The sequence below is a fragment of the Sminthopsis crassicaudata genome, chromosome 4, assembly GCF_048593235.1.
Source record: "Sminthopsis crassicaudata isolate SCR6 chromosome 4, ASM4859323v1, whole genome shotgun sequence".
Taxonomy (NCBI): domain Eukaryota; kingdom Metazoa; phylum Chordata; class Mammalia; order Dasyuromorphia; family Dasyuridae; genus Sminthopsis; species Sminthopsis crassicaudata.
In genome coordinates, this window is record NC_133620.1 from 103,560,050 (window position 1) to 103,700,050 (window position 140,001).

Genomic DNA, 140,001 nt, shown 5'->3' on the forward strand with positions numbered 1-140,001 from the left:
AGAGAGCACCATTATATGTTATCTTTTGATCTTTACAGAAACCCTATGAGATAGGTACTATTCAGCATTTCTACTGGGCTTATATCCCAAAGAGATTTTAAAGAAGGGAAAGGGACCTGTATGTGCAAGAATGTTTGTGGCAGCCTTCTTTGTGGTGTCCAGAAACTGGAAACTATGTGGATGCCCATCAATTGGAGAATGACTGAATAAATTGTGATATATGAATATTATGGAATATTATTGTTCTGTAAGAAACAATCAGCAAGATGATTTCAGAGAGGCCTGGAAAGACTTACATGAACTGATGGTGAGTGAAATGATCAGGACCAGGAGATCATTATATACTTCAACAATAATACTATATGATGATCAATTCTGATGAGAAACATTTTGAAAGTGATGAGAGTTTTAAAAGTTTCTCCAGTTTGAATCCAAGTGAAACTTCAACATGATAATCTTCATTTTTTCTCTCTCACTGAACCTGTGCCTTTTTAGGCAAATTATGTCACAATGTAGGGTGGATGCAAGCATCTGTGGATGAGTGTGCACATAGTAATCCTTACCTGTGTACCTACTATTGCATAGATAATATGGAAGGCTTAGTGGAAGGGATAGGACTAGAACTAGTCTAGTCTTTATTAGTAGGAAAATTCCCTCTTCTAAAGCAAGCTGAAACCTTTTTTGCAATGTAATCTTTGAGAGCAGAACACTAAGCAATATACTGATTTGCCCAGGGTTCCTCAGTCAGGATGCACAAAGCAGGTACAGTGCTTCAAGTCAGATCTTCCTGGTTTCAAGGCTGAATCTCTATCCTGGACCATCTTGCCCCTCTAGTAATAGTATTCATAATACTTTACTTATTCTCCCTGGACAGTTTTGTTTTCTAAAGCATTTTCATATATGTATATATTTAAAATACAACTTCCCAGGCACCTTGTACTAGGTACTCCTTAAAACATGGCCTAAATCTGGGGTCAACGGGATCTTCCAATTTGATTTTATTCTTGAGAGATGAGTAAAACAGGTATTAATAGCCTTGTTTTATAAATGAGATTTTGGTCAAATGATAGACAGGATAAACAGAAAGCCTAAGCTTTTCTCATTCAATCATTCTTCCATACATGGATCAGATACATTATTCATATGCTTACATGCATGGATCCCCATGATCTTTGAGTATGTATTTGTGTTATTATGTATACACTTGGGTAAAAATGATGTCTTAGGTATCTTTATTCATTTCTAGTTTTCTCTGTGCTCTAAAATAATTTGAAGATTAAGAGACCTGACTTCAAATTCTGACTCCACAACTTGCTATCCCAGTGACACTTCCCTTTCTGAGTTTCAGTTTCCTCATTTGTTAAGCTGGCATTATAACACTAGCCCTGCCCATGTTGTTTGATTCTCAGAATAACTCTTTGAGATAAGCACAAAGGCTCATAGTCATTTTACAAGTAAGGAAACTGAGGTTCAGACATCAAGCTACTTGAATCTCTTCATAAGGGCGGATAGAAAGTTCCAGAACTAAAACTAGAACCTGACTGTCTTTTGATTCCTTATTTAGTACCTTTCCCACACATTACACTTCATTTGGGGTTAAAAAAGGAAGGAAAGAAGGAAGCAAATTTTGTGCCTACTATATGTCATACATTGTGCTAAGTATTTTATAAATATTACCAACAGTCAGTTATCAGTGTCATTATTATCTGCATTTCATACTTAAGGAAATTGTGGGACACAGAGGTCACAAGGCTTGTATTTGAGGCTGGATTTGAACCAAATCAATCAATAAACATTTATTAAGCACCTATTATGTGCAAGGTAATATGCTAAGGTCTTCCTGACTTAAAGCCTAGCACTCTACCCACTGGGTTACCTAAATTGCTTTTGGTTAGGGCATGATCTCCGTACTCATCCTAGCAAAGCTTACAACCTATCAACTTTTTATACTCCAGCAGAAATCCTCTAGTGGGGTTTTGGGTAACTTGTTTATCTCAAGGTTAGCTGACATCTGGGCCTCCCCTGAGTCTCAGTTGAGTGGGATATCCCTGTGATATCAGGGGGCAGTTCCCAGGACACAGAGCAGAGAAGCTGTCAGCACCTGAAAGAAGTGTAAGATGTAGGTAATATCCTCTACCCACTCCTGGAGGCAGAGGATAGTAAAGGATCCAGCTGTGGATTTCAAGAGGAAAGCCTGTTAAGGTGCAACTTTCACTGATGGCCTTAGTTCTGCCACCTTCGGTCATACACAGAACAAATCTAAACTTTTCTCTAGGTACTTGAAGGTCATATATTCAATTTTCCTCTTAGGTTGTGTCAGGCTAAAAATCACTTGTTCTGGATCAGCTAGATGTCTTACTGGATAGAGCATCAGCTCTGGGTTCAGGAGAATCTAAGTTCAAATCTGACCTCAGACATTTAATACTTACCAGCTGTGTGAACATGGGTAAGTCACTTAACCCCAATTACCTTTCAAAAAAAAAAAAACACCAAAAAAATTTAAAATTCTTCCTCCAACAAATCCTAGTAGAGCATTTCAGTTTCCTTATGAACCTGGTCTCCCTCTTTTGGATGTGTTCCTGCTTATCAGTGTCATTCCAAAAATGGGGTATCTATCTCAGGAGTAGAGTGGGACTATTATATTTTTGGTTCTAGGTATTTTGCTTCTCTTAAGGTAGTTTACTACCTTACTACAATTATTACTAATGATTACTCACAGTTATATATAAGCCCATCAAGATTTGCAAAGTATTTAACATTTTCTTCATAACATTTTCCCCAAGTAGTACAATTATTATTCTCTTCTTACAGATGAGAAAACTGAATCCCAAAGAGGTGACTTGCTCAAGATCCTAATCTATCAATCAATATTAAATACTTACTATGTTCCATGTACTGGGTTGAGCACAGAGAATACAAAAGATAATCTTTGTCTTCAAAAAGAAAAAAAACAAACCTTAAATCTAATGAGGGAGACAACATGCAAGCAATTATATATAAAGAAATCTTGATACAGAATCAAAAGGAAATGATTAACAGAGGGAAGATACTGAAATTAAAAGGGGTTGAATAAAAAGATCAGGTTTTAGTTGGGACTTAAAGGAAGTCAGGGAGGTCAGTCATTAGAGTGGAGGAAGAAGAAAATTTCAGGTGACAGAGAAAATGGCCCAATCTGAGAGATGGAATGTCTTATTCATGGAACAGCCTGGTGGTCATTGTCACTAGATCAAAGACTACAGGTGGAGGATATAGGTGTAAAAATACTTGAAAGGCAGAAAGGAACCAAGTTAGGCTAGTAAGTGGTCAGAGGAGAAATTTAAAGCAGGCCTTCTACCACCATATCCAAAACTCTTTCCATCAATCAGAGCATGAAACTTTTCAATCCCATAATGGCATTAGCTTTTTTTGGTATCATGTCATATTTCTTGACTCATATCTAACTTGAAGTCCACTGAAACCTCCAGATCTTTTTCACAGAAACTGTCTGTCTAGCCATGTCTCCTTAGTCTTGTACTTGTTCACTTGATGCCTTTAAGTCACTTCAAGATTCATTTATTACATTGTGGCTTGCCTCTGTGTCTTTCATCTAAGGGATCAGACTTTACATGGATCACTATTCATTTTCTTTCTTTTTTTTTTTTTTTTTTTTTGAGGCTGGGGTTAAGTGACTTGCCCAGGGTCACACAGCTAGGAAGTGTTAAGTGTCTGAGACCACATTTGAACTCGGGTCCTCCTGAATTCAGGGCTAGTGCTCTATCCACTGCACCACCTAGCTGCCCCACTATTCATTTTCATCTTAGATTCGGTCCATATTTCTGACATGTCTAGTTCAGGATATCACTACTATGAATGAGCATCTTAGTTATCTCCCCAGCCTTTGTTCACTTGCTAAAGTGACAAGCATACCATCTATGCCTTCATCTAACTTACATTATCATCTAACCATCATCTAACTTGCACATTGTCTTAGTTTCTTCATGTAAAGTGACAGAGACATAGGCAGAGACAGAAGGAGAAGGAAGGCTACAAAGCCTTAAGATCATTTCTTATGAGACTAGGGAAGCTCAAGAGTCAATGAAGAAATTTTTCAGATTCTTCTGCCAATATATTTCACCAAAACAAAAATAAATATTCAGGCTAGGATCAATTAGTGAAGAGAAGGGATGGGAAAAGGACAATTAAAGGGTTTACTGTTAATGTAAGCTCTGTGAGGGCAGGAACTGGTTTTCATTCTGTCGTTATATCTCTAGCCTAGAATAGTACACTTAAAAAATGCTTGTTAAGTTGAATTCAGCAGGGCCAAGGATGGATCCCTGGGGCATTGTACTAGATACTTCTTCCAGGCCCACTGCCATCTATCTAGCTTTTCATTTCCGAGCAAACATTTAAGTGCTTACTACATAAAAAGCATTTAGTATATGAAAGGAGCTAGGATGCAAGGCCAGAGAATTCGAGAATTTGTGACATTACATTCAAGCATATCCTCTTCAATGAAATTCTGTCCATCTTTTAAAGTTCAATCCAGTTACCTCCTTTTTCTATGAAGCCTTTTAGTTCTATATAATCAAAAATAAGCTCCCTCTCCCTTCTAACTATCATTCTACTGACTTTATCTCCTCCTTAAGGATCCTTATCTTGTACTGTCCTATATCGCCCTATCTCTTCTAGATTGTAAACTTCTTTAGGGCCAGAACCAAGCTTTTCGAGCTTAATCACTTATATTTTTATTTAGAGGTTGCAAAGATTTTGCAGGTGCAAAAGACACCTTGTGAAAGAGACAAACCACTGGACCCATCTCTTTGAGAAAGAGGCTAAGGGCAGCCTCACAGAAAATGTTCTTCTCATAGTGGTTTCAAAAGGAACCATGGCTCTGAAAGTCAAAAACTCCATCTTTGGTGTGTTGTTGGTATTCTTGTTCTACAACCAAAGGCAGCGGATGCTCCGGGAGTAAAGGGAAGAAAGCGGATGACGGGAAGCAAGAGCTGAATCCAGATCTCAGGACATCGGGTCCAATACTCGACACTAACCTGAGTAGTGCTTTCCTCACTTGAAGTACTCATGTCTATTGAACTGTCTAGCAGTCTTTATTGTCCCTCTAGAAACTCTCTCTCTTTTTAAGCATTCCCCTTTCCCCTTCCTTGTCCTTAAAAGCTTGCAGAGTCTGAAGAATCGAGGCGCTGTGCGGGATTTGGGTGTAGAAAACCTGGGTTTGAAACCCGGCTCTGATATTTACTAGAGTGAAGTTGGCCAAGTCACTTATTCCCCCCTTCCCCCCACAGGTTTAGTTTCTTCCTCTGTAAAATGAAAGGTTGGATGAGATGACTTCTAAGGTCACTTCCAGTTCCAATGCCTATGATTCTCTACGTCTTCTTGCTCCCTCTTTATCAGATCCAGTTATGACCGAGTCACAAAGCCATAGAATATTCGGGATGATCCCTCCCCTCCCTGTTGGGGTTTTGCTACACCACTTGTTGCAGTCTCACTGGAAACCGAAAGTACCTTACAGTGCGCTGCTAGCTTCCTCCAGCCTTCGGTCGTCTCCGGCCCCGCTTCGGAGACGGAAGAGAGGAATAAGCAAACAGAGAGCCAACATGTAGCAGAACTGGTCTTTATTGTCTGCCGGCCAAAATGTCTCCCCGAGCTGCTGCTGACTATCACTTTTATACAGGTTCTTCTCGGACCCTCCCCGATTCCTCCCTTCGTGGGCGGTACCAGCTCCTTTGACAATGCCTAGTCTCTTTTCTCTCCTTATATGGTCAGGCAACTCATAGCTCCACGTATCTATCGACACGTAGCTCTATCAGTCAACCCGGAACCATATCTGAGTGACGACTGACATCAGGGCGGCTCCTATCCGCACAGGGGGCTCAGTTCCAGGTCCATTACAATTCCCCCTTTTTGTTTAATAAGAGGGTAGTGGTTCAAAATTCAAGATCTTTCTCTTACAGTGAACACAGCTCGGAGTGTGACATAGGTGAAGACAGAGCACCAAGAATGACAGTATCAAAAAAAATATATATATAAGACAAGCAGAGCACCAAGAGTGGTAATATCAAAAGGTAATATCAAAAATATAAGGCAATAAACTCATTGACCGGCGGTCGATTACAATTCCCCTTTTTTGTTTAAAACATAGGACGCCTTCATTTCTGTCAAGGTCCGTCGAAGAGCAAAAAGTATGGCTCCCATTAACAAAGGCAAAAGGCACAATAGTAACAATACAAAAGCTAAAGCAACATACCCGAGGATCAACCAATGAATTACATTGTGGTAATCAAGTCCATTCAACCAGGATACCAATGAAGAGGTTGATTCCTCCCATTCCTTATTGAAATCAATTGTTACATTCTCTAATCCATTTATAATTTTATCAAGAGCCATCAGTTCATTTTGTAAGGATGTGTGCACAAAAGGCGTTCAAAGAATACATAATCAGAAGAATTATATAGCACAGGTAATACACAAGAAGCACGCTATAAAAAGCTACAGGTAAGTTTTACATATCGAGATAACAAGGCTTGTTGTTTCACTAATTCCAAAGAAACCTATTGCAATTGAGTTATTTGTGACAGTAACATAGAATCTATGGCCTCTTGGTGTCTCCAAGCCAAGTCATTTTCAGTCATGTACTTTTGTAATTTCTCTGCCACAATAGTCAATTGTGTATTCAGTTCCTTTATCTGAAATTCCTCGGCAATGCTCAGGGCTAAAGCTGCCAATGATAGGAACATACTGCCGTCTTCTCGTTTTCCTCTATGACGACGATTTTTCAGTAGTCGTTGAAGGACCCCTTCTGCCGGTGATAGTGCAAAGTCCTTAGCTATAATAGGATGAACAGTAAACGGAGGCACTTCCAGCAGGAACAAAGTTATTTAACAACTATTTTTCGGCGCCTCCTATGACATTAGTATAAGTCCCATTTGCACATACGACCGTATATTTCCCCCCTTCTTCGGTTACATTATAGTCCGGGTTTGGACATATCAGAAACAGTGCGTTACCCAATGTCCACAATTGTCCGTCAAAGGTATAACACAAAGTACTATTGGGAAAAGTGCCCTCCCTGCAAGTGGAATTCTTATCGTTAAAAACTTGATGCCATTGGGCAAAAGTCAATTCTCTGTCCTCAGTATTAGATATTTTTAATTGTACCCCTATCTTGTTGGTAACTAAACCCACCTTCCACAGATGTGGTTGTAAAATATGGTTGGAATAAAAGGCGGGAGCAATCAATTGTGGGTGAGAGTTGGCACGCCAATCCCAAAAAATCAAATTCACAGTGCCATCTTGCAAAGATATCACTTTCCTCACCAATCCGGTACTACATACTCTTAATTGTCCGAATACCACACCAAATCTAGAATCTACACAATCCGGTAGGTTGGAACGTCGCCACCTAGTGATATTCATAGTATTTATCCCGTGTATTTCCTCCATCTGTACCATCATACTAGTGTTTATTTTGTTTAAATCATTATCACTGTGCACCGAATGACTTCTGTTTAGTTTTTGCAATGTTGCACACCAGTCATTTCCCTGTCCATCAAGGACTATACATAATGGTAAATGAGTTGTCATAAACGTCAAGCTCTCTTTATTTTGTCTAAATGGCCGGGATTGTTGCCCTGGATATCCTGTGTGACTAGGGGTATCTACCAAGAACGAACCATTACCAGTAAATTTCAAAGGGATGCTTTCATGAACCCATGTCATCATTCTGAGTTTAGGAAGATTAGGAGTTATGGCCCAGTGAGTAGGTGCCTCAGTGGCATGTAGGGTATACATAGGAGTGATACTTCTATTCTGTTTTTTACCTTTCACTGGGTGTAGGATGTAGGGAGGGGTCCTTAACAGGAAAATGACCCCACTATTAAAGGTTAGAGTTTTTTCCCCAATTTCGTTGATAATGATTGCATCGTAACAGGAAGCCTTCCATGTATTATTGACCAGTTCAACTGATGCTATTAAACATAATAAAAAGGCTGCATCATCTAAGGTTTGCACTCGACCTTTGAAAGGGAAGCAGGTTTGAACTTGATTAACCTCAAGATGCTTGAAGCAGGTAGCATTTCTCCCCAATATACTCCCAAACTTTTCTCCATAAGCCTTTTTCCACAGTTTAGGCGTCAACAGCAGCAGCTCAGCAGGGGATTTATGAGGAGGGCCGTTAATTATTGTAGTGACATTTGTGACCATCAGTGCCAAACCTATCTTCCATAGATGATTTTGAATATGTCCTTCTACTATAGGTGTTGGTGCAACCAACACAGACGTCTTATCTGTCTTCCCATCCCAAAAATTGATATTAACCCCTGGCATAGAAGGTCCTCTCCAAAACACACCAGTGGAACAACTAACCAGAGGTGAAAACAAAGGTAAGCTCATTACTGGTGTACAAGGAGGAAGAGGACTTACACTTTTTTCTATTATCTCATTATGTATGTGTGGAATGGCTAGCATCTCAACTGTCATCCTACTAGTCAAATTATTCAAGTCACTTGCTTTATGAGCATTCTGCTTAATTTCAAAAGGTTCTAGCATGATACATGAACTTATCTTTAAATTATAGGTCAAACACAGGGGGACGTCCTGAGTAACAAAAGTGAGCTTCTTAAAATGCTCCTTCCTCACTTTTGATTCCCGGTTCACCCCAGCCCCCTCTAGAAAGGAAGCATTTCCTAATGTTACTAACGGTATGGGCCGATGGCGCCAAGTAACCATTTGGAACCTAGACAAATCTGGGGTTAAATTCTGCACTTCACCCTTTACCCCTCCCATCAAGCTACTCAATCCTAACAACATTCCAACAAGCTGATTCAACTGCAGTTGAGTTTCTCGTCTTCCTTCTCTTCCTACTACACGCTGTGTTCTATTCTTTCTTTTTCTCCTTCCTCCTCCACAGCCGTGGTGTGTCTTTCTCCTTCTTTCTCTCGCACCAGCCTGGTCTTTCTGATCGGAATCCATCTTTTCTCCTTTTCCCCTGTTGAGACACAAACAAATCCTTTGCCTCTCACAATAACTTTGTAAGGGCCTTTCCAGACATTATTCTCATCTTTATACATTATCTTTTCTAATTTCAATTCTTTTGAGTTGTTTTCCAATTTTTCTGTCATTGTTTTTCTTTCTGGTTTATTACTCATTGTATTTTCAATTAAAGCCTTCATGGCCAGGGTTAATCCCTCATCGTCAAATTTCAAAAAATTGATAGTAAAAAGAGCTTTATCAATATCTTGTTGAGTTATTTTCTTGCATCCCACTCCCCCTTTTTGTTTAATGAGTGTAGTTTTTAAAGTTCTATTCATTCTTTCTACTATTGCCTGACCTGTGGGGTTATTTGGGATTCCACAAATATGTTTAATTTGGAATTCTTCACAAAACTGATTAAAAGACTTTGAAACATAAGCAGGTCCATTGTCAGTTTTTATAACAGATGGCACCCCTAGAACTGAGAATGCCCTATATAAATTAGCAATAACATGTTTGGTAGCTTCTCCAGGCTGTTTGGTAGCAACTACAAATCCCGAGAATGTATTTACCAACACATGAATTAAAGTTTTGTAATTATGAGTGACATCCATCTGCCATATTTCATTTGTCATTTTTCCTTTAGGATTCTCTGCTTGTACTCAAGGAGGTGGTCTAAAAGGGGCACAATTAGCACATTGTAAGACTATCTGTCTAGCTTGTTCTTTGGTTAACCCATATAGCATTCTTAGAGACCGCGCAGAAATGTGATATTTATCATGAGCTAATTCTCCAGACAACTTTAGGTTGTAAATTTGAGGTCTTAATAAGCTATCAGCAATCTCATTTCCTTGATAAATTGGCCCTACATCAGAAATGTGGGATCTAACATGGAGAATATATACAGGTTTCTCTCTCCCATTCAGCTCATTCTGAATGAGTCTAAACATCTCGATTACTTGGGAATTAGACCTGGTCAAATCAGCATTTTGTATGGAAGGTAACGCTTCTGCACAATATAAACTATCAGTTATTATATTTATGGGTTCCATCCTGAACATCTGTAGAGCCATCAAAATGGCTGTTAATTCATTCCTTTGAGCAGATATATGTCCTGTTTGAATCACCTGAAATATCTATCTCTCAGGGCAATATATAGATGCCTTTTTACCTTTAGTAGCATCTGTGAACACATTAGGTCCTGATGTAGGCTCATTAACGGCCATATTCTTAGGGAATATTAATTTTATCATCTGCCATCCTTTTAAAAATTTAGGACTCATGCTTTCTATCTCATGACAGATCCAAACTAATGTCCAACTGGAGAAATGTTGTGCTAATCTAAGTATTTCTCCCACGGGTCCTTGTAGTGCAACTATAGGTCTATTACCGAATATCTCTACACATCTGTCACTAGCTTTCATTATCAGTTTAGCTATTGCATCTGTTTTATCTGGCAGAGTTCAATGTTCTCTTGTAGGGTACACCCATTCTATAATCCCGCCTGTCTGCCATAATACAGCAAGCACTCCATTATTTGTAAGGATGGAGAGATATATTTTCTCTTTTATATCTACCCTAGTCAGTGACCTTTCACTTAGCAATTGGATAACTTGTTTCCCTTCTAATGTCCATGATCTAGGAGAATTGAGATCAGAAGGACCTTTCAAGATATTATACAGTGGCAACATTTCCTTATCAATTATTGGAACAACCGATCTAACCCACTGTATGGCACCAATCAAATTTTGAAAATCATTTAAGGTCTTTACAGAATCCACATCAATCTCAGGTAGCTTCCTTTTGATATTATTCCCCATTATTTCCTGTCCTAAATACTTTAAATTGTCTCCTTGTTGTATCTTTTCTGGTGCCACTGTTAACCCTGCTCCCTTTAACAGATTAATCAATTTTCTCAATACCATTTGCACTATCTCAAATTCTTTATCTGCTGTCAATATATCATCCATATAATGAATTAATTTTACCTTTTTATATTCCTCTCTAATAGGTTGGATCACCCTTCCGACGTACCACTGACATATAGTGGGACTGTTAGCCATACCTTGAGGCAGAACCTTGAATTGATATCTTTTAGCAGGCTCTTCTAGATTAGTGGAAGGAATGGTAAAAGCAAACTTCTCATAATCCTTTGTATCTAATGGTATAGAGTGTGGGGCTTCTGCTTCGCGAGTGGAGTATCTGCCCTCTACTTACCCATCTTCTGGGTCTTCAGTCGTCACCGGCTTCCGAGGAAGAACTGGACACAGAGACGAGTTGCCAAGTACAAGAGGTGTTTATTTCTGAGAGAACTACATAATGGCCGCCCCACCCTTCTTTGGGCCGTGCTTAAATAGCACAATGTAAAGATCTCTAACCAATCAACTAACACCCCAATCTTACACCTTGACAAATCATTTTTGCACATATGAATTTCTTCCTTATATGGCACTTTTATAGCAAGCAAGCTTATGATTATGTAATCACTAGCAGCCTTACCCATAACAATTCCCCTTTTTTGTTTAAAGCCAGTGTAATGACATGGTTAGCCTTCGTTACTAGCAATAAATCTATGCCCCGTGGTCCCTTCTGTGCGAGCCGAGGAGTCCTGCCACTGAGTGCTGTCTTAGGTCGTCAGGACATGTCCCCATCACTCGTGGAACCCTGCCATGCCAGGGGCCTGTCTCAAGTGTGTGGAACTTTGTCCTGAAGTTGCCCGTCATGGCACCTCAATGGTCTCACAGTCATGGCTCAAGCTCCATCAGCCAGACCTGGGGTCATAGTCTTCTTGCAAAGCCATAGCGACAGTGCGTAAAATCATTGTTTGGCTATTTAGCAAATTTTTCGGTACCACGGAACACGGAAGTCTTTTTCTGTAAAACAAAGGGGCTCAGGTTGTATGGTCTGCAAAGTGTCCCCTGATTCTGAATCAGGGATCCGTTGGTAAGCAACTTGGATATTTTTCTGTACAGCAGTGTCAACCTGAGATTTAACAAAAGTGGTTAATTTATTAAATAACCATGGTCCGAAAGAGATTAAAAGTAGAAAGCCGATGAGTGGACCCATGACACTAGGAAGCAACGTAGTTAGCCAAGGGGAAGTAGAGAACCAATTCTGATACCAGGATTCTTGTTGCTCTCTCTCTCTCTCTTACGTTTTTCTAAGCTGTCTTTAACCTTTTGGATGCTATTCTCTACTAGGCCAAGTTTATTTACAAAGAAACAGCATTCTTCTTTTAACGCAGCACACAGGCCGCCCTGTTGTAAAAACAGGAGATCTAAACCTCTCCTGTTTTGTAGTACTACTTCTGCCAGAGAGGCCACGGAATCTTTCAGGTTCTCCAGGCCGGCTTGGAGTTCCTGAATGTCTCTATCAATAGCAACACTCCGTTGTGTATATTGATGGTTGGCAGAAATCAGGGAGGCAATCCCCGTTCCTGTGCCTGTCAGGCCGAGTCCAATGACTACGGCTAGCGTGAGTGCCATCAAAGGCTCTCTCTTCGTTCTGATCTTAGAGTTAGTTCCTAAAGTTCCTGAATCCCAAATTTGTACAAGTTCGTCGGGGTGATATACAGTGAGATGAGGAAAGAGTGATACGAGCACACAGTAGTCTCTTTTGGTCAGAAAGGAAGTAGAGGTTATAAAGGTAGTCAGTCCAGAAGAGCAAGCAAAATAAGAGCCATTAGGTGCTGCCACATACACAAATGAGAAATTGACAACGATTGTGTGATTACATATAGGTATGAGGGGAAGTGGAGGGCGCATAGACGGACCCAGGAGGCAAAGTCCCACCCCTATGATTTGGCTAAGGGTGAGCCCTTGTTGTTCCTTGGTGCCCCAGTGAAGAAGGCTGGTGTTATTGGTGAACAACGGTGAGCCAAAATGAGCAATGCCTTCGTAAAAAGGAGGTACAGCTGAATGGCAGATCCAGCAGTCCCCCATTTGAGTATAATTTATCTTGTGCAGGGCTTGAGCGGAGGCATTAACCAGGGCTAGAAGGAGGGCAGCAGAAGAAGGGGGTCCCTTGGGAATAGTGGGTTGCTAGAGGGGATTGGGGGAATGGGAGTATGTAGGGGTGGCTTGGGTTATAGAAAGCTCATCTTTTGGAGGGGGTTTCCTCGGCATTGATCCAGCATGAAGTTCTGTGTTGGGCCCTACTGCTACAGGGGATGACAGCGCAGGAAAGGTTTTTAGTAGTTTGATGGTAAACAGAGGCCCATTATCATATTGTACCTTATATAATCTCAACCCCCAAGTCACTCCTCTTTCCCAAGAGGTATATTTCTTCCCTGCATCTGTGAAGCTGATTCGAAGAGGGCGACACCAATTCTGGCATTCTGGATGAGGTTTTGGTGGGGGCGGTTTGAAATTTTGAGAATAGTTCGCATGTAGGGTAATGAAGTCCCACGAGGAGGACGGGTTCCAATATGTATCGCCTGTTGTTTCACATCCCCAGGAGCGACAAAAGAAGTCGCCGCTATCCCTGCATTTGTATGTTTGGGAACGGTCTCTATGTTTGCTACCCGGACAAACATATATAGGTGCTTTATGCAGCTGTGTTCTTCGCCATGGAGACATACACCCCCCGTTTCGCTCCAAGTGTAGCCTAACATTCCCCAAGCTTCTGTAGGGGCGGTAGGGGCGGTAGGGCCATGATAGTCTTGAATGTCCCAGCCGGCAGCCCCTCGTGCTAACTTGCATAGGTCGGGGAAAAGAACAGGCCACGTGGGTTTATCGCTGAGCTGTGAAGTGCTTCAGACGGCATCCCCCCAACTGCTCGTTACCACCCATGTATAATTATATATGGTGTAGGGAGATGTCCCAGCAGTCTTCACTATGAATGATATGGTTAAGATGGTCAGGAACATTCTCAGATTGTTTCCTAGGAGAGAGCACAAATAGATATTTCCTCAGGGGGATTCCCTGGGTGTATTATTTTGTATTAAAGGTTAGGTGTAGTTTCCACCTTTGTGTCATACCCCTGGGAAGGACTACTTGGGTCATTGCCTATTTCTCTTACTCTATGCAATGGTAACCAAATTTTTTATTTGTTGGAATCATTGTCAGGGTAAATTGATAAATATCCCTGTTTTCTGTCAACTATTGTGACAGGTCCTTTCCATTCTCCTTTGTCATTTTTCCATAAGATTTGTGTACCTGGGAGACAAATTTTTGGCGGTGGAATTAACTTGTCAGGTATGTTGTCTGGTAAGGTATATGTACAATCTCCTGTATTCTTACCTGCGGAATAGAACCGTTGTGCAGCTGAGTCCCATCTTGTCTAATTTGTAAGAAGTTCATAGTGAACACTACCTGTGCTAACTCCTTTTTAGAAATGGTTCTGTGGCTAGCTCCCCCTTTTTGCTTAATGAAAGTTGTTTTTAAGGTTCTGTTAGCTCTTTCTACAATAGCTTGACCAGTGGGGTTATAAGGGATACCTGTAACATGTTGGATGGAAAATTCTTTACAAAAGTTTGAAAAAGCCTTGGATGTATAGGCTGGTCCGTTGTCAGTCTTAAGAGCTCGGGGAACTCCTAAAAGGGATATTTGTTCATACATATGAGTAATGACAGCTGTGGCAGACTCTCTGGGCTGTATAGAGGCATATATCATCCCTGAGTAGGTGTCTACGACACATGAATGACTTTGATTCCTATATGGGTCACATCCATCTGCCATAGTTCATTGGGATATTGGCCTCTGGGATTGAAAGAAGGTTCGTTAGGTCGAGGTCTAAAAGGTGCACAAGAAGCGCATGATTTGACTATAGTCCTGGCAAGAGACTTGGGAATGTTATATAGATGTGTTAGGGAACGCGCAGAGAGGTGATATTTTTCATGAGCCAAGGTGGCAGGGTGTTGTTCTAATGTAGTCATGGCAAGTAACTGATCAGCTATGGAATTACCTTGATATATTGGTCCAGGCAAATTCAAATGAGAACGGACATGAAGGAGATAGATAGGGTGTGTTCTGGTTAGTAATATCTGTTGGAGGGTGAATAGGAGGGAACATATAGGAGAGTCGGAAGGAATGAATGAATCAGGGATGCGGGGAACTAGAAGGTAGCAGTACTGGCGATCAGTAATTAGGTTGATGGGAGGTCTAGCAAGCTCTCGTTCTCTTTAGTTTTTTCGCTCTCTTTAGTTTTTTCGCCCCTACTTGTTACTTTCACTTTTGGTCACCTTCTTATCGACTGGCGGTCCTCCTCTTCCTCCTCGGTAGAATCTAATTTAGAGGTCTCCTTTAGTTCTTCCCAGGGGTATATTTTCTTAGGTTTGTCCCTCTCTCTCCTTTCTGCATATAGGGCCCTCTCATCGTCCTAATCTGAAGCGGCCAGGGACGATCCGACTTGTGTCATCTCGTCCCGAGGCATACAAATTGGTTTCGGATTGAGGGCGGCATCTATTATTCTAAAAATTGAAAAGTCTTCTAGTTTTAAAATCCCTGGGTGTGTATGGTCATATGCAGCCATTTGCTGACCCACTATATGCCATTTTCCTATCTTAATGCTGGAATGTTGGACCCACGGGCAAACATCCCATATTTTTTCTATAAATTCCTGACAGGTTTTTATAGGGAGTTTACATCCCTTCTGGGCACATAGTTTGTAAAGGCGTTTGCCTAACACCACTTTCTCTTCTGGCAACACGAGGGGAATACTATTACCCCCTCCCATCTTCCCTGCTCCCAGCAGAGGCGTCTCTGTGAAGGCAGAAAATCTGCCGAGGCAGTCTCTCTACACTCGCGGAAGTCCCTCAGGTCCCTGTTCGGGCGCCACCTGTGGGGCTTCTGCTTTGCGAGTGGAGTATCTGCCCTCTATTTACCCATCTTCTGGGTCTTCGGTCGTCACCGGCTTCCGAGGAAGAACTGGACACAGAGACGAGTTGCCAAGTACGAGAGGTGTTTCTTTCTTTCTTTCTTTCTTTTTTTTTTTAATTTTTAGAGAGGTGTTTATTTCTGAGAGAACTACATAATGGCCGCCCCACCCTTCTTTGGGCCGTGCTTAAATAGCACAATGTAAAGATCTCTAACCAATCAACTAACACCCCAATCTTACACCTTGACAAATCATTTTTGCACATATGAATTTCTTCCTTATATGGCGCTTTTATAGCAAGCAAGCTTATGATTATGTAATCCCTAGCAGCCTTACCCATAACAATAGAGAAGAAGCAGTCTTTTATATCTACTATCGCAATATGCCAATCTCGCGGAACTCCCACAGGAGATGGCAACCCTGGTTGTAAGCTTCCAAAAACGTGCATTATTTTATTAATGTTTCTCAGATCTATTAGCATTCTCTATTTTCCTGTTTTCTTCTTTATTGCAAATACGGGGGAATTATAAGGACTAAACGATTCTTCAATATGATCCTGTTTCAACAGCTCATTTGTAATTTCAGTCAAGGCCAGTATTTTCTCTTGGGTAAGGGGCCACTGCTCTGTCCATACAGGATCATAAGTTTTCCATTGTAATGGAACCACCTTGGCCTTTTTTATGACAGCGACCCCTATTAGTTTAAATGTTCATTAGATATTTGTATGTGTGCATTTGGTAGGATATCTCTCCCCCAAAGATTAATAGGCAACCCTTGCACACACAACGGTTCAAACCATCCTGTTTTATTTTCCCATTTCCACCTTAAACATCTATTACTCTTATGAGCCCTTTGGTTCCCCTCTATGCCTCCAATTATTTGCTCTTCTTCTCTTATCCCCTAATCCTTCTCCCAATCATCAGCTTTTATTACTGACACATCTGCTCCTGTGTCTATCATTCCTTCTAAAGTCTTTCTTTCTATTTGAATTTCACACCATCAGCTTTTATTACTGACACATCTGCTCCTGTGTCTATCATTCCTTCTAAAGTCTTTCTTTCTATTTGAATTTCACATATAGGCCATGTCCCTTGTATTTCCTGAACCCACTGAATATAATACCTAGGTTTCTTATTTATATAATCATGATCAATGAAAGGTAAAGGGAGGGCTTTGGCTATCTCTACATTAGTTGGAATAGTAACAGGCCAAGCATGCGGATTAGTAACATATAATTTCCTTTCTCCCGATCCTAAAAGCCAGTCCTATCACCAATCTATATTCATTTTGTGGAACAGTCTCTACTGAAGCTGTCTGTTGTGAACCCAATATCATTTTGTCTTTTTGCACATTTTCTATGATCGTGAAGATTTCCTTGGGGAGGCCCCTGAAATTCCAGGCTGCCGGGACCTCTCCTCTCGGCCTGGTTTGTCGTTTCCCAAGCTTCTACAAAACTTCGCAATATGGCCCTCACGCCCACATTTGAAGCATTTCACTGTAGGTGGCCTTGCCTTTCCCATCCTACATTCAGCCTTAATATGTCCCTCTTTTCCACATTTGAAACATCTACCTCTCTTAGCCTGACCTCGCATTTCGGTAACCATGGCACTTATTTGTTCTGCTAACATGTTCATCGAGTCCTTCTCTGGGATTTCCAGAAACCTTTCTACCAAACTGTCAATGGTTATTTCATCTCCTAAACTAGTTATTATACTTCTCCATTCAGGGTTAATTCCTTCCTTAATGATCTGAATCATCAATGGACTAGAGGCCCCCTCTGATCCAAAAATATGATTAACTGTATCTTGCACCCTTGATATAAATTGTAACGGCGTTTCACTGTTATGTTGTTTAAGCCCTCTAATCTTTGTTGAATGTCCTCTATTTCCCATCTTCTCAAGTGCTCTAGCATGGGACACCTGAACAGCATTCAAAGTAATATCATCATAATGTATCTGTCTATCTACATCAGCCCAGATTCCTTTTCCTAGCACCATGTTCATTGCCTCATCCATATTTGCCACTCCTATTTCAGTTAAATATTTTTCAGCCGCCTTTTTTACATAGGCCTTATATATCATATATTCCGGGGGCCCTAAGACAGTTTGCATTATTTCCGTATAATCTTGTGGGATCCATGGGGCAATGGATACGGTAGAAGCTATGCATCTCCTGACATACATAGATCCTGCCCCATAATCATTTACAGCTGCTTTCAGGTCTTTTAGAAACTTGTATGGTACTGATCTCCTTGTATTAACTATCGTTCCATCTGGTTGATGCTGTCTTATTTTGTGAAATAATGAAGTGGAAACCTCCCACTCTCCCATATTTATATCAAGTCCTTTTTTAAAGGCATCTTGTAGGCTATTCTTCAAGATACTATTGACCTCCCTTCTCTGTCCTAATTGTATTCCCACTTTCTGCTGATGACTGCATGAACTTCTCATTCCCTCACAAGAAATATTCTGCAAACTCCCTTTGCTCTCATGGTATTTCTTCAAACTTCCTGTGTTCTTATGAAGTTGGGGCAGGGTTTTATGTTGGAGGCCATCTTGTCTTTGTTTCCCACCTTTCTCCCGGGTGCCTAATTCTACTACCGGTCCCTCTTTTGTTTCTCTCACCAACGGTAAGTCATCCCACGGATATAAAGGGGGAAAATCCCAGTCTGTAAAATCCGCTAATTCATCTTCTGAACTACTCGAATCCCAAAGAGACTCCCCAACCTGTGTGGATTGAGTATCAGTTAATTTAGGTATTTCAGGCTCCAAGGCAGCCCCGACTATGTGATACATGGCAAAGTCTCTCTTTGTCAGATACATGGGGTCTTCTTTAACATAAGATGCCATCTGCCTACCTACTACACTCCAGCTATCAGGTTCTATTGCTGAATGAACTATCCATGGACTTACAGTCTCTATTTTTTCTATCCAGTCTCTGCATGCTTTTAAGTTAAGCTCCACTCCGTTCTTTTTACAGAATTTATACAGCTGTGAAGCATATACTCCTGAATCTGTTGGCTCAATTTGGGCTTTAACTGCCTTCTGCCCCATACCTCATCTAACTGCGTCTAAGCAATTAGGCTGTTTGCTTCTTCTTGATTAAAAATCAAGGAGCACGTTTTTCTACTTACCTTTCCTCGTTCCGGGAGTACATTGCTCGGGTCCCTGTTCTGGCGCCACTTGTTGGGGTTTTGCTACACCACTTGTTGCAGTCTCACTGGAAACTGAAAGTACCTTACCGCGCAGCTAGCTTCCTCCAGCCTTCCCCCCCAATTTACACCGCCAGAGCTGTGCAGGGTTTCCACCCCTCCCCCAGCTATTGCTTTGGATGCCTGAATAGGAATCACACAACTGAATAAAAAGTGGGCTTCGACTGGAATTACTAGGAAGCTGTACTTTCCCTTTGTGTAGACCTGGCCCTTAAAAAGCCTTTTTCCTAATGCTTCTCCCTCCTGAGGATCTCCCGGTCGCTTCCCTCCAGCCCCACTCTCAGATCCTTCCCTTTAAGGGTTTCCCCCTTCCCTCCCCCACACTACTCTTCGGCCGTCCCACCTCCACTCCACCACCCCCTTGCATCCTCCAAACCCCGCCCCCCATGGCCCTCCCCTTTAAGGGCCGTCCCCGGCGAAGCTGAGGCTCTGACGCGGCCGCCGGGCCCCGGGGCTGGATACATTGTCGCGCCGAGCTTCCCCCGGGCCGGCCCCCAGCCGTCCCCGCGCGGCTTCCCGCAGCGCCAGGCCCCCCGGGGGGCAGGCGCGAGCCCGCAAGTCCGGACCGAGTGACTGACGGACCGATCGACCGAAGCCGCCGACGGGCCGAGCCTGGAGCCGGGGCTGAGCTGGTTTGGGGAAGCCGGCTCTGCCGCCGCTGGGGAGCAAACTTCCCGGCCGGGCCAGAGCTGGCTGGGGCCCCGTCCAGGGCCGGAGGAGGAGACGGCCGCGAGTCCTCCTCCTCCCGCTCCTGCTCCCCGGTCTCCCGGCACCATGCTGTCTAACTCGCCGGGCCAGACCCCGCCCGTGCTGTTCCCCAACCCACCGGCGCCACCCCCGCCTCAGCAGCCCCAGCCCCCCTCCCAGCCCCAGCCCCCGGTGCTGCCCCTGCCGCCGCCGCCGCCGCCGCCGCCGCCGCCGCCGCAGCAACCGCCGCCGGCCCTCCAGCCCCCCCAGCAGTTCCCCCAGTTCTATGTCAAGTCGAGCTTGCAGATAAAAAAGAATGCCATCACGGATAACTACAAGGTCACCAGCCAGGTCCTGGGGCTCGGCATCAACGGGAAAGTTTTGCAGATCTTCAACAAGAAGACCGGAGAGAAATTCGCTCTCAAAGTAAGTTTGGGGCCCGGGAGGAGGAGCAGGGGGCTCCCGGGGACTCTGCTGAGGGAAGCCGGGAGCTGCTTACAAGGACCCACCTGACTCTCCCTTCTCTCCCAGCTCCTGCCCGGGAGCCCCCAGGACTAGGAGGGGGAAGGGCAGAGGGGTACGGGGAAGGGGCGAGTAGGAGGAGGCGTTGTCTGAGTTATCCTGGGTAGTTATTATGGAGTGTGTGACTTTGGGGGAGGGGAAGGTCAGAGCAGATTTTTGGTGTCCCTGGGATCGCGGGACAGTTTCCGGTCACCTTAGGGAGTTAGTTTAGTGGCGAACTCCAAAGAGACGGGGAGGATTGTGCCATTTTGGGCTTTGAGCGGGCTTCATTTGAATCTGCGTGGTCAGATCCTGGATCGCTTCTGCTTTAACACCGTAATCGGTCTCTAGGAAGTGATTTTAAGGGGTTGTGGTTCCCCTTCTCTCCCCTCTGCCTCTCCCTATCTCGTTCCTTCCTCTCCTCTTCCTCCCCTCTCCCCTCCCCTCGCCTCCCTCTCTCTCTCTGCCGGCACAAAAGGCCCTTTACTCATTGAGCTGGTTGGTTGGTTGGTTGGTTTGGAGAAGTCGGATCGTAGAGGTTTATTTTGCCTCTTTCCTTATTTGGGAGCCGGAATGTGTGATTTCACTTCCCTTGCCCTCTAGAGTAAAAGTCTTCTGTCTTTTACTTAAAATGCATTGGCCCAGAGAAGTGCCAGACCGGAGATTCCGGAGGGGGAACCCCGCCTTAGACCCATGGGTGGGGGAGGGCGGTTTGTTTTGGCCAGTATGCCTTTTCCCTTTCTCAGTGTCCATCCCCAACTCCCCTACCCCTGCTACGAGGGAGACTTTGGTACTCTTCTCTACTCTTTTCGTAGTTCCATTGATCAATTATTATGTACACTTTGACTTGGGCTTTTTGAAGTTTTTAGTACAATCCTGAGAAGGTATATGGGATGAGAGGAAGGCTTTCCTCTGGATAACTCAGACTTGAGAGATTTGACTCTACTGTTAAATTGCACATGTCCCTCCACTGGGAACTGCTTCAGCTTTAGGAAGGAGGGTGGAGGGACAGAAATCGGGAGGCACAAAAAAGTAAGCTTGCGAGGCGAGGCGTTTGGCTTTGGAGATCTCATATTGGGACAAAACAACCTCTAGTCTGAGCCAGGGGCAGGTTAAGGAGAATCATCATAGTGAATTTTCTTCCCATGGAGGTTTTAAAAGGAAGCACCTCATCGGCCTGTTTTTGATAGGTATCTTGGTGATTGGAGGAGAGGGGAAAGTCCGTGTTTGCATGAGGAAACAACTGTGTTGTCCTGGGAAAGAGTCAACAGAAGACCTGGGGTTTGAGCCCTGGCTTTTGTGACTTCCTCAATTAGTGACATTGAGCCTCAGTTTCCTGAAATGTAAAATATAGCATTCACTATCCCTCTCTCCCTGATTCATTGAAATAATCAAATGAGATAATGGATGTAAACATTTTGTAAACTGTGAGGTGCTTGATGGCAATTATTGGTGTTAAATACCCTTCCTTCTCAGAATAGTTTTTTTTTTTTTTTTAAAGATGTGTAAACTCTTGTATGAATAGCCATTATTCCCTCTCCCGAGAGCTGGTGAATAAAAAGATGTATTGCTTGTAGATGTGATGTACTGACTAATTCAAAAGATGAGGTTTTTTTTTTCTTTTTTTTTTTTTTTCTCTTAAGCTGGACAAACAAATTTCACATTCTCTTTTGCAGTTCCATCTAAGCTGAAGGTAGGTTCTGAGTTTTGAAAGTTGGGAAGTACAATTTTCTCTAAGGGACAAAATAAAAACTTCCAATGACCTATTCTCTTTTCAAATTGTCTTTTAAACCCCTTTTCTTTCTCAGACCAGTTATGGGGGAGGAGAAATTAGAGTTATGACCTTGTGGAAGAATGAAAAGTTTGACCAGTTTGTTAAGCCTGGACAAATTCTTCTTTCCAGGAGAGCTTGGCTATCAGCTGTTCAGGGATATGAGTTATTTGCTCTTTTCCCTAAGGAATGAAAATAATATATAAAGACATCAGAACAGTAGCCCTAATAAAAATAAAAGCCCTAGAGGGTTTATATAATTCACCAAAAGCCTTAGAAAACTTTATTTATTTATTTACTTGGGGGGGGGAGGGCAAGTGTTGATGGTTTATATAGAAGATGATTGAAATTTCTGTCCTAATTATCAGGAAAGTAACTTTTCCTTTTAAACATTTTTTCCCCTTGTGGTTCTAAAGGAAGAATCTCCTAATGTTTAAATGACACTTTTAGCACAATAGGTTTTTATGAGTACAATTTATCCTTCTCTTCAGTTTAGAAGTGGGTGAGGAGAGTGAAGTCACTCTGTTTTGACAGACAGCCTGCTTCTAGATCTCATGAGTTGACTCAACTGTTAAATTGCACATTTCCCACACTTCATTGTGTAAAACCTTAATAACAGAGGAAGAAAGCTTGGGTGAGGCATGAGGAGAGTGGAAGCAATGTCAACAGCTACACCATATCCAAATATTGGTTAAGACATAATTACAGAGGATGAAGGAAAAGGGGGAATCTTGTTCGAAGAATTGTAGTCTGGAAATACACATGAAAGATCTTGGCTTTTGATTAGTATCTCGTGCCGATTAGGAAAATAATATTTTAAACTAGTATCTTGTGTTGTGAAGCTGGGAAGTTTAGAGAGCAAAGTAATTGCTCTAGCTTGACTGGTAAATTGGGAGAAAGTCTGGGGTGAGAGGAAGGGTTAGACTAGAAGCTCCCTAAGTGTTGCTTGATTTATTAGCGAAGTGTGTGTTTTGTGAGTAGAGTTGGGTGATATGGATGAACCCCTTTGTGGCAATGCCTGGTGATGGGAAATTGAGGTTGTTATGATGCTCTGAGTCTTGTCTGTGGTCTAGTGACCTCTCATTCTTGTCAAGGGATGTCTTAAAAATAAAAAATAAAAAAAAAATTGACCAGCTTTGCTCCTTCTTTTCTATAACTAACCTTTAAATGTGTTTTGGTGGGTATTGTAGTCTTATCTTGTCATATCCTCCTTGCTGTTGCTGAATGCTTCCCCCCTTCTCTTCTACTATCATTCTAGAGAGAGGGATTTGGATCCTGGCAAGCCTGTTTGAATTCTATCTTTGGTCCTTCCAAGCTATGTGACAAGTCACTTCAATTTTCTTCATCTGGTAAATGAAGGGGTTGGATTAAGATGACTTATGAGGTTCCTCCTAGCTCAAAATCTTGATTTTTCTGACTATGGGTTATAGGATATCTGACTTTATTTCTTAAATAAATTCTTTTCCCTCCAGCCCCCCCAAAAGCAAACCTCTCACACTTAAATATTGTTTTAGGATTTGTAAACTGCTTTTCATGTAACTCCCTTATGAATCAAGTAGGGAAAGTATTCTATTTTGCTGACAAGAAAACTGAGGCTCCAAGACAAGCATTTAAAATGAGATTAGGACCCCTCCCCCAATATTAAAACTCCTGCTTCTCCCCCCAGATGCCACTAACTTTGCCCTGCTAGGCCCCTCAGTCATTGCTGTGATGCTAAAGGGTGTTTTCCACTGTTGAACCCTGCTCCTCTTGAGCCTGACACACACTGTTCTCACCATAGATGTTACTTGAAATGAAATGTAGGTGAGGAACCCACAAGGCAAGAGTCTCAATAAGGTCATGGGGAACTGTCCAAAGTTTGAGGTGGTTTTTAAACCAGAACTCAAGGGATCATAGCTTCAGAACTGTAGAGCTTTAAAGGCCATTTAAACCCCTTGATTTTACAGATGAAAAGATGGAGATTGGGACAAATAAATGATTGGCTGGGTAGTTAGATGATGCAGTGAATAGAGCACCTGGAGTCAGGAGGACCTGTGTTCAAATCCAGCCTCAGACACTTGATAATTGTTTTACAGATGAAAGTGACTTTGTGCAAGTCACTTAACTCCAATTAGGAAGGAAGGAAGGAAAGAAGAAAAGAAAGAAAGTAAAAAATAAGGGACTTGTCTAATCATATCAGTAGCAAGCCCTACAACAGGAGTTTGAACCGTGGGAGATCCTCAGACTCCAAATCCTTTTTGTTCCTTCTTGTTTCCTTCTTGTTCTGACTTGAAAAGCTTTTCTGTAAAAATCCATCATAGAGATTGTTTTTAACCGTTTTAAGACTAAAATTTCCATTAGAGGTGGCAGCCCATATAAATTTCATTAAATATCTCACATTCTATCATTTTTCAACTGAAAGGAATCTTGAGTGATCTATTCTTGTCACTGGATCTATTCTGTCCTCTCTAGTCCTCCTTTTTGGATTTTACGGATGAAAAGAATCACTATTTTAGGAAGTGAAGTGACTTACTTGAAGCCACAGTCCTAGTTTGTGACAAGATGATTAAAACACAACTCTCCTGAACTCCTTTCTTCTGGTTGGTGATAATCCTAGTCCCAAATCACATGTGCCTCATTTGGTTATATTCACAGATGGGGTTCTCTGGTTCCTCAGCTGTTCTCTCCTCTCTTCCCCCTCCCACCAATTGTTTAGTAATTATTCCTGTACACTGGTTTGACACACTTAATTAAAGCCAATCCTATTGTCACTATTCTTTTGATTAGTTGGAGTATGTTATTGCTTCATAAACTATAGGTTTACAAAATGTTGTCATAACATGTCTCTGTTTGTCTTCCCATGGCATAGATTGGAGAAAACAAGAACATGCAGTTCTCTTTTTTCCCCATCATTTCTTTCTATAGCTATCTCTTTATTTTTCCTTTAGATTTTTAAATGAAAATGTGAGGCATAGTCTTTACCTTAACTTAATCTATAATCTCAGAATGCTAAAATGTTCACTGGTATTATGGCATCATAGGTTTAGAACTGGGAATGACTTGATAAGTGTTCCAGTCCATCCATTTAGCAATTGAAGAAATTGAGGCTCATTGAGGTATCGACATGCCCAAAGCCATATAGTAAATTGGCTGAGCAAGGACTAGACCTCTTGTTTCTTAATTTCTAGCCCCAAACTCCTCCTACTATATCATACATATTACATACACACAGTCATGCAGATGTGGTGTTGTTTGTCCTTTGTTCTCAGAGAGGACCATCATATCAAAGAGGAGATGCCATGACATGAAAGTGAGTTGGATTTAAGGGTGCAAGATCACCAGCCTCACTTTTTCCTCAGGAGACATTTAGGATCAGTGGCAAGATGTAGATCTGGATGACGGCCTTGGATGCAATGGGAGGAGATCTAGACCTTTTAAAGGTCTTTATGTCTACAAGGTCTTTTAAGGTCTTTAATGGGTCTACTTCAGACTAAGACTACACCTATTCAATTATTTAGGCTAGTTAAGATTTGAGGTAAAGAAATGGCATATAAATGTTACACAGTGGCAGATTTGGGCTTGATATCCCACCATGTACAGTGCCTTAACGTGGATTAGAGATGACCTTGACTTGCCTACTTGAAAGTTGCTCCAGAGCATTCTACAATATTGGCAAGTCTCAGAATGGTCTCAACCACATACTGTGTCTACTTCCTGAGACTAACCCAGCAAAATGGAGATGCATCCAAAGTTTGGCTATGTAGCATTGAATTCTTTGGGTGTAGCAACTCATGACACTAAAATATATATAAAACAGCTTTCCAAGTCTGACTCTCCCAGTCTTCAATAGATATGCTTAAAATGCTAATAGGGTAATGTGGTCTGCCATGGGATATTCAGACTAGAGGGAGAGTATCCAGGGCTAACATATTCTGGAAAGGTAGAACTGAGTTGAGCCTTGAGAAGAATAGTATAAGACTTGGCTAAGTTTAGGGGAACATGTTCTAAGTGAGGAAGGTCTATGCTGGGTAAAGAAAGAATGAGTGTTTTCAGGACAGTGGCTTGACTTAAAACGGAGGGTGCTGATGGTTGGATAGGGTCAAATGGTGAATTCATTGTAAAATTTGTTTAAATTTAAATTTGTTTAAACATTTTCTGCATTTAGAATGTGGGGAAAGGGAGTGGTAATGTGAATATAACAAGCAATTGGCAGCTGGTGGTGTCATGGAAACAGAGCTAGACATGGAGTCAGGAAGGCTTGAATTCAAGTCCAGCTTCAGGAATTTACTATTTTTGTGATCCTCAGCTTGCCTCAGTTTTTCAACTGGAAAATGAGGATAATGACATTTAACTGTTTTGAGGATCAAATGAGAGAATATATGAAAAAAAGTTTGGCCTAGTACCTAGCAAATAGTATGTACTATAGAAATGCTTATTCCCTTCCCCTCCACCAAGATAAGAGGCCAATTTGGAGGAAGACATAGTGTTTAGATTTTCTTGAGACCTTTTCATTGGTTTAATCTCTTGAGAACCAAAAATTTTATTGTATGTAGTAGGTCAGATCTGTCTTTGGTTTTTTCTGATACAGCTGGGCTGCTGGCCCAAGACACAGGATCCAGGCTGAGACCTTTCAGTGCTTTGCATGTTATAAATTCTGAGCATAACAGTGCTTGAGACACAATCTTCAAAAAATATATATAGGATAGATGAATTTGAAAGTTAGACCCTAGACTACAGGATCAAGGCTACAGATATCAGTGAGTGCCTGGAGAAATAAAATGTTTCCTTTACCAGAAGGTGAGATGTAACAGTTACGAAGGAATGGAAACCTCGCCCATTGATTTTTTTTTGTTGGTATATGAGTGGCTTCCATGCTTTGGTTGTAAGATCACTTTAAATGGTGGTCTTCTACCATGGTGAAGAATGGAAACCTCCGAAATGTCAAGATTAAATAGAAATATGGTGCCTCAAAACTATATATCTGGATCTCTTGCCAACTGCATATCAACTTAGAAAATGTTTTATTGATAAATTATATTAATTTGTTGTTCATTTATTTCAGTTGTATCCAACTCTTTGTGGCCCCAGTTGGAGTTTTCTTGGAATAGATACTGGAGTGGTTTGCCATTTCCTTCTCTAACTTATTTTCAGAAGAAACTGAGGCAAACAGACTTTAGTGACTTATCTAGGATTACATAGCTATTCAGTGTCTGGGGCTGGATTTGAACTCAGGTCCTCCTGACTCCAGGGCCAACACTCTATCCACTGTATCATCTAGCTGCCTCATTATATTAATATGTTAGTTATATATCCATAATGAATTTGATAATAATGATAATGAATTATCAACAAATTATTAATAGATTGATAGATATTAACATTATAATCTATTGCATTTTAATTAATTAATTAATTAATTAATTTTATATTTCCCAATGGCATACGCTTTGTGTTGCACCTGATTTATGTGATAAGAAAAGATATTTCTGTTTTCTTCTCCTCTCCCCACCATTCTTACCCATCACCAAATTCTCATGTAAAATAAATTTGAAAGATCTTGACAAGGAGAATTAAACTAACTAGACAAGCATTTAGGAATATGTGTCTTGTGAAACTCTTGGTTTTCCAAAGGGGGGGGAAGAAAAAAATGGTATGACTTTTGCTTGCTTCCTTTTCATTATAATCTTCTGAGCCAAGTCTTCATGAAGCTAGTCTCTTTAAGTGGGGTACATCTTGGTCTTAAGTCTTGCTCCTAATCATCAGATTTGGAGATGAGGAAGTGGGGAGTAGGGAGTAATGTAGGGCCAGTTATTGGCTGTGAAGGCATTTCTTAATATTGTACTGTGTTTCTTAGATCAAAGAATAGGTTATCAGCTAGCATGTGTTGGAGATTGGGAAGTATCCCCAAGACTCAATCCTTATCAGTAATGCTTCTCCTCCTTTCTTAGATAACTGTTTTCTTAACCCCTTGGAACTTGAGCCACCCTGAAGGGCCTTGGTCATCCTTACAGGAAACTTCAATGGTTCAGGGTGACAAGAGCATACTGGAGGGAGGGTTTGGCAAGTAAAAGTTGTTTCAACAGAGAGTGAAGTTTACATCAAAATACCCATTATGGATTCCTGTGCTTTCTTCAAAAGAGTTGGGGGTGAAGAAGAAAAGAAGTGGGACCTTATCATGCCTTAATGAGATCAGCTAAAGAAACTTAGGATGTGTAGCCTGGAGCAGAAAAGACTTTTGGGGCACAGGATGTTTGAAGGAATCATTTTTAGAAGAGAAATTAGGCTTGGAACCACCGGACAAAATTAGGAGCTGTGGGTGGATGTTGAAGAGAGGTAGACTTAAGCTTGATTAAAAAAAAAAAAAAAGGCTTAAAAAGCCAAAGTAGTATGGGCTGCCTTGGATGGTGATGGGCTCCTTTAGATTAGAAGCTTTCAAGTGAGGGTTGCATGGCCATTTCACATTGGAGGTCTTTGGAAGGTGATGCTGACATGACCATTTTTGTTGGAGATGTTTTAGAGGGGATTCTTGTTCAGGTGTAGGCTGGACTAGTTGACTGACAGGTGAGACCCCTTCCAATTCTCAGAACTAATTCTGTGGTACCGAGGACTGTAATTTTGGCTGGTCCAGCCTTGTGTCTTTGCTTTCTGAACCCATGGTGAAGTTGCAACTTGACAGCCAGGGATCTGGGTAAAGAAGAGATGAGACCAGAGAGAGGAATCATTCTATTGGACTTTAGGCAAGAAGGGAATCTTTGACTTTGTGACTTTACGCTGGCTTAAGGACTCTGGCTTGTCTTGTTCCATGGAAAGATCAGTCAGGATCATGCCATGTGTGTGGGGTATTGACCACTTTTCTGTTGCTCTGATAGCCAGATTGTTATGGGGCTCCCAGCCCACTGGACATCTGCAGGCTGGCCTCATGCCCAGGGCTGAGGGACTGTCTTACTCGCCCCCTTCTGTCCCAGCCAGCTAAAAATAAATCTGCCACCACTGCAGTCTGCCCTGACAGCCTGGCCCCTGAGATTTCACTCCTGGGCTACCTCCTGCCAGGCTGCTGAATTGTACGGTTGCCTTTCCCTCTGCTTCTCTCCCCTCCTCCTCTCCATTCTCCTTACTTGACCCTATAGAGTAGAGTTGGACCAAGAGATAATCCTGAATGCTGGGAAGAGAATTGTGTGGCTGGCTTCTTCCAACAAGCTTTGTTGAAAAGGTTGATTGGGTCTGCCTTGCTCCCTCAAGTGCCCCCAAGGCTGAGAGGAGGAAGAAGAGAATGATTGGTTGGAAGGTGGGTGGAGCTTTCAGCTGTCATTCTCTCCACTCAATAATGTGCACCCTGAACAAGCTTCCTCTGCCAGGATGGGATGAGATGAGAGCCTGGGGGGCTTTCCTTCCCCCTGGCTGCTCAGTGGCTTATGACTGCTCCCTGAGGAGGGCTCCCACTTGGGCTCTTCCTGAGTCTGCTCCCAACTTTCTTCACCACTACCATGGAATGGGGCTTCAGGTTACAGCCCTCTGAGTGTGACCTCATCCTGAAGGCTTCCAAGAATAATTGGGCCCAGGCAGGGTGCAGCCTGATTCATGCGTCACAGGGGCCTGTCAGATCCCTGTGGCAGAAGTTTTCTGAGTACCATCCCGTCTGCCTAGCTTCATTGGGCCAAACGCTGCTGCAGCAGCCTCCTGGCCAGGGGTCCAGGAGGTCTGGGCTTGCTGGCAGTGCCGGTTACAAGTGTGTCAGGCTGGGTTCAATGACTTTTCTTTAGTTGGACTTTCCTTCTTATCCTCTCTTTGGAGATAGGTGTTGGCAGAGATGGAGAGATGCCTGGGATTAGGGTTTTGGTGAGGCACGGCATGGCTCTGGTGGCCAGGAGGTAAAAATTGAGGGCCTCCTGCCTTGGGCTAAACTTGTGACCTCTCTCTGGTGCTGCCCCACTACTCTTGGGGCCTCACTTCCTCTGAAGGGAGAGATTTATCTACCAAGGCTCATTGGCCTCTGGAGGGGAGGGGCAGGGCAGGAGTTTATTTTTAACTCTGCCAGAAGGAGCCTGTGCACTGGCCCCTGCCCTTGGAATAGTTTTATTCTCTCCTCTCTTCTCACCCCAACCTAGGCCTCCTTCCCCTGTTTTTGTAGTTCTTAGAAGAAATCTTCCAGAAGGCAGCCAGCAGGAGAAGACATGCTGAATCATGGAAGGAAGGTCTCTTTGGGTAAAGAGGCTCTAGCTGCCTTTTGAAGGACAATATTGTCTGGCTTCTTGCCAGCTCAGGCTCCCCCCACCTTCCAAAGTCTTAGGCTCTCTGGGATTGGAGGTCACATTTATGGAACTTGGAGCATCCCAGGAATGCAGTTTGGTTTGAAAGGATCTTCCACTCCAAGCACATGCCCAGACTAAGGTACTCTGCTAGGAAGAAAATGAAGGGTTCATTCTCACCTACTGTTTCTGGTCAGGCACAAAGTATCTGAAAGTTTTTCCCAGTCACTGAGGTGTGGGTGAGGAGAAAAGGCTATTTTAGGTTTAAGCTCCTCATATTTAGATTGTTGAAAAGATTTGTTCCTTTCCAATGGAGAGCTAAGTAAGAATCTTGTCTTGAGGTGAAGACAAGCTCTCTTCTTTCTACTTCTCTTACGTATTTGTTGTTAATGTTCCTTTGGAGAAGGAGTAGAATAAAAGTTTTTTGCTCCACCTCCCCCTTTTGCCACCTTCTCTACTAATTCCCTGCCAAGATTGGAGGGGGGGAGACTCCCTAAATGACCAGCTGCTTGTGGTTACCTTGGCGACTACTCTGGGTCAACTTCTAAAACATTCTCTGCTAGGGGATGATTAGAGAAGGGGGGTGGAGCAGGCAGAGTGAGGAGTTGGGTATCAAAGGTTAGTGAAGCCATCTGGATGAAAATCTGAATTAATTAGTAGGCATTTATTGGGCCTAGAATTATAAAGGACACAAAAGAAGACCCTGCCTTCAAGGAGTTCATAATCTAATTAGGGAAATAAATTTAACTGATGAATCAGAAGATCATGTAAGAGAGTACATAAAGGAGTACTGAATCAGGCAGGTTCTATAAATCTATAAGCATAGGAGGAAATTCTTTGAAGGGTAGGATACCCACTTAAGGATTCATTGAAAGGATAGGACTTGATCTGGACAATAGAAGGTTTGGATAAATAGGAAATAAGAGCAAAGAGATGGTCCTTGGAATGAGTGTTTAGAGGCCAGTGAGGAGACAGACCCAAGCAGAAAAGATGGTCCATTGAGAGGAGTCATGGGAAATGAGGTTGTTTCATTAGGTCAGAACAGATTATTCAGAGCATGAAAAGGCAGAGTGGGTAATAGAGAGCACTTTTGAGTGGACGTGGTGGGAAGTAGCATCTTACTGAGGATTGTTGAATGGGGGATAAAAGTCTAATGCACTGTTCTCTCCTCTCAGCCACAAGGTTTATGATCTGAATATTCATTTGGCAGAGTGTATCTTTGGTGTTAGTCTCCAGAGAGCAGAGAAACAAGTCCTTGGAGGATGTTGGGGGTCTGGCATCTATTTCTGTGTTTTGTTGTTCCTCCAGAGAACTTTTGTGCTGCCAGGGTTAGCTTTGCTTTACTCCCTTAATGAAGGAGGTAGGCTTGGTTGGAGTGAGGAAGGTATCACATATATCAATGAGCTTTGTTCCATTAACTAGTGAGAAAACTCAGATCAAGCTGGGGAAAACTCTAGAATTAGAGCTTCATTACTGAATTTACTTCTTAGCTTCTTAAATCCTGTTTTGGATTTTGGAACTGGTAACAGATAAAGTTTAATCTGAAGTATAGCCATCTGACTCTATTTACCTTATGGACTAGTGAAACAATTCGGTAGAATTGGGAATATAAATAGGTGAATATTGGTCTCAGTCTTGAAATCTAGCTTAAGTGTGTAGATTCAGCTAAAGTATCCCAGACTAAGAGGTCTAATGTCTCTATATTATTCTCCAGAAATTGGCATTTTTCTGATGAGAAACAGCGGGGTTTGTATATTTAAGGGGATAAAAAATAGTGGAATAAATGGTCTCCTAGGTGGGAATGGGGAAGACCCCTGAAGATGACAACTGCCTTAAAAGGAGTGACCCTGATCAGGATCAGTCCCATCTCTTCTTTTTCCTTCTGGTTAGTCTTCCTAGGCTTCTCTTTCTGGAGATCAACAAGAATAATAATAATTACCACAAGGCTGATAACCTGAGTTTGGAGGTTTGGGCATTATCATCATCCTGATGTTTGCAACTTCTTTGCAGTTTATTGTGGCCAGAGCAGAGAACTTTTTCTTTTTCATTTCCAACCCAGTCAAGTCTCAGCTATAGTGTAAGGGTTTCTTTATAACCTTTTAAAGTGGTGTGCTGGATTTGCTACTTATCCCTACATGGGGAAATTACCTGACTTCTTTGGGTCTCATTTTTCTCTTCTATAAAGTGAAAGGATTAAAATTAAGGACCTCTGAGTTTCCTTTTAGCTTTAAATTTGTGATCTTCTGTGGCAGCTAGATAGTGCAGTGGATAGAGCACCAGCCCTGAAATCAGGAGGACCTGAGTTTGAATTTGATCTCAGACACTTAACACTTCCTAGCTGTGTGACCCTGGCTAAGTCACTTAACTCCAATTGCCTGGGGGGAGGGGGGGATTGTGATCTTCTGATTCTTCTACTGATTGTAATTGTTGCTAGATGAATTTGTTTTAAGCTCAGCTCTGATTCTCTATTGTTTACTGAGCAAATTCCACCTTTTTTAGTAATGCCAGACTTGGCCCCAGCCTACCTTTTCAGCTGGATTTTTATTGTGCCATTCTTAAATTCTAGCCAAAGTGGTGTATCTTCTGTTTCCATTTAGCAATCTCCATATTCTTTCTCCTTCTCTACTCCCTCCACAGTTCTCTTCTTTTCTCATTTTACTCCGTGCCCAGTTCCTATCTCTTCCTTTCATGATGTGGAATTTGGACTTTAAGGTCCATTTTCATTCCTTTGAAGCTTCTCTGATTCCTTTCTTATCTGAAATGACAAAATTTACCGTTCTCTGAGTTCTCTTTGTATTCTCTGTCTTCTTAATGTACTTTTTGTATTCTGTGTTTATGGTTTATATTTCTGACACAACCCCTGTTCTCTCAGGTCCCCTGAGATCAGAAGTTCTTTGAGGTTACAGACTGTTTATTCATGTTTCCATATCACTTAGATCAACAAAGTTTGGGGTAAAAAGTCTTCTTCACCTCTTGTTTCACTGAGATCCAGAGGGTAGTGAGTGCTCTGTTCATTCTTGCAAACTGCAAATTTCCATCATTCATTAAATTTCAGAATGGGAAGGGACCTAAAATGACCCATTTAGTTCAATGTATGTCTGGGAAATATGCCTCTTTTATGCCTGATGAGTGTCACCTCACTTTTGCTTTGAAGACCAGGGCTGGTGCTCCTTCAATGATGGATGCTTACTGTAACCCCTTTTCCTTTTCACTCACCCCAATGAACTTTTGGGTTGTACTGTTTGGGAATTTTCCCTTATGTCAAGCCTATATTTGTCTATTTCCAATTTCCTAGTTTCTTGTTCCTGGTTCCTTCTTCTAGGCAAGACTGATTCTTTTTTCACATGAAGGTTCTTTAGAATATTTGAAGATAAATATCGTGTCCTTTCTGAGTCTTCTCTTCTGTAGGCTAATCATCCCCTTATTTCTTTAGCCATTTTTCATTTGGTATAAATTCAAAGCTTTTCACTGTCCTGGTCATTTTAGCATACCCTTCCTAAAATGTGTACCTAAAACTGGTCACAGTATTTCAGTGAAAGTGCTGATTCCATATTTCTGGAATCCATCCCTCTATTCCACCCCAGGATTGCATTAGTTTTTCTGGCCTCCATGTCATACTATTATTACATGTATGATATTAGAACTTGTCTAATATACTCCTCAGAATTTTATTTTTTTCAGATAAACTACTTTCGCACCATGCTTCTCCTGTTTTATACTTAGGATATTGATTTTTTGTAATCTAACTATTAAGATTCTACATTTACCATCATTTTGAAATTCACTTGAATTTTCATTCAGCACAATGTTCTGGTCCATTAAGATCTATATGGAGACTTTGATATTGGATTGCATGCTCTTTTAAGTCAGGAACCATGTCTTCCTTCATTATCCTTTGAATTGAGAATGAACCACTTTCCAATAGATTTGGAGAATATTTATGTGCTATAGCCATGTGGGATCTTAGGATGTTTTCTTTTTTTCCTCTAGCCTTCTTCAATAAATTAGTTGCGGAATCTGCTAGACTGGAGTCCTAGCGCCATCCATTTTTGAGATCTTGAGGATTCCAATTTGAATGCTGACTCTATTGTTTATTGTCTTTATAGTCTTGGGCTAGCCATTTTTCTATTGGGCCTCAGTTTCCTCATTTGTGAAATGAAGATTCTTAAGCTTTTTTGTGTATCTTGTGCTCCTTTGGTAATCTAACAAAGTCTAGGAATCCTTTCTCAAAAATATTTTTGTTACTTACATTCATAATTAGAGAAAATGCTAAATTTCAGTTATAGGTCAGTAGAAAAAAAATGTATTCTCTCTCCTCCCTTTCCCACCCTAGGATTACAAATCTTATGAAGATCTTTCCACAGACCCCTTGTTAGAACCTTTGGCAAAAGCAAGATTGAACTTCTCAGAATATAACCTTGGGCAAACCATCTGACCAGTCAGGAACTTTCTCCATAAAATAGGTCAATAATGCCTAGTCTGTGATAGCCAGCTAGCCCTTTGGTGGATGGAAGGATCCAGTGAGAGAATAGATTAAAAAATCCTTTGGAAAAAAGTGCTGTGCTGATGAGTGGCAGTATCAGCTCAGTAAATGTCAGCTGAATGAGTTAATCTCTTGGGGAGGAGAGGATTGCGTGGAGGTGGGAGTACTCTAGGGTAGTATGTTGATGTTGTTCCCATGGAGGTGGTGGCTTTCCTTGGAGTGTGACTCTTACTCTACTAGCACATCATGATAGGTCTGGGAATTCTTTGAGGGTGTATGAGGCTATGGATGTGTGGGCATGTGCTTCTAATAGGGTGAAAATGGGAATAATAAAGCATCCATTTCCTGAGATTGTTGAAAAGTTCAAATGAGATAACATGTATAAAATACTTTGCAAACATTAAAGCACTATGTAAATGCTATTCTTCTTCTTCATCATTGTCATTCCCCTACCCCCACCATCAGTCATCATTGAGACTTTCTCTTTTTCCCTTGCAAATACTCCCCGTCTGTTTAGAGTGGTTCTGAAGGCTGCCCAGAAAAGAGACTTCAGCAGCCTCTCTTTCCTCCCCCACCTCTATGTGCTGACTCATCTTGGCACCTCTGTTTCTTCTAGCTAGGTTTTTGTTCTTGTAATCGGTATCTGACCACATGTGCCCCTCAAGGTTTCTCCTCACCTCTCTGCTTCCTTCCAAGGCTCTTCCTTTTTGATTTCAGCAACAGAGACATCCTCCTCTCCTTGGAAATCTTATATTGGAGGGAGCAGACTGAGCATCAGAATCAGGTTTAGAGCTGGAAAGAAAGCTTATGGATAATGTAGTCCAACAACCTTGTTTGACAGAGCAGAAAGGTGAATGAGTTGTGCATGTACACAGCAAGTAAAGGGATAAAGCTAAGATAACTCAAGCCTTTGAATGTTTATTTAGAGCTCTTTCCATTATGGCTTAATACTTCCTATGTCTTCTCTTATGGGCCTCTTGTACACTATTTCTCCCATTAATTACTTCAGAGTTATCTGATGGACTTCTCTTGAATGTCAAAATAGTGGTGGAAGAGGGCTTCTTAATTAGTTCATGTGGCCAAAAAACTAAGCTGTTGAGGCCAAACATATGGGATTCTTGAATGAACAGATGATTTCCATGCTAAAAACAGTACTTTTGATACTGATAAGTGTATACCATTAGTCACAAAGGAGATTAGTTGAGAGTGTAAGTCACTACCTGGTGTAGTGGAGAGAACAATTGGATTATGAGGGACTCTAAGTCTGTAGACCAGAGTTCTGTCCTTTGCTATTAATAATCTGGCTACTGCGATGGTCCGGTCTAGCTCCTCTGAAGGGCTCAGAATAAGTCCTTAAATGCGAAGGTCTGGGCTAGCTCCTCTGAACGGCTCAGAATAAGTCCTTGTCAGGATAAGCAAAAGTCCTTTCCCCACGTTGGGCGCCAATTTGTAATGTTCTTGAATTGTGAGGGTCTGGTAGTCTGCTCAATTATAATCCTTCTCTGGGAGGAGATCTGTAAAATCTTTTCCTCTGTGCACAGGTTTCTTGGGAGCTCTGAATCTCCTCCAACTCTTGTCCTTTCTCAAATCAGCCTGCCTGGCGTCAAGACTTTATCCCAGAGTCGATTCTCTCAGACCCAATGCTGCCCTTCTTTTATCCTCCCAGAGAATGGGCATGGGATAACGCAAGGGCTTCTGGGAAACATTACTTCAACCAATGAGCTTGCTCCTCCTAGAATTCCTAAGGTGTAAACTCCCTTTAAAGGCCCAAACCAAAGGTCTGAGCCAGAGAACTGTCAAGTCAACCTGAATTCTCACCTTGTCACTGTCCAGACAACCTGAGTTCTCATCTTGTAATCCTAACAGGCTACCTGTGAGCAAATAATTTCTACTTCTGAGACCTTGTTTCTGTATTTGAAAAATGATGGAAGTTTGGATATATATCTCTCCTAGATCTAAAGTTTATACTGTGTGTTCAATATGCTTTTATCCCTTCTTCCAGACAAACCATTTACAGCATATGTCTGATCTACATCAAAGGTACCAAGCAGGGTGGCACTCCTGGACACTGGCATTGTCTCAGAGATTGGGTATCTGGGGGTCAGTCTGAAATAATGATTCTTGCAATACCTAATGTGGATGACTGTATTAGTGTTAACCAACTGGTAGATTTTTACCATTTTGTAAAATCTATTTTCAGAATGCTTTTGCTTCTTAATAATAAGTAGATAGTTGGTGTTGGAGATACAGAGCTGGACCTGGAATCAGAAAAGCCTGAATTCAGATCTCATCTTCAACACTTTTTTAGTTGTATGACCCTGGATAAGTCCCTTATCCTCTCTCTTCCTCAGTTTCCTCATCTATAAAAGGGAAGTAATAATATAACTCACAGGGTTGTTGTGAGGATTAAATGAAATTCATATATATATATATATATATATATATATATATATACACACACACTTTGCAAATCTCAAGGAGTTATTTAAATGCTCCTTTTTATTATTATTAAAACCACAATTGTTAATTGGATGACTTTTCCCTAGATCCCATGTCTTCTGAGCAATTTCTTCCCTAACAGCTTGAACTTTCAAAAAAGAATTTTGATTCCTAATCCAATTGTACCATGGACTTGTAGGCTAACAATGGATAAAATGACCCTTGTCCTTAGCTGAAAGTTCGGGAGGAATTAATTTTATTAACTATTTCACCTCTCAGAACAGAAATTCTTAACTTGAGATCAGTGAACTTTTTTTGTTTTAAAAGTATTTTGACAACTGTACTTCACTGTAATGCATTTCATTTAGAAATATTCTGAGATGGGTTCCTTGATCTTCACCAAATTACTGAAGAGGTTCATGACAAACAAAAAGGTTAAGAATCCCTATCTTAAAATAGTAGATACCGTGGACATGGGAGATATGATTTCTTATTTGATCCCCCAAAATGCTGGGCAGTTAATTCAATCTTGTAATTAAAATTTTTTAAGATTTAAAATTTAATTCTTTGTTTAAATTTTGAATTCAGTCTGTTTAGCCCTAATTTCTTCATCTGTAAAATGTAATATTCATCATATTTTCACAAAAATTATTGTGAGAATCAGATAAGTTCATATGTATATGTGAAACACTATATAAATTATTAATAATGAGAAAAGGTGGGGGAGGGAGTTGAACTGCTTTGTTCTCCCTTGCTCAGAATTGGAAGTTAGGTGAGTGATTGATTGGAACCTAGGCACAGTTTGGAAGTGTAGTCTTCTGCAAAGTGGAAAAGAGCCATATCTTTGCATAAAATGTTTTGGTCTCTAGAAGGATTAAAAAAGTCTTCCCACCATTTTTCAGAAAGAAAAATGAGACCTAAGTAATCTATCAGGTCTTGATTATTGAATACCAGGGTTTGTCACTTATGGACAGGCCTAGTGTCATCCTTATTATATATTTTATTAGTTTCTCTTATGCTATTTTCAGGTCTTCTCCATCTCTGTCTCTACCTTTAGCTCTTTTCTAGCCACTGTCAGTAGCTTTACTTTATACATTTCTCTTCCTCCTCCCCAACCTGTTCACCTGTATTTGGGAGAGGACTGACTGATGGGACTGGAATAAGATTCTAGAGCTAAGGTCATCTTTTTAGCCTTAGAGTCTATGTAATATTACTGCTGTATGAGATGGGAAGAACTTGGAACAACTGAAGTGTGCTCTTTTCCAAAAGCTGAGCTTAGAACCCCTCTCCTTCTGACTAGGGCAGATCCTGGAACAGGTCACTTAGCTAAATAATCATGAAAAAAAAAAGGAATTTGGCAAATTGCTTTATTCCTGAGGACAGGTAAGTTGAGGCTACACTATATATTGTGTTTCTTCCTGCTTTCTCTGAGCTGTATAGAGACACATCCAGTTTTCCCTCATTAACCCTTGCTGGTTTGATCATTGTTATTTCTCATCCCTCAGTTCTTATTTTGCACAGTTTTTTAAAAAAAATTATTTTCAAATATTTCTATTACATTTTCTCTGTTGCAGGTGCTATGAAAAATGCCCTTCATTTAAGCATCCCTTTCTGACTCCCTTGGGGAGTCTCCATTCCGTGGTCAAACCTGGCTTTTCAAATTAATTTCTTCTTGATACCTTCTGAAAGTATACTTTGACAAGATCATTTTATTTCTCTCCAAGACCAAACTTCTAAAAGGAGTAGCCCTCACCTTATGTGAGACTTCAAACCACTTTCTTCCTATTTGGTCCCTCTTCAGCCCTCTGGAATCCGGCTTTCCTTTCTAACACTCTAGTGAGACTACTGTTTCCAAGGAAACCAGGAATCTCCTAATTGCCACATCTATTAGTCTTTTCACAGGCTTCCTTCTTAGTATTTCTTCCTTCCTTGAATTCTGAAGTGTTTTCCTCCTGATAACTATATGTAATCCATCTTCTCCTTCAGAGGAATGGGGTATTTCCCAGGCTCTGTCCTTGACCCTTTTCTCTTGGCAATTCTATCTTTCCCCTGGCTTTGCGTATCTGACTCCCACATCTTATATTTCTAGTCCTAAACTCTCTCCTGAGTAACATTTCTGAGTTTCTGACAGCTAAATGAGCTACCAGTACTTTACATTCATCATATCTATAAATTCATCTCTTTTCACGAAAAAAAAAAAATCCTCAAAACTAAACCCTTTTCTTCTACTGTTCTGTTTCCCTTACTATTCTCCTAGCTCTTTCAGTCATCAGACATGTCCTATATGGGGAGGGAGAAAGACTGCACCTGTGATTTAGTTGGTGTTCCAGTAATAGAATTTCTTCTCTCAACGTAGAGGTTATCTGCTCTGCAAGTTAGTTTTTGAGAGCTGCTTGAGGTACTCATTGTTTAGATGGCTTACCCAAGGCATCACATAGCAAGGAAGACTTGAACCCAGGTCTCCCCTATTCTAAGACTTACTGCCTTTTTCTAGGTCCTGCTGCCCCTTTCTATGTAATCTTCCCCCTCTATAGCTGCCTCTCTATCTTACTGTTTTTTTAGGCTTTCATTATTTCTGGATTAGGGATTACCTGGAATACTTTTTTTTAAATGATGTTTTTCAATATAATTAGTTTTCCTTTTTATCCTGTGTATTTTATTTTAATACTTTTAAAAACATTATTCTGAGATAGGATCCACAGTTTTCATGAAAAGGAGATCTACGACAAAGACCCTTGTTATAAGTCTTGTTTTTTGTTTTTCCCTTTTTTAATCTGTCTTCCATATAGCTACCAGAATGAGCTCTTTCCTTTGGATCCTTCAGGGGCTTCCCACTGCCTGCTGAATAGGTTTGAGAAGTAGGAGAGATCATTTACCTTTGAGATGTCCAGGAAAGACTGATATTTGCTATTTGAACTGGGCTTTTGAAAGACAGTTAAAATTTCAGAAGGGTAAATAAGCAAGCTCAGAGGAAGAATATCCAAAGATGAGTAAAATATATGAGAAGTAGGTCAGAGAGTTTACTGTGGTGCCAAGCTTTGTGCCAAGTACTAGGGATCCCCTTTCCCCCATCAAAAAGAAGCAAAAATAAAACAAAAAACTCCCTTCAAGGAGTTCTCATTCTAGTGGGGGAAACAACACAAAAATAATTAGATATGTACAGAATATAAACAAGGTAGATGGGAGGAGGTTTTAAGAAGAGAAGGCATCAAGGAACAAGGAGAGTCCAAGAAAAGCCTCTTATAGAAGTTGGGATTTGAGTTGAATCTTGAAGGGAACTTGGGAGACCAAGAAGTTCGAGGTGAGTGAGCAGAGCATTCCGCGCAGGAGGCTTAGCCAGTGTGAGGGCTGGAGAAGGAAGAGGGAGTGTCCTGTTTCAGGCCAAGTGCACTTGGATCATGGGGTTTGTGGAGGAAAGTAGTGTAAGAAAATTGGAGTGAGGTACTTAGGGTGGTTATGCTTCTGATCACTCATGTTATGATCTCTTATTAAAATGTAGCCTCTCTGAAATCAGGGATCTTCCCCTCTTGCTTTGCACATGCAGAGAATATTTGGTATGTGGACCTGCCTGAGCAGAGCCAGGGAGAAATTGGAAAAGGGGAGTGATGGGATTAAAGCTGTGGGCTAGCATAGTTATTTTAATCCTGGTTCTGACCCAACAAAGCACTTCTCTGTTGCATTGGAGAAAAGTTTCTTTGAGGCAAGAGTTTCCTAGGTAGGGCTTAGTCTGGCTTTGGTTGGGGACCAAAGTGAGCATGCAGATTGCTCTGAGGAAGAGATCTCTAAGGCAGAAATTACCACTATGCTTCCCTCCTCTCTCATGCTCTCCTGTTCTTGGATTCTGTCATCTTTGGGAGGATCCAGTGGAAGAAACTTGGAGACACATCCAGTAGACTGTTAGTGCAGATGGGAAAGTGAAACAGTGGGGTTATGCCTGTTTTTCCTGAGTGCGCTCTTGAGACAAAGGAAGTTGCAACATCTGTGTGTGAGTGTGTATGTGTGTGTGTGTGTGTGTGTGTGTGTGTGTGTGTGTGTGTGTGTGTGTGTCAAAGAGTTAAAAAAAAAAAAGGAGAAAGGCTCTTCTAGTAAAGGCTAGAAAAAATTAACTGGTCTCAGAATAAGTAGTTAGTATCCCTTTTCTCTTATAATCACTCATCATTCTTTGCTTCCCTTTTCTTCCTCACACTGTCTCACAAACTAGTGCCAAGACTGAGCAGAAAAACTTTCTTCCTCTTGAGAAACTGAATGGGACTGAAGGTCTGTTCTCTTTCAGGTAGGACAATGACCAAAGTAGCCAGAAGGAAAGGTATTTTTAATTTTTTGATTTTTAAAGATCTCAGAAGGAGGTCATATTCAGTCTTGCTTGATTACCCATTTCTAATAGAGAAATCTAGTTAGACATGGTAATTGTTCCTAATATTTAGCCTACGACCCTCAGAATTATATATTTTTTTTTAACATTTTCCTGGTTGATCTGCTATGCAATGGTAGCAGCACTTCTAATATTAAATTATTAATTATCTGCTCAGCTCTAAGCATGTTTCTGTAGTATGATATTACTAAATAAATTGAGAATTCCTTCCCAGAGACTTGGTATCAAATTCCAACTCTGTAGTTTACTACCTTTGTGATCTTGAGTGAGTTTTTAATCCTTACATACTTCCCCATTAAATGGAATAAGTTGAAGTAGATCACCTCTGTCCTTTCCAGATCACTCTCCAGAACCCATCTATCCCCTAGTTCATTGAAAGTGGGAAAGTTTAGAGAACCAAATAATCAAGGGTTTTCTGCTCTATATCCCTAGATTGTAGTTTGAAGGTAGTGGAGGGAAGACTGACAAGTAATTGGTATTTATGCAGGAAAACTTTAGGTCTGTGTTGGAGAGAGACAGTGACATTTGGGAACTTAGAATGTCCTTTGATAACCTGCACCGCGGGATACACATCAGAAGAAAAAGTTGCTTCTTCAGCCAAGCTTTGGATGATTCTGTACCTAACTTTGTCTAGGGGCATAATCCAACTGGTTTAGGGAGACCAAGGGCTGATGCTGGCCTATGGACTCTTCCACAAATATGATATAGAGTGATTGAGGGTGGGGTGGTCTATAGCCAGTCCTGCAGGATATTAATTGTACCAAGAAGGGCAGAGTCCATTGGATTATAAGCTCTATTTAGACTCTTCTGTTTTCCATAACGGGTAGTTAATTATGTTTTCTATGATACAGCTAATAATGAGATTTCCCCTTCTGAGCCATATCTAGACTGAAGCTTGAGGAAGGTCATTAGTTGTACCAGTTAGCTCTTGTCCTGGAGAAAGAATGGTCACATGCAGGAGAGATTTTTTAAAACCTATTTATTTGGATCCACTGTTGAGATTACTTGAATAGAAAATTCAGTCTTTTGGGGGATTCATTCACCTAGCACTTAAGTGCCTACTGCTTACAAAATACTGAGTTAGGCTTTTAAGACGATATAAAATTTAGTTAAGGCAATGTCTCAGACTAGTTGGAGACTAAAATACAAATGCAGATAACTAGAAATATCTAAGTTCATTTGAAAAATAGCAAAACAAAGTACACTTAGTTTTTCTATATTGAGTGCTTCAAAAGCATGAATTTGTTCCAATTTGACTAAGATTAGGGAACATTTTGAGCATAGCTTGAATTTTGGGTTTACTTCGGAGAGATTTCTTTCATAAGAAATAATGAGAGAACTCAGAAAATTGTACCACTTCATAAGCTGCAGCCCTTTTGATGCTTATTTCCAAAAGCAAAGATCAGATCTTTGTCAAGGCAAAATGTCCTATTTATTATATATCTTTTGGTGCAAGAGGATCTGTGATTGGAGGAAGGGTTGTTCTCGCCTTCCACTGGACTCTGTACCCTCACTCTTTATTCCATTCTGCCTTTGCCTCCTGTCCTAACTTGCTCTTCAACTCAAGGAATAGGTGTAACAATAGGTTGAGGTCTCCGATTCAGCCAATTTTTTATATTTTAGTAGTAGTAGTAGTAGTAGTAGTAGTAGTAGTAGTAGTAGTAGTAGTAGTAGTAGTAGTAGTAGTAGTAGTAGTATGTATGTATGTATATATACACTTAAAAATAATTTAACACATATAAAACTGTGCCACTGTTTTAAAATTGAGTTCTAATCTTTTTAAAAATGTGTCACTGGCAAAGCTTTTGAGAGGCTAGGGAGCCTCAGTTTCCCTATAAAGTCTTGTGGTCTTTATTTCTTGATTTTATATATTAAAGTGATTCTAACATTTTCTTCACATGGCTATTGATAACTTGGATTTAATTTTTTGAAAACTGCTATACATTCAGAAGATGTGATTCTTACATATTTGGATCTTATCTTTATATATCAAGAATATGACTTTTATTAGAGAAATTTGCTCCAAAGGTGATTGGAGTTTTTTTGATGCTTGTGCAAATTTACCAAGAATCAAATACACTTCAGTTCTTTTCCGTCATGAGGTAAAAACAAAACAAAATAAAACAAAAACTAAAAGAAAAAAAAGAACCCTATCCTCACTCTTTCCATCCCATCTCTCTCTTGTCCTTTTAATAGCCAAACTCCTTGCAAAAGAAGTTGTCTATAAGCACTCTTTCTGATTTCTTACTGCACACTCCTCAAGCCTGTGCAATTTGGCTTTCTTCCTGTGGGAGATGATATTTAAACTGGGTTTTGAAGGAAGTGAAGAATTGCCTCTATGAAATGTGAGAGTTCATTCCAGGCATGGGGGACTACTTGTGAAAAGGCCTGGAGAGGGGAGGTGGAATCTTATGTGAAGGAATTGTATTAGTTCATCTTCAGGATGGACAAGACTGGGCTTAATAGGCTGTTTTCATTGAAAGATCTTTGTCATGTTGGTTTCTTTGAAGCTTCCAGCTTCAAGGAATGCTAGCATACTTTAGCATTCTCTGCATTTGGTTAAGGAAACAAGTGTTTCCAGGTTCTATTAGTTCTCTAGTTAACACTGGCACCGGTTTGCTTTCATTTTAACCTAGCTTTGGTCTGATAAGCACTGAGTGACTGCTTGGCCAATCCATTTCCACACAATCCGGGAAAATATATTCTTGGGAAAACATACTTCTTCAGGGGTTTCTTTCCTTCCTTTCTTTTGCTGCTGCTTTAGCAGCAATTATTCCTCCCTCCACCCGCCATCCCATACCTTTGTGACATTTGGGAGTCACCGATCCTGGCATCTTGCCTTGGAGGAGGCAGTACACAGTGGGGAAACATTTACAGAACAGCTGATTATTGAGCTATAATGAACAGGCAGCTCCTGCTTGGGAGACAACACTGGTATTTAAACAATAAAGTTGTTTTAATCAGGAATTAAAGTGTCAGTTCCAGAACCAGCTATAGCTAATTCTGGGTAGAGAATATAAAAGTGAAGCAAGGAATCTAGCCAAAGAATTCTTCAGCCTGCAATCGAATCTTTTGGGAGTAGGGACTGGGCACTGGCAAGGAGACCCTTTTGTGTCTAAGAATTGCCTAGAGAAGCTTAATTTTGTTAGTCATATAGTTGCTTTACTAGGGACTGATTTCTTTGCTTTTTCTTTTGTCTTCCCATCTTTTGTGTAAATTAAAGTGTATTTGTTGTGGACTGGAAGACAGTTTGAGAAGCATAGGTGGGGATTCCCCAAGATGATACTTTAACCAAATTTCACCACCCACCATATGTGTGCACCTTTGATTGACTCTATCAGAAATGGTCATTCTTTCCTTGGATTCCAAAGACCTTTGTACTTCTCTTATACACCTTTTTTTTTTTTTTTTTTTCCTAATGCTATTTTGTGGTCGAGTTATTTGTGTATACATTTTATGCCCCGCTAGACTGTGAGAATGGGGGTTTAAGAGTGATCTGAATTTTATATCTTCTGTAGTGGTTGGCATAGCGCCTACCAAATGTTTGTTACAAACTGCAATAAATATAAATTGATTCATTTTGTAATTTTGCTACAAACTTATTATTGATAAATATTTCTAAATAAGGGGTTCTAAATTTTTTTTGTGTCATGGACCCCTTTGCAGTTCAAGATTATTATTAACCCCTTTTCAGAATAATGCTTTTAAATGCATAAAATAAAACACGTAAGATTACCAAGAAAAACAAAGTAAAATAAGAGTTACTAATTTTTTTTTTAAGTTTACTTATCCTAGGTTAAGAGACCCTGTTCTAAAGCAACCACTGTTGTTAGTGTAGTGAAAATTTTAAGGACAATAGGATGGATTATTTGAACCAAGATTCTGACCTGTAATGGGCTATAGTAGAAAAAGAGTGGATGTAAAAGAGTCTAGGAGGTTTTGGCTTCTAGGATTTAGAGGGATTAAAAACAGAAAATGGAAGGGATGGGAGATCTGCACCAATGAAATGCAGCTCTTTGGAGAAGAGTTTATGGAAGTCACTTGGTGTCGGGTAGAAATGGCAGAATGATGAAATCTAGGGTTCCTGGAAATAATGTCACAGAACTTGACAGGCCTGCCTGCAACTGTCGGTAGATCTTGCACAAGTGTATATTTTATGATTGAAATTCTAGTGTATTCTGATGCATTTATGGAATGTACAATAGAAATGCTTGCTACTGCTGACAAGTTAAAAATCAGAATTCTGGGTTGAAGATCCACAGCATAAATTTACAATATTGCTACTAAGTCCTCTTATAATATTACATAGAGAATCGGAAAAGAACTTTTTTTTCTCCCCATAGAGGATAATTCTATTGGTGATATTTATATAGACATTTATAAAGCACCTTATCTCAATCAACTCATATGCATCTCATAGTAACCTATTGTTTAAACTAAGGCTTGCCCAGGATAGCACAGCTTGTAAATATTTGAAGCAGAATATCCTGAACCTAATCTTTTTTGTATTCCCAAATTCTATAGTCTAACCATTATCCAGCACTACCTTTCTAATAATACAGGCTTTCTAAGAAGGAAGAGTTGAACGGCATCCTAGTGATTTTGCCAGTGTTCAGTCCTACATGGAAAACACAGTATGATATAATGGGGAAAGGATGGAACTTGGAGTCAGAAGACCAAATTTTGAATCCCAGTTCTGTTTTATCTAGCGAGGTGGCATAATAAGTCAAGAGCCCTGAACTTGGAATTAAGAAGGCCTGAGTTCAAATGTGGCTTCTGACATTTGCTTGCTATGTGACCTTGGGTTCTTTGTCTGCCTCAGTTTTCTTATCTGCAAAATGGAGTTAATAATAGCCCCTAATTCTCTGGGATTTTGTGAGGATTAAATGAGATAATGTTTGTAAAGCACTTTCCCAACTTTAAAGAGCTACGGATGTTGTTATTGTCATTGTTGTCGTCATCTCGTCATCATCATCATCATCATCATTATCCTTAGCAACCCATTTCATCTCTATGGGCTTCAGTTTCCTCATTTGTAAAATTTGGAGATTATATTAGATCTGGGGTTTCAGATTTGGGGCCTTCAGACTCCAAATCCCCCACAAAACTCCCTAGTTTGCTACTCAAACCAATTAAAATGTCATTGGGAAATGTTTAACAAAAATAAATAAAAGTTTAACACGGATAAAGCAAATTTGTAGTTTTCTGTATCATTTTCTATTTGAGTTTGTTACCATTGATGTAGATGATTTCTTAGGTCTCTTCCAATTCTAAATCCTCTATATCAGGCTTTAAAATTTTTTTCACTCAGAACCTTTTTATGCTGGAGAAATTTTTACATGACCCCAGTATATAGGTATATAAAATAGGTATACAAATCAAGCATTTACTGATAATAAATCATAATTCCATCACTCACAATTCAGTTAGGAGATCCCATATGGGGTCATGAATCACAGTTTAAAAAGCTGGGCTTTGTACCTTAAGCCCCCAAACCAAAGATAAGCTGTGACTTTTGTTTTTTGTGACACAATAGTAGAGACATATGTGATTTCTAGACTCCTTTCCTTTGCTTGTTTAGAACTAAAGGATAAAGAAATCCCTAGGCTGCCTCTGGGAATGACAGTGAACTGGGGCAAACAGTTCTGAATGGCCCAGCTGTTCACTCCAGTTTTCATTTCTGCAATTACTTTAGCCAAAGGGTAGTCCAAGAAAAAAGAAATAGGCAGGGAACTCTTTGGATAGGTTGAGAGAGGGAAGTCTGTTCAGGAGGCTTCTTGGGAGATTTAAGTCTGCACCCTGGCATCTGGGACTCCTTTTGCACAGGTGGATAGGACAGACTAGGCTTATGATTGTTACATAAAACCCACCTGAGGTGTATACAGTAAGAGAAATTGCTCTAAGTAACTTGGGGGGGCATTTGATCTGGCAGTACAGGTTGGTATGAACTTAATATTAGGGCTTGACAACTTCTTTTCTCCATCACTTTGGTCCTTGAGTGACTTTCGGAGCGTTTGCTACCTGTGATTGGCTTTAAGCCCAGAATAGGGGAAAAATTGAGTCAAAAGTGTTTGTTGCCCCCTCCTTGTCAGGATCTTCCTCACTATCTGAGTTTTCCTGGCCTTTCAATCTTAAATGCTTGTGGTGAGTGAAGGATTATGGGAGCTGTAATATATCTGCCTGTCCATTTAGGAAGATTATAGAACTGAACTGTGGATGTGCCTTTAGAGCTGCTTTTCTATTAGTAAGGGTGGGTTACATGAAGCCATCTATATTTTCTTCCCTCATCCTAGCAATGGTACATATTTGAAAAATAGCTTGTTATGTCCAGGAATAATCTGGCTCTGGAGGAGCAAAGATAACTGTCTCCTGTGGGGATCAAATCCATGGTCTTAGTCTAAATAGCACCCTGTGCTAACCATTCAAAGACTAGCAAAGCCTGTGTGCTCTTGCATATTTTCTCTTTATTTAGGGACAGAGGCCCAGTCCTGAACAGCACTGAATAGGTAAGATATTCCAACCCCCTTTTCCTCAAATCCCCAGCATAAACCCCCTGACCCAGGCAAAAGACTTTCCAAAGGCTCAGGCCTTCAACCTGTCCCTCCGCCTGGAATGGTCTGAAAAGGATGGAGGAGAGCAGGAGGTGTGGCAGGGAAGGGCCCCTGGCAGGTGGCTTCTATTGAAGCTGGTTCTGTCTTGTTCCCTGTAGGCTTTGTGTTTCTGGAGAACGCTTTTGTCCTGACCTGAAAAGGCTCAATAGTGGTTACATCTGTCATGGCCAGGAAGCAGCAGTTTGCAGTGTGGGGGGTGAACAAATACTCCACAGACACCCTGCCTTGGGGCCCAGGTCATGGGAGACTTCTTAGTAAAGGCAGAAGTGACCCAGAGGCAGCTGCCTGCTAATCCTGGAAATGGAGAAGAGGGAGATTTAGCTTTTTGACTCCTTTCTTATCTCTCACTGGTTGTGTTTTCTTGTCAAAGGGGCAAACAGTTCTGAATATTAAGATAAAGGCCCGTGTACAACATTATTGTTAAATGTTTCTCCAATCCTACCTCCAATTCTTGTGAATTTGAGAGTGGCACTGGCTGACAAGAAGGGGGGAATGGTAGAAGTCCCCCCTCAGGCACTTGTGTGTGCCCTGGGAAGGAACTGTCATGTTTCACTGAAAAGAGGTCAAAAGACAGCGCTTAGCTGTTAGGCTGATGTGGTGGATAGAACACTGGATTCAGTCAGAGAGGCCCGAATTGGAATCTTGCTCCAGTCACTTACTAGCTATGACTCTGTAGCCTTCATTTCCTGGAGAAAATGAGGGGGCTAATAATAGTATTTCTGTTCTATCCCACTGTTGTGAAGATCAAATGAGAAAAATGTATGTAAAACTCCTTAAAATCCTATATAAATATTAGATATTGTTATTACCAGACCGTGTGAAAAATTCAGAATTAATAAAATGCTTTTTTTTTTTTTTTTAAGCACATGTGATCTTCTTGGGATAGTTTGAATTAAGTCTTAGTGGGAGAAGAATAGTCTAATTCAGAGCTTCTTAAACTTTTTCACTTGCAACCTCTTTCAACCCAGAAATTTTGTGTGACTCTGGGAATATAGGTATAAAAATCAAACATTGTCTGATAATAAATCATAATTTTGAAATCTTCACATTCAGTTACCCCATATAGGGTTGTGAACCACAGTTTAAGAAACTGGTGACTCCAACTACCTTCTAGTCCAAGGATTACTGGATATCCTTTATAGTCAGAAAGGATGACTAAGGGTCAGAAGATTGAGGCAATTGATAAGGATTCCTAACTTCTTAAAAATATATTTTATTAACATTTGTTTTGTTTTCACAGCATTTATGTTTTTCAACATAATCCTTGAGTTTTCTTTTTTTGGGGGGTGTGTGTGTGTGAGAGGATAAATATGATCATTATAACTTCACAGCCTTTAGTTTTAATCATTTGGGGTCATTTCCATTTTCATTTTTGTAGCCCATTCCTGTTTCCTTAATCAAAGGATGGAAATACTTTGTTGTCCCTTTGAAGATGTGTGAAGTAAATTTTCTTTGGCCTGGCCCAGCAAGGGAGTAGAGGGGTAGTTTAAGAAGTGGTTGTCAGTTATTTTTACTGGAGGTATGGGACTTTTGGGTCAGAAGCTGCAAAGGATGAGACCTCAATGGATTCCTTACTTGGAAGGAACCCAGGTTTGGGAAATCCCAGGATCTGTTTGTGTAGATCTCATCAGTGGGAAATTCAGTGGATATTGGAGTGTTTCCAGGGAAATGCAGAAGTCAGTGATGAAGAAAGAGGATGAAGGATGGGGAAAGGAGTCATTGTTTAGAATTCCTGGGAATTGTTTGTCCTTAGTAGAATATCTGCAGCCAGGAGAGAGAGTACTTAATCTGATACTTACGATAGCATAGCCTTTGCTCTACTTTCTCTCAGCTAGCTTCTGTCTTTTCTGAGGGACAAGGGAGCTGTTGATTTTGTTGTAAGGAGTGAGATCTAGAACACAATTTATGGAATATGTTATTTATCTACCTAAGATGTCAGACTCTTTCACCCTCCCCCTTCTCCTCCCATTAGAAACACCAAGCTTTGGACTCTGCTTGACTTCTGGGCTTATACTAGCTCCTCATAAGTAGAAATAGGGAAGGAAGCCTTTGACTAAGCTCAGCTGAGTGGTGTGTTGGTAAGAGGAACATTTCAGACCATTTAGAGTAGATTAGCCCTTCCCCTTCCCATCATACAATTCACATTATTTCCAGATAGGAATGTATCATTCCTGATGGCATCACACTGCAACCGTTTCTGGACAGAATTGGTCAGCATGGAAATTGTTGTTTTCCCGTTCTTGGGCTGGACCTGTCCAGATGAATCTGCAATAGTCAGTGACCTTTTGGGACTCGAGCCATAGAGGGGTAGACTGTTTCCATGTTTCCTCATCAGAATTCATCTTGTCATGGTATCATACCAACTAGGGCCTATTAGGACTCTCCTAATGATCCCCTCCTTCACTGCCATTTAGCCATCAAGATGCATTTGCTTTTCCAGTTCCTTCACAGGTATTGCTCTGAGGTGGGAAGGAGATGACAAAATTTCTGGAGGATTATGGGAACTATAGGAGTTAAGTGTCCATGGCTTTTCTGGGGGAGATCAGGATGGTGGGAGGACATATGGCACAATAGGAAGAACACTTATTCATAATATCTGGGTTCATATCCTGTGTCGGATACTCTTTTATTACCTTGGTCATCTGGGCTAAATCATTTCATCTCTCTGTGTCTCCTCATATGTACAGTGAAAGGGCTGAACTGAAATTTCTTTGAGCGCTTAACTCTGTGATCCTCTTTATTTAACAGTATCTTTCAATGGCCCTTTTGGAATTTAGCATGTTGTTAAATAGTCCAAATTTAGAGTTAGTCTAAATCATTTCTCCCTTGCCAGAGATGGACAGACATATGGACCAGTTCCTGTGTTGGAATTTCCAATGGCAATCCAGGGACAGGTTAAGATTTAGAAGAATAGAAAAGGGAACAAGAAACAGTTTCTTTGTTTTTGTTCCCCCTATATCTGAATTGCTTATGGAAGTCAGAAGGGCCTCATTGGTTTGGGGAGTTGCATCATCAGCCAGAGCTAGGGAGTAAAGGGCCAGGACAAATTACATTTTGAAAAATTCACATTTTTTTCTGGGTGGTATAAGGCAGTCCTGAAAGGGGGAAAAGCCACTGAATGGTATAATTTGAGGGCATGATAGGAAAATTTTTGTAATTGACTGGAAGTGTTAACTAATTGCTTTGGTGTGAAAGTGGAGGATTTATGCATTGACTGTGTGAGGCTCTCCCTTCTTTATAATACTAGTTTACCAAACTATGAAATTAAACAGTTACTGATTAGGTGTTAAGATGTTTTTGTTTTTGTTTTTTCCCTCCCTCAATCCTTCTCTCCCCATCCACTGTAACTACTTGCATGGTCTTGGATGATTTACTAAAAATTATGAGTTATATCCTTTGGCCAGGACCCACCAGGTATGGCTATCTTGACTGTCCCTGGAGAACAGGGGTTCTTAACCCAAGGTCCATGAACTAAAAAAAAAAAATAAAACTTTCTTGGGGGGGGATAACTATTTTGACATAACTGACTTAAAAACAATCTGCATATTTCATCTTTCATGTGTATTTTGAGAAAATATTCATAAATTTCAGCAGACTTTCAAAGGAAGTCCATAGCACACTACTGCAGTAGTAGAGAGAGGAAAAACATCACTCCTGTGGTGATGGTGGAGGGTGTGGGGATAACTTCTACATGAATTGGTGGTAAACACTCTGAGAGGCCCTTCTGAGGGTTGGGGAAAGGTCTTTCTTAACGAATGGCAGAGCTTGAATTTCTGCCATGAACTCTTCAATGGTCAGGTTGGGGCTGTATTTCCTGCCCCCTAAGGCACAATCAACTCACTCTGCAGCTGTTGTACATCTGGACCCAAACAGGCTCTTAGAGGTATATTCACTAGTTGCTTCTTCTAGAGGTGGAACCTAACTTGTACAGGCTTCTGGACAAAGTTGAGGGGGAGGGGGAGGAATGGGATTTCCCCTGCCCCTAAGCATTTCCATTGACTTCCTCCTGCTTCTCTGCTCACATTATTTCCGAGTCTTGACCTCCCAAGCTATCTGCCTCTTCTCAGCTGGGACAGAGAAGGGAGGAAGTGCTATTAGGTGGTTGTTCTTGGTTTGTGGGAGGGAGAGAAGCAGTTGCTTTGTGGTTTTGGGAACAGATGTGTATCTTCTTGCCCCTTATTCTTTATAACTCCCTAAGGGCTGGGACCCAAAACACTATAATTATTTTTTAAAAAAAGGGTGGGGGTACTCAGTAAAGAAATGAGGAAAAAGTAAGGTCTTAATATTTAGGAGGCTACTATTTTGGTGAATAGAATAGCAGTGTGGTCTTGTAGAAAGAATGTTGAAGCAAGAAAGATTCCACATTTACTGTATGACCTTGGTCCAGTGACATAATTTTGGCTCCTCTTCCTCATTTTTAAAACACCTGCTTTGTCTATCTCAAAAGTTGTCAGGAGACTAAAATGACATAATGGGATAGGAAAGTTCTTTGAAAAGTATAATGTGCTCTGTACATGAAAGATAGTATTATTGCATATCTTGAAAGAATGAAATAACAATGTTGAGGCAGAACACAAGACCTAGAACCAGAAAAAAAAAACCCTTAGAAATAATCTGGTCAAGAGTATAATGAAACATACATTTTCAGGCATTGAATTGTGCTTCACTGTACCGGTTATAAGGGAGGCCTGAGAGAAGAGGATAAAGGCATCATTAAAATATTTTAAAATATGGGCAGCTAGGTGGCGCAGTGGATAGAGCACCAACCTTGAATTCAGGAGGACCCGAGTTCAAATCTGGTCTCAGACACTTAACACTTCCTAGCTGTGTGACCCTGGGCAAGTCACTTAACCCCGGCCTCAGGAGGAAAAAAAAAATTTAAAAATATACAGTAGAAAATAAAAATTCAGAGAGATACAAATGAGGCAATTTTGTTACTTTATTGTTTAAACATCTGCAACATAGATTCAGTTTCTTATACACAAGCTGGGTTTTTTGGGTTAATCTTTGTATACTGAAGTATACATGGCTATTAATGTATAAATTCATAATAATAAATACAATTTGAAAGTGATAGTCAGGTTCAATCTCATAATGGTATCAGTGAAGAAAATAAGTTTGGGAGTTAATTGATTTGTCTAATGGGTTGGGACCCAAAGTCATATAGTATGTTAGTTATAAATCTTGACTAGAATCCAGGTTTCCCATGAACAGAAAACAAAGGACTTGGGTGTAGAATGTCCTTCAGGACCCAAACCAGTGCCTCTGTTGTCTAAGGGCTTCTTAGTTTTGTAACTGTAGCTCCTACACCTTCTTCTAGGGAAAATGGAAGTTCTGGGTTTGACTGAAATGCTCTTCTTCCCCTCCCCTCCCTTTTGTTTTCACATGACATCTCCCAACTTTGGTTGCTTTTCTTCCTCTTTCTATTTATAATAGCAGCTTAAGGTTGAGGAAAGAACTTTCATCAGAACAACTCTGGGAAGCAAGTAGGACAAATATTATAATCATGAGGAGTCAGAGTTCTGAGGAAGATTTCTTAGTGTCAAAGATAGATTTCCAAGTCAGGCCTTCTTACTTGAGACCAGGATTTTTTTTCCTAATAGACATTTTGATGCTGTTTCTCAAATAAAAGCATCTAAGACTTGGACGGTACCTTCAAAGTCCTCTAGCTTAATCTTCTGCACGAACAACGTCCTTGAACAAGCAGCTACTTAGCATCTCTTTTAATGCTTCCAAGGATGGGAATTTCGAGGAAACCAAGTCTGTTATTGGACATCTCTTGTAATTTCTTTCACTTTTCCTGCTGTAGTGCCTCTTGAAATTAAAAAAAAAATCTGAAAGTTAGAAATGACCTTGAAGCCTTCTAGAGTATTTTCTTCTCAAGTCTCTACCACTCCTTCTACCTCCCTTTTTACTCACTCCCAGCAGGTAGGCTTGTTTCTATTTATTGAGAAGAATGAGACCTCAGTTTCTTTCTTGGACTTCTTTGAATCTTACAATGTCCTGAACCAACCTCCTCCGTGTTTTCCGCTCTTGGAAAAGTTGGTCTCTTTCTATCATCATTCCCATATATCTTCTATGACTTTTCTCCATAGTGTCCTTATTCTCTCCCTTTTCCTCTCCCTCTCCCACCTCACTCTTTCTCTTTCTCTCTCTCCCATTCTCTCCCCTCTCTTACTCTTCTTACTCTTTCTCCCTTAGCCCAACAACATCATAATATCGTTTTTTTCTCTTTCTTCCTTCCTTATAGAGAGTAATCTAAACTTAAGTCTTTACTTTCTCATCACCTATTCATCCTTAACCCTTTGTAGTTTGCCGTCTGTTTTCATGATTCTACCGAAAAAAGATTTCTCTAAGGTTACTAAACACTTTAATTAATTAATTATTTTTTTAATGATAGCTTTTCATTTTTCCAAATCTAGGCAAAGATGATTTTCAACATTCACCTTTGCAAAACTTTGTTTTCCAAATTTTTTCTTCCTCTCTCCCTCTCTTCCCCTTCCCTAGCCAGCAAGCAATCCAATATATAAATATTTTTAATTGCTTTTTTTCCCCCCCTCATCCTCTTTGATCTGTCTGTGGCATTTGATCATTTGTTTTTTTCTGAATACCCTTTTCTCCTTAGGCGTCTACAGTAAGAGAGTAAAATAATACTGGACTTTCATGTTCTACCTCTCTTACCATCCCCCCATTTAAATTTTTTTTTTTTTTTTTTGCTGTCCTCACTTTCTGTTCCTTGAATGTGGTTATACCCAGAAGTATTTTTATTCCTTTTTCATTGTATTTACTCTTTCTTGGTTATATGTGCTCCCATGACTTCAATAATTACCTCTATACAGATGAATACTAAATTTACTTCTTCATACTGAGTTCTAGTCTTGTGTTTTTGTTTGCTTCAGCAAGTCTTCCAGGACATATTGGGGGCAAATTCAACATTAACAAATCCCAGGCATCTTCTATCCAAAACCTGTTTCTCCCCTGCTTGAATTATTTCTATTTTAAAATTTAATTTTTAAAAAATTCCAATTTTTATTTTTTTCCCTCCCATAGTCTTCTCCCCCTTTGAAGGAAAGGAAAAACAAAATCTGTGTGTGTGTGTGTGTGTGTGTGTGTGTGTGTATACACACATGTCTGTGTATATGTGTGTATATATTAGCATAGTCAAGAAACAAGTTAGGTAGAACAGTAAATAGAGTACTGGATTTGGTGTCAGGAAGCGCTGAGTTCAAATTCTACCTCCGACACTGATCCTGGCAAGTTACTTGACTCTCTCAGCCTCAGTGTCCTCATCTTTAAAATGGGGATAATAACTAATACTTCCCTTCCAAGGTGATTGTGAACATCAAGTGAGATAACATAACACTTTACAAAACTTAAAACTATATATAAATGCTAGTAATTGTTATTTATTGTTACTACTATTATTTTAAAAATTGAGCTCCAAAAAGGCCCCACTATGCAATTTGTTCTTTAAATACTTTTTCTTTAGGAAAATTTGTAATTTCTGTTGTTAGGATATTATTTTGAGAACATCTCATGCCTTTGGAGCCATCTCCCCATTTACAATGTTTGACTGAAAAATTGTTATCTTTTCTCAGGTGTGGTTCTCTCCTCCCCCCCAAATTGCTTTCCTGAGATCGTGTATTTCATTACCCAAAGTTCTCCTTCCATATTTACAACTTGAGTTGATAAAGCCATTTTGTCTTAAGATTTCCATTATTTTTAAGTTTTTAAGTTCACTTTATTGATTCCCTTTGCTTTCTGAAAGATGAGATAGTTATGTGCTATTATTAGTAAGATGAGATCTTTAGCAAATGTCTAAATAGTTAGTTGAAGCTCTTTATCACCTCTGTGTATTGCCACTGTAGTATTTTTAAAATCAGCATTAGCCACTATCCATGTTCTTTGCCTGACTTAGAGAACTATATTATATCCTGTGACAATAATGATTAACTCTGTTTCTTTTATTATCACCTACATATTCTGTACCATGCTTCTACTTTCAGGGTGGTCACACGAGTGTATATGTTTTTGCTAAGTGGTGCTGTTCACCTTTTGCTTTGCTTTGTTTTTTTCTTTTGCATGAGACATTTCCGTTATGAATCTTGTTTTTGAATTGCCCAATGAAATCATATTTACCTTACCTCATTGTGTTAAAATTCAAGTTTGTATTTGTTTATGGTTCATACTCTCTGTGGTGATATGTAGCCACTTGAAGTCATTATAATTCCAGATTCTTTCCTCTACTTGTCATGTGAGAATCATTGGGCATCACCTCTATTATGTCAAACTCCTTGTTGTATTTAACGTTTGATTTTTATAGTTTATCTTGGCTATTTTCTTCCTCCCCATTCAAATTCAAGTTTAAAGCTCTAATGGTCAAATTGGGCAATCCTCTGCCAAACACATTTTTTAATAGGTTATAGTTTTGGCAGGTTATATATTATGTTTCAGATAGAATACTTTGTGGTTAACCAAATCAGATATACTTAGGGCTTTTTTTATCCCATACCAAGCCTATAACCTATAAACTACCACCACTAAGACTTTCTTCTGTATTGGAAGGAAGATTATTCTTTACTTTTGTGTGGACCAGTGAATGCCATTTTCTTCAAAAGTTCAGAATCTCCCCTGATGGATAACTGCAGGGATGTAGAGTTCCTCCCAAATGTCTCTTCTGTTTTGTATCCCACTCGACATCAGTTTTGGTTCTCACAATCACAAGACTGGCAAAAAGGGACTCCAGAGAATATTTGGACTCATGGGAATCTTTACTTCTACTTCTCCACAAAATAGTTTTCTCACCTCAACCTGAAGACTGCTAATGAGTATAAGCCCACTGCCTCTTGAGATAGCCCATTCTACATTGAGCACCACTCTTCCCCTTCTTTAGTTCTAACTCTTGGAGCTAAGCAACTTAAGTCTAGTCTCTTTAGTAGAATAGTTAGAATATTTAGGAAGGAAGCTTTGTAAGACATGCTGAAAGAAGTGTCTTTGGCATGTTGTTTTATGAAGCAATTGCTCTTTTCTACTCCAATCCTCACCTATTGAAGGAAGAATTGTCTTGAAAAAGACTGTTGGGTTGGGGAAGTTGGGTTGGGTTGGAAAAGGGAAGGGAGCTACATTTGCTTTCTGCATACTTTGGGACTGATAGTTTGGTCAATAATTACTAGATTAACTGACTCTTAGAATACACTTCCTTTGTTAGCTAATTTTACATACAAGAATTCAAGATCTTCAATCTGCACCCCCCCCACCTCCCTAACTTTGGTAGAAAGGCTTGTTCACAAATAACAGCTAGTCTTTGTCCGTTTCCCATCTTCACTTTTGCCTGAAATTCATTGCGATTCCTTCCTTTGACTGAGGGTTTCTCTTGTGAAATTTATTGTGGTTCCTTCTTTTTTGGGGACTTACATCTTGGACAAAATCTAGGAAAGCTGATGTTCAAAATTGGGGTTTAAGATACCAATGGCTCTCATGAGAGCACCACTTTTCTGAACCAGGGAGTTCTCTCCAGCCCATCAAATTAGAATTTTTCTTATCTCCTTTTCTTCCCTTTACAAATATATTAATAGATCCTTAGAATTGGCTTGCAGTCAGCCTCCTTGAGTTTTTTTTTTTTTTTTTCAGGAGATATGGATGATTTCTTTTATTCTTATAAGAACTCTTCATTCTAGAAATAGAGAGACAGGTCTGGTAGGTTATTAGATCAGTTTACTCATTATCCCTACTTCCTCAGTGTCATGTTGGGTTCTTAAGAGTTCCCCATGCAAAGTTCCCCAACAAATTGGTTATTTGACAGTTGGCTCCTGATCTTTCAGAGTATTAGGAACAGTACCTTTAAGCCAGCCTACTACTTCTCATCTCTTACCTTAACTCTTTTTGAAGATGCTAATCTCTGGGACAATTGCTGCAAATATTTATTCCAATACCAGTACCCTTCAGTTCATTAAAGGTACCTTTGATCCCTAGGCAGCTGGTTCACGATAGTCCATGTTGCAAAATTTGACCCCCTACCCAGAAAACTTTTACGTACTGTTGCAATTTCTGGGTAATGGGTACCTCCATTCTTGTTCTGATTATAAGGATATCTCCTTCCAAAGAAATTTGACATACAGAATCATCAAACTTAGTTCTCTGAAGCTGTGAACAATACCTTCAAACTCAAAATACTTATTAACAAATGTTTGTTGAACTTAAATGAATTTATACACACACACATATGGATATACACTGAAAAATAATTTTGTAAAACTGACCATGAAAATATTTTTATTTCTTTTAATTTACTTTAAGAGATATTTTATTATATTTTTATATCATTTGCTCCTATCTTCATCCTCTTTACCACCAACATTATTTAGCTCCCAATAGGTTCATAGATACTACCCTGGTTTTACACAAGTCATACTTGAAAGAATAGAGTTACTTGAATTTGGACAAATACAGTAAATAATGTCTTAGAGCTTACTCATCAGGCATTCTTTAAATGACCAGGAGAAAGTGAACCAATCATTGATTTTATTTACTACTCTTGAGATCTAGGAGCTGTGAGTACAATGGATGGGATTCTCTAGATGTGCTGGAAATCTTGATAGTCTGGAGTAAGACACAAGAAAGTGGGTACTAGGAGCTGACTGCTTATAGCAAAAGGGAGATTTTAGGGACAGATTGCTTTAGAGAAAAGTAAATTGTTGAAGGAGTTTCTCACTTGCCAGCCGTTATGTTGTGTGTGATACTGTGTGGGGTAGAGGTGGGGGGCAAAAATCAGATCATCATTTTTGCCCTTTTATTTCCAAAAGTTTCAGTTCTCTTTATTGGGGGACTTTTCTCTAAACATGAGCTTATAAATTTTTCATATAGTAGTATTTTGTTTGTCATAGAACAAGCTCTCCAGAAGGGTTTATTCTCGATATAAGGCATGTACATTGATGCTATTTCTCTGGTACCTTTTCTGTGAAAGACTCATTGATTTTTGAAGACTTGCTTTATTTTGTGACTGGTTCAGGTAGAAGGGGGAAAATCAGTGGTTTGAGTGGGAGCTTCTGATACTATGTAGCTAAGCTCCTAGATCCTAAGACCCCTAAATATGAAACTCCTCTCCAGCACTCTACAGGAGTCTACTCTTTTTTTTTTTTTTTCCAGATGACTTGCTCCTCTACTGGTGGAAAATTCACTATTCCTTTTGTGAGCTTCTGCCATTTTGAGGAAGCATGGCATAGCAGAAAGAGGGAGTCACAAGACAGATGTCCAATTGTAGATCTGCAACTTACTACTTAATGACCAGGCACAAATCACAGAACCTTTTTGAACCTCAGCTTCTTCATTTGGAAAATAAGATGGTCAGTTTGGGTGACCTTTATGATCTACTCTATCTCTAAATCTCAGAAGTCATTATGATCTATCACTAATCAACATTAAGTGCTAGTTCTTCTTTCTTTTGAGTTGGCATCTGTCTTTCTCTAACTTTTTCCAGCCCTGTCTTCCAGGAACCAAGTGGATTTAATCTAATTCCTCTTTGGTGGAACAGAATTTTAGGTATTTGAAGACAAAGATAATGAGAAAGATCATAGGAAGTAGTAAAAAGGGCTCTGGCTTTGGAATCAAAGGACATGAGTTCAATTTGCCAATTTCTGTTTTCTTATCTGTAAAATTAGAGTGGTTAGACAGGACAAATGAGAAAGTTCCTCTGTGCTCCAGATCTATGCTCTTGTAGATCTACATACAGTCTTGAAGTTTTCCTTCAATCAAACCTCATGTGATGAGATATCAACGCTGCTTAACTCTCATTCACAATGGTGCTGAATTCCCCAGACATGTAGGAAGAAAAAGTATTCTTCCTTTTTAAAACAAACAAACAAGAACAAAAATTAGAGACTAAAATGAAGGTCATATTAATTAACCAGGAAATATTTTTGAGCAACTATGATGTGCTGGGCATTGAATAATACAAGGGCATGATGAAAGCTAGTTTCTGCTATCAAGCTTATAACTTGTTAGGGATGGTGACTTAGAGGAGACAATGAATTATGCGGTCAAATCCCATGTTAGTTATGTTTCTTTACCGGTAAGTAGGACAAGACTTCTTCTGTCCTTTGCTCTTTTCTGGTCTTTTTCCTTTTCTTTGTCTTGCTGCTCAGTTCACATCATTATTTAGGAGCCTGACAGAGGTCACAGATGGTAAACAATGTAGTAGTTTTAGCCTCCTGCATATGAAGAGAGTCCAAGGAGGGAGAGCCTTGCCAAGGCTTGCAAGAGGGGTAACCCAATGGACTTGGTTGCTTCTCACTATTATCTCCACAGTCTGAGGATCTTAGTTCAAATCCTGCCTCTCACCTTCCTTTACTACTTGTGTGACTTGGGCAATTCATCTAATCTCCCTGTGCCTGAGTTTCCTGATGTGTAAATTGAAAGGATTAGACTAGATGGTCTTTGAGATCCAATAATGGATCTATGATCCTTATGATTTTTTCTTCCTTCTCCCCAAGCTTTAGAAGGAATTAAAAAAAAAAAGAACCAGAAAAACAATAATGAAATTATATAGAGACAAAAAAATAAAAAGAGGTTGATGATCTCAAGAGAAATAATGAAAAAATGGGAATAAAGGGGGCCGAGCAGTGCCAGATCTCAAACTATACTATAAAACAGTAATTTTCAAAGCAGCTTGGTTACTGGTTAAAAATAATTTATTCTTTGGAACAATTAGGCAAACAACATTCAGAGGAAGTGAATTGTTAAGTAATGTTCAATAAACCCAAAGACTCTGGCAATTGGAATAAGACTCATTATTTAATTTAAAAGAAAAAAAAACTGCTGAGAAAACTAGATAGCAGTGTGGAAGAAATTAGATTTAGTCTAACACCACATACTAAGATAAGCTCTAAATGGATACATGCTCCAAATATAAAAGGTCATACCATAAACAAATTAGAGAAACATGGAAAAAATTACATATCAGAAATATGGATTGATAAAAAGGTAATGACCAGATGTGGGCTAAAAGATCACAAAAGATAAAATATATCATTTTGATTACATAAAATTATAAAGTTTTTAACTTAAACAAATCTAATAAAGCTAAAATTAAAGGGAAAACAACTAGCTGGGAGGAAAAAAGCAAGTTTCTTTGAGTAGTCTCATTTCTAAAACAGATAAAAATTAATATTAAGTGATAGATGACTAAAGGATATAATTTCAGTTCTCAAGGGGGAAAAAACTCTCAAGACTATCTCATCTTACGAAAAAAGGTGCTCCAACTTACTAATAGAGAAATGAAAAATTAAAATAATTTTGAGGTTCCACCTCTCATCTATCAGATTGGCAAAGGTGGTAAAAAAAGGAAAATGACAGATGTTGGAGGATCTGTGGGAAAACAGACACCTTGATGCACTCACTGTTGGTGGTCCTACAAATGTGTACAACTATTCTGGAAAGCAATTTGGAAATATATACAAAAAGTTGCTTTAAAAGTGCATGTCTTTTGACACAGCTGTTCTATCGCTCGGCTATGCCCAAAATAACCAATAGCACTGTCTCTGTCTCTCCTGCTTCTTTTCTTCTTCTTCTTCCTTCTCTCCCTTTATCCCTCTCTCTGTCTCTCTCTCCATTGCCAAAAAAAAAAATATTGGAAACTAAAGATTTGCCCATCATTTGAGGAATGATTTAATACATTTTGATGCATGAATGTGTTGGAATACTGTTACACTCTAAGAAATGAAAAAAAAACAACAGATGATTTGAAAGAGATGTGGAAAGACTTATATGAAGTGATGCAGAGTGAAGCAAACAAAACCTGAAGAACAATTTATACTTTAACATCAACATTATAAAAATGAGCAATTTTGAAGACTTTTATAGACTGATGAAGGATGAAATGTGCAGAATCAGAAGAAAAGTTATACAATAATAATACTGTAAAGATGAACAATTTTGAGAGCTGTAAGAGAATGTAAGATTGTAAGAACAATGAAATGACCATTCATGATTCCAGAGGATTGATAATAAAACATACTCTCCATTTCCAAAGAGAAGTAATAGATTTAGGGAAGAGAATTAGGATATACAGCCATTGACAAAAATTGTTTTGCTTAACTCTGTGTACTGTTTTTGCTACAAAGAATTTGCTTTTCTTTCTTCTCTCTCTCTCTCTCTCTCTTTATTTTTCCCTCTCTCATCTTAAAAAAAAATCTCAGCTAATTAAAAACAACTTTAAAAATAGACACTGAGAGATTGTGTGACATTGCATTCCCTTTCAGATGAGATCACCATGTTGTTAGTTTTGTTGAATTGTTTTACCTTATTACAAGAGAATTCTTATGGGATTGGGGGCATCTGGAAATGTTCATAAAACCAACTCAGGTCAATAAAACTTAAAAAAATACACACAAACACACACACACACACACACACACACACACACACACAACTAAATAAGAGTAGTCAGGTTAAAGCCAGAGCATGGAGTAGTAATTCTACTTTGCTTCTTTTTTCTTCCTTGCAGGGAAGCCTAAAATTCTCTTCCCTTTAGCTTAGTCTCCTGGAATGTGTATTTTGGACGGAGGGGGAGAAGTCTACCCGTTGGGTGTAATGTTTCTTATCCCTCATCTCTCCCCCCTCTCCTAGACCCGAGTTACCACCACAGGCTGAATTCTTTCCACCTGCTGTCACATCAGAGGTAGCCAGGGCCAGCTGGACATCAGATGCTTTCTTGGATGTGTCCTTTGGCTTTGGGGTGTAGGGAAGTCATAACTGGAACTTTGGGGTCTCTAATTTTGAACCTTGCTTTTTGCAGTGATGACTTTGTAGAAGCAGAGGCCTTGCTTCTCTAATTTATGCTCTTAACCAGTGGTCCTCAAACTTTTTAAATAGGGGGCCAGTTCACTGTCCCTTAGCTTATTTGCTATAATCCGGGGGCTTCAAAAGGAATCTGGCCTGAGAGCCTTAGTTTGAGAACCTCTGCTCTTAACCTTGAACTTGGGGGAAATAGGCTGGGAGCCTTGGCTCCTGGAGGTGAAAGTGCAGCTTTTGGTCAGCATCTGGTCTAGACATGTCAGGGATTGTGTGTTGGATTGGAGGAAGGAGTGGTACACCGAATTCTTGTTTCTGTCTATTGTAATAAGAACTTGAAAGAACTAGAAAGTCAAAATGGAATGAATACTTATGGAGCACCCCCTCTTATGGAGGCTTTGCTACACACTTGTAAGGACTGGGAACAGTCATTTTAAAAAAAGTGCTCTCCAAGAGCCTCAAGCCTAGAAGGAGAAGTAAGTCATTCATGGATGTCAGTGTGTGCTGAGAGTCACAGGAGTAACAGCTTGGATGCTGTGCCAGGCAGAGGAGGTTTTGTTTAACAAACACAGAGCTAAGTACTGATGCTTGTACTTACTGTGTCTGAATCAGACTTGTTGAATCAGAGGCCTGGGAGGGAGGGAAGTCTTGGTGGTGCTTTACCTCTTTTCGACCCCTCTCCACCAGCTGTCAAAATTAATTAGGTAGTACAAGAAACAGGGAGAAACCTAGCATTGGGATGCCAGGGCTGAGCTTCCTTTAGTAGCAGTCCCTAGAGTATCCTGTGTCTCCTCCCCCTGAAGCTATTAATAACACCTTCTTTGCAGAGCTGTTCATCCTTCTAAAGGAAATAGGTTGAAGTAGGCATGTTTCCCAGTTCTCCCTGCCCCACCAGAGGATTTCTGACGCCACTGGGGGGAGGAGGAGAGCATGGGATCTGTCCTTGGTTGCCTCTGCTCTTACTCTCACAATAGTCTGGCCAGCGGTCAGGACCTCAGATCCAGCTTCTCCTTTGAACTATTCCAGATTGGGTCAGGCTTGGGGAGCAGATCCTTTGACCTCCAGCTTCTCTCCTGTGTGACCACAGCTTTGGCAGCTGACAGCTTGTCTGGTTGGATGGAGGGCTGGGGAATGCTGAGTCTGTTCCCATTCACACACATCCCCCTGTCTTCATTTGAATCTGAATGTCAGCCTAATGATAATGTGAATTTAGATGGCACTTTAAAAGAGAGAGATGACACAATGGAAGATGTCATGAGGCAGAACACGATCCATTGCTGTATGAGCAGCACAGTCTATTACTTGGAGAAAGAAGTCACTGGGCCGCACACTTCCTCCGCAGTGCTCTTGGGCAGCACTTCCCAACTTTTTAAGAGTACGAAGGCCTCTATTTCATCAGAGATTTTGTGAATCGCTGCATAGTACTGCTAGACTATTAACAATGTTCTTTTTTTTTGAGAACAATATGACAAGAAGTTACTGTGAATTAAGTAATTCTCTTATTTGGCACTTTGTCAGTCTCATCGATGTTTACATGTTTTGTAAAAGGAGTAACAGATATAGGGTCATGGTGATAGAGCTTGAAGGTACCATCTAAAGCTGCGCTCACACTTTACAGAGGAGGGTTCTGAAAGCAGGAGCGGGAAAGCGACTTACAGAAGTTCGCCCCGGAGTGAATGTTAGACCTTCCAGTCCTGGTACTTACCCGGGCCACAAAATGTAGCTATGTTTTACTGGGCCGCGTTGTATCACCTACTTTTCTGGCGTGTCTATGTATGGATCGCATATAGTCTAGGACCAAGAGAGAGCTGGAGCCAGGCCGAACTGGCTCTGGTGAGCGACTATTAAACTTTCCTCGGATCGTTTATATCTCAGAAAGCGCTGCTAACCGAGACCGGGGTCACTGCTTTGTCGGTCACTTTGGGAAGTGATGGAAGGAATGTTAGTAACGCAGGGTAAGCTTTACGTGTATCCACGTAAACGCCCCCTCCTCTCCCCTCCTCAGCCCCCTGGCCAGGCCGTTACCAGCGTTCCGGGCTGGGCCGCAGAGGAGAAGTTACGTGGTTGGAGTTAGACCGGAGACTCCCGGGACACCTGGACGTGAGGCTGCACACCGGCGGCCTTTGAGCGGCAAGCTCATCTTGCCTTGTTCCTGTGTCTCAATCCGCCTGTCAGCCGGGCAGCGGCGCGGGCTCGGGGCCCTGTTTCTGCCGGGTGGAGGGGCTGCTCGCGGTACGGGAGGGGTCAGCAGGAGCACGGCGCGAGTCTGGATCTGCGCTGCTCCCTCCTCCCCGGCACCGCGCTGTGCTCTTTGTTGTTTCTGTCTGCAGCGGGGAGTGCTGCCGCTTGCGGGCCTCTCACCCACCTTTCCGGACTTACTGTAACCCCACGCCCTCCAGGCAGCCGGCCGGCTTAGTCTTCTCCCCCACCGGCCTTCCTCCCCGCAGGCAGATGTTAGCCCTAAAAACTGAGCCCCCGGCGGAGACAGGCCCTTCTCCGAGCCCTCCGGGCTCTTTTCCGTCGTGTCCGACTCGTCCTCCCCCCCGACCGTTTTCTGACACGTGTGCGTGTATAGTGCATGTGTATATAGAGAGACAGACGGAGACAGAGACCGGGAGAGGAGTTTGCTGTTTCCTTCTCCAGCTCGTTTTACAAACGAGGAAAGAGGCAAACGGGGCTAAGCGGCTGGCCCTGGTCCCCCCAGCGGGCGGCCCCTGAGGCTGGATCTGAACCGAGTCCCGACTTCAGATCTGAACCTGTGCCCTGTGGCGCCACCTGGCGCTCCTCCGAGAATCCTCACTTTTCGTCAGATTACATTTCCAGTGCTACATAATAACGTGCACAGACTTTCCCAACATTTCACGTTGTTAATTCCCTCTGGGCCAAGTGGCTCAACAGATGGAGCCCCCGGCCCGGAGCCTCAGCTACTTACTAGACTTGTGACTCCGGGCCAAACACTTAATCTGTCTGCCTCAACTCTCCTCATCTGTAAAATGGGGATCGTGACTGCACTTGTTTATCTCTCCCTGTGGCTGTCAGGGTCAAATGAGATAACGCTTCTAAAACATAGAGTGCCTGCACACTGTAGGTGGCTAATCAGTGCTTGTTTCCTGCTGTTATTTAGTATATACACTTCATATTCACGGGTGTACACATGAGCTAATTTATGAAGGGAGGGTGTTGGACTAGACGGTCTTCTAAGACCCCCCTCTGCCTCCGACCCTCCCCCAAAACTCCCGGAGGACCGGGAGGGGCTGGTCTTTCTCCCTGTACCCCCGCCCATGGGACGTGTTAAAGTGTTTGAATGGAATGAAATAGTGAAGCTTCCCCTCCCCCTCCTGCTTGGTGCCCAGAGGAGTGTGTGGTGGGCAGACAGATCAGCGTCAGCCCCTTGCACAGATCGTTCTCCTGTGTTAGAATGGAAGAGTCGGCTTTTTTTGGGGGGGGGGGAGGGCAGTTATCCAGAGGAGGAGGAGCCCACGGAGGCGCTGCGCTATTTCAGTGTAGCCGTTAGGTGGCAGTGTTCCTCCACAGCGGTGTTCCCTTATTTTGAACAGGCTTGTGCTTTTCCTCCCACCCCCTTATTTCCCAGATGAGAGCGTGCGCGTGGTCAGGCCGAGACAAGTGTAGGAGCCGAGCCGGCGGGCGCTGAGGATGGCTCTGCAGCACGGACTCAAAGGGCCCCGAGATTTAGGGCGAGGAGCTCTGAGAGATTACCCAGCGCAGGAGCTTATTCTACAAACGAAGTAACCCAGGTCTAGGCGGGAGACTACTTGTCCAGGGTGGATTCAAACCCAGGCCCTCTGACTGTAAACCCAGTCCTTTTGTCTGCATCCAGTTTCATTCTCTCGGATATTCTCTTTCAGACTGAAAACATTTCTCTCTGGCTTTTAAAGCCTTCCACAATCTGCCTTAACCCCCCCCCCCCCCCTTTCAGTTTTAATTCCTAATCTTTCCTCCTTTCCCACAGTAGTTATCCTCTTTTTTTTTTTAATCCAGTCATACCCTTGGTTTCCCCCATGTCTCTCAATTGTTCTTCTCCTCTCTGCACCCTTTTTCTCCCCACCCCTTCTAGAAGGCTCCTTTCTCTCCATTCTCGTCTTTCTCTGTCTGTCCTTCAAAAATAAGTTCAAACGCTACCTCTTCCAGGTAGTCTTCTTTGACCATGCCAGTGCTCATCATTCACTCCCTTACTCTAGGACCCTAGGAACACAAGTCACTGCTCATCTGCATGTTGCTTTAGTCTTTTCAGTTCTCTTTTGCAGGGACTCAATTTTTTTTTCTTCCTATGAGGATGTAAGATTTTTGACAAGGAGGACTTTGTCTGCAGTCTTTTGTGCCCCTTTAAAGTGCCGAGCATTATGCTGGGCCCCTGGGAGGTGCTCTATAATAACTACTTGTTAGTTGGGTAAAGAGAAAGGGGATGACCTGAGTGGACAGAAAAGTGGAAAAGACTGGGACTTACTAGGTCCTAACAGACTTGAGAGGGCCTCCTCTGGGTATGCAGCTAGATGACCCTTGGAGGTACTTCCAGGTTCTCCTCTGAGTCCCCTCCATACCTCTGCATCTTGGTGTAACCATTCTATCAGATACTTCCATCTCCTAAGCTCCTTTGGTAGAAAATGTAACTGGTTTAAAAAAAAAAAAAAAAAAAAGAATGTAACTGGAAAATGTAGCCTAAGGAACTGCTTAGGAAGCTCTCTGTTGTAGTTGCCAATTCCAAAATATCCCAGAAAGATCAGGTTGGGTTTATTTCTGATCTCATAATCAGCACAAGAGGCAGAGTGGTTAAGTGCTAGGAACCTTAGACTTGGTCAGATCCATGCACATTTACTAGAGGAATGACTTTGAATAAACCACTTCATCTCTCTAAGTCTGTTACTCCATCTGACAAACAGGCTTGATAATACTTGTACCAAAAAGCAAGGAGAGGTCAGTGAATAGAGAGTTGGTCTTAGAAAAGGAAAAGCTGAGTTCAAGTTTCCTTGGGAAACTATTCTCATCTCCATTTTATAGCTGAGGAAACTGAGGCAGACAGTAGTTAAGTGACTTGCCCAACATCACACAGTTAGGAAGGCTCTGAGGCTGAATTTGAAGTCAGGGTTTCCAGACTTCATGCCCAGCACTCTATTTATTCTATCTTATAGTTTAGAACCATGTTTTTATAGAGCATCACCACGAGAGAGAGTTTACATACTAATTTGCATGAAACTACAAGTCTTTTCCAAAAAATGCTTGTGCCTGTCACAGAATTGCTGTGAGGAAGGACTCTGCCACGTGCCAGCAAACTGTGAGCTATTAATAATTTGATGCCTCGTTGTGTGCTCCAGGGCGTGCACACACACACACTCCTGATCCTGTTTTTTTAAGGGCTGTGCTATCAAACATTGGCAGGTCCCATCATCCAGGAAAGGTTACAAGTACAGGCCCAGGGAATTAGTGCTATTAGGGGCCCTTATTAATTTTTGGAGAGATTCACTAGTTGCAGGGTGGTGATTTTCCCATGATATGAATAAATTACTGAATGGATGAGAAAACATTAAACTCTTTTTGTTGTTCAGTTGTGTCTAATTCTTCTTGACTTCACTGGGGATTTTTTTTGGCCAAGAAAGTGGAGTGGTTTGCCATTTCCTTCTCCAGCTCATTTTACAGAAACTAAGGCAAAAAGGGTTAAGTGACTAGTTCAGAGTTACACAACTAGTAAGTGTTCGAGCCTGGATTTGAACCCAGGATATAGAATACTGACTTCAAGCCCTTCACCACTTGCTTGCTTTAAACTTTTATGTGCAAAGTATTCTTCTATGTGTTTAGAAGATAGATAATAGTGTAAGTTAGTCCATGCTATCAAGGAATTTTCATTTAGATGGAGGAAGATGAAACAAAAAGAAGGTTTCAGCTATAAGAGAGATGGCTGGTTCAACTGACTTTAGGGTACAGCCACAAAACAAATGTCATTTCTCCTGATAAAAACCTATAATTTTCCTATGACAAGAAGTATCTTTTCTGGATCTTCAGTATGTTTGATCATTGCTACGCCATGTCTGCGTGAGGGTTGTGCCCAGGATGGTGGCTATGATGGCTAGGCTGGGAGCAGGACCAATGGCTGTAGCTGGAGGGTTTATGGGGTAAAGAGCAGGGAAGGTGTTCTTCAAAGCTCTTGGACTCACTTGCCTGATGCTGACAATTGGGCAGCAGTAAATTGCTCCTTCCAGTGCAGGGTCTGGTTGAGAAGCAGAACGAGGTGTCAGGAGGGCACTTCTGTTCCTGAGGTTCTAAAATTCAGGTTCCTGCACTGTCTCTAGCTGCATTTCCTGGAAGGTTATGGTTTGATGATAGTTTGACTCCTGGTAACTCGTCTCCTGTTTCTCTTCAGGGTGCTTTGCTGTTCCACATGCTTTGGTCATTCTTTCATGGGCTCTGTTTCTATTGACAGATGCTTCAGGATTGCCCCAAGGCCCGAAGAGAGGTGGATCTGCATTGGAGAGCCTCTCAGTGCCCACACATAGTCAAGATTGTGGATGTCTACGAGAACCTATATGCTGGAAGGAAGTGTCTCCTGATTATCATGGAATGGTAAATAATTCTTCCTACACATTCCTCTCCACCACTTCCTCCTCAAAACTCTCATTTCCTGATTAGTCCTTCTGCCCAACTTCCTATTTCTTACACCCTGCTCCTTGCTCAACTCTTCCGCCTCCCCATTCCTTTCCAACATTTCTTTCAGCCTTATTCAATCCAATTATGTAGTTTAGTATCATAACTATTTTGACAGTAAAGGGGAAACATTAACATGTAGTAGGTGGGACCTAGCCAGAAACTCTATTTCAGAACTCCATTGCATATCTTTTGGCTTTTGTTTCAGCATGGATGGTGGTGAGCTCTTCAGTCGCATCCAAGACCGGGGAGACCAGGCCTTCACAGAGAGAGGTAAGTAAGCTCTCTTGGTAGAGGCAAAAAAGTCTGAGTAAGTTCTTTAGAAGGGAGATTTCTATGGTAGAGTTAAAGGGCTACTCTATTAGTTGTGGCTCTTCCTGCTCCACCCCATCCCCCCATTCTAGAATTCTGCCAGGCCAGAGTCATGACTGACTTTGCTGACATCATTCTTGGGTAATATTCTTAAACAGTTTTTGTTTGTTTGTTTTTTAAATTATGGATGCATTTCACAGCCTGATATGACTTATGGATCTACTTTCAGAATAATGTTTTTAAATGGATAGTCAAATGCCTAAGATTACAAAGAAAGCCAAAAATTAATGAAAATTCATAGACTCCTTGAAATTTTGACATGGATACTTTGGAGGGTGTTTGTGGATCCCAGGTTAAGAACCCTTGTTCTAGGGATTGCATCATTAGAATGTAAGCTCCTTCTAAGCAGAGATTTTTTTTATAATCCACTAGTGTTCGAGATCCTTGTTGGTTGATTGATGATGTCTAAAGGCTCGTACCTGTGAGGCTTAAGGTTTCCAACACTGAGTATCATTATATGCTATTGCAATTCCATATTGAGGTTAGGGCCAATCAGTAAATAATTGGAATTGCATTAGCATTGAAAAACTAAACTTCAAAACCCATCTTTCTTCTTCATTCCCTCCAGAGGCTTCAGACATCATGAAGAGCATTGGTGAAGCAATTCAGTACTTACATTCAATCAACATTGCACACAGGGATGTCAAGGTAATTTTTCCCCTCCCTCCATATTCCTCCCACTCCTGCTCCATAATCTGGAGACTATGAGATGATAGCAAGGGTTGGTAGGGATGTAGTGGGAAGATAATTGGATTTGGAATGAGAAGACATTTAAATCTTGGCTTTGCCACTTCCTATGTGTCCTTGAACAAGCAAATTTCTCCATAAAGTGTGAATAACGCCTGTCAATATCAACTTCCCAGGTTGTTACAGAGTTAAAGTGAGATCATTTATGTCAGTGCTTTGCAAACTTTAAAGGTTTCTGTATAACATTGGCTGTCATTCTTTATGCCTCAGTTATCCCAATAAAAAATAAAGTTACAGTTGCACATTCACAGGGTTGTTATGAGGATCAAACAAGCTAATATATGTCAAGTTCTTTGTAGATTGTAAAAATTTACTGTCAGCCCAGCTATTCTGGATGAATATCAGCCATGATGAGGAGTCTTCTGGTTCATTTCCCCTCTATCAGCCCCTATATACCGAGACAGCTTCTCCCTGAACTATGCCAGTTCTGAGCCTCCAGGTGTCCACACTACTTCATCAGCTTTGGGTTATGACCTTTTGCTGGATGAATTTTGGAGGAGCATTTGCCTGTACCTCTCCTCCTTTCTTCTCTTTGCCTACCTAGACCAACCCAAATTGTGTCCTGCCTCCCCCATGAAGTCTTCTCTTCTCCCTTCAGCCCACAGGAATATCTCCTTTCTATTTCTAGTCATGAAAGCTATTAACTATTTTGTCTTATGGTGTTTTCTCACATCTGTTTCACATATCTTTAGTCCCTAACGATTCTAAGCTTCTTCTGTTTGAAGACTGTAGGCTTCTGTATTCCCCCTCATTATCTAGAAGAGTTCTTAGCCTTTTTTCTAGATTCATCCTCTCTGCCTCCCCCATTTGAGAATGCAAACAATTCATTATAGGTTATACATGTGTAGTCATGTTGTGAAAAAAAAATTACAGAACAAAATTTAAAAAAAAAGTATGCTTCAGATCTACATTCAGACACCACCAGTTCTTTCTCTGGATATGGATAGTTTTTGGGATCATTGTATTTCTGACAATAGTCATGTCATTTACAGTTGATCATCTTACAATATTGCTATTACTTAATATATGGCACATTTCACTTCGCATCAGCTCCTGGAACTTTTTCCAGGTTTTTCTGAGAGCATCTTGCTCATCATTTCTTATAGCACAATAGTATTCCAATGTAATCATCTATCAGAATTTATTCAATCTTTTCCCAATTGATGGATATCCCCTCATTTTCCAATTCTTTGCCCCTTAAAAGCTGCTACAAATATTTTTTGTGCATATAGATCCTTTTCCTTTTTTTTTTTTTTAAATGTCTTTTGGGATATAGAACTAATAGTGGTATTGCTAGGTCAAAAGGCATATGCACAGTTTTATACCCTTTATATATAACACAGTTATATACCTATATATAGTCAGTTAGATAGTCGCAAGGTTCCTTTCCAACTCTAAATTTGAGAATCAGATGATTAATGACTGCAGTTTTGGGGTATCTGTGGTAGATGTTTCCTCTCCTTTCAGGTGAAAGGAGGGACTATAGCGTTCTCCCTTTGGGTTTTTTCAGAATGGGTCTCTCCTGTAAAGCTTGGAATGAATATAGAAATATAGTATATATATATATATATATATATATATATATATATATATATATATATATATATATATATATATATATATATATATATATATATATATATATGTATATGTTTCCAAATTATTCTGCAGAATGATTGAATCAATTCACAACTTCATTAACAGAACATTAATGCCTCATTTTCCCAACATCCTCTCCACCAATTGTAATTTTCCTTTTCTGTCTTATTAGCCAATCTAATAGGTATGTAGTAGTACTCTAGAATTGTTTTAGTTTACATTTCTCCAATACATTTCTCTAACTTTTTAAAGTTAGAGCATTTTTTTTTCATATGGCTAACGATAGCTATGATTACTTCACTTGAAAAATGAGAGTTCTGATTTTTTTAAGATGCATTCAATACTTGTTGATTGATTGAATGAATGAATGAAGCTCAGAGTATCTTTATTACCTTTGGAATACAGTGAAAGCTACTTTGCTATTTCAATCCCTTTACAATCGGTCTCTAGCCTACCTTTCCTGGTATATTGTATTTTCTTCCACTTGCTGTCCAGTCCAACCAAGGTGGCTTATTTACTTTTTTGGGTACATAACATTCTAACTTCAGTTTCTCTGCTGTTCCCTGTGCCAAATGTGCTCCCTCTGAACCCCTGGAGACCTTTGACACAATCTCTAGCTTTCTTCATGTCTCATCTCGGATACTACCTCTTAGTTGAATTCTTTCTTGATTTTCTGATCATTATCCCTTCTCCCTTTCCTATCACATCCCTAGTATCTAATACACATAGTAAGTGAAGTATAGTAAACTCTTAATAAAAATTTGTTGAATGGATGACTGACTAGTTTTAGTCCCTTTGGCTCGGTGAGGCCTTTATTTCTCTCTCTTTTTTGTTTCTATGCAGCCTGAGAATCTCTTATACTCTTCCAAACGGCCCAATGCTATCCTGAAGCTCACTGATTTTGGCTTTGCCAAGGAAACTACCAGCCATAATTCCCTCACTACCCCTTGCTACACACCATATTATGTGGGTAAGTTCCAAAAATAGATGCTGAGGGTTCATGCTTCCTTTGCTTCTCCCTTTCTTCATTGAGCTCAGGTCACCAGCAAACCCATTTTGAGATCAGTTTTGATAAATAGTTATGACCAGAAATAAGAGAATGGCCTACTGAGGTTTATGGTTTGCATATTTTGTAGTGTTGGAACTTTGGATAGGTCATTTCATCCCCAGGAGCCTCAGTCTTTCTCATACCTAAAATGATGGGATTCAGTTAGATGGTCTGCAAGGTTCCTTTCCAACTTTAAATTTGAGAATCAGATGATTAATGGCTACAGTTTTGGGGTATCTGTGGTAGATGTTTCCTCTCCTTTCAGGAGAAAGGAGGGACTGCAGCATTCTCTCTTTGGGTTTTTTCAGTCTGGGTCTCTTTTGTAAGGCTTGGAATGAATAATCCAGTGTAATCCAGGACAGTGAAGTGACCCCCTATGTCCATTGGCACTCTAGAGGACCTTTTTCATGCTTCTGGGAAGATATCCCAGTTCCATTAACCTCTTGTCCTTTACAGCTCCAGAGGTCCTGGGCCCTGAGAAATATGATAAATCCTGTGACATGTGGTCTTTGGGTGTCATCATGTATATCCTGTGAGTACTGTGGGAAGGGGGGCAGACACTATTCTTCTCTCATGGACAAGAACTTGGATGAGCAGGGTGGGATGTGTTGGGAGGATACTATCATTTATTTTTCTAGCTAAATTTGCATTTCTGTGGGAGATCTTTCTAAATAATCTTTTCTTTCTCCCTTGCCCTTATCCCTAAGTAGAAAAAGAGGTGGGAATTGTCCATATGAATAGGTACTTGTTGCACAGGATTCCTGATAACTACTTTTAAAAATACTTTTAATAGCTGGATCTAATCACCAGATCTTCTTTCTTTATACCAGTGGTACAAGGGAAGAAGCAAATTTTCCTCCCTTTTCCTGGTATATGTCTCTTAAGTAACACTTCTCATTTTCTTCCTTTTTTTCTCTTTTCTGGGTGTAGACTGTGTGGTTATCCTCCATTCTATTCCAATCATGGCCTTGCCATCTCTCCTGGCATGAAGACACGAATCCGAATGGGCCAGTATGAGTTTCCCAATCCAGAATGGTCAGAAGTATCAGAGGAAGGTAAAAGACCCCCCACCCTTCTAGAACACATGAAGTATACCCATGTGTAAAGGATTTGGGAGAATGCCTGATTAGGATATCAGGGCTTGTGGGTACTTCAGAAAACATGGTCAAGCCTTAGTGCTTTCTGTTTTGGAGAATATCATTCCAACTGAGAATCTGATCTCTCTTTTAAAGCTGGAGGTAGTTGACAGTGGTGTTGGTGGTTGTGGTGGTGGGAGTATGAAGCTTGAATTCTGAAATCAACTTTGTCTTTTTCCTCATATGTAGTGAAAATGCTTATCCGGAATCTGCTAAAGACAGAACCAACTCAAAGAATGACCATCACAGAATTTATGAATCACCCTTGGATTATGGTGAGCCCGGTCTTCTGGGAGGACCCTAAACTCAGAAGAGCCCCACTAGGGATTGGGGACCAGGAGTCAGCTTCTGTTTAGGGAAATCCTCCTGTATTTGGTCTGATTCTAAATCCCCTTTTCTCTCCTCCAAGCAATCAATGCAGGTCCCTCAGACTCCACTGCACACAAGCAGAGTCTTGAAGGAAGACAAAGAGAGATGGGAGGATGTGAAGGTAAGGGCAAGGAATTGCTTTGGAGGTGCAAGGGTGGGTGCTGGTTCCTGGAAGGGAATAGGAGTAAGCACTGAAATAATACCAACTGTGTGTTAGGCAATGTACTAAGTGTTTTACAAATATTATCTCATTGGATAATAAGGGAAGGAAGAGAAAGATGCTATAGAACCCAATGTCCTTAGTTTTTATTGTCTCAGAGCATATGTGTCAAAGAAATAAAACTTCTGGTCATCCCTAAAAAACCTGACTCCAAAGTATGGGGAAAGGCTCAATTTTCTTATTAGGTTCTATTACTGCCTCCCTGCTCCCCAACCCCCATTTGCCACTCTGATGAATCCTCACTTAATTTAGTGTCTTAAAATGGTGGAGTTGAAAGAGATCTTATAGATCATCTAGTAACAGATAAGTAAACTAAGCCAAAGGTCAAAACTTAAATTCAAATCCAGGTCAGGCTGTGCTTTATATCTGGGAAGTCAATAAGTATTAAATACCTACTGTGGGCCAGGTACTCAGTTAAGAGCTGGGGACACAAAAAAAGACAAAATACTATCCCTGTCTTTGAGGAGCTCAACCTAATAGGAGAGACAACACGAAAACAATCTACCAACAAACTATATACATAGTAATTAGGAAATGATCAGCATGGAGAAGGCCTTAGAATTAGGAACGATTGGGAAAGGCTTCCTGGGTACTTAATAAATGTTTGTTGAATTGGGCTTCTGAATCTTCTCCAGTTGTCTTTCTCTCATATTTGCTGAACTTTCCTATGGGGTATTGGGTAAGTTGCCTGAAATGGTAATGTCCACCCGAAGCTGTGATCTTCATAGCTCCATCCCTAATTTAGAGATGTTGTAAGCCAAGCCCAATGTATTCACTGCTTTGTGACCTCTTATCTTTTTTCTTTTTCATTTCCATTGTTTATAAAATGTTCTGCTTCCTCTTCTTATCCTTTGTGCTTCACTTCATGTGGTCTCATCCTTCTCCTTAAACTCACCCTTGCTGTTCTCCTCCTCAGGAAGAGATGACCAGTGCCTTGGCTACCATGCGTGTTGACTATGAACAAATCAAGATTAAGAAGATTGAGGACGCTACCAACCCTCTGCTCCTAAAGAGGAGGAAGAAAGCCCGGGCTTTGGAGGCAGCTGCCCTTGCTCACTGAGCCACCCTTAAGCCCTCCTCCTACCCTGATGGAGGGAAAGCAATAACTCTTTAAGTATATTTTTTAAAAGCAGAGACACAGAACTGTCCTCCCCCAGCTCCGACTTGCATGGAGCCCAGAAACTTGTCAGCAGATGAATTCTGATCCTTTAACTGCCACCTTCCCTGGAACTCCTGGATATGTCCTGGGAGCACCTGATTCCTGGGAGGTTGGGAGGGTGAGGACAAGGGGGCAAGTTGCTCTCAAGATCTTCCTCATTGTGCAGTTTTTCTTGGCTAATTTGGCCTTGAATTTTTATAAAATTTCTATTTTTTTTCTCCTCTTTCCCTGCTTTTCCCTCCCAAGTCACAGAATGATTTTTTTTTTTAAAAGGTATTTTGGGGAGCTACTTCAGGGAGGTGACTCAGTGTTTGTTATCTTGTTCCCTCTGCTCTCCCTTGACCCTAATCTGAGGCTTCAGTAGACTTGGGGGCCATGTGGCCGGGAAACTGAGCCCTGTAGAGGACAGGGCCTTGATAATATGGATCCAGGGGGCTTAGTCTCAGGGCTGGGGCCAGGAAGCTTCCCCTGCCTTAGCACAGAGGCCTTGGACAGCTGGAGCTGTGGCCAAGGGGCAGACATGCAGGGCTAGATGTGTGAGTGTGTGGATAGGGGGCATGAATCAGCCTGCAGATATGCTGGTGATGGGCAGGGGGTCCTGATGTGGCCCAGGAGGCTTTCCTGTTTGAATCTGACCCAGCCCAGTGTAAAGTCCACATATCTACTTGCTTGGGAAGCTGGCCGAGACTGAAACTGGCTCATGGTCTTTCTCTCTACCAGGCAGGGCTCTGAGGGCAGGAGGAAGGGCTTCTCTGATATTGGCACTGAGATAAAAGGGATGGGAGCCTTCCTCTTCCTCCTCCTCCCTCCAAATCTTAGCATTTAGTGCAACATTTCTGAGTCTTCCCTTCTTTCCTTCTCAGTGAATGGAAAGGCAGGACTATCTTGTGGAGGAGGGAGTCGCCCTAGGATTCAGAATGATCCCTCTTTTCCCACTTTCCCTGAACACTATGTGTTTGGGGGAAAAAACCCAACACAACTTCCCTCTCCTTTCCCCAAAGGTATATATAGGGCCAGGGAGTGGGGAGCATAGTGTCCAGGGCCCTGTTTTTTTTTTTTTTTTTTTTTTTTTTTTTTTTTTTGCACATCTTCCTCCATCCTCCTGCCTTCAGTTTCTATCCCCTCCCCTCCTTTCTGGAGCCAGTCTGAGCCCACAATATCTGCTACCTTAAGTTGGGAGCAGACAGAGAGCCCCACTCTGGAAGATGAGTTGGGAGATAAGGTCCTTTGGGCCTTTGTGTTGAGGGCCATCCAACTTATCCCATTTGCCTCTCTCCCTCATTTTAAAACTAGTCTGGTTTTATAGTTCCTTGATTTTAGCTTTTTTTTTTTTTTTTTTTTTTTTTTCCCTTTTTTGTTCTTGGGCCATCTTTTAGCCTCCCGATCTCATCTGGGGATGAGCCTTGGCTATTTGTTGCCATAACATAAAGATTTATGTTTTACTTTGCCCTCTCTCTGGCTGTGGGATCCCCTTGCCTTTTTCCCTTCCTGAGGCTTGCTTTCTCTGGGCTTTCCTTTCTGTTCTTCATTTGAGAGACCTGGAGGGCAGAGAAGAAGCCTTTTCACCAAAGATGCCCCACCTCTACCCCCTTGTTCACTGATGGCTCTCAGCCTCTCCATGACTTCTCCAGCTGGCCAATGGGGATAGAGAGATACTTCCTTCCCCTTCTTCCCAGTATTAAGTAGGAGTGGAGTTGGGGGAACCTCCCTGTGCTAGTGTCTTAGGCCTTCTACCCCCACAGTTCAGTGGAGGGCCAGGGGGGAAGGAATTGGGAATAGTTCTTCATCTTCATCTCCCTCAGGGGCATATGGGGGGGAGTATTGGGGGATTGGGTTGAATGCCTTCCATACCTCCCAACCTCCCCTCCCTCCACCCAGTGGTATGTCTGGCCCTCGAATTATTGTTAACTTGTTGTTTTGTATGATCAAAACTGTCTTTACTAAACAGATTTAATAGTTGAAAGTTTTTCTTCTTTCTTCTGCATTGGGTTTTTCCCCAGTTCCTCATATGTCTCTGGATGGTACATTTTTTCCCTCCCTTCCAAATCCAGCATTTAGGGGATTGTAGGAGGGGGCGAGTTATTCAAGGACATCTGTTTGTAAGGTCTTTGGGGGGGTGGGATGGAAAAGGAAGCAGCCGTCAGGACAAAGGGAATCCTTCTGTGATGAGGTTTTACTTAATTTGATCAGAGAAGTCCGTGCTTGGAGCCCCTTGTGTGTTACCTGAGGTGTAGTTTAGCGAGGGGAGGGTCTGCAGCTGGGAGACTTGCATTTGGGAGTCCACGGCACCTTCCATGTGACGGAGAAAATGACTGGAGAATGGAACCACGTTCACCAAGCAGTTTCCTTTTGTGGGAAACAAAGCAGAAGCCCTTACTGGTTTTGCCATTGCATCCTAAGGTTATCTTAGATAACTAACATTGTCGTTGAAGGTCACCTTCTGAGCCAGGCAGATGGGAAAATAGCTGCTGGGCTAATGCCAGTGTCCTTTACCTGAGAGAATAGATGGAGGTGGAGAGCTGCGCTCCGCTGGATTGGGTGCTGGGACCGGACGTGGGGGCTGGGAGTGTAGTAATATCAGAGTCCAGCAGGGGGAGTTGGGAATTCAGCATTCGGGCCATCAGCAATTAAAGAAATTATAAAGAGAGAAGAAAGGAAGAGTTTAAATAAGATGTGACACCTGTCCTCATGAGGCTATTTACAACTCACAAAAAAAGCATAAGCACTTCTTTCTATAAGGTTTACAAAATACTGTATTTCCAATGACCCAGTGAGGTAGGTGTGAAGGGAATAGGTAAGAAAGGTAAGCAGGAGTATGGCATATGTAAGAATCACTGTACTGAGGGGCAGCGGGGTGGCACAGGGGATGGAGCACCAGTCCTGAAGTTAGGAGGACCTGAGTTCAAATGTGGTCTCAGACACTTAACACTTCCTAGCTGTGTGACCCTGACCCCAATTGCATAGCAAAAAAAAGGAAGAATGGATCACTCTATTGATGATCAGCGCATGAGAGAAGCACAAATTAAGGGCCATGTGAAGTTGGAGAGGACCATTTGGGAGTGGGTTGGAGGGGAGGTCAGTACAGAATCAGAGATCTGGGAGGCCTTCCTGGAGGAGCTGGCAATTGTGACGGATTTAAAAGGTAACATATAGATCATCTCGCTCATCCATACCAACCTCTCCTTCCCTCCCAATTTTTCAAACGAAGGGACCACTCACAGGAATTAGGTGGATATGGTCGTGGTCATTCAGATAAGCAGCTTCTGAACTAGAATTTGAACTCGGCTCCTGACAACAAATGCAGCCTTTCCTTTGCCACATCCCATTGCCTCAGATGGGTCGAAATTAAATGAGTAGACTGAAGCAGAGAACTACAACCCCAGAAAACCATGATGCATGGAGGGAGGTGACATGGAATATATTCTGAGACACTGTTTCAGGGAGGCATTGAGACAGTGGGGGTAAGTTTTGGCTGAAAAGTTAGGTTAGCAACAGATTGTGGAGCCTTGAACCCCAAGCAAAGCAGGTATTTACTCAATGGCTGCTCTGTTCTACCACGTGGCATAATGGGTAGTGCCATAGTGAGTAGAGCACTGCATCTGCACTTTGGAAGACCTGAGTTCAAATCCAACTTCAAATATTGGCTATGTGACTCTGGGCAAGCCACTGAACCTTTGTTCATGCTCATCCCAGCAAGCCAGTCTTTTTGCTCCTTTCTAATTCATTATTTTTCTCACTCCCTCAAGAAATTGTTCAGACTTCTCAATTCTCCCTCAGCATCTCTTCATCCTTTCAGCTAAAGACTTTGCTTTGTACTTGACTAAGTTAGAGACCATTCACTGAGTCTCTTTTATTCCCTCTCCCCCGCCTTTTTCCTTTTTATTGGTTTATCCTCCTGTCTATTTGTCAGGCAGGATGATCTTGTCTTCATTCTGAATCTTCACACCCACTTTCTGTAGGTCAGGTGGTCTTGCCTACTCTTTCTGGGTTTCCATGGCCTTCCTCTTGGCTTTTTTATCTGGACGACAGCTCCTCCGCTTCCTTTGCTGGTTCATCATATCTTTCGAGTTCCTTCATTGAAAAAAGTGGTTTGTTGAATTGGCAAGTGTTATGTGGCTTACAGGGAGACTGCATTGACTTAATATTCCGGGCATCATGAACCTTATCTGACAGATGAGAGTAGAGGGGATTTGACTGGTCTAGTGTCCCAAAGTTAGCTCATGGCAGACCAGGACTCCAACCCAAGTGTCCTCATTCCTCAGCCAGTGGGTCCTTCTCCCTTTGTTTCCATGAGCCATAATATGTTTCTTTTTTATCTCTTACCTCTAATAAAGAACACTTAAAATCAAAGAACCCAGGGCTTGAGGGTTCTGTGACCATAAGCAAGTCATTGAACTTCTCTGAGACTCAGTTTCCTTATCTGTCAAATGGGCACAATAAATGTGTGCTACTTTTGCACTGTGGGAAAGGATGCTTTGCAAACTTGAAAGTATTCTAGATGTGAAGGAGCCTATTATGGGAGGTGAATGATGGACCCTGGTCTGAGAAATGATGGGTGAATTGCTGAGGTTGAGTTCCTAGTCAAAACCCTTACTCATTGCTTTTGGGAACTGTGGGTTCCAAATAAGCCAACTTGAGGTTTTGTGTTCAAAGAAATCCAGTGTACTTGTTTAAGCCTTGGGGAAATGGTAGAAGTGATAAGAACTTGATAGAAGTGAGAAGCAATAGGGGGAGGGGAGTGTGGCTGGAGGGCTGATTGAAGCTTGGGGAACACCTGCATTTTGGCCTGCTCTCTCCTCATCCATCCAACTTCCCATCTCCTTTCTCTCCTACTTAGGCCAGTTAATTAGTTAGGGACAGGGAACCTTGGTTAATAAGGTTAGAGTGAGATTTAGGGTTTGGAGGGAGGAAGCCGCAAGGGCTCTGATGGGCTTTTCTCTTGTGGACTCCCAGGCTTCCCTTTTTAAATTTTTTAAAATTTTTTTTGCTTTGAAGCTTCTTTATCCTTAGTCCTCCAAGAATACATCCTAAAGAAGGAAATGCTGTTACTCTGATGGTGGGCTGGATGAGGGGCCCCAGTAAACCTAGGGACTGTGAATCTGACCTTTCTTGGTGTTCTAGGCTTTCTAAAGAACTGAAAACTTTTTGGGCCAGTTTAGAGGATTTTTTTTTATTAGCACATAGTCATATACTGACTTGCAGTTTGCAAAGTACATTCCTCACAGCCACCCTGAAAAGTACACCCTGTAGTGTATAGTTTATCCCCATTTTAGTGAGGAGAAGACCGAGGTTTGGATAGGAGAAGTCCCTGCCAAGGAGATACAGTCTGGAAGTAGTAGGGTCAAAAACTATACCCCAGATCCTTGAGGGATCCTTTGAGGTAATGGTCATATAGCTAAGTGATGGAATGATTCATTTGGGACTTTTGATTCTTTCTGTGCACTGTGTAGGATATGATACAGGGGAAGAGGATAGGGGAAGGGAAGTGAATAATCACTTATTAAGTTCCTAATGTATGGAAAGGTGTTAAGGGACAGGTCAATTCTCCAAGAGCCTCCACTTCTGTGGATCATAACATCTGAAGGAGTTGCAGGGCAGCTCTTTGCTGACACAGGTGTTGCGGACTAGGAATGAGATAAATTGGAGGCAGATGGAAGAGGAGAGAGGTCAGACAATACAATGGCTTCTCAATCTCCTTGTATCATCCTCTCACAAGAGGAGATCCATTCTGCAGGTCTGGGTTGGATCTCCAGCCTCCACTGTCAGGTGGCTCCCATGTATTCCAACAGTTTCCAAGCATTACAACAGGAAGGGAAGTAGTATTTATTAAGCTCCTGCTATCTGTATAGTTATTAGTTTCAGAAGGGAATAAACGTTTATAAAACTACTATGTGCAAGGCACTGTACTAGAATACTGAATTTGGGGTCAGAAGTCATGTGTTCAAATCCTGCTACCTCCTTGACCTCTAGAGTCCTATGACCTTCAAATTCTCTGTTCCTTGAAGGTCAAGGTGGTATAACAAGCCCTTTTCACTATCAACTGCTTAAATCGGGCCCAGAGAAAAGTGTCCTGTTTTCTTCTAGATTGTGAGAACCTTTTAATGGAACTTGTTTTGAATTTTTCTTCTGATGCTTATCTCACTCAATCTCTATTAGTCTCTGCTTGTTATCTGTACAATGAGAAGCTGTATTGGATGACCCTTGAAGTCCCAGGGTTTTCTTTTTTCTTTTTCTTTTTTTTTTTTAATCTGGAGACTGCTTATAAATGCAAAAAGTTTAAGGAGGTTTGGCTAATCCAGCTCTCTCACCTTCTAAACCACTGTTGCCATTTGGAGCCAGCAAAAACTACTGCTCTCATACCCTGTGGGTAATTTGGTGGTGGAGGTGGTAAACAATAACAGTAAATTATTTGGGGTTTCCTTTGAATGGGTAAGCAACAGGAAGTGGGGGGATGTATGTGTAAAGGAATAGGGCTAGGCTTATGAAGGAAATACATTTTGAGGACTGAGTGGGAGTAGAGTGGTAAGGCTAGGGGAAAGTTATTGGTGAATGTCAACAAAATTCTGAATGAGGGCTGGAGGGTAGGCCATTTCATAGCATCTTAGATTTAGAGGCCCCTGAAATTAAGGGCCACTGAGTCCTACCCTTTCATTTTAGGGATGAGGAAACTGAGACAGGCTGATTTACTTGCCACAGGTCATACAGGGAGTAAATATCTGAGGTGGGACTTTAACCAGGTCTTTTCTGACTTTATATTCAGTGTGTTATCCCTGGTCCAAGTTGCCTTTCTCAATGTGATTTCACTGAGAGTCTTGGATCTTGCAGAATTGCCATGCTCAAAAAAGAAAAAAAAAGCACCACTCTTGGGGCCAACATTGGGGATGAACCTGATAGGACTTGCTTGGGGCTTGCCAGTCACCAACATAAGTCAGTCATCCCATAAGGAGACAAGAGGAGAACTTGTCATTAGGTTAGCAATCACTGCAGCTCCTGTGTGCCCAGCACTAGGCAAAGTGCTTTAGAATCCAGCTTCTTAAACTGTGGTTCACAACCCCATATGGGATCTCATAACTGAATGTAGGGGTCATGAAATTATGATTTGTTATCAGCAAATGTTTGCTTTGTATGCCTATTTTACATATTTCTACACCTGGGATCACATAAAAATTATATAAGCAAAAAGGGGTTGTGAGTAGACAAAATTTAAGAAACCCTGCTTTAGAGGGTAGAAGAAAGGCTCCCTGCTCTCAAGGAAAGCTTATCATCCTATAGAAGGAACAAGTCAGAAAACCAAGATGGCAGGTCAGAACCCGGCAGTGGTGGGTGAGATGTGGTCTTCATGCAGATTGAGAGCACCGAGTGCCCATAGGATTGCTTTGGAAGCCAGCATTTGACTTGGGCGTTACTATTCAGGTTCCCTGGATTTCTCCAGCTTTGAGACAGAGATTAATACCTGTTCTGAACACTATCCAGGGTTGTGAAGGTCACAGAAAGAATAAGAAAGTAAAGGTTCCTGAGCTTTTGCTGGAATTTATTCTACTGCTGCTACCCCCATATAAGAAATTTCTCTGTTAAGAGTCTGCCCCAGCATCCCAGCCTCTTCCTCTTCTCTCCTTTTATGGGTCAGCTCTATACATTGCAACCTACATACAGTTTCACATTTCATTTTAAAAGCAAAAAAGTTGCTGGCTACAAATTATATTTTGCTGAGGTAGGCCATGGACTGCTAGAGCTAAAAAGAACTTAGGAGATCATCTATGGGCAAAGAACTTAAGTAGTAAAACTGAGTCCAACAAAGATCTCCAAACTCCAAATCCAGGATAGTTCCTATTCAATTTTCTCATTTCTCAGGTAGACAGATAATTAAAGCGTTTAACTAGTGCCTTTCAGATTTTCACTCTACTTTTCTAGTGGTGAGATTAGAACTTCGAAGTTTAGCATCTGTCCCCATGATTCCTCTCTCCAGTCCAAGATGAAATTATTTTCTTTTGAGCCCAGAAGGAGCTAGGTCATTTATTTATTTGGTTCAATCCCTTTTGATAATTGAATAAAACATTTGTCTAGAGAATCACCGTTTTACCTAGTTGTCAACTGCCTGGACTCTGAAACTTAGGAAATACTTTGCCTTCATTCTCTCTCTCTCTCTCTCTTTTTTTTTTTTTTTTTTAATTTAATTTTTATGCACCTTAAATCTCTTTTCCCTGCCTCTTCCTTTAAGTGGTGATTTAAGTTGTAGATCTTTTCTTGTTAATTTTTAAATGTATTTTTCAATTGAAAACTTTTATTTCTCCCACTATTCCCACCTCCATTGGAAAAAATGAAATTGAAACTTTTGTAGCAATATACAATTGCAATTAAGCAAAACAGCTTCAAGCATTGACAACTTTCAAAAATTATATCTTAACCTGCACCCAGCATGCATTGCCTTCTTCTCAGAAGATGAGTAGAATGCTTCATCTCTCCATAACTGGTCATTGCATTGATCAGAATTCATGAGTCTTTCGAAATTCTTTGTCTTTATAGTGTTATGTTGCAATCCCTACCCTCTAGAATTTGCTCACTACACTGTGAATGGGATCGTTTTGGACCTTTTCTTCATTTTGCATCAGTTTATGTTGGTGCTCCATCCCACCCCTAATTGTCATCAGATGACATGATGGCAATTAAGATCCCATTTCTCTTGTATGATGGATCATTATTCTTTAACCCAAATGCATCTGCTTTCAAGAATTCATGATACCTATTAACACATTGAAGATAATTGCTATTCTGTCCTTTAAGTTCCCTCTGCAATGCTTATATTTCAAGATCAATGAGACCCAAGGATTTCATTGATGTTAGTATTCCAATCCAGCTGCTTAGTAGCCAGTCTTCATTAGTGCTGTGGCCAAAAAAAATCTCATTGCCTGGATGGATTCAAACTCTAGGTTGAGATAAGTATTTTTTGACATGGCCAGTGTGGGAATTTGTTTTGCTTGACTATGCATATTTGTTATAAGAATTTTGTTCTACTTTCTTTTTCAATGGAGGGGGTGGTAGGATGGAAAGAAAGTGGATTTTTTTCTAATTGAAAAAAATTTAAAACTTGGTCACAATTCTGAAGATGAGATTAAAGTGACAGATTTAGAATTGGAATAGATCACAGAAGGCATTTAGTCAAGCCTACTTCTTTTACAGCTGAAGAAACTTGAGGCCCAAAGAGAAAGGTTAATAATTGCTTAAGACCATAGAGCTAATTAAATAATAGATATGGGATTTGAAATTGGGTCCCTTGACTCCAACTACAATGCTCTCTCACTTGCATCATGATTCTTGTCTTACTTAAGACCACATTTAAATTTTAGTACACACATGGTTCTCATCTCCTGCCTAGAATTCTTCAATGTCTTTGGAGGGAAAGGTTATTTTTGCCACAAAACATGGGATCATTAGATTGGGAGCTGGAAGGGATGCGAGAGCTGATTTTCCAGATGAGGGAACTGAAGTGCAAAGGAATTACACCTCCTAAGTCTTCTCCCCAGCCAAACTAATCCTGTTACTTAAAAAAAAATCCCTAGGTAGCATTATCTTAAGATCCTTTACAGTTCTGGTCCCCCTTAGATGCTCTTCAGCCTCCCTCATGTTTTTTCAAAAAATGTGGTACCTACAACTGAACAGAATACTCTGGGTGTGGTCCAGGGCAGAGAATAACAGGATTCTCAGCTTCCTGGTACTGGAGCCAGTGTTTGTTTTAAAGTAACCTAAGATTGCATTGGCTTAATCAGGTGCCCTTTCATGCCATTTAACTCACTTTGCTTGTAGTCCACTAAATCTTAGATCTTTCCCATACAAATTGTTTTATTCATTTGTTTCCTCAGTTCAGAAAGTTTCTTTTTTCTGTATGGAGCTTGCCATTGACCCAGGTGGCTCTGGAGAGGAAAGTGAGGCTGGTGACCTTGCACAGTCCTCCCTCACTTAAATCCAATTCACTTGCAAGTCATGATGTCATCTCCTGGAAGTCTTGGACCTCCTAGAGAATGAAGGACAAACAAAAGCAACATCAGCCTGGAGACTCTTTGAACCTAATAGAAATGAATGAGATTGAGAAGGAAGTCTGGACCTGTCTGGGACAAATGATTTTGAAGGGCAAGGGCAGTCATGAAAGTCTCATTTGAATAACCTTCCTGTTTTAGGGGGCAAGGAAATCTTCACTACTCTTATCCTGGCACTCTCCTCCACCCAGACAGGATTTGCAAGTAAAATACTGGGACTGACTTTCCCCTTTGATTTCCCATTCTTCCTCTCCCCCAGCTCTTTAGGGTGACCTTTTCCCCTATGCAGTTTTGGTTCTGTTCCTCATATGATCTTAGATTTTTAAGATTTTAGAGCTGGGAGAGACCTTAAGGAATATGACCTGTGTTTGCCTAGCATATTCATCTTAACTTTTCTGGTACTCTGGAGGAGAGGATTCCCCAGTACTTCTGATACCAAATGATATGTAAATCACATGTAAATGAATTTTTATAGTTTCTGGGCCTCTGCTGCATGTATTTCACATTGTTTCACATCTATGAATGAGTCCCACATCAGGCGGGACTACAGGGTCTCTGAGGGTCTGGGCTTCCTGAAATGCTGCTCTCTTGACATCTTACCATTTTGCAAACTAGTGATTCCAAATTCATCTATAACAAGGTTTATCTTTAAATTAATACTTAAGAGACATCTCTAGTCTTTAAATTGCTGTATAGAGTGTCTCATGAGTAAGCATAGAGCCTGTTGAGTACAAAGAATATAGAATTCAAAGCCCTTCCACAAGCTTGAGGGAAAAATTCATTAAACATATATTGTATACAGAGCACTGTGGTTAGAGGGGAATGAAGATTAAATAAGACAGCCCTCTGACCTTATGGATCCTGTAATCTAAGAGGGGGACAGAACACACAATTATCAAATGGAACAAACTGCTTACTCACAAGTCCTAATCCAGATCTGAAGTGAGATGGAGAATTATTGAGGGGAAAGATGACGCAAGACTTCTTGGGTAACATTGGAGGGAGGTTAGGCTTGAAAAGTAGTTAAACATTCCACAGATTTTAGAATTTCAGAGTAGTTTTCAGGAGCCTCAGATATCATCTAATCTAGTTCAGGCCTGAATAGGAAGTCTGTCTATAATATTCCTTGCAAATGGCCATCTAGTTTCCCCTTGAAGATTTCCAATGAAGAGGAATCCACTTCCTTACCTCCACAGGCAACTTTAGTCATTGATTTTTTTCCCCTTCTTTACAGTTAAATCTAACTCTACCCCTTTACAACTTCCCTTGTGGATCCTAGTTTGGTTCTCTAGGGATAAGAAGAACAAAATTAACACTGCTTCTACAGGACAGCTTTACAAATACCAGAAGACATCATCGATTTTGGTGGCACAGTGGATAGAGCTCAACCTTAAAGTAGGGGGACTTGAATTCAAATCTTGTCTCAGATACTTAATAGCTGTGTGATCCTGGGCAAATTCCTTAATCCTGTTTGCCTCAGTTTCCTCACATGTAAAAATGAGCTGGAGAAGAAAATGGCAAACCACTCCAGTACCTTTACCAAGAAAACTCCAAATGGGGCCAACAAAGTCAAAACAACTAATGAACTAAACAATAGCACTATGATATATAGATGCAATGCATTGGACATTCCAAATGGGAAGGCTCAATCTTATACCTTAGTAGAATAAGTATGTTGACTTAAAAACAAACTCAGAAAGGCTTAAAAAAAAACATAGGGTTCCCCAAAAGGGTTTAAACTTTCATAGCTGAATATTCAGGATTTCTAGGCCATCAGACAAATCTTATTGTACCACCCTATAATCCATAAATACTTGATGAATTGTTCTGACTTAATGTCATACTAAGACAAGTGGTCTAATTTGTTCTTTGAAAGCAAAGAACACAAATGAAACCCATGGTGTGCTCTAGACCCATTGCTAGGCACCAGAATTTGTCTTGGGATATATAACATTTAACAACTGCTCTACTCATAGGACACAGTGATACAACAGAGATCATAGCTTCAGGTACAATCATTCAATAATCATCTCAAAGAAACAGGTCTGATTTGTAAAGGAAATATACACAAAAAAAAATCATACTAATTTTTCTTTGGGATCCCTACAAATGAATAGAGTTCACCAGATATATCCAAGTGAAGGCCCTAGAATACAAATCTTTAACTCCAATTCCATTTTTAACCCATTAGATAAACCAAGTGCTGAGAGTTTAGAATTAGAAATAGAATTAAGATTAGAGATGGAATTGGGGGTAGGAATGGAATTAGTGTTAGAAGGTGCCCTCTTCCCACCAAGGAGTTCTAGTTCTGGACTCAAGAGTTCAGACCAGAATCTCCATTGAGAGATACAGATCATATATACACAGTGTAATCTTGGAGAGGAAGATATCAACTGCTGGGGGAACCAGGAAAAGCCTCAAATCATCAACATATTTGCAACTTTTACAGCATTTGTGAGACTGAACATAAGTGTTCAAGTTTGCAGAGCCAATATTTGTCAGAGATGAGGACTGTGCTATATCCATTACAGCAGGGTTTGCAGGGAAAGGGAAAGAATCCCTAAATTTTACTTCATCCTCACAAGAACCCTGTGAAATATATGCTATTATTATTCCCTTTTTACAGTTAGGGAAACTGAGGCAGAAAAGTTAAATAACTTCCCCTGAGTCACATAGCTAGTATCTGAGGTTGGATTTGAGCTCAGTATCAGTACTCTATTAGAACTGCCAATATCAGAACTCTATGCACTGAGCCATCTAGCGACCTCCTAAAAAAGGATTTTAAGAACTTGATATCATTGATCACTTGGGGTTTCTGGTATTGATATTTACTGTATAACTGTGATCCTTAAGAGTGTTATGAGCTGTCTCTCACAGAGTCCTTAATTTTTGGCAGCTCTACTGGATGGAGGTAGATGCCTAAATAAGCTCTTTAACTTTTAATTAAGTGAGAATTAGGATGAGGACACAGAAAGTAAATAATTTAGCCATCTAAACTCTTTTTTAGGAGTGTTGCACATTTTTTGCTCAATTCAGCAGTCTGAAAACCAACCCAGGCTCTAAACAGTGTAAAGAAAATATGAAATGGGAAAATAAGCACTAAGCCTTTTTTGGTACCACTCTGCTTCTGAGAATGGAATCTATGATCTGATAATCACTAGTGTGAAATTCCGTATTTACCTTGAAAACCTATTTTTCTTGTGCTGCAGATGGTTTCAGCAGAAATTTCCGGGGCTATTTTTAATAAAATATTTAAATTCCTTGACCTGATGGTAGAATGAATATAAAAAGAAGTAGCACAGTAATTTAAATCAAATAGTATCTTTAATTTTGGTGCTGCTATTCTAAATTCTTTTGCATTAAAAAGTTATAATGAACTTTTAATGTTTGTGAATTAGAGCCTTCTAGAAAGCATGAATTCAAAAGGGAATGTCTAATAGTAGTAGGAGCTAAGGACTTTGTGGCTCTGCATGCAACAGTGAGGAAATGGCCCTGTGGTTTTTCTAGCATGAATTTTCTTCCACTCTGGTCCTCAGTTCTTTTATATAAAATGGAGTTATTGGATTAATTGAGCTTTAATGTCACTTCTAGTTAAAAATTTATAATCCTGATTTGTTATTTTGGAAGCTTAAAAAATCCAGATCCTAGGAGGTAAGAGAATTCAATTTTCTCCTTCCCGTATCACTTCAGCTACTTTCCCCAAACTGTGAACTTGGTCATTAAATCTATACCTTTCACATGTATTTCCTTCTCTTCACTTTTACCTCTACCACTTAGCTCAGGTTCTTATTTCCTCACTCCTAAACTATTAATCTGTCAGTCAATAAGAATTTCTTATGTGCCAGGACTCCTATGGGTCTTCTTAGCTCCAATCTCTCCCCATGTTATCCAACCCTCCACACAGTTGTCAATCTGATTATTCTTGAAAAAATTCTTATTAGTCTCTTTCCTGCTTCATTTTGTATTCCATGGCCAAACTTGTTTGTTATTTCAATTATCTTTCAATTTTCTATTTTAGTAATCTAATACCCTATGTTGAATGTGACATCTTTTTTTGCTATTGTTATTTTTAGAAGTTGGCGGTCTTCATAGAACTGATCAATTTTGACCTCTTCAGCATCAGTGATTGGGGTATAAACTTGTCTTATATGATGTTGAATGGTTTGTCTTGGGCTTGAACCGATATCATTATATTACTTTTGAGATTATATTTCAGTACTTTTCTCGCTCTTTTACAATGGCTGCCTCAGTTCTTCTAAGGAATTCTTACCCACAGTAATATCTGTAGTAACCATCTGAATTAAATTCATTCATTCTTATTCATGTAAGTGTCTAAATGTGAGATGTCAACATTTACTCTATCTTCTACATGCCCACATCCAGTTTATCTGGGTTCACAGATGTTATTCTTAAGTGCCCAGGATTAAATGTAATTCTCTTCATGCTATCTGATTAGAGTACAGAGGGACTATCAATTTCTTATTCCTGGAAGCTTAACCTCTCAAAGAAACCAAAGCTTGAATTAACTTTTTTGGTGGCCACATCAAACTGCTTACTCATACTGAGTTTACTGTTACTCAACCTTCAGATCTTTTTCAAACAAATTACAATCCAATTTTGCCTCCTCTATTCTGTACGTGTGAAGTTGATTTTTTTATAACTCAAATGTGAGAATTGAATTTATCCCTAACAAGTTTTAAAGAAGACAATTTAGCTGTCAGGAAGGACTTCCTTGAAAAACAGCTGATTGTTCTCTCAAGCAGAGGTTGAATGATCATATCAGACTATTGGAGGCATGATTCTTTTTGAGTTAAGACTAGTTGCTCATTAATGTTCTTTCTAACTCAAAAATTCTCTAAAAGTGAAGGAGAATTTCCTGATTGTTTAGGGGATTAAATAAAACTTATTTTATACCATCTTTTTAAAATTTTAATTTTATTTTTCATTCCAAATTCTCTCCCTCCTTCCTCTTCCTTCACCAACTGAACAACTCCAATGTCTCAATATCTTGAGTACTAATTGAAAAGATGAAAGCTTTTAGAGAGACAAGCCTAATTCTTATGGCCCCAGGAGAAGTACTGATGTGGGGCCAAAGAGATATTTTTAAAATTATTGGTCTAACTGAAATTTATGATTAAAAAAAAGAGGCTGGACATCACCTTTCAAGAAATTATCAAGGAAAACTGTCCTGATATTCTAGAATCAGAGGACAAAATAGAAATTGAAAGGAAGTCCTGAGTTCAAATCTGGATTGAGATACTTACTTACTGTGTGACTCTGGGCAAGTCACAAACCTGTTTGTCTTGGTTCTTCATCTATAAAATGAGCTGTGGAAGAAAATGGCAAACCAATCCAGGATCTTCACCAAAAAAAGCCAAATGGGATCACAAAGACCAGCTATGAATCCCTATCATATTTTATTATCTAAGAAGACTGGAAAGATGGGTATGGGGAGGTGAAGAGGCAGGGTATATAAATACTTTTGAACATCAAACACATGTATATATATATTTGATCATGACTCTCAGGTAGACCAATAATTTTAAAATGATCTCTCCTGGATCTATTTTCCAGGTCAGCTGTTTTCACATTTTTTCTATTTTTTTCCCCATTTTGGTAGGGGCTTACTTTTTTGTATCTTGATTTCTCATAAAGTCTTTAGTTTCTATTTGCTCAATTCTAATTTTTAAGAAATTATTTTCCTTAGTGAGCTTTTGTACCTTCTTTCCCAATTAGCCAGTTTTGCTTTTTAAGGCATTCTCCTCCTTCACTTTTTGTATTTTCTTTTGTACAACTCTAATTCTTTCCCTAATTTTTCCTCCATCTCTCTTACTTGATTTTCAAAATCCCTTTTGAGCTTTTCCATTGAGCCCAATTCTTATTTTTCTTGGAGATTTTGAATGTAGGAGCGTTGTCTTTGTTATCTTCTAAGTGTGTGTTTTGATCTTCCTTGTCACCATAGTAACTTTCCAAGGTCAGAAAGTGTCTTTGTTGTCTGCTCATTTTCCCAGCCTATTACTTGGCTTTTAACTCTTTGTTAAAATGGGGCTGTTTCCAGGGTGGAGGGGGCAGTGTCCCAAGCTTCAGGGATTTTGTGCAGTTATTTTCAGAGATCCTTCCAGGGACTTGACAACAAGCATTCTTTTCTGTCCTGGAATTGTTAGGAGTGTTCCCACACCACTAGACCTCTAAGTTCTAGTGTGCTAAAGCAAGAGAGTACTTTTCTATCCCTGGAGCCAGGGCTGTACTGGTGTGGCCTGCACTGGAATTGCATGCTGAACTCCCACCCTGGTTCCCTAGACTTTTTCTACTGACCCACCAAGAGTCCTCTTTGGTATCCTTGGGCTGAGAGGTCTAAAAACCATCAATACTGATTCTGATTCAGAGGTCCCTAGGCCTGTTCTTGCTTTATAGTGTCTTCTAGGGCTGTGTCTCACACATATCACAAAGCTTTTCTGTTGATCTTCTAAGTTGACTTTGGCTGGAAAAATGTTCTACTCCAGCTTTTTGGGTGTTCTGATATTCTAAAATTTGTTTAGAGTCATTATTTAAAGGAATTTAGAGCAGTTTTGGGGAGAAGTTGGGAGAATCCTGCCTTTACTCTGCATCTCAATTCCATCTCCTTTCACTCAGAAGTTTTGACTTCAGGCCTGGCACTCTATCCACTGTGCTAGTTGCTCCATGTTCACATTAGTAGCTCCCATTTTTTTTTTTTGAGTATATTACTACCCAACGGTATAAGTCAATCACAAAGAATTTACTAAGAACATACTATGTGCTAGTCATTGTGCTAAGCTGTGGAAATATGAAAAAACAAAAACAAAAATATACCCCCTGCTTCAAGGAGCTCTTATTCTACTAGAGACAGCATGCAAATAAGTTTATACATATTATATATAAAATAATAGATTTGAAGATTTGGACCCTTTTCCATCTTTAAGGTGAGAGAAAACTAGTGGATACAGTGTTGGTGAATACAGATATTTCGATCTTGGAAGAGATCTTGACTACATATATATTATTCTTTACCATTTTGCTTCCTACGAATATCATTTAAGAACAATTGAACACACTTCTAGTGCAAAAATGGTGGAATGAGGAAGGAACCTCTGAAGCCCTTCCAAATTCCCCTCCAAACAACTAGAAACTATCTCAGAATTGCTGTAGGAGCAGAAAAGCAGCTTACTAGCAGGTCTGGAAAGATCTCTCACTGGGGTGGGAGGAGAACAAGGTCCAGGAGCAGGAGCAGGAGCAGGTACAGCAGAAATCCTCACAGCAGAGGCCCCAAGCCTAAGGCAATCCACCAGCAGGGTCCTACCCTCCTGCAGACCGGCAGATTCCTAGGCAAGTGAGCAAGTGAACAAGTGTGCTGTAATGCACAGTAGGGCCCCACCCCAGGGACCCCACTCTCAGGAGAAGTCACCAGGGAGGCCTTGACCTTGTTGCTAACCATTAATGAAGCCCTGACTCAAGTCTGGTCAAAAGTGAGACCCCCTCTCTGGGGTCCAACAGCAGATCTATTTCCATAGCAACTCAGCTACAGGGCCTCATAAACTTAGAAGAGGACAATAGTGTCAAAATTGCTACATGTGAAGTCTCAAAGAAAAATGTAATTTGGTCTCTAGTCCAAAAAGAATTCCTGGAAAAACTTTAAAAAGGATTTTAAGTAGCAAATTAAAGAAGTAGAAGAAAAATTGGGAAAAGAAATGAGAATAATATAAGAGAATGATGAAAAAAGAACCAATAGCTTGGGAAAAGATACACAAAAGTTTACTGAGGAAAATAACTCCCTAGAAAATAAAATTGGCCAACTGGAAGAGGAAGCACAAAAACACACTAAAGAAAATAGTTCTTTCAAAATTAAAATTGAGCAAATAGAAACTAATGACTTTATGAGACAACAAGAGATGATAAATCAAAATTTTTTAAAAAGTTAAAAAAGAAGGAAATGTCACATTTTTCATTGGAAAAACAATTGATGTAAATAATAGATCCAGGAGTGGTAATACAAGAATTAGTTCAATAATATTGAACTACCTGAAAAGCATGATTTAAAAAAATCCTGGATAACAACTTTTAAGAAATTACCAAAGAAAACTTCCTTGATAAATTAGACCAGAGGGCAAAATAGAAATGGAAGAATCCACTCATCATTACCTAAAAGAGATCCCAAAATGAAAATTCCCAGGAACAGCGATAGCCAAATTTCAGAGCACACAGAACAAAGAGAAAGTAATACAAGTAGCCAAAAAGAACAATTCAAATATTGTGCAACTAGATAGTCAGGATTACACAAGATTTGGCAGCTTCTACAAATGTATTACAATATATTGATATTAATTATTAATATATTAATCAATATCATATTAATAATATAATAATATAGTAAATGACCATGGTAGCTTAGTAGATGATAAATCCAAAGATCCAAACTGTTAGAACAATACTAATCTGTATTACCCACCCACCCCCAGGCTGGGGTTAAGTGACTTGCCCAAGGTCACACAGCTAGGAAGTGTTAAGTGTCTGAGACCACATTTGAACTCGGGTCCTCCTGAATTCAGGGCTGGTGCTCTACCCACTGCGCCACCTAGCTGCCCCAGAACAATACTAATCTGACTAAAACTATAAGAAAACAGTATGGCAAAACTAGATATAGGCCAACATCTCATACATATCATCCACCAAGATAAGGTCAAAATGGGTTCATTTGGATGATACCAGAAACAAATTGAGAGCTTGGAATATTTTATCTATTAGGTTTATGGATAAGGAAATAATTTAGGAAGGAAGATTAGAGAGCATTACAAAGTATAAAATAGATAATTTTGATCATATAAAGTTAAAAAGTTTTTGCACAAACAAAACCAATGCAACCAAAATTATAAGGAAAGTGAGTGAAACAAGGTTGCCCACTATCACCATTACTATTCAATATAGTACTAGAAACGCTAGCCTCAGCAATAAGAGCCGAGAAAGAGATTCAAGGAATTAGAGTAGGAAATGAGGAAATCAAATTATCACTCTTTGCAGATGACATGATGGTATACTTAGAGAACCCCAAAGACTCTGCTAAAAAGCTATTAGAAATAATTCAGAATTTTAGCAAAGTTGCAGGATACAAAATAAATCCACATAAATCCTCAGCATTTTTATACATTACCAACACAATCCAACAGCAAGAGATACAAAGAGAAATTCCATTCAAAATAACGGTCGATAGTATAAAATATTTGGGAATATATCTACCAAAGGAGAGTCAGAAATTATATGAGCAAAATTATGAAACACTTGCCACAAAAATAAAGTCAGATTTAAATAATTGGAAAGACATTCAGTGCTCTTGGATAGGCCGAGTGAATATAATTAAGATGACAATACTCCCTAAAGTAATCTATTTATTTAGTGCTATACCAATCAGACTCCCAAGAAACTATTTTAATGACCTAGAAAAAATAACAACAGAATTCATATGGAACAACAAAAGGTGGAGAATTTCAAGGGAAGTAATGAAAAAACAATTAAATGAAGGTGGCCTAGCTGCACCTGATCTAGAGCTATATTATAAAGCAACAGTCACCAAAACCATTTGGTATTGGCTAAGAAATAGACTAGTTGATCAGTGGAATAGGTTAGGTTCACAGGGCAAGATAGTGAATAAAAATAGCAATCTAGTGTTTGACAAACTCAAAGATCCCAAATTTTGGGATAAGAATTCATTATTTGACAAAAACTGCTGGGAAAACTGGTAATTAGTATGGCAGAAACTAGGCATGGACCCACATTTAACACCACATACTAAGATTAGATTAAAATGAGTCCAAGATTTAGGCATAAAGAACGAAATCACAAATAAATTGGAGGAACATGGGATGGTTTACCTCTCAGACTTGTGGAGGAGGAAGGAGTTTGTGTCCAAGGGAGAACTAGAGACCATTATTTATCACAAATATAGAAAATTTTGATTACACCAAATTAAAAAGTTTCTGCACAAACAAAACGAATGCAAACAAGATTAGAAAGGAAGTAACAAATTGGGAAAACATTTTTACAATTAAAGATTCTGATAAAGGCCTCATCTCCAAAATATACAGAGAATTGACTTTAATTTATAAGAAATCAAGCCATTCTCCAATTGATAAATGGTCAAAGGATGTGAACAGACAATTTTCAGAAATTAAAACTATTTCCACTCATATAAAAGAGTGTTCCAAATCACTATTGATCAGAGAAATACAAATTAAGACAACTCTGAGATACCACTACACACCTGTTAGATTGGCTAAGATCACAGGAACAAATAACGATGAATGTTGGAGGGGCTGTGAGAAAACTGGGACACTGATGCATTGTTGGTGGAGTTGTGAAAGAATCCAACCATTCTGGAGAGCAATCTGGAATTATGCCCAAAAAGTTATCAAAATGTGCATACCCTTTGACCCAGCAGTGCTACTCCTGGGCTTATATCCCAAGGAAATACTAAAGAAGGGAAAGGGACTTGTATGTGCCAAAATGTTTGTGGCAGCCCTTTTCATAGTGGCTAGAACCTGGAAAAGGAATGGATGTCCATCAATTGGAGAATGGTTGGGTAAATTATGGTATATGAATGTTATGGAATATTGTTGTTCTGTAAGAAATGACCAACAGGAGGAATACAGAGAGGCTTGGAGAGACTTACATCAACTGATGCTGAGTGAAACGAGCAGAACTAGGGGATCATTATACACTTCAACAATGATACTGTATGAGGATGTATTCTGATGGAAGTGGATATCTTCAACATAGAGAAGAGCTAATCCAATTCCAATTGATCAATGATGGACAGAATCAGCTACATTCAGAAAAGGAACACTGGGAAATGAGTGTAAACTTAGAGCATTGGGTTTTTTTTTATTTGTTTGTTTGTTTTTTTTTTGTTTTGTTTTGTTTTGTTTCTCTTCCCAGATTATTTTTAACTTGTGAATATAATCCTTCCTTTGCAACAACAACAACAACAAAATTCGGTTCTGCACATATATATTGTACCTAGGATATACTATAAGATATTTAATATGTATGGGAATGCCCGCCATCCAGGGGAGGGGGTGGAAGGAAGGAGGGGAAAAACTTGGAACAGCTATCTCTGATAAAGGCCTCATTTCTCAAATATACAGAGCCCAGCTTCTTACTCTGTAGTTTACAATCCCATATGGGATCTTTTAACTGAAAGAAAGGGGAACCAAAATTATGATTTATTTAATAAATGTTTGATTTTTATACCCATTTTATATACCCAAGTTTACATTAAAATTTCTCAGGCAGAAAGGGTCACAACTGGACAAAAGTTCAAGAAGCTCTGAAGAAATCAAATTTATGAAAACACAGATCATTCCACATTTGATAAACGGTCAAAGTGATATGAACAGGGAGTTTTCAGACAAAGAAATCAAAGCTATCTATGATGGAGGTTGAGGTCCCTTTAAGATTCCTTTCTAATTGCCCAACTCTGACCTTGATTCACAAATCCTGCTCAAAGGCACCATTTGAATATCCAGACCCAGCCCCCACTATCTGCTCAGCTTCCCCCAGCCCTCACCTGATCTGAGCTAACTGAAAAGCCCACCGAGAACTTAGGGGTACCTCCCATCATCTTCTAGATATAAAAAGGGCCAAGTTGGAGTGCCCTCTTCACAGGAGTCCTCTCAGACAACACATAGTATCCTTCCAGCCATGTAAGGGTTCCTGCCTGCCCAGCGGCCACCTCTGGCCCTGGCATCTTTCTAACTTAACCTTACTTCCAACTTCCTACAATAAACCTTTTATTTATCAATCTAGGTTTTCAGGCCTGTAAATTCAATTACAGGGGACACTGTGCCTCATGGGATCTATGTGCCGAGAAATGGGGTTCCCCTTTTCCTTTCCCTCATTATCTATAGACATATAAAAATGTTCTACATCCCTATTGATTAGAGAAATGCAAATTAAAACAATTCAGAGGTACCATCTCACACCTATCAGTTTGACAAATATGACAAAAAAAGAAAAAAATGTTGGATTTTAGAGGGGATATGGGTAAACTAGGACACTAATTCATTGTTAGTGGAATTGTGAACTGATTCAACCATTATGGAGAGCTGTTTAGAGCTATGGTCAAAGGGCTATAAAATTGTGCATGCCTTTTGATTCAACAATACTACTGTGAGGTTTATGTCCCAAAGATATTCAAAGAAAAGAGAAAAGGACCTATTTATACAGAAATGTTTATAGAAAAAAAAAAACATTGGAACAGAGTTGATGTAGTTGAATTGAATGAGCTGAGTAGGACTAGTTACTTAAGGAAAGGATTATCCCAAATAAAAATATTTCCTCTGGATGGAGCAGAGGTGAGGAGGAGGAGACAGGCATGTAGAATGCAGAGTCCCTGAAGCCTGCATTAGGATGGAAGGTGGGTGAAGGATAACCACGTTCAATTCTGGTTTTGCCACTTAACTGTGGAATCAGGGATAAGTTGCTTATTTCTCAGTTTCTTCATTTGAAAATTGAAAAATTTACTATCTCCCTCAGAAGACTGTTCTGAGGATCATATGAAAAGGAAATATTTTAAAATGTCAGCAGTTGTTTGGAGGACTTTGGGTAGCATGAAGGCCTTGGTACCTGGAAAGGAGGAGAAGGGGCAGGGGCCCAGAAAGAGAGGTATTTGGGTACAAAGGCAAATTTTCATTACTTTGAAATTTAATCTATGATCTTAGATATTTCTGTAATCATCACTGTATCTCTACTCATCCTTGCTTTCTCTTTCTTTCTCCCTTTCCCACTCTACTTCATTGCTTAATGCAGTTTCCCTGTCATCTTGACAGGACTATGATTCTCCATACCCCCTTCCCTCCACTTTTCTGTCCCCTTTCCTTATCCCATTCTGCCTGGAGTTATGAGGTGATAGGAGAGGCAATTATGGGGAGGAGAAGGCAAACATTTATTAAATGCCTACTGTGTGCCAGGCACTATGCTAAGCTCTTTCCAATGAGCTGACACTGGAATGAAGTGCCTAGAAATCTGGCGATCAGCTGTACACAACAAACAGAAGTGTGTGTGGATGTGAGGAGTGGTATTTTATGGGTTGTAGTTATACCTGGGTTTTTACTGAGGGGAGACTCTCTATAGTGACCAGAATGGGGTGGGAAGCACATGCTTGGTGAAGACTGTGAGATGAAAAAAGGCCAATTGGATGAAAGATGAGTCAGAAGGAGTCACAAGCAAACAACTCTTCCTGGATTATCTTTTAGGGGAGGTTTTGTTTGGAGGAAGCATCTACCTTTGAGGAAGTCTTTTATTTTTCCTCTTCTACCAGTTGTCAGACAGGGGTAACCACAGTAGCTTCCGCTGGTGAGTTCCCATATCTCCGCCCCAACTCTCAGGGGACCATAGAACCTATATTTCTCTCTCCAATCCTTCAGGTTTCATACCTGGGTAATAAAATGGGAAGGGGCTATGCTAGGTAGTGATCAGTAATCTCAGGGAAATTTCTTCTGACCAGGATCCCATTCTCCTTGAGACCAAAGGACTTGGTCTTTTTGAGTCTTCTGAGATCTTAGAAATAATTACAAGTACTGATATAACATTTTCTGAATAGTATCTCATTTAATCAATTATTATCCCCATTTTATAGGTGAATAAACTGAGAAAAAGTGATTTATACAGAGTTATACAGTTAAGTATGTGAGGTTAGATTGGAATTCAGGTTTTTTGTACCACATAGCTACCCGGGTAATTAGTATTGCTGCAGTATTTTGTATTTTGCATCAGAGAATAGACCCCAGTAACTAGGATCAGGTTGAACCCGAAAGAACAGAGAACAGACAGAAAAACATCATTTTATTTCCATTGCTAACAAATCTATTATTATTGAGATTGAGTGATTGGTTGAAAGTGTGACTTGGGTTTTCATTATTCATCTATCCATCTCCACATTCAGGAGACTGCTGGGCTTTTCCCAGATGTTTCTTAGACAACTCTTGAAAATAGTCATTTGTTCAGCACTTACCTCCCAGGTTATCATGAAGACCAAATAAAGTAACATTTGTAAAGTAATAGGTAACTAATAAATGGTGTTCTGACTTGTTTTCCTTCAAGCTGAATATAGCATATTCACCCACAGGTGAAACTCTGCAACAGGAAGAGAATATTGCTTCCATATCAATAAAATTATGACTGGATAGTGGGCCAAGTAGAATTACCTAGAATTGTATTAGAAGCTTTTCCACAAAATGATGATAATGATCATTTGTACTTCAAAATATTTTAAGATTTAAAGATCTTTTTTTTTTCTCTGAACAACTCTGTGAGATAGGAAATGCAAATATTATCATTTCCATTTTTACTGATGAAGAAACTGAGGTTCAGATAAGGGGCATGAGTTGTCCATAATTATTCCACTAATAAATATCACAACAGGGATTTGAACCAGGATAAAAAAAATCAGCTTTCTTTTCACTTTACCACATTGTCACAAGGAAGGGTATATGGGGTATGCCTACAAAGTTAGTGCTCTTATTTACATGTGATTTGTTCAAACTTTGTGGGTTATTTGTGGCGAATTTTTGTTTCTCAGGCTGACCTCTCACCTTTACCCAGTGCCCAGCCCCAGTTGTCAATGGGTTTTCATTGCCTTGGTTAGTTAATTCCTATTGCCAGTTAATACCGATGTCAAACAAGTGAAATGAATGCCTTTAAGTCCCTCAAAGATTTATAAGGGATTTGGAAAGAGTGCATATACCAGCGTGCAATCACACAACATATATATATATATATATATATATATATATATATATATATATATATATAAATACAAATGTACATATATCTATATGCATATGGATATGTGTACAGATATACATATATACACTGCTCCTGTGCTGGTGCTGCCCATCATATTTTTAAAAGTTATTCATACAGGGGCAGCCAGTTGGTGCAATGGATAGAGCACCAGCCCTGAATTTATGAGGAGGAGGACCTGAGTTCAAATCTGGCCTCAAACACTTAACACTTCCTAGCTGTGTGACCCTGGGCAAGTCACTGAACCTCAATTGCTTCAGCAAAAAAAAAAAAAAAAGCATATATATATATATATATATATATATATATATATTAATATAGTAAGAATGGACCACAGAGATGTAACAAGAATACCATTCAGCTATTACAGAATCTTTTGTGCAACATTGATTGTTAGCCGGTCAGATAGTAAGCGTGTTTCATGTGCTAGTAACTGTATTAAGAGCAGGGCAAAAGAAAGTCCCTGATCTTCAGGAAATGATAGTCTTATGGAGGAGACAATAAGGTAACAACTATATACAAATAAGATATGTCTGTCTGTATATATACTTATATATATACATATATATGTGCATATATATTCATGCATACACTCACATATATATGTGTATATCCATCTAGATCTAGATCTATATACATACATATGATCATTAGGAAATAATGGAGGGAAGGCCCTAAAATTAAGGACTTTTTGGGGAAGGCTTTCTGTAGTAAACAGGATTTTAGCTGAGATTTGAAGGAAGCCAGGAAAGCCAGAAGATGATGAGAAGGGAGAGAATTCCAAGCAAGGGAGTCAAAGAAAATGCCGAAAGCCAATATGTTAAAAGGATTCTATTCAGCATGTGTCATTGGAAGGTGGATGATTTCTTAATCAGACTAATGGATGATCCTCAGTTGGGATTCTTGAATAGCTGTCCTTTGATTCTGGTAAGCTATCTTGTCTCTGAAGATACAGTAAATTTTGCACAATTTGGATCATACCACATTTGCTGAATTGCTTCCCAGAGCTTTTATGGACCCTGGACCATTTTAGTCTTCTTAGAGGCCATTGACAACTCTCAATTAGTTTTTAATTTGTTCAAACTTTATGGGTTATTTGTGGTGAATTTTTAAACATTTATTAATTAATTTAAGATATCCACTTACTCATTGCTGACATAGTTCATGAGATCATAGATTTGAGCTGAATTGAATATATTTAGGGTACCCCTTTTACTTTATAGATGAAGAAACTGAGCCAACTAGGTTAAATGGCTTGCCCAAAGTCATTCAGATAATATGAGGCAAGCAGGGATTTGATACTTGTGTCCACTGGCTATAAACTCAATGTTCTTTCTCATGCTGCCATATCCATCTTAGGACCAGACTAGTCAGTTATCTGAGTGAACTCATTATGATAGGCTAAATCAATACAAGTTGTTAGCAATGGTCAGGGTAGGGAATGGAGGGTATTCTTGTATGGGATTCCTCCACTGGCAACAATTAGTTGTTACTAATAAAATGGCGACCCAAAGAATATGTGAAGAATTGTGAATGTCATATATCTGACTAGTTTATTGACCAGGACATGCATTACCTTGAGTGAGGAAGGAGAGGTGGCTTAGGAAAGATTGCCAAGAAAGTTAATGGCCTTGTACTACTGCTCTGCTTACTTATTTATTCACCCAGATAAATCTAGTATCTTAGTTCCCTATTCTCTTTACAATTGTTCCATCAATTCCCATTTCCTAATCAGCACCCAGTCAAACGCTAACTTTTAATGTCAGAATAGTCCCTTTGATGATTTCCACTTCCTTCCAAGAGTTATTTTAACTAAAATGAGTCAGGTCTTACTGAAAAACTAACCCCTAGGCTGGGGTTATTCTAAAAATACTCAATTTATCTTATTTCCTCTCCTTCCATATAAATCATAGACAGTTCTCTGGCTCTCTTTCAAAGGCCAAAGAAGAATAAAAAGGGGAGGAATTGCTTGAGTTCTTAGGATAGCCTATCCAGTGGCCTGACGTTATGACTGTATGCTCAGCCTGCTTTGAAAGGTTGGTCACTGTTGTTTTTGCTCCAGACTTGGGGTGATTTTGATGGGAATTCTGGCCAGGAACAATAATGCCAACACAGTCATGAAGAGGTTAGTATTGGGGGATTTGAGAAGGAAGATGCAGTCTTTCAATGTCAAAAGAGGAATATTTATGCAAATTATTGCCTATCCATATGCAAAACACTTTGTCAAATCTATTTGTCTTCCATGTTCCAATTAAGAATAAACAGATTGAGTTTAATCTTGGGGAATTTCTCTTTAATAATTTAAAATTTAAACTTGATAAATTTAAAATATTAAAATTTATTATTGTATTTTAATTTTTCTCTGATAAATAGCATAGTTCATGTTTGTCCTTATCCAGAAGCATCTCTGGGAGGATTGCCTTATTTCTAATTATCCCCTGAAATTGCTCAGTCGTTTTCCTGAAAACGTAAAACTCTTAAGCTTTTCAAAACTTTCTCTTTTCTTTTCAAGCCTCCTACCTCTCTTCTTCTCTCTACCTTTTCTGCTGAAGATCTTGCCTCTTACTAAAGAAATTAAGACCGTGAGCTTTATCTCTCTTCACTTTATCTCAAAACTCTTTGACAATACCTCTCCCCAACTCCTTCCTTCATTCTCCCAATTTTTGATAAGGAGGTGGCCCTCCTTTTGGCGAAGGCCAGTTCCACTTCACATGCCCTTCCTTAATCCCCTCTCATATAGAAGATTTATCCCTCCCCTCCTCTCTCTAATCAACTTCCCTACTGACTTCAAACATACTCAAGCCTTTTCATCTTTGAAAAATCTTCATGAAATTATCCCATATCATCAAGCTGGAATCTTTTATCTGTCCTTTCTCAGCTCAATGCCTCGAAAAACCTATTTCTACTCTTTCTTCATCTCCTCTCCTCTCCCTCACTGCTCAACCTTTGAAATCTGGCCTCTGATCTCATCACTCACACAAAACTTTTTTATAAAGTTATAAATGATTTCTTCATAGCCTAGCCTCTCCACACTCCAGTACATCCACTACATCCCGACCAACATGGTTTTCTTTAAGCATAATTTTTGCCTTGTCACTCTTTGACTCAGTAGAGGCAGTGGTTCCTCCTCACCTCTAGGAGAAAATAAAAATGCCTCACAACAAACCTGGCCTAACTTCTCTTTCCAGAGACATTAGGCATTATTCCTTTTCTTCTACTCTATGCTTTTTAGCTGAACTGACCTTTCATGGTGCCCTATCTTTTGTCATCATGTTTTTACACTGGACAGATTTGGCATGCACATCTTGAATAAAGATTTTGTAGGAACTCTTTCTTTTCTTTTCTTCCTTTTTTTTTTTCATAATAGCCTTTTATTTTTCAAAATACATGCAAAAATAGTTTTCAACATTCACTCTTGCAAAACCTTATGTTCTGATTTTTTCTTCCTTTCTCCCCCTTTTCCTCTCAGACAACAATATAGGTTAAATGTGCAATTTTTTTTTTCTGAAGCAATTGGGGTTAAGTCACTTGCCCAGGGTCACACAGCCAAGAAGTAAATGTCCAATTCTTCTAAACATATTTCACATTTATCATGCTGCACAAGAAAAATCAGATCAAAAAGGAAAAAAAGAGAGGAAAGAAAACCATAAGCAAGCAAACAACAAAAAACTGAAAATACTATGCTGTCCACATTCAGTTCCCATAGTCCTCTCTCTGGATGCGGATGGCTCTTTCTATAACAACTCTATTGGTATTGGCTGACTTCAGTGTTAAAAAGAGCCAAAGCCATCGCAATTATAGGATCTCTTTCTTTAAGATGCAATGCACTATCTATATGAAACTTTGCCTAATACCTCCCCCAGCTTAGTGTCCTCAAAGTGTTTTTCTTTATTTTGACTTTATACTTACACACGTGCATGTTTTCCCCATTATCTTGTATGTATATAATCATGCAGTCACATACATATATACAATATACATATATTGTATACACACATATATACATATATGATATATATATGTAATATGTATATGATAATATACACACATAAAAATTCCTTGAGAGCAGTAATTGTTTCATTCTTTACATTTGTATCCCTAGCACCCAGTTCAGTGACTGTTATAAATGTTTCTGGATTGTTTGCTTGCTAATTAAATCTTCCCCAAAGCATTTATAATTCCATCAGATATAGGACTTGCTTTTGAATCAAGCAGGCACAGAGCAGGACTCTTCCCCTTCCTCCTATGGAGCGTTAAGCCCTCATCCCTATAGAAACAAACTTCAGAAGTCTAAGGGGGAAGTAGCATGTTGATGCTATTGCTGATGACAATGTTCACGTGCAATCTTGTGGAAACACCCGCTTCCCTTAGAGTCTTGGTTTAGACATTCACATGCCTAATTTATGCCTGTTTCAGCCCAAGGTCCTACAACACCATTTATGGTGGTACCAGTTTATTGTAGCTCCTATCTTCTGTTAGGCTTAGATATCAATTGCCATTCCATCAGCAGACTGCTTGTCCTGACATATAGGTTAGATATTTCTAATCAGCATCACAAGGTCAATAGCATCTGGTATTTAAAGCCCCTCGTAATCTGCCTCCTTCCTACTTTTCTATTCTTCTTCTACTTGTCTCCCTCCCTTCCATGTACTTGACAATCTAGTCACACTTCTTGTTCTTCATAAACTCTTCTCTCTCTTTGAACTCTGTTCCTTTTTGTTAGCATGTCTGAAATGTTCTCTCTATTCACTTCTGCCTACTGGCTTCCTTCAAGACTCAGTTCAAAGATTTCCTGCAAAAAGTCTTTGCTGGTTCTCCCCATTGCTAGTCTCTTTTCTCTTTTTCATTTACCCAGTCAATGTCTTGTATATGTAATTTTTTGGGGAGGAAGATGTTGTTATATCCATTAAAATGGGAGCTTTTTGAGGGCAGTAACTATGTTTTTGCCTTTCTTGCTATCCCCAGAACTCATCATGGTTCCTAATACAATGTAAATGATCAATAAATGCTTATTGAATGACATTCTTCTCTCCCCTTCCTGCTCCCCATGGACAGCTGGTCTCTTTATTCCAACAATCCCTTATTTCCTTCTCATTTCATATATACCCTGAACCAGGGGTGTGCTGGGGAGTCAAGCTCAAGAGATCCTATTGTTAAATTTTCAGTGTGAACATTTATACCACTCATTCTAAGGCATTTACAGCATGCCTGGGAAACTAGGGTTGTTTTGTTGATTATTTAGAAAATGTTGGGGAAAATGCCGATAGTGCAGATTAAATTTATAAGTTTTTAGTAAATTCATTTTTTAAACCCTAGAGAGCCAGTTGTTAACCATTTACCAAGCATATTGCTATCCTGGGCCCACAACATTATGAAAAACAAAGTTTTTTTCCTCTAGACATATGTTAAGTATATGTTTATCATAAGAGTCTGCATTTCATGGGAATATATACACCTAAGAATCTATCTCTAATGAAGCTACACTAGGAAAACCCCCTACCACATACTTATTTTTTAATTATTGTTTAGTTATGTTTGACTCTTTGTAATCCCATTTGGAGTTTTCTTGGCAAAGATACTGGCATGGTTTTCCATTTCCTTCTCCAGCTCATTTTATAGATGAGGAAACCAAAGCAAATGGGGTAAAGTGATTTACCTAGGATCACATGGCTAGTAAAATGTCTGAAACTAGATTTGAACTTAGGGAGATGAATCTTCCCGACTCCAAGCCTGGCACTCTCTGCCAACACTTTGGTACTTAAAAGAGAAAGTTGTTGGATATTCACTTGAAATTTTCCTCTATCCATCTTAGAACCTGAAAGCTCAAAGACTTGTAATCTGACCCCCTACTTACTGTATAAACTATAACCCTCCCCTTGTAACAATATCAATGAATACAGGAATGTATTTCTACATGAATACAGTAATGGGGGGGAGCAGTTAGAAAATAGTTTACTTCAAAGATACAATGGTGGGTTATTTTGGATTGTTACTGTATGCCTTTACAATGTATTCATTGCTTCAATGTAGGAAATCTTATGCAGAGTCCAAACCAAAAAGGGATTTCCTCCAAAGGGTGAAATCCTCAAATATTCCTGTTTGCAAATGATATGGTGCCCATTTCCCTAAGTCTTGGAACATTAAAGTGTTGCCTACATTGAGCTTAGATCACATTTGTAGGAGGGGATTAGACACACAATGAGTTCTGTCTTGATCAAACAACACCTGAATTGAAAACTACAAGTTAATGGTGATGCAACTGCTTAAAATTTAATTTATATATCATCCTTAATCTAAAGTCTCAATGATGTCATTACTATACTTATTTCTTTCAATAGTACAGGTCACAATCTGTTTATACTTGTCAACTCTGTGTGATTTTTGACCACATTCTACCATAGGTGAACCTATGATAGGATGAGGGAGATCGAAAGATTCATTAAAATATTTAACAACATTATTTACATTGTTCATTCACCTCCTGTTTATTGTTATCAAGTGAGCAATAAACCAGGGAGATGTATGCTTTTACAATGTGTTCACTCCTTTACTGGAGGAAGTCTTGTGCAGAGTCCAAACTAAAAAGGGATTTCCTCCAGAGGGTGAGATCCTCAGATATTCCTGTTTGCAGATGGCATTGTGCCCATTTCCTTAAGCCCTAGAACATTAGAGAACGGGCTACATTGAGCTTAGATTACATTCGTAGGAGGGGATCAGACACAATAAGGGAGGTGGCCATCCTATTGAATCCTATCTTGATCAGAAAATACCTGGAAATTCATGTCTAATTCTGGGTGTCACATTTAGGAAGAAATATTAATAAATTACATCACATCCCAAAGACAGTGACCAGGATTATGAGAAGAGTAGAAACTATGATATATGAAAAACTAGAGAAGAGGAATGGGACATAACAGTTGTCTTCAATTATTTTAAGAGTTGCCATAAGACCAAAAGATTAGCTTTCTCCTTCTTGGTATCAGAGGGGAGAATTAGGAACAATGGATATGAATTAAACTTCTATATTTAGGGTTGATATTAAGGAAAAAATCCCCAATAATTAACACCATCTAGATATGGTGTTAATTGTTGGGGATTTTTTTCCTAATATCATCTAGAATATCTTAATATCCATTTAGAAATGGATTAAGTCTATCATGGGAATGAGAGATTGAGTAGGGGTTGGAGCAGAAGTCTCTGAAGTTCCTTCCAACTTTAAAGGGTGTTTTAGCATTTTGGTTACCAGATCTATCTCAGATTGAGCTAGCAACAAAAGAAAATTTGTTGTTGTTTTTTAAATTATAGCAAGCTGTACCCTAGTTATGTCTCTCTCATTATGTATTTATGCAGTTATTTTTAAAGCTAAGTGTAGAATTATATGTAAACATATTAAGTTTATACTTATTAGCCTATCTTTCCAGCTAGTTAATTTTGAATCTTGATTTTCTCCAAGGAATGGCCAATGTATCATCTGATAATTTGATAAATATGCCATCCATGTCTTCATCTAGGTCATTGATAAAAATGCTAAACATCAGAGCTAAGAATAACCTTACGTTACTCCACTAGAAATATTCCTCCTAATTGACATAATTGACTAATAAATTGACATTTATCCTTCATTTAATACTTTGGGTCTAATCAATCAACTGGGTAGCTAGGTGGCTCAATGGATAAGATCTTGGGCTGAAGTCAGGAAGACTCACCTTCCTGAGTTCAAATCTGACCTCGGCCATTTACTAACTGTGTGACTGTGGTATGCTACTTAACCCAGTTTGTTTCAGTTTCCTCATTTGTAAAGTGAACAAGAGAAAGAAATGACAACTCACTCCAGTGTCTTTGGGGACACAACTAAAATGATTGAACAACAATCATTTAATCAATTATGAACCCTTGTAACGTTTTGTTATTTAGCTCTTATCTCTCCATCTAGCCTATATCACAAGAAACTCTGTAATTTCAACAAGAATTAAAATTCAGATGCTGTAACTCTGCCCATGTGATCTCCTGGTCCAAAATTCCTTCCAAAAATGCGAGTGATGTAGGAAACCCATAATGGAGAGAGATGAGACAGACCATGTCAGAGCAAATGCATCTCTCCCATGGTGGGAGTATGTATGGAGATACTGCTACCATAACAATCTCAATTAGGCATAAGTCACAGAATTATACTTTTGAAATTGGGTCTTCAAAAATCATCAAATTAAGCCCATCCCTAAAAATAATCACTACAACTTATCCAAAAAAAGTGGATCCAATCTTTTCTCGAAGACCTCCAAAGGCTCATTCTACTTTTAAAGCGCTCTAATTATGAATCATTTTTTCCTGGTATCAAACCCAAACTAGCCTCTTTAAGATTCCCATACATAGATGCTAGTTCCGTTCTATGGAATCAAGATCAAGTCCAGTCCCCATTATTTATGGCACCCCTTCAGATACTTGAATACAACCATCATGCTTGTCTTGTTTTTGCTTCTCCAGGCTTCACATTTTCAGATCTTTCAAATGATCCTCACATGGCATAAATTCTCAGTCTTTCACCTATCTGATTGTTTTCCTGGACTAGCTTATCATTTTACTTAAACTGTAACATTTAGAACTGAATGTAGTACTTGAGATGTGGTTTGACCAGGAAAGAGTATGGCTACACTGTTTCCTCTTGATTCAAACAGCCCAAGATCATATAATATTTTTTAATTGTTCTATGTTGACTTGGAGTCCACTAAAAGCCTCCAGATCTTTTTCAAACCAACAGATATTTATCCACATCTTTCTTAGTTTGTATCAACAACACACATTTCAGGATAGCTGGATGGCATAGTGGACAGAGCACCAGCCATGGAGAGCTCCTGTGTTCAGATCTGTTGTCAGACACTTAACACTTACTAGTGGTATGACCCTAAGCAAATCACATAACAAAATTAACAATTGCCTTGCAAAAACAAAACAAAACAAAACAACAACATGCGTTTCATGAGTGTTCTTTCTTTTTATTACAAAATAAAATCCGATACAAAATTATACCCTCCATTTCTCAGAGGAATTACATAGCTCTTAGAATTAAAATTGAGTTCTATTAGAACCAAAATCAACTCATTTAAAATAAAATACAATCTGTGGCCTCTAAGAATGAAGCATATAGTAGATTTTAATAGGATATGATAAGGGGGAGCTCTGATGTGATGGAATTTCAAGATAATTAGGGAAAAACACCCTAAAGTCCCTCTTGAGCATGAATCAGATCATCGGTAGAGTTGCCCATGGCATTTGTCAGTTCCCCTTTCTGAAGGAGGAAAAAGAAGTCATGATGACAGCAGGTCCATGAGCCTGATGCACAGTGCGATAGAGCTCATGCTGGATTTGTCAGTCTCCAGCTTAAATCTCACTCTGCCATTTACTAATTCTGTGATCAGGGGAAATCATTCAAGCCTCCTCCTCTATAAAATGAAGAGGTTGGATTTGATAATCCTAAACTCCCTTCTAGCTCTGCTTCTAGAATCCCATAATCCTAGGTGAGGGGACCCAGAAAAAGAACAAAAATTTGACTGGTGAGAAAGTGAAATCCATTAGTTCTGAAACAAGAAGCTAAATACACACACACACACACATACACACACACACGTGTGTGTGTGTGTATATATATATACACACACAGACATATCTATACATTCACACATACATACATACATATATACATACATAGATGTATGGTCTATAACCTATTTTTTAAAAATTCACAGGATATCCTATGGACACAATTTAATAGATACAAAAATAAATACTTTAAAAATAAAAGGTGTCTTCTTTCTAAATAATTCAAAGAGAAGTTTGAAAAATAAATAGAGATAATACTAGATGAGGTATTGAATGAAGGTAATAAATAGCCCAGGGATTGAGGGGAAAAGGTATCATTGGGTTTTCTAAAACCTGGCTCAGCTCATGGAACCCTGGCATCTAAATGTAGAAATGCTTCATTTTGTTCCAGTTTCTAGCAGAAGCATTGTCTTGGTTTTCTGGTTTGAAGGATCTCTCAGTTTTTGAATTGCTTTATCAGAAATTGCTCCATGTAGGTGATGAATGTGTCAAACTCTCCCATTGCTTTGAGAACTCCATTACCTTCGAGCTGTAGTGGAAGGAGAAAAACATTTGGTCACAATCTGGACCTCTCACATTCTAGTGGGGGTAGTGAAGTCAAACAGTGGTTGACTTGGGACCTACAGTCAGCAACATCAGATCTGGTTCAGATCTGGAACTCAGATACTTCCCTGAGCAAGTCACTAACTGCTGTCTGCCTCAGTTTTCTCATTTGCAAAATGGTAATTATAATACTACCTGCTTCCCAAGGTTATTGTGAGGATCAAATGAGTACTTTGTAAGCCTTAAAGCACTCTATAAATAACAATATTATTATTATCTCCCCAAAGCACAACCAAATCTCATTGAGAACTATAAGAGAGGTTCTCAGAGCTTGGTGGTATAACTGTTTGGTGACCTGAGAGAGAATTCACCCTTTTACAACTTCCTTAGGAGGTAAGAACACAGCAACTGCCCTAGTCCTTGCAAATCATAGGTACTCATCTGGCTTTCTTTGGGGGAAGATTTTGTGCCTCCTTCATTTCATCCCTCATGAAGCTAGTCTTTGAGGGAAAGATTTCTCTCTTTTAAGACTCGGTTTCCTCCTCGATAAAATGAATAAATCAGCTTATAGATACAGAGCTGAAAGGGACATCATAGTTCATCCAATCCAAACCCCTTATTTTATAGAGAAGAAATCTGAGAATCACACTTTTCCAGTATTCCACAAGCAGTGTATTACTTTCTCAATCCATATTTCCCCCCCTCCACTTTTTTTTTCAGTGCAAGCTGTATTTCCTTCCACCAACTTTAAATCATGGTATTTCTGGCAGTTAGATGAATTAATTATGAGCTAGGGCTTTCTTTGTCAAAGAGAAGGCAGTATTAGCTGCCTCTTGTCCCTAGAACAATGCCCACATGGCTAAGGTAAGTAGAGGGGGCAAACAGAAAGAACTCAGGGTTGGGGCAATGATTGCTATGTGCCTGACTAAACCCAAAAAGCCCGTGCCTCTTTTCACGTCTGTTCCCTCCACATGTGATGATTTTCTGTTCACAGCTAGACTGTAAATGCTACTGGAAGAGAGGAGCTATCTTGCACTGCCCCCACTGCTCAGAATGAGGTGTTCACCAGCTGGTGCATTAACAGAGCATAGAGGCTTGTGAATGCCTTGAGGAGTCATTTAGAAACCCTCAAAGACACTTCACAGAAAACAAAATGTAACCAAGGCAGCAACTCCTATTTGACACCATTTGCTGAGTTCCCACACTTGACTAGGGAGGTGAGGGGATAGGGGGAACTGTTGGGTCAAGCAGGAAAATTGGAACACCATGGAGACAGCAGAAGCAAATGCCCCTTGGAATGTCTCCTTCACCTCAGTCACCTCCCACTCAACGGGACTCACTTGCTTATAGGTGCTCCTGATTTTCTGGACAGCAATACTTTGGACTTCACAAGGCAGGAATCTGTGCTATAAAGAGAGAAGCAAGATTGGGTGAGTGAGGCCTTCCACGGTGCTTTGTAATCTCAAAGACTGGGGTCAGACCAGCTAGATAAAGGAAGGGAGCCCCTTTCTTCCTGCTTCAGGATGGGACACTCAGGTAGCATCATTCTAATTTCCTCATATCTTATGGACCATTTCTACCCTATACACCCATCACCTCATCCTTGCTTAGAAGGGATAATAAATCTTCACTTTTTTTTTTTAAATAGAGGGAGGTAATTTAGAAAAGAATGAAAGAGTCATATGGGAAGTCACATATAGGGAATCCTTGTCAAAATTGGGATTACAAACAACTCAGATCAACTCGCTCTTTAGAGACATCACTAAACATCTTGTAAGACAAGATCTTAAAATCCAGCCAGTGGCCATATTGAACATTTTCTGCATTTCTCTGGATAAGTATGTGAAAATGAACAAGCAAAGAAGTGTGTGTGTGTGTGTGTGTGTATGAGATAGAGAGAGGGACAGAGAGAGACACATACACACAGAGACAGAGAGATAGAGAGAGACACAGAGAGAGAGAGACACACACACACACACACACACACACAGACACATACACTGACAGAGACAGAGAAGCACAGAGAGAGAGAAGGAAGGAGAGAGATTGGTGGGGGAGGGGAAAGGGAAGCCTTTATAATTTCAGTCAGAGAAATAGGGAAGTTCAATTATTATCTATGGATACAGAAACTCATTGAAAGGCTCACTTTTAGGGTTTCTTGAAACGAAGTAGGTTAACTTCTAGCTTCATATACTTCCACTTTTGAGTCCTGCTTCAGAATAACTTAGAAATGATAAGTTACTAGCCTTCCCACAGTTAAAAGGAACAATTAGGATGCTATTGACTGCCTAGTAACCTCTCTCAGATCCCTTTTGCCCAGAGCCTCTTATCTTAAATATTAAAAAGTCAGTCTCCCAGTGTATTCCTAATTATACGTGGTAGAGGAGGAGTCCCAGGGGAAGAAGAGTAGGGGAGGGAGAAGGGGAAGAAGTTAATAAACTCACTAAAGACTCAGAAATGCTAGGAAACCCTTTTGCAATTTTTTTAATGCTATGTAAATGCTCAGCTGTCTTCCCTCCTTTCCACCCCTTCCCCCCCACCCCATAAGAAACAACTCTGTATTGATGTGTTCATGTATTGATGTCTATATATGGTGGTGAGTCCCTTTGTATTTGTCTCTCAGTGTGTGGTTGTATAACTCTCTGTGTGGCCTCTTAGTGTATTTGTGGTTGTGAGTCTCACTGTGCCTTTGTGTGTGTGGTTTTATGTCTCTGTATCATTGTACATCTGTGTGCATTTGTGTGCCTCTTTATGTATGTCTCTATGTAAGTAGTTATATATCAATGTATATTGCTATGTATATGGTTGGATGTCCATCTAGCTCTCTGTATGTACTTGCAAGTTTCTCTTGTGTATCTCTGTATGTATCTCTTTATGTAGTTATGTTTATGAATGGTTGTATTTGGTTGTATATATTTTTTGCATATTTTGTATGTATTTCAGGATGTGTGTGCATGTGTGTGTGTGTTTGTAGTGTCAGGAGAGCTGTACTATATTCTCTTCTACTCACACACTGTAAGAGTGTCCTTTTCAGCCCCAACAGCTTGTCTTTTAAGGAGACCACATTGTCCTTGATCTCCATTTCATTCTCTGCCCGAGGTATCACAACTTCCAGGTAAAAGTCAATCATCTCATTCAAGGCCCGGCAGCCCAGGTAACTCTGTGAGGACCAAAGTCAGTATGATTGTGAGGGAAGGGAAAAGAGATGCTAGATGAACTCCAATTTGAAATCTTTCCCCCTGAGGTCTCTTGTAGAGATGCTGAAAGCCTTGCTCCCACCCACTATTCCAGCCATTAGCAGGGATGGTGGTCTCCCTTGAGAGCTAGGCTGTGGGTGAAAGTTTTTCATTGTAGCTTCCCTTTTGCGATTCTAGGAGAGCAGACAGACCTTCCTACAGCCAATAAGCGAATTCAAATCAAATTTTGAGCTCTTAGCTATTTCACTCAGAACATGGGAAAAAACCTTACCTTGAAGTCTTCCAGCAAAGGCGTGTCTAATAATCTCACAGAGATCAATTCGTCTTTTTTTTGGCTGTAAGAAACAAAGAGTTAGAATGTATCTGAAGTAACCATGCACATTTGCTGCTGCTGTCTTTTGAGTCTCTCTCTCTCGTCCTCTCTCAGCTCTCTCTCTCTCTCTCTCTCTCTCTCTCTCTCTCTCTCTCTCTCTCTCTCTCTCTCTCTCTCTCTCTCTTCTCTCTCTCTCTCTCCTAGAAGTTGAAGATGTATTTTCAATGGTTGCTGCTCATAGAGTCCTGGATTAACCAAATAGGAACTCCAAACAATTGGATTTGGTAGAATATCCCCTTAGATTGTTAGCTACTTGTGAGTAAGAATCCTTTTATTCTTTGTGCTGGTAATCCCAGAGCATGCACACACACACACACACACTCACACTCTTAAACTAGGTACTTAAATTGATCTATTTACTTAGTGTGGCTGGATCCACAGATTAATCTAAATTAAACTGCCTCCTCTTACTGGCTCTATCTCTCCAAATCCTAGAGAGATTTCCAAGTCAAGAGAAAGTCCTCATTCAACTCTATGTGTGGAATTCCCAGGCTTGACTTTGTCCAATGGCTCTCTGTTGACTTCAGCAAAACCACAAGTTGCTCTTGTTAAATGGGTCACTCATATTACCCTAGCTGGTCTCAGTAATTATGTTCTTTTGTCTTCAAATTCCACTGCTTTTTTTCCTCCTCTACTATAAACAGACCCTTCCCAGAGGAGGGAAGATATAATTTGGCACAGATTTTCTGAGAAAGTGCCATAGAACTTGAGAGTTGGAAGAGACTTCACAGATCATTTCGCCCAACCTATGCTTGAAAATATCTACTGATAGGGGCAGCTAGATGGTGCAGTGAATAGAGTGCTGGCCCTGAAATCAGGAGGATCTGAATTCAAATCCAGTCTCAGATACTTAATACTTCCTAGCTATATGACCCTGGGCATGTCACTTAACCCTAATTGCCTCAGGAAAAAAAAAAATCTATTGATAGATATTCCCCAGAACTCATCAATAAATTTTTAAAACATGGGAGCTCTCAAAGGAGAACTTTGTGTGAGAAACTCAGGCACTTCAGATCAGGTGAAGAGAAACTAGGGGGGAAAACCTAGCAAAGCCAATAACAAAACTCCCATTGCACTAGGAATTAAGAACTGGATTGGAATCCCTGTTTAGCTATTACAACAGCTATGTTCTTGAGTTTTTCAGGTCTCATTTTTCTCCTCTGTAAAATGCAGGGTTGTATTGGGGAGCTATAACATCCCTTCCCAGGTCTAATATTCCATGATTCTATAAATTTATATGATTGTCTTTTTGGTGTATCTTAATAGAGAAAACAGTGGTTGTATTGCAAAGCTTGGAAATGTCTTAGAAATTATTTATCTATGTTTCTATCTACCCATTCATCTATGTATTTATGTATAAATGTATTTATCTATCTAGTGGTAGGGCTTTGCCCAACTCAATCAACTGATGAAGCATGGGCAGAAGGGTTAGCCCCAGCAGAGATCTCATTCAGGTACTCAAAAAAGGGAAAGGACAGACAGGTGAGCGTACTTACAAAGTAGCCCTTCACTTGCTCGAAGCCTGTTCGAAGTTCTCGGAGTAAATTGGGCAATGTGGTGGAGAAGCTGGTACAGTTGTTCTCTGAGGCAGAACTAGGGCTGGGGCCAGTCAGGAAAAGGAAGCAGAAGAGCAGCATCAATGTAGGCATGGTAAGGCTTTAGTCTCCTGGGGTCTGGCTGGTAGCTCTGTTCTGCAGGAGCAAAACTTGCTGTCCTTCACTTTGCTGGTGAATTTATACTCATTTATACTCAATGGGGACTATCCCCCATTCATAAAGTCACACAACTCATGTTTCCGGCCAAGAGCCCCTCCCTTTTTCTGCCCCACCTCCTCCCTCCAGTGAATTGGAGTAGAAGCTCAGATGCTTTGAGTTTGTGTATGTATTTTTTTTTTTTTTAAATTCTGCATTGCAAGCATTTAGTCCATCTGTATACTTCTCCATTAGAGTTATTTTAGGGCTTGGGTTGGGGAGGGGAGAAGATAATTTCTCTCTCTTTTTTTGCTACTTCTGTACTCTGCTGCTTACATAATATACAGCTTTTACCTCAAACATTGCAGACCTGAAGCTGTCATAGAGAGAATGTTCCTTGGTGGTGGTTCCTATGGTGACGTAAATGTGAGCCTATTTTAATATTCTGTTTGTTGAGAAATTCTTGAATCCTGTTGCATACTATTTGAACCTTCAAGGTTTTAAACTTGTTTAGGTTTAAAGAGCAACTATCTCCACTCTGTACTTCTCTCAAGAGAAGGTAGTTTCCCAATAGGGCAAGTGTGGGCATCCATGCTTATGTATTAGTAATGCCTCAAATAAAAGGACCTTTATCTTTTGAAACCTATGATTCTCTTTCTAGAAAATTGCTTTTAAATACATAAAATAAAGAAACTAATTTTTCCTATATAAGTTTTAGGATATTCTGGAATCTATCTAGAAAATCCTGTGCCAAGATGATTTGCTCCAATACAAAGTGGAAATCCCAACAAATCGCTGCTTATTCTATTGCTTTTTTGAGTGTCTCTGGCTCAGAAGAATTTTGAATAGTACATAACTTACCAAATTGTACAGAACTAGGGTAGTTATCCTTCAACTTTATGCAAGATCATACCTAACTTAACTTGAGTGAGATGGAGATTTCTTTCTCTTCTCTTCTTAAATCTCAATGAAATCAGGCCAACAATCAATGAAACATTTATTGGACATCTGATATGTGTGAGACACCACACTATTAAGCACTGAAAAGAAACATCCCACTTGGGTATTTAGTTGAGAGACTCACATCTACTAAAGTTTCTGGGACATTGATATCAGATGTGACTTTCTCTTCTAATAGTTTAACTTCATAGTGGTTACATGACTGAAAATTAGGAGGTTTGGCAATGTAGATAAAATCCTGCACCAGACACTAACTATAAAGTAATTTAATTTCCTTGTGCCTCAGTTTTCTCATCTAGAATGATGAAAAAGGGAAAATAATATCATCTAGCTTGGGATCATCAAATGAGATAATACAAATTGTTTTGCACATATTAAATAATCGCTATCATCATCATCATCATCATTAGAATTAATATTAACTAGAGGAGTTTATAGAAAGGGGCTGAGTGGGAGTTATTTAGGTAGGAGTGCCCTTCTGATTCTAGGAATAGAAATGATCTCCCACCTGTTCTGGGGAGTTTTCTCTCTCTGACTCAACCTCCACCTGGGCAACTAAATTTCCATTGACTTCAGAGGGAATTCCATGTTGGATAGGAATTACATAGTAGAATAATTTTATGATAGAGAAGCAGAATTGTCTTGGGAATCTTTGAGGAGAGTCAGTGACATGCATGATGCAAATGGAGAAGTCTATGACTCGTGATCATGTGGCGCCCTTCTCCCGCCAATTGTCACCCCACCCCAGTCCTAGACTTAGTCTGGTGAGTTAATGCCCTTCCTCTTTGATTATCTGCACTTTATGCTGCCCTTATTGTGTGTGTACATAGCTGTTTGCATGTCATTTCCTTTATGAGCGCTATGTGCCAGGCAATGCTAAGCATTCAGAACACAAAAAGAGGCAAAAGACTGTCTTCAGAAAACTCACAATTGAATGGGGATGACAAAAAGCAAACAAGTATTTACCATTAAACTCTATACATGTTAAAAAGAAAAACTTTAAAAAAGGAGGACACTAGAATTAAGAGAGGTTGGGAAAGACTTCTAGTAGAAGATGGGATTTTCGTGCCAGGAAAATGTGAATTTCTTGAGAATAGTGACTTTGTTTTTGCTTTTTGGGTTTTTGTTTTTTTTTTTTTTGCCTTTATGTCCCCAGCATTTAAGATAGGGCCAGGCACATGGTAAATGCTTAATAAGTGTTTGTTGAATTGTTGGTATAAGAATTGGAGGCAGAAAGGAAAAACAGGACCAAGAGGACAGAAGAATGTTCTAGGACTCTTAGGATTTCATGTCAATGGAAACACTTGGATCTCAATATTTCCCTCGCTTTCTTCTTTCCTGGAAGGGCATTTTCTCTCTGTCCCTATGATCCTTCTCTGCTTCTCAGCCAAAGGTCTTTTATGGAAAGAAATGTGTTGTGCTGGGAAAAATAATGAATTGGTTTCAGTTCCTGGCTCTGTGACACATAACTATATGGGAAGGCACTTTGCTTATGTATTTCAAATTCTCCATCTGCCAAAGTAGGATAATAATGCTTGCTCTATTTCATAAAGCAGCTAGGTGGTTCAGTGGATAGAGCACCAGGCATGGAATTATGACATCCTGAGTTCACATCTAGTCCAGCTGAGTGATTGTGAGCAGGTCACTTAACCCTGATCAATTAAATTTCCTCATCTGTAAAATGAGCTGGAGAAAAAAATGGCAAACCAATCTAGGATCTCTATTAAGAAAACTCCAAATGGTTCAAGAAGCATCAGATAAGACTGACATTACTGAGCAACAAGAAGTTATTTCATAGTGTTATGGTGAAGATCAGTTGAAATAACACATAAGAAGTAAGTTATAAATATATGAAGGGAAATGACTATAACTCGATTTCTTTAGGGTTTTAAGATTTACTAAGTACTTTCCTTACCGCAGACCTGTGTTGCGTGTAGCACCTGTATTACTATACCAATTTTATAGATTGAGGAAACAGAAACTCTGGTTTAGTGCATCTTGCCCAAGGTCACACAATTAGTAAGTTTCAGAGTGGTGAGATATCGACTGACTGATTTATGGAGGAGACAATATGCAAACAACTGGGCTAGAGTTAAGATTATCTTATACAAGAAGATATAGGCAGAATAAATTGCAGATAATCAGCAAAAAAAAAAAAAAAAAAAAAAAAAAAAAGACCCTAGCATGGCAGACCAAATCTAGGACTGCAGTGAGACGGCAAATGTGATTCTTCCTCATTCCAAGTCCAGAATTTTCTCCACCATGCTATGTTCTCACACCAACTGTAGGACCTTAGCAAGTCACATCACTTCTCTGGATTTCAGGTTACTCATCTGTAAAATGAGAGGGTTGGATTAAACGGCCTCTCAGTTTCCTTCCAACCCTATATGTTTGATTCTATGGTTGTATGTTTGTTGTTACAATTTGCACTTGCGGACAGAACTGATGCCTGAGTTCTAAGAAGGATGAAGGTATCGTTGTGCTAAAGCAAGATAGTGGCTAAGTTGAGGAATTGATGGGAGGAAGGAATATATGAATATATATGAATTGCTTCAAAGACTAGATAGGCTCAAGACCAGTGGACTTCCGACATTGGCCTCAGTGTTCCTGGAACCTAGAAGGAGTCAGACATTCAAACCCCTCTAGGAAACGGAGTGGGACAAATCTAGAAGCCACTCCCCTGACAGATGTAGGATGTTGACATGAAATGCAAAAGAGGACTTAGTTAAGCCATTAGGGAGGGGTAAGAAATCTGGACTTCCTTTGTTCGCTATCCACTGATTGCGTTGCTCTTGGGAAAATGTGGTTTAGATCACAGGGCAGATGACCTTCTAAAGGGCAAATGAAGTTTCTGCAGAAATCAGATTGACCCTTAGCAGCAATGTGAATTGTTGGGCTACCCATCTTCCCCTCCCTTTCCCTCTCCTCTGCTCTCCTCCCCTCCCCTCCTCTTCCCTCAGAGAGCATACTGGTATATTGGAAAGGGTACTGACCATGGAGTCAGAACCTGAATTCAAACCTCACCTCTGACATTTAGAATCTGCACAAACATGGATAAGTCACCTCATCTCCCTGGGCCTCAGTTTCCTCATTTGTAAAATAAAAGGTTGGACTATAGAACCTTTGAGATCTTTTATTGCTCTAGATCTATGTATATGGGAATCCTTATGGGCTTTTGAACAAAAGCGACAACTGCTCTCTGGACAGCTCTGGGGAGCGACAACTCCCCAGAAATTGAGGAGGAGAGGGTTGGCATTTGTTTCATACTTGACAAAGTGTAAAAAGAATTCTTTTTCAAATTTTAACTTGGTAGAACAGAATATAGTATAATTTTTTCTCCACACTTTTCTCCAGTCTCTTTCCCCACAACCTGGGATACCCTGAGTAAAGCTGTGGTTGCCTAATAGTTAGAGGGTGTGGGTATTTTAATGAGAACTGCAATATCTGGAGGTTAATAAAAATAGTAATTCGCTCTAAAAAAGAAAGAGCACATGCTCCATATTCTGCTGAAGTAAGAGAAATGTATTTATGTTTCATAGAATGATGATATTGTCTCATACACCCCTGCTCCCCAGCAAAATCATACATAATCATTCCCAAACAATATCAATCTCCCCCTATTGTTACAGATTTCTGGAGAAAATTCCCCAATCTGGTCCTTGACTTATCCTAGATTTGAATTATTACCCCAAATCCCTCAATTCCTTCATGGATGCCCAGATTCCACCTTCCTTCTTTGATTAAATTGATTCATTCCCTCTTGCTCTGATTTTGGGTTGAAGTGGAGACAGTCTGACCTGCTTTGCTTCAGATTGTGATCATTGTTTAGCTACAGAGGATTAGGCCTAGGTGGAGGAAGCTTAAGACAGAAAGTTTTATAGCCAAAAAGATCCAAATTCAAGTTCCATCTCTGACAGATACTAATTTTATGATCATGACTGAGTCATGTTTTCTCATTGGGCCTCAATTTCTTCATGTGTAAAATAAGGGAGGTGCATTAGATGCCCTCTGAAAAGTCACAGTCTTAGCTATGATATTTCTCTCATGCCGTAGGCAACTCTTTATAAGATTCTAAATTACAGGAGAGTGCTGATAAAGTCAGGAGTTTCCTTGAAATCCAAAATCTAGCCCCCCCAAAAAAACAAACCAAAAATTCTAAGGAGTGCCCCAATGGAATTTTTTTTCTAGACATCAAAATAGATTCCCACAGTGACATCAAAATAGATTCCCACAGTGACTACATAGCACTTAAAATGGCCACCTTCTTATTCCAAATGGACTATATATTTAGATGGCTCAATATAAATGGGCTTTTTTTTTTTTTTTTTTTTAGCAAAGTAACTAATATCTCTGGATCCCTGTCAAATGGAGCTCACCATACTCTATTTCTCTTCTTCACTCGATCATATGAGGATAAAATAAGAGACTGGCTAAAAAGGATTTCAGAAAGATAGGAATGTCATGCAAAATGTAAGATATTCTCAGTATTTAATTAACCAACAAGCACTTGTTAAGTGCATACTCTAAGTCAGGCACTGTGCTGGATGCTGGGAATATAGATACAAAAGTAGAACAATTCCTGATTTCAGTGAGTTCACATGCTACTAGGAGAAACCAAGCAGCTACACACACACACACACACACACACACACACACACACACACGCACACACACTTTGACTGGAATGGCATTAATTTCTGGCAGAATTTAAAAAAGACTTTATGGTTGGAAATTTGAGGAAAAATAGAAAGACCAAAAGATGGTGGTAAAGATGGAGTGCATGGAGGATATAGTCAGTGCAAAAACAGAGATAGAAACAATAATTAATAGCTTACATTTATATAACACTTTAAGGTTTACAAAGAACTTTACAAACATTTTCTCATTTGATCCCTACAAAAACCCTGGGATGTAAGTGATCTTATTGTTTCTATTTTACATATGACAAAACTAGGGCAGGTTAAATGACTTGCCCAGGGTCACACAGCTACTAAGTGTTTGAGACTGGATCTGAATTCAGTTTTTCCAGCTTCCAGATCCAGCTCTTTATCTACTGTGCCACCTTGCTCCATAATAGAAAGACTGAATGTCATGTGTAAGGGCATAGTAAGAATATTGGTAATAATGATGATGATAGTGATAATAAGCAAACTTTTCTATTATTCTGATTATGAAAAAAATGCTATCAACAAAATTATAATTGTTTTGTTCCTTTTTAAAATAGTTATTCAGTCCTGAAAGTCCCATATCTTTAGGTTGCTTGAGAATGAATGATACAGGTCATTCACTTTTCAGGAACTTTGAGTTTGGGTTATAATTGCTGGAATAGTAAGACTCAGACCAGGGCCAAAATAGGGGCAAATGTCAAATATGAGTCATAGAGCACTATTTATTTAGGTATTCTCTTTCAACAAAACATAGACCTTTAACTGACTCATTAAGGAAAGGGGACACTGAAAGGAGCATGGACACCCTTTCAAAAATACCCTATTTTTTTTTTCTTGCAAAGAATTGCTTTCATTCATTTTTGCTCTAAGTAGGGAGCTATGGAATTATTTCTCAGGAAGTTGGAAGATGATTATGTCCCATCCTGTTGAACCTGTACAGTTCTCACCCCAGATTGGCAAATTTCTTAAAACACAAGCCTTCAGGATGATTTCTGACCTAGATTGAAGGGGATCCTTTTAATTTAAAATGACTCTTATGTTGGGGTCAACTTTTTTCTTAGGTTGATCTTTATGTTTTTGGCTGATGATAGAGTTTCATTTCCCCTTCTCTAGGACATTCACTCTGGCAGTGATCTTGCCTGATGTCTTATTGTTCACTTGTACAATCTTCCTTGACCTTAATAAAGATAATACTTTCTCTCTTTCTCCTTCTTTCTCTTTCATTGAAAGGCAAGAAAAGAGGAATAGTAATCAGAAGTAATCAGAGTGAGAAAATCTCTGACACTTAATTGTTGGCACTTGATTGTCTTCCTTTCTCTTTTGATGTATCTCAAGTTAAAAGTGAAACATGTTCTCAGAAATTATAAAGTTTCAAAGCTAGAATGGTCTTTTTTGCCAAACCAGGCATGGATTGGGAAAATTGGATTGTAGATCCATCTGTGGTTAAGCAGACCAAGAGGACATTGCGGAACAGATGGTCTTTGGACAGCCAAAGTGGAATTCCCCTTTATGCAACTGTGGTGCCAGCTTTCTTCCCTAAACAGACAATTGGATTTTTCTAGGGAAACCCATTGACCTCTAATTTCTTGGACACATAGATCTTGAGGTGACAGCACCCCAGATATTTGACTGTCTCATGAAAGGTAAGGAAAGATGGGTCAAGAATTTAGAATCTTTTCCACAGGGTTAGTCCCCCCATTAATTCAACAAAAAATGACAACAGCTTGAATTTACATCTTACTTTGAAGTTTGAGAATCACTTACCTTATAAGAACGTCTTGAGACATGTCATGTAAATATTATTAATCCCCCTTTTAAAACTCTTAAGAGATTAAGTGACATGCCCATAACCACATTCTTAGTAAACATTTGTGGTAGGATTTGAATTGAAGTCCCAAATTCTTCCCACTATACCATGTTGCTTCCCAACAAGCATTTATTAAGCATATAACATCTATAGAACATAGAGAAAGATGTAAATATTCTCTATGTCTTAAAAAACTGTGCTTTGAAACAATCGTAGTAAACTGAGCTATGATGAATTTGCACGCTTTTTAAAAATTAGAAGCAAGATAGTGATAGCTACAGCTGATAGACTTGGGTCTCCCTTATATATATATGGAATAATCTGAAGAATTGTGCTAAAGGATCTTTTTGGGAAGACATGTAGACTTTGCAGGGACTATGACAGAGAGTACTGAGAGAGGCACCCAGACTGATCTTTCTTAGTCTTCCCCAGGAAGAACAAAAAGTTTTCTGGACTTGGGCATATGAACGACTGCCCTCAGTTAGCAGGGTGTAGCACTGCATAGGTTTAAAGAGTTTAGAAGGAGAAAGAGCTAACTATCTTGCTGTGGATTTGTGAGCTATAATTTGTCTGTCTCAGATTTCCAACAGAGGTTTGATGAGAGCCTCCTATAGGTCTCAAGTCAGAAACGGTGATTATTTGCATAGGACAGATAAGAGTATGTGTACTGGCCTATAGGAATCTGGCTTTGTGTCTTTTTTGTTGTTGATGTTGTTGTTTTTTGTGTCTTTTCTCCTGAACAATTTGAACCTGGTCATGTTTAGTATTGAGGATAACCTTGATGGTTTAAGAGTTCAGGCACTGTTTGGACCTTTGTTGAAGTCAACTGGAAACTGGAGGGATTTCTCCTATTGGATAACATGATGACTTCCAGTAAGAGGAACTCAAACTCTTCCTGGCTGGCCAGAATCCCATCTGAGTTTCCTGAACCATCCTATGACATCTCATCAACATAGTGGACCAACAAGGGGACAATGATGACCTAGCCTTTGGCAATAACAGTGTATAAAACTCCTGAAAGGGGATGAGAAGAGTCTGAATTCCCCTTTGGAATTGAGTAAGTGTTCTCTTAAATCCTGTCTTATTTTTTAATCTGGTTCCTATAATCTACTTTTTCTTGATTCAATAATTAATTTATATCTTTTCAAGATTTCTATCTCCCTAAAGTCTGCTCAATGCCCCCTGGTGTTGGGCAGACAGCCGTACCTTTTGTCTTGGGAAGAGATGTCATTGTTGGAATTTGGCAAGAGTATTTAAGAAAGTCAGGGCTTTTTATAATGCTTGACACATAACAAGTGCTTAATAAAAGCTTGCTGATTGATTGGCTATGTTATAGAGGCTTTTGTCTCCTCAGATTTGACTGCAATGATATAAAACCTTTGGTTTAGATTTTCAATTAATATATCTTATTATTTACATGAATTTTTTCCCTGAGGCAATTGGGGTGACTTGCCCAGGGTCACACAGCCAGGAAGTGTTAAGTGTCTGAGACCTGATTTGAACTCAGGTCTTCCTGACTTCAGAACTGGTGCTCTATCCACTGCACTACCCTTACATGAAATTCTTATATTGATTAGAGAAGTGACTTTTTTTATTCCATTCAAATTAATCTCTAAACCTACTTTAGCTTCCTACCACTGAAATTTTCTTTCAACTTTTGACCTCTAATGATATGAATGATTAGCTCTTGGTCTCTTTCCATGATTTGTGTTTAATTCTGAATTCTGTTTATGTGTCTTTCCAATGTGGTCTTTTCTGACTCCCTCCCTACTATCCCCATCGAGAATTACCTGGTATTGACACACTCTCTCTCTCTCTCTCTCTCTCTCTCTCTCTCTCTCTCTCTCTCTCTCTCTCTCTCTCTCTCTCTCTTTTCTGTCTCTTTCTCTCTCTGTATGTGTATATGTGTATATATATATATGTATATGTAATTTTTCCAATAGAATATAAGCTCCTTGAGGGCAGGAATTTTTTCTTTTTGGTCTATATCACTCCACAGGTTAATAAATTCTTTTAGATTGATTGATTAGATTACAAGTTCTGATTACAAGTTCTCTTGGGGCAGGGACTATTTCTGTATGATATTCCTTAAGAGTATCCAAGAATCATGCTCAATTAGATAATGATAATGATAGCGATTATAAAGTGGTCCAGTGATTTCATTGGTATAGGAGCCTGAGGAACATTCTTTATCAATGCAGCTCTGTCTTTTTTTCAATATACAGACTTAGAGTTGCCTCTCTCCTATTGAACTTCTTGAAGGCAGGGAAACAGTTTTTGCCTTTCTTTGTATGCCCAAGGCTTTTTATAGTGCTTGGTACGTAATAGATGCTTAATAAATGATTGTTAGTTGGCTATATTCATATTACATCCCTTCTCCCAATATTGTAATTATTTTTGCTACTAAAAAAAGTGACACTTGTTTAAGAAAGCTGTGTGGCACAGCATAATCAGAGGGCTTAGGTTCACATCCTGTTTCTGATGGTTATTACATTTATAAGTTTGGATATTTTAATCAGGCTCCTTTCTCCCTAGCTTTCTCCCCTGAACAATGAGGGAGGTCGGATTACAGAACCCCCAAGTTTCCAGCTCTAAGTCTCTGATCTCTGATAGAACTTCACATATATTCTTTCTTTTAAGTCATAACAACCTTTAGAAATAGGGAGTGAAAAAGTATCTCCATTTTTAAAGATGAAATAACTGAGACTTAGAGAGGGGAAACTGTTTGCCCAGTTTAATGGGTGGTGGGATCAGAATTGGAATTCAGATCTGATTCTAGATCCAATGCTCTTTCCTACTGAGCCTATCAGCCACTTAGACCACAGTGGATGAGATTCAAGAGGAGGAGAGAACAGCCCAAAAGAAAAAGCAGAGATGTAGCTATAGGACCCTTGTTTTCAGTTGAGGATGAGGAAGGTCCAGGCAGCAACCTGTAGCTAGGGTCTGTTAATCAGAGTTTCCAAGTAGCCCATTCAGCAGCTGTTGTGAACCCGATGTGTGTCATGGAAGCGAATTTGCTTCACACTCAGGGTTTTTGTGGTTTGAGAACTGAAAGAAGCTGGGAGTTTCTGGGCTGAGACCTGAGGTTTTACCTATTCCCAGAAATGGCTTCCTGTGATAGGTACCATGGTGGTGCCAGATTGGGAGCTGGTCACTGGCTTGGGTTTGGAGTTGAGCCTGAATTGGGACTGCAAAGATCTGCTAGGCTTTCCCTCCTTATGCTAGGTACTTGTGTTCCTTTCATTTTCATTCTCTGTTTTTGCTTTGGTCAACTTTCACATCCTTAAATAAACGTCAAAGGTTCTGGTCAGTTCTGGCCAGGCTATCTCTCTGCCAATGAAAGTCATACATTTCCTATCAGGGTCTGCCTTACAAATATTTCATGCTGAGCAAGCAAATGCTTTCAGCAGTTAAGCTGACTTTGCAGCTACCAAAAGAGGTTTGGTATTTTGATAAACTGGGCTTTTGTGCCATGAAAGTAGGCTTTAAGTCAATACAAAGTGGATCTAAGTCTTAGTTTAATCCCTGGCTTGCCCATCTGACTATGACAGGAAATCCATTTTGAGGTACTCAGTTTCCCCTATGTAAGATGGGGAAAATGAAGACATCTTACTTCCCACTCTCTGCTTCCAGGACAGTTTCCCACAAGCTCCTTATGAACAGAAATCAGGTTTGTATTATCTGTTGTTTGGGATTATCTCATAGGTGGTTAAATCTGGAAGGAAATTTCTAGAACCCCATTTGGTCCAACACTACTGGCAAAATAACAAAGAATTGTGGAGAGCTTGATATTGCTCAGCGGAGGAGTTGGTTTAAATCACTGCTTGGCTGTTGACTGATTACCTGTGTGACTTTGGTTCTGTCACTGAGCTTCATTTTCCTTATTTGTAAATGAGACATTTATAACAGGTGCTTTTGACTATCTGTGATGAGCTCTAGAGTAAGTTCTATATTTATGATCCTATGATGGGAAAGATGCAACAATTTAGCTAAGACATGGTCCTTCCTTTCAAGGAATTTAAAGTCTTAGCATGGAATGAGAGACCAACATGAAAAGCTACAGGGTCAAAGATCACAGAATTCAGTTCACTTGAGAGTTATGAGAATGTGACCAATCCAAGGATCAGGAAAGATTTCTGAGCTTTTATTACCAATCTGAGCAGAAGCAAGGACTCCTCACAGAAAAATCTGTGTCTGAGGGAGCAAAGAGCAGTCTATTTAGGCTATAACTTATCTGATCAAATTGGAAAGCCAATTTATAGAAGCCAGACCAAGGGGTCTGACTTTTCCTTGCAAAGTTACAAGGAACCACAGAAGATATTTGTACAGAGGAATGACATGATCATATTAATGGGCAAGAAAGAATATGTTAGCAGTGATTTGGAATCCCAGTCAAAGGCTCCCTTCTGTCTTTCTTTTTGACGTGTAAAAATACGAAATGGAGGGATTCTCGGGAAAAGAACCTTGTGATTTAGAGTTAGAAGGCATATTAGAACTTATCTGGCCCATTTTATAGATAAGGAAAGTGAAGCACCAAGAGGGAAAGTAACTTGTCCTATCACACAATCAGAGATCCTAGATTTGAATCCAGATTTTCTGGCTTCAAATTCAGCTTTCAGTTCACCCAATTAGTCAATCAGGAAGCATTTATTAAGCACTTACTATGTGCCAGTAATCCTGCTAAGCATTTGGGATGCAAAGAAAGACAGACAACAATCCCTTCCCTCAAGAAACTCATAGACCATCCAGAAAAGTGGGGATCTGGGGAGAAGGGAGACTTAGAAACAGTGGAATATAATGGAAAAGGTACAGGGATCAGAGGATGAAAACTTGGATTCTAGTCCTTACTTGGTACTAATTCAGTGTGTGTGACCTTGGGCTGAACCTCTCTGGTTTCAGTATGGCAAAGGGAGGCAGAGAGCATCTCTGAGCCTGCTGTTCACCCCAATCCTGTCCAAGTGGCACCACACCTCCCCCATTCTGCCCCTTCCAGTTAACTCTCCCTTCCCCTTCTCTGGAGGTGCCCATTCTGTAAGGGAAATTTGAACCTGTTGCTTCACTCCATCATGGTGTGTTCACCTGTATTTCCTTTTCGTGGCCCCAACCTCGGCACTCTTGAGGTTGAAGTTTCAGTCTGAGTCAGCCCTGCTGAGAGCAGTGGAAAGCAGAGGGACCGGGCAGCTTGGCAGTAGGGTATGATGTGGCCTTTTCCTCAAGAGTGTTCAGTGTGGGGGCTGGAAGGGGAGTGGGGAGTGGGAGGGAGGTGATCACCTTTCGGAAGTCGAGAGCTTACATTTGCTGACAAGAGCCCATTTCAGGCAGGAAAGAATGTTACTGGAAAGCTCTCACCATCTTTGCCATTGAAGTTTCTCCGTTCTTCTTAACGAACCTCACCTTGTGGTTTAAAAACAACAACAAAACCAACCCCCAAATCTGGGGGATTGTTGTGCCATAGGGTGAGATGGTGAAATGCCATGTGGGAACTCTTGGCTCATGTCCTGGAACTTGTGTAATGTAGCTTCCTCTGTGGAGAATGTGGGGTTGCACCGGAGATGGCGAGAGGTTTTGCTTGATTCCTGTCCTGAAAAGGACAATTTCTCATGACTGGTCTGCTTTTATTGCTGAACAATTTGGGATTTGGGATCAACAGACACGGGTTAAAATCCTGCAAATCACTTACCCTCCTTTGTGCCTCAGTTTCCTCATCTATAAAAATAAGAAGGTTAAACTAAAAGACTTTTAAAGTCCCCATTAGATCTAGTCTCAAGATTCTACTTCTTGAATTCCTTTACTTTCAGAGCTTTATGGGCCATGAAGAGATGGATTGTTGGACTAGATGGTCTCTAATTTTTTTTTGAGATCTGAATCATATGGTTATGGAATTTTATGATACTATATGGGACTGTGTGGGGGGAAAGTGAGGGAAGACTGGAAAGAATGTTAACAATTAGAAAAAGCCATTTAGTCTCATGGACTAATACTCATTGTGAATAGAATCTTGAACCTGCCATTGCATCTACCTTTCACCTAAAGACTTGTCTTTGCTCTCTAGGATCTTTTAGTCTGATGGAGCAAATATAGAGGAGAGCTGTCAGCCCAATACAGAAGACACACAGACACAGAGCACAAAGCAAATTATTTCTAAAGACACATACACATATAGACATGAAGGTACATACATATATATGTGTATAGAGTGTGAAAGTGGGATTCACTCATGATTGAGGCATTTGCATATTGTTGCCTTTGACTCCTAATGTGACTCCTAATTAGAACTTGTAAAACAACTCTCCATGACTATATGAGTGGTGGAATTGATGCCAGAGTTTTTAGCGAGAAAGCTGTGGTCCCAGTCATTTTTCAGAAAAAGACACACCAGGTGGAGAGAAAGAGAGACTTAGGAAGCTACAAATATGTAGAGGAAGCTGGCTTCTTAACATGTTCCTGATTTTCAGCTTGGTTCTTTAGAGACTTGGGAGACTTTCCCCTTGGGTAAGATTGGGGCCTCTCTTTCTTGGTTGAGCTGAGATCTAATCTTACTTCCATATAGAGAACTCCTTGATTATCATGTACTTTCTGGCATATTCTAATGTGACTTTTATGGTTTCTCTTGGTATTTTGTTTGGATAAATGGGTTTATTCACTATATGCTATCGGTGATGGGTTTTTGTCTATTTTAGCGATTATAAACCAAAGGTGAATGATCTAAGAGGAAGCTTTGATCTGGCATCCTTTACAGACACTGTATCCTTTATCCCTCCTTGTCAATGTAATCTTTTGGGGAACCTGCTTGCTAAATGGTAGTATAATATGCCTTTCTTGGGCTCTTCTCCTCTTGTCAGAGTTAGCATTGACCTCAGAATTCTTCATACCACCTGTGAGTCACATTTTAGGTAACCCCATGTGGAAGTACGTCTTACATGAGTACACACACAGATACATACATTACACTTGTTAACTCAGAAAAGGTGCTTTCCTCTATTAGCTGAAGGAATTTCCACAGCTGGGATTTTCTATATCAGAGAAATCACAGGTGTGGTCCCCTTAAATGTATTTATCTGTGTGTGTATGTATGTGTACTACTATGTATACATATGCATGTGCATGTCTTGTGTGTGTATACAATCCTCCTTCACTCAGGCTTTTCTCAGGTGCCTCTTTGTGATGTACAAACGTTCACCCTTTATTAGTGGCCAAGTAATATGGACGGTCTGGAAGGTCCCATTAAACTGGAAATGGTTCAAGGATGGATAGTTCCAGAGACTAATTCCCCTAATCCTAGAGAGGGGGGGATTTTTGACATTTGGGTGATCCCTTCATTTCCCACTTGGCTACATTCCCTTGGACTTCTCCATCATGTCCTCAGAAACCTCATTACTGGAAAATCTCATTATCCTGCATGATGGAGTCAGTTTGGGGAATTATATCTCATAAATACCTGCTTCCCTATGGAGTGATGAATCCTAATCCTCTATTGAAGGACAGAGTTCAGGACAAGGATTTCTTCATTTCCCATCTGGATACATTCCTTTAACCTCTCCATCACACCCATATTGAGATGATACATTTTTCAGATACGTATGTATGTGTATGCACATATAAATAAATATAATATATATGTATATATATAGGTACACATACACATTATTACATATGTATATATGCATACAGAACATTTATAAATCAGTTATTAAGGAGAACTATATATATATGAGGTATAGCCATAGCTATATATATATATATATCAATATCCATATTTATATGTCTATATATATGACCACATATATGTTTTGTGTATGTATATGTATATTCTAATCCATCGTGTATGATATTATTTCTATGAGAAGAATGTATTCTGCCTTATGGAGGCTGATCCTTCCTAAGGTTATACTTGATTCTAAAATAACGGGTAACATCTTTATATAAGAAATGTTACTGTGTCTCTGACCAGGGATGACACTATTTTATTTTCTTTGAAACAAGGCCCCCCCAGAACTCTATGACTTTGGCAAGTGACAGCATCACCTAGGGAGTCATTTAAGAGTTCAGCAGATGAGATATGTGAATGTTGAAGCAGAGAGCCTCCAGGGTTAAAGTATATGTAACATTCTTTGCTGTTATATATCAAATTCCTAGAACTTATTCAGGATCTGCTGTTCCTTTGTTCCTGCTGTTCCCATGAATCTCAGCAGCTAGTCTCTCATTCTATCTCTGTCTCTCTTTCTCACACACACATAGTCATGCATGCTCATATGTACCCAGCTGGATAGGAGCAGCATGAACCCTGTATTTCAAATCAGTTGCACCAAAGCTTTGGTAGATACAAAAAGCTCAAATGACATAGTCTCGTAAGATGATAGATTTTTAAGATATATTTTATTGATACCTTTTGTCTTTATATCACAGACAGATCAAATTCTTCCAGATCAAACCTTCTCTTGTGACAAAAAAAACAATTCAGAAAAAACATTCAACACCATGATTGCATCTGTGTGTGTGTGTGTGTGTGTGTATATACACACACACACACACACACACACACACACACACACACACATACAATATTCCCTTCTAGTAGTTCTCTATCTGACTGTCTTGAGGGGGCTGATATGTTTCATTATCTTTTTTCGGGCTCTCCATTGGGTTTTTACTCATAACATGACTTCCTTTCAGTCATCTTTTCATTAATTTAGTTATTTTTATGTTTTTTTTCTCTTGGTTCTACTTATTTTATTCTTTATCAGTTTATAAAATCTTCCCATCTTCCTCTGAATTCTTTGTATTCATCATTTTTTACTGTATAATCTTATTCCTTAAAATGTATTTATCATAGTTTTTTTTAAAGCCATTACCAATTGGTGGATACCTACTTTGTTCCTAGTACTTTGCTACCACAAAGAGAGCTAGTATGAATATTCTGGTATATGTAGATCTTTGTTCCTATCTTTGACTCCCTTGGGAGGATTGTAGAGTTGAAGATGTTGAAGAGACGATGTAATGCAATACTTATATTTTACAGATGAGGAACCTGAAGCTCAGAGAGGTCATCAACCTGTCAATACCACATCTGGGATTTGAACTGGTTCCAACTCAGCGATCTTCCTTCTACACAATGATATCTGGTGTTAACACATAAATGTTGGAATAGGAAGAGTCAAAAAGAAGAAAAAAATTAGCCTGTCATGCTGTTGACTCCACTCTCCCAGTGACTAGGATGGATGAAAAGATAACAAGGATTATCAGTTAATAATCAATGAACATTTATTAGATTGTGACTATCAATCTGGTTCTGACAGGGTGGGGGGAGGCGCTGGACACTCTGATAAGTCGGGATCAAGAAGAACAATGGCAGGATGATCAATAGGGAAGGGCTGGGGTCATGATGTCTAAGATAGAAGGTCTTTCTCCTTATCTGGATCATGATGATTAGGAGGGAAAGATGGTGTTGCAAGTGAGCAGAACAATTAGGAACTGAGGCAGAACAATTCAGGGAAACTGAGGCAGGACAATTAGGGAAATTGAGTCAGGACAATAAAAGGGAACTATGGCACAACACTTCCTTTCTTCCTTTTTTTTTTTTTTTTTTTTGTTCATTTTATCCTTTTTCAGGATTTTTGACAGGGGGTCGAGATTAGAAACTAGCTACTCTGCTCTCCTTAGTGAAAGGTTAAAATTATATCTTTAAAGTCTAGGAGAAATAATTTTTACATGCAATCTGTGCACTATTTTTTAGTGAGGAAGGCGTGTCCATATATATGAGGCTTGACTCCCTTCTTGTCAATTCCACAATGAACATATATAGCAAATAGCAAATATATCCATTTATTCAAGGTATTAGCAAAACAGAAACCAGAGAAAGTGCACATAGGAGCATACATGCCTGACAATACACACTGAATGAACTCTCCCACTTGGTGCAAGATAACTCGACTCACTCATAAATTGTCTCAGACCTCACTTAAGGAAAATTTCCTAAAGTCTCTAATGTAGTGATCTGGGAATAAGGGATATGAACAAATTACTGTTTCCTTTACATGTCTACTTTTTAGGTTCTATCTCTCTCTGCAGGGATCTAAAAAGAAGTTGATACCAGGTACCTTCTCTTTTTAAGCTCAAAATCCAGAACATTTGACCTCTCTTCTTTCCAGCTCTCACTAACTCTGGCCATCCCTCATAAAGACAAGGGTAATTGAATAATAAGTCCTTGACAATGAGGAGAGAATCCCAGAAAAATGGCTATTTGAGCCAAAGGTTATTGTGTTTCCATGCTGTTCTCTAATTAGACTATGTATTCCCTGAGAGGAGGGACTGTCTTTTGCTTTTCACTTTATCCCCAGCATCTAGTCCAGGGCCTTGCACATAATAGACATTTAATAAATGTTTACTGACTGAATGATACTACCACAAATTGCCTTTTCCTGAGCCCTAGGTCCATTCTCCCTCTACTCAGCTTGTGTATTCCACACAACCAGAGAAAGAACAATATTATTTCATTGTCTCCTATTTAACCCTTTGGTCTCCCAACACAGATAGGAAGTGAAACCAATCTATCACCGGAGTCTTAGAAGTTCCTTAGTCAAGCTAAGTTAAAACTAGGCACTGATGAACAATATAGGGATTCATGGGAATGAATGAAAAGAAGAAAGAGCAGCAGGGGTGAGGATCAGAACTTAGAAAGCCTTGAGATTTTTATTTCTAGTATTTCTGATCACAGGAGGTTTGACCACAGGAGGTTTGGAGGCTTGCTTCTAATCTTTGGTGACAACCATATCAAGGAGGTTCTGTGTCATTTCACATAAAAGCTTCTATTTTGCAAGTAAACTAGTAGGTAAGGGTAGGAGACCAAGGCTGCACCAGACCCAGCTAAGCTAGAAGAGGATCCCACAAGTAGCCTAGAAATGGGGCTGGGGGTAGGGGGATGGGCATAGAGTGTGTGTTTCAGTGATGAGGGGCGATATCTGAATTTACAGGAAAAGCTGAAGCCCAGAAGCTGCTGTTATTGCTGGGATCTTTGACTGAGAAATTAGTGTGAGAAATTGGTGTGGCAGTCAGTGAACTTTGACTTGACCACTAAACCAGACTCTCTTCCCTTACAAAATTAGAGTTTGCTTAATGAGTAGAAATAACATGAGTGACTGGGCTAAGATGATGATGGTGATGACTGTTACTAAGAGTCTTGGGAACATGAATTGGAGGACTATAACTTGTTTCAGCTTCTGAATCTCTGCCCACAACCTTTAGTCTAGCTTATAAACTGTGAGTAAATTAATCTTTAAAAAAAAACAGGACAAAAGAAAACAAAAATATCACTGGATTTGAGGTAAGAGTACCTGACTTTCTTTAAATCCTTGTACTGTTACTTATTGTGAATCTGTCTTCCCGGATCTCAGTTTCCTCATCAATAAAATGAGAGACTTGGACAAAACAATATCTGAGCTTTTTTCCTTTCCTAAAACTCCTCTCTTAAAAAAAAAAACCTTAAAAAGCTTTCCTCTACCTAAAAAACAACTCCAAATTATTTTATCTAGTATTTGAAGCATTACAGTTTGACTTTCACATACCTTCTATAATAGGAAGAATATTTAGTTTAAGGGAAGAGAGGGGCTGCATTTCATGAGACTGAGTCTAAAAAAAAAGCAGGATTGATTGAACTTCTTAGGACTCCTTTTCTTGGGGGATACTATGCTGATGGCAAATGCTGATTAGATTAGAAGCACCAAGGAGATTTCTGGGTTGGAGGAAGAAAGGGAGCTTCATGGAAAGAAAATACATTGGTTTCCTAGAGTCCAGGGATAATTTTTTTTTAGCTTTAAAGCATAATGGAGGTTTCTTTATTTTTTTTTAAAGCTTTTTTATTTTCAAAACATATGCATGGATAATTTGACAATATTGACCCTCACATAGCCTTGTGTTTCAGATTTTTTCTTCCTTCCCCTCCTCCCTCCCCAGATGGCAAGCAATTCGACATATGTTAAACATATATATTAACTCTAATATGTATAAACATTTTTTATAATTCTCTTGCTGCACAAGAGAAATCAGATTAAAAAAAGAAAATAAATGAGTAAGAAAACAAAATGCAAGCGAACAACAACAAAGAATGAGAATGTTATGTTGTGACTCACATTCAGTTCCCACAGTCCTCTCTCTGGGTGTATATGGCTTTCTTGGAAATGGTATCAATCACCTCCATTGTTGGAAGGACTCATGACCATCAGAATTGATCATCATATAATATTGATATTGTCCTGTACAATGATTTCCTGGTTTTGCTCATTCACTTAACATCAGTTCATGTCAGTCTCTCCAGATCTCTCTAAAATCATTCTCCTGATAATTTCTTATAGAACAATCTATTCCATAGCATTCATATACCATAACTTATTCAGCCATTCTCCAACTGATGGGCTCCATCCACTCAGTTTCCAGTTTCTTGCCACTGCAAAAAGGGCTGCCATAAACATTTTTGCACATGTGGGTCCCTTTCCTTCCTTTAAGATCTATGGGATATAGGTCCAATAGAAACACTGCTGGGTCAAAGGGTATGCACAGTTTGAGAGCCCTTTGAGCATAGTTCCTGATTGCTCTCCAGAATGGCTGAATCTGTTCACAATTCTACCAACAATGCATCAGTGTCCCAGTTTTCCCACATCCCCTCCAACATCCATCCTTATCTTTTCCTGTCATTTTAGCTAACCTAAGAAGTGTGTAGTGGTATCTCAGAGTTGTCTTAATTTGCATTTCTCTGATCAATAATGATTTAGAGCACCTTCTCATATGATTAGAAATAGTTTTAATTTCTTCATCTGAAAATTGTCTGTTCATATCCTTTGAACATTTATCAGTTGGAGAATGGCTTGGATTCTTATGAATTAATTCTCTATATATTTTAGAAATGAGGCCTTTATAAGAACCCAAGAATAAGTTTGTAAGCACTTGAGAACTTCCTCTTCAGTACTTCATTGAGCTAGGAGAGGAGGTATCCATTTTTTCAGAAAGGTGGTCTAGGAGATGCAAGAGCCAGGTATTTCATGGGTAGAATTGACCAGTTCAGGTCCATCCTCTTCCAAGACTTTGCTATCCCCTTTCTACCTCAAAGTATGAATCTAGGGGCTGTTCTTCAATTTTTTGTTTTATTTTGTTTCTAACCATCAGGGAGAAGACTAATTCCCTAAGTATTTGTCAACAGTGTTTTCCCTATTCACTTATTGTTTCTAATTGCCATTGAGTGTTTTACTTTTAAAATTCTTGTTTCCTGTCTGGATTGCCAGTAAAGTGTAACCTGAAGTTTGATGAATGGAAGGAAAAACATTTATTAAAAGCTTTTACTATATGCTTGACACTATGCTATATTGTAGATATACAAAAAAAGCAAGCAAGATGACCTTTGTCATAACATATATTGGAAGCTAGATGTTAGTTAATTGTTGTCCTTTGTTCCTAAAGGGCACCAAAATGACATCATTATATTAAAATCAAGATATAATGTGCCTGACTCTGACTGATCAGAGACACATAAGCTTTAAGAATGGGCTGCCACCCCCATTCTTAAATGGTTCTACACAGGTTGAACACTAAAGATCACATGAACTTTAGTGACATCTCTAAATTTGCACATCTCAAGTTCCTTTTGAGCTACCTTAATTTTTCTTTGCTCATAGAACCCAGCACTTTTCTTTGATTTGGATACACCATGCTGGGGGATACTGTACTAGTATTCCATGTCACACAATAGATTCCAAAGTTCTTCACAGAAACCTTGAGAGCATCTTTGTAGCACTTCTGACTTTTTGGTCAAAAGAGACAGGATGCGAGGTGAATCTCATCCATTATGGTCTAATTGGTTGATAAGTTCAGTAGGAAAGAACATTGGCTCTAGAATCAGATCTGAATTCCAATTCTGGTCCCACCACCCATTGAACCAGTTGACTTACTCTGGGCAAACAATTTCCCTTCTCTAAGTCTCAGTTATTTCATCTTTAAAATGGAGATAATTTTTCACTCCCTACTTCTAAAGGTTGTTATGACTTGAAAGACAGAATATATGTGAAGTTCTATCAGAGATCAGAGACTTAGAGCTGGAAATTTTTCAGTTCCCTTTTATGGTATCTTTTCCCATTATCAACAGTGAAAAGAGCTCATCAAAGAAAGTTATCCAACTTCATAGCCCACAGAAATTCTATCTTTGCCATCAAATATGAAATCCAAGCCCAGGTCCTGACATTCTCTGAGACTTCCAGGATATAAAACATATATGAACTTTCTCTTATGTGGGAATCTTCAGAAAGGAAGAAAACTTCTTTTCTAATTTCTTTATTCAACAACCATTTATTAAGTATCTATTGTATATTGGACATTATGCTAGGTACTGGAGATACAAAGATTTTTTTAAAAAAAAGTTTCAGTCCTCAAAAAACTTATATACTATTAAGTAGAAATAATATATACACATCAGTAAATACAAACTATATACTGTGTAAATGCAAAGGGGAAGATAGCGACTGTGGGAGATCTGAATAGGAGATTTTACTTGAGATGATCTTTGAGGTGAGCAAGAGATTCTGAGATGAATAGAAGAATTTCCATATAAACATATGGAGGTAGGAGATTTGAAACAACCCACCATCCACAATTGGTCATCCTGCATGATTTTTGTCCTTTATAATCTGTGAATGTGTGAGAGTCTACCAAAGTGCTTTTTCCAGTTTCTTGACCTCACAAACTTAAGGTTTTAAGAGAATTTCCAGACTTTTGAAGGGAGCCCCTGGAAAAACATGGAGATTTAAAGCACAATACATCCACAATTGCTCATCCTATATGACTTTTATCATCATAATCAATGAATGTATGAGAGCCCATCTATGGTACTTTTTCAATTTCTTTTGATATCACAAACCTATCATGGGAGTGTGTCAGTTGTCTCCCTACTATTTCCCACCCTTGCTACATGGTTATCATCATGATGAGAATAATGATTGTGAAATAGCTCTAGGCTCAGCTTTATTTTATATGAACCTTATCAAAAGAAAGAGAAAAAAGGAGACAACACTAGCAAAAATATTAACTTTTTAGTTGTACATTACTTTCCAGTTTACAAAGAAGCATCTTATACATACATAAATATACACACACATTACATAAATACATATATATAATTTGACTCTTACAATGAGCTTGTGAGGTAGGTATTATCCTCATTTTGCAAATGTGAATGTTATAACTGGGCATAAATATTAAAAGTAAGATAAACTGATTTCTCATGATCTTAAATAACCTCCAAAATTCTCTATCCTCCACACTATCTTCTGCTAAGCACAAGAGTCACCTTCTTTGTGAAGCTCATTTTTGATCTCCATAGCATCTTTCTCTTCTCTGTCTTCCAACAGAATAAGAATAATCATTGACTTTTATTTTTACCACTTTAAGATTAGCATAGCACTTGACATACATTGTCACTTGATTGTCAAAACTTTATGAGGTAGAAGCTGAAGCTATTCTGAAAATAAGAAATATCAGACTCAGAAAGGTTATATTCAAATTAAAGTCTTCCTGATGCTTATTTGAGCATTCTAGCTACTCTTTCATGCTGACTCTAGCAAAATTTCCTTCTATTTTTAATCATTTTTATGTTTGTGGATGTCATCTCTATTTGTCATTGTTGTTTAGTCATATCCAACTTTTTATAATCCCATTTTGGTTTTTCTTAGAAAGGTACTAGAATGGTTTGACACCTCCTTACAAATGAGGAATCGAGGCAAACAGGATTAAATGACTTGTCTAATATCACGTACATACTAAGTATCTGAGATCAGATTTGAACTCATTGTACCATCTAGCTGCCTCTTCCTAAAAATTAGAGCTGGCCAAAACCAGAATGGACTGCCTCTTGAGGCTCTGGATTCTCCTTGATTGGAAGTTATTGTGTATTGGTTGGTTGGATACTTATTTCTTGGGAATTGGATTACTTTCATATATGAATTGGACTGAACGGCCATTAAGGTTGCTGCCCATTCTTAAATTCTGTGATTCTGTATCTGGTGCGGAAAACTAAGAGTTTGAAAGAGCTTTTGAGTCAGATCTAGTGAAGGGAAACAATTTATTGCGGGCCAAGGGGGAAATTTGAGAGGCTCTCTAAGAGTCAGTGATCCCTATAATT

General features: G+C 39.7%; 2 protein-coding genes and 1 long non-coding RNA gene across 3 annotated transcripts; 1 reads left to right on the forward strand and 2 right to left on the reverse strand.

Moving 5' to 3' along the window:
• Positions 1 to 11,241: 11,241 nt before the first annotated feature.
• Positions 11,242 to 19,298, reverse strand: LOC141565651 (uncharacterized). The gene is made up of 2 exons (XR_012489080.1): positions 18,914 to 19,298; positions 11,242 to 13,845 (listed from the first exon to the last, which is right to left on the reverse strand). It is a non-coding gene; the product is annotated as an uncharacterized LOC141565651 (long non-coding RNA).
• Positions 19,299 to 19,411: 113 nt separating this feature from the next.
• MAPKAPK2 (MAPK activated protein kinase 2) lies at positions 19,412 to 78,134 on the forward strand. Its single transcript, XM_074309008.1, has 10 exons — positions 19,412 to 20,104; positions 69,301 to 69,440; positions 69,730 to 69,794; positions 70,462 to 70,541; positions 73,083 to 73,209; positions 73,744 to 73,819; positions 74,218 to 74,342; positions 74,613 to 74,698; positions 74,833 to 74,913; positions 75,929 to 78,134. Exons 1-10 carry the CDS (start codon positions 19,766 to 19,768, stop codon positions 76,070 to 76,072), a joined length of 1,263 nt encoding a protein of 420 aa, XP_074165109.1. The 5' UTR covers positions 19,412 to 19,765; the 3' UTR covers positions 76,073 to 78,134.
• Positions 78,135 to 109,986: 31,852 nt separating this feature from the next.
• IL10 (interleukin 10) lies at positions 109,987 to 116,444 on the reverse strand. The gene is made up of 5 exons (XM_074264673.1): positions 116,179 to 116,444; positions 114,619 to 114,682; positions 114,161 to 114,310; positions 112,491 to 112,556; positions 109,987 to 111,136 (listed from the first exon to the last, which is right to left on the reverse strand). The coding sequence occupies exons 1-5, from the start codon at positions 116,367 to 116,369 to the stop codon at positions 111,044 to 111,046; spliced, it is 564 nt and encodes a 187-aa protein (XP_074120774.1). The 5' UTR covers positions 116,370 to 116,444; the 3' UTR covers positions 109,987 to 111,043.
• Between the last annotated feature and the right edge of the window lie 23,557 nt (positions 116,445 to 140,001).

Bases quoted from the DNA above. Each gene is read 5' to 3' on its own strand.
- MAPKAPK2 (XM_074309008.1), top strand. From the start codon at position 19,766: ATGCTGTCTAACTCGCCGGGCCAGACCCCGCCCGTGCTGTTCCCCAAC. The intron at 20,105-69,300 runs GTAAGTTTGGGG...TTCTATTGACAG, and splicing joins GAGAGAAATTCGCTCTCAAA to ATGCTTCAGGATTGCCCCAA. The intron at 74,914-75,928 runs GTAAGGGCAAGG...TCTCCTCCTCAG, and splicing joins AGAGATGGGAGGATGTGAAG to GAAGAGATGACCAGTGCCTT.
- IL10 (XM_074264673.1), bottom strand. From the start codon at position 116,369: ATGCCTACATTGATGCTGCTCTTCTGCTTCCTTTTCCTGACTGGCCCC. The intron at 114,311-114,618 runs GTAAGGTTTTTT...TGGTCCTCACAG, and splicing joins CTTTGCTGGAAGACTTCAAG to AGTTACCTGGGCTGCCGGGC. The intron at 112,557-114,160 runs GTGAGTAGAAGA...CTCTCTTTATAG, and splicing joins AAAGGACACTCTTACAGTGT to CACAGATTCCTGCCTTGTGA.